The following is a 142,196-nucleotide window of genomic DNA, read 5'->3' as shown; positions in this document are numbered from 1 at the left end:
AGATCTCAGCCTCCTGAGTAGCTAGGATTACAGGCATCAGCTACCGGTGCCAGGCTTGGAACTGTAACTTTTACAGTTTACCCTATGTTTTCCTGTATTCACTTAAAAATTTCATGTCTTGCTGGGCACTGGTGGCTTAAGCTTTTAATCTGACCTACTCAGGAGGATGAGATCTGAGGATCATGGTTCAAAGCCAGCCCACATGGGAAAGTCCATGGGACTCTTATCTCCAATTAGCCACAAAAAGTCAGAAGTGGTTCCCTGGCTCAAGTGGTAGAGTGCTGGCCTTGAGTACCAACCTCAGAGACAGCCCTTAGGCAAAGAGTTTAAGTCACAGGACTAGCAAACAAATAAAAACAAACAAACAAACAAAAAACAAATGGACTGTGGATTTTGTATATATATATATATATATTTTTTTTTTTTACAAAAAGCATCTTTAAGGGGGGTGAGGGGGAAGATGGGAAGGGATGGGAAGGGGAAACAAAGGAGGAGGCTACAATGCTTGATAACAAATGTACTCATTATCTTGCCCATGTAATTGTAACCCCTCTGTACAGTACTTTCACAATAAAAAGAAAAAAAGAAAAAAAAAGCATCTTTATTAAATGAAAGAAGAATCTGCTTGGTGGGTCAAATAGGAAATATACAAAAACTTTACATCAGATCTCTTAAAGCACAAAGCCACCCGAGAATGTATCTGGTTTTATTTCACCCTTTGCTTTAGTTTGATAGGAAGCTTGAATAATTTCTGGTCCATCTTCAATAATTCTGGCATATACTTTTTTTTTTTTTTTTGGTCCGGTCGTGGGGTCTGAACTCTGGGCCTGGGCACTGTCCCTCAGCTCTTCAGCTCAAGGCTAGCGCTCTACCACTTGAGCCACAGCGCCACTTCCGGCTTTTTTCTTTTTGCTTATGTGGTGCTGAGGAATCGAACCCAGGGCCTCGAGCATGCAAGGCAAGCACTCTACCACTGAGCCACCTTCCCAGCTCAAAGTTAGTGTGTGACTACTTGAGCCACAGCCCCACTTCTAGCTTTTTAGTAGTTAAATGGAGGTAAGAGTCTCATAGACTTTCCTGCCTAGACTGGCTTTGAACCACAATCTCTGTATCTTATCCTCTTGAGTAGCAAGGATTACAGGCTGGAGCCACCAGCATTCATATAGCTTTTTTTTTTGGGGGGGGGGGTCTGGTTGTGGGGCCTGGGCGCTGTCCCTCAGCTCTTCAGCTCAAGGCTAGAGCTCTACCACTTGAGCCACAGCGCCACTTCCAGCTTTTTTCATTTTGCTTATGTGGTGCTGAGGAAATCGAACCCAAGGCCTCAGGCATGCAAGGCAAGCGCTCTACCACTGAGCCATCTTCCCAGCCCCTCATATAGCTTTTTTAGTCTGGGGCTGATAATAGGGCTTGAACTTAGGGTCTTTTTTTTTCCTCCAGGTTGGCACTCTACCATTTGCGCCACACCTCTACTTCTGGCTTTTTGGTGGTTAGTTGGAGATAAAAGTCTCAACAACTTGCCTTCCTAGCTACTCAGCCTCCTGAATAGCTAAGACTACAGGCATAAACTACTAGTGCCTAGCCTTGTCTAACTTTTGGGTTAGTTATTTTGGAGATGGAGACTAGTGAAATTTTCTACCTGGACTGGCTTTGAACCATATCTTTCCAATCTTAGCCTCCAGGGTAGCTAGTATTACAGATGTGAGCCCCTGACATCCAGCCCACAGCCTTCTGTCATTTATGATGACATAAATCACGTACTATCTCCAGCTATTAGAATGACTTTGTAAGGGCCAGGCTTGTGCACTAGTTCTCTTAACATCTGCTGTACCCTGCATAGGCTTAGCACACAACACAATGATCATTAGATCCATGAAGTCTGATCTCTCAACTCCCTTGCTCCACCAGTTATCAAATGTGTAGTTCTTTAGCCAGCAAGTAATTAAGAGTGTTTTATATGTGAGGCATTGTACTATGTCCTGCTCATACAACTTCTGAGCAGACTGTAATTCAGCAAAGAGCCAAACCTAGATTCACCAGCTCTTAGTGGAAAAAGCTTCTTAGGAAATAACTACTTTCCGCTATTGTGGATAGTAATCTGTGGGGCTCAAAACTTTTATTTTCCTACCTTCACTCTAGTGCCAGGAAAGAAAGGGAGATGGCTCATGACATAACCAAGGTCCTTCATTTAACATATGAAACAGAATGCCATGGTAAAAACCAAGTAATAAACTTTAATTGGAATATAATACAGTGGTTGTAATAATTAATTTGAGGTACAAAAATAATTGCAAAAGAGTTTGTTTCCCATTTGCGAGTAATGTATGCTTCAAGCTATAAATAGTACATTGATGATATAAACTATATACATCATATTACATTCCTAAGCCCTGACTTTCCTCTCTCCCCATTACCACGTGGGAGAAGACAACCTGCAGCCTTAAACACAAGAAATTCAGAATCAGTTCCCTTAAAATGATAGAATGATAGAAAGGGATATACTTCTATTTAAATGAATCTGTATGTTTCTGGCTCAATCTTGTAGACTAAAAGCTTTAAAAAAATTAGCCTAAGATTCTGCTACTTTTTGGAATATGTTTTTCCCCACTAAAAGACAAGAAAATGTCAGGATGAATAGTAAATTGTTAAATTCAATAAAAACTCATTTAACAGGGCTGGGAAGGTGGCTCAGTGGTAGAGCGCTTGCCTTGCATGCTCAAGGCCCTGGGTTCGATTCCTCAGCACCACATAAGCAAAAAAAGAAAAAAAGCCGGAAGTGGTGCTGTGGCTCAAGTGGTAGAGCACTAGCCTTGAGCTGAAGAGCTGAGGGACAGTGCCCAGGCCCAGAGTTCAGGCCCCACGATCGGACCCAAAAAAACAAACAAACAAACAAACAAAAAACTCATTTAACAGTAAATCACCATTAGTGGAAAATCTTTGCAAGTTAAGAAAATTTAAAAATCATAGCAATTCATTGGAAGACAAATTTAATTGCCAAAAGCTACTGAGGAGATCTGTCAGTCTTTCCCATTATTGTGTTGCCCAATGTTTTAAGCAAGGTAAAATTTTACAGGAATGATTTTTTTTCTTTTTGCTTATGTGGTGCTGAGGAATCGAACCCAGGGCCTCATGCATGCAAGGCAAGCGCTCTACCACTGAGCCATATTCCCAGCCCGGCCAGTTGATCTTGATTTGTGCTCTAGAATGATTACATCTGAATGGAATATAAAATGTAAGCAGGCTGGCCATCTTCCTGAATAGAGAAGGCCCCTTACCACCATCCAGAGGTAAGGTTATCTTCAGTGGCCTCTGTCTCTCCTAGGCTACTCTGAGTCTGGCTGGATGCCCCTTGCCATTGTAGAGGACGCTGCCATCCCCAGGGGGATGCTGGGGACAAGAGGAAAAACTAATGCAATAGAAGAATAATAGAATTCTTCTGATGTGACTGCCTCAAGGAATTCACATCCATTTTATGGTGGATAGGGATGGCTGCGTACTTTCTAGATGTCACAGTGGGTATATTAAACTGATGAAAATGATCTGATATAGAAACAAAGGTAATTAATGTGTAGATGGATGTGGATCCATCTCCTGAAAATAGGCTATGCGCCTAGGAATGCTCAGCGGTAGAGGAGGTGTATGCTAAGAGAGCTCAGCGACCATACTGAAGTCCAGCCAGGAGGAGGTCTCCAAGAAGCCACCATCCCAGTGTGACTCACAGGAATAAGTGCCTATGTTAACTACATATAAATGGTATCCCTAGTTTCAAAATGTGTGCTTACTCAGCAGATATAGTTAAACCCAACTATCTTGGTTACCTAAACACACTGAAGAGATGACTAATGAGATTTGTAGACTTTGTATCATGAATTCCTTTAGAGACATTACACGATTTTTTTTCATAGTACTTACCTTTTAAAAAAACCGCAGAACTCATTTGACTCTACTGTAACATTAACATTATTATCATGAACAATCAATTCCTGAGAGAGTGGAACCCCACAGGCATCTTTTCCAGGTGTGGCGGGACAGTTTGATCGAGAATCTTCTGGCCATACTTAATGTCACACGGCTAGTTAATGAAAATCCTGTTCTCCCAAAATTCAGAAATGTGTTATAAAACTCTTTATGGAATTCCCTCAAAACAAACAAACAAACAAACAGGATAATGTTTGGAAATGAGAGATGGTAAGATGACAAAATGATAGTGATTCTTTATCATCAAAGTCACTTATTGCACTAGGAGACAATACCATGAAATCCTAACATGAAAAGAAGAGAAATGTCAGTAAATTACATGACAGTATTCTGAAGAAAGGCACCAAGTAAATCCAATGACTTATTGCTGGTAGGATCATAACAGGGCACAGCACAGACTATGGTACTTGGTTAGGTCAGGGACCTAGGTCTCAAGTCAGTCACTGATCTTAGGTCTTGAGCAAGGATGGTCCATGTCAATCAAGTAGAGCCCTGTATCTTTGATTCAACTTAAGGAAAATGTTTTCCAATGTTATGTTAAAGTTGAAGCTGATCCTTAGGCTTAGACCACGGAGCTATTTCAGATAGACACTCTGTTTTCTTTGGCCCATTTCTTCATGATTCGGATGATATATTCTACTTGTGTATTACCTGTGCTTCTCAGTAAATGGAGAACTTCTTGAAGCGTCTCTCTGAGAAAAAGGTTGGAATAGCAAAACGTTTCAATAAAGAATAAAAATTGACAAAATTAATGTATAACTTTGTAACTGTATGAAGTACATATGCACAACGTTCACACTTTATTAACTTATATAGCAGTTTGATGTAGAGTTTGCAGTACTTTATTACTGTACTGTAATTTGTAACTTTGTAAATTTGTAAGTGTACTTCTTTTTTTTTTTTTTTTTTTTGTCGATTGTGGGGCTTGAACTCTGGGCCTGGGTATTTTCCCTGTACTCTTCAGCTCAAGGCGAGTGCTCTACTGCTTGAGCCACAGCACCACTTCCAGTTTTCTAGTGGTTTAGTGGAGATAGAGTCTCACGGAGTTTCCTGCCCAGGCTGGCTTTGAACCGTGATCCTCAGATCTCAGCCTCCTGAGTAGCTAGGATTACAGGCGTGAGCCACCGGCGCCCATCTGTAAGTGTACTTCTCGTAAGGCAGAGTAATAGATTCCTCTACTGTGTACTCACAATCCAACTACAAGCTTCCTAGCTTTCTATTCTGGTATTGGCAGTACAAAATGGAAATTCTGTGCACTCCATCCTGTCAACCCAAGTTTTCCTTATCAATATTATCTACACATACTATTCATCTTTTAATTTTTTTATTGTGAAAATACCATATGGAGGGGTTACAATTGCATGGGCAAGATAATGAGTACATTTCTTATCAAGGATTGTTGCCTCCTCCTTTGTTTCCCTTTCCCATCCTTTCCCATCTCCCACCCCCCCATCTCCCCTATCTTTTTATTCTTTTGAGATCATCTAACTATTCCTATTTCTATATTTATTTTGCATAAAAAGGTAGAAAGTATACATCCATGAGCAAGAGGTTGAATTCTTACTCCAATACAATAAGAAACAAGAAGTTAAGGAAGAGGAGGAGGAAGAGGAAAGGAGAGAAGGAAGAGGTAGGGAGGGAGGGGAGGAGGAGGAGGAGAAAAAGAAGGGGATAAGGAGATGGAGAAAAGGTAAGGAGGAGGAAGAGGTGCAGAAATAAAAATAGTAGTAGAATATCCAGGAGTTGGACTTAGTGAGTTGGATTCAAATTCTAGCTACATTACTATTTGTTTGAGTCTTAGATTTAAGTTGGTAACCATTTTAAGTGGGGTATCATAATATTTCATCAAGAAATTTATTTAAGGGCTGGGAAGGTGGCTCAGTGGTAGAGTGCTTGCCTTGCATGAATGAGGCCTTGGGTTTGATTCCTCAGCACCACATAAGCAGAAAAAGCCAGAAGTGGCGCTATGGCTCAAGCGGTAGGCGCCATGACTGGCCAAAAACAAACAAACAAACAAACAAAAAAGAAATTTATTCAAGAAAGGCCTACATAATATAGATGGAAGAGAAGAGCATCAAATACTAAGATTTGGTAAACACTCAGATTTTTTTTTTTGGTGGGGGGGGTTGGTCATGGGGCTTGAACTCTGGGCTTGGGCGCTGTCCCTGCGCTCAAGATGAGCACTCTACTGCTTGAGCCACAGCACCACTTCCCATTTTCTAGTGGTTTATTGGAGATAAGAGTCTCACAGACTTTCCTGCCCAGCCTGGCTTTGAACCACGATCCTCAGATCTTAGCCTCCTGAGTAGCTAGGATTACAGGTGTGAGCCACCAGCGCCCGGCTAGAATTTATGTTTTAAATGATTCCAATTTAATACATTTTAAAACTCCAGCTTTAAGTATTACATGCTAAACTATCCCTGTTTGCTTGCCAGATCTCTACATGGCTGCTCACAGCTTCCCTTTCTTAACATTCCTTTCATAGTTTTTATTTCATTTTCCTGCATAAGCAACTTTCTTTCTTTCTTTCTTTCTTTTTTTGTCAGTCGTGGGGCTTGAACTCTGGACCAGAGCGCTGTCCCTCAGCTCTTCAGCTCAAGGCTAGCGCTCTACCACTTGAGCTACAGCGCCACTTCAGGTTTTCTGATTGTTTATTGGAGATAAGAGTCTCATGGACTTTCCTTCCCTGGCTGGCTTTGAACCATCATCCTCAGATCTCAGCCTCCTGAGTAGCTAGGATTACAGGCGTGAGCCTGGCGCCCAGCATAAGCAACTTTCTTTACCTGACTAAATGCTCTGAAACTTATTTAGAATTGGAAGTAGATACAAGGCAGGAAGTAATCGTTGTAAGATTATTTGCTTAAAAAAATTATTACATTTCTTATTCATATACATCAGTAACAAATGCATTATGTGAAACTATTTTTAGAGCCTGAATTTGAAGTATTTTAATTTTTGTTCAATTGGAGCTTTATATAATCTAATGTCTTAGAATTTTCTGGACTATAAGAAGACGGAAGAAATGTCAGGATTATCAACCACATCCATGCTATCTCTAATTTTTTGAGGTCTAAACTAAGTAACACATACACACATAAAAAATCCAATAGGCGGGGTTGGGAAGGTAGCTCAGTGATAGAGTACTTGCCTTGCCCAGGCCCAGAGTTCAGGCACCATGACTGGCCAAAAAAAAAAAAAAAAATCCAATGGGCAAAGAAAATAGAAGAGTGTAAACCATTTTGTTTGTGAAAGTGGATATTCACTTGAAACCAAATATACAATTTGCCCTTTCATTTCTGAGTTTAACTATACTCAATGTTCCCAGTAAATATAATTTAGGATGATTTTATTCCATAAAATAAAGGCAATTCTTAAGAAAAATGATTATATACTAATCTTAAACATTTTAACTTTTTGTATCATTCTAAAGCAGATTTCTAATTTCGTGTTTACAGAAGGTATCATCAGCCAGGCACTGATGGCTCACACCTGTAATACTAGCTACTGAGAAGGCTGAGATCTGAGGATCATGGCTCCAAGTCAGTCAGGGCAGAAAAGTCCCCATGAGACTCTTATCTTCAATTAATCACTCAATAAACATAAGTGGTGCTGTGGCTCAGGTGGTAGAGCACTAGCCTTGAGCACAAAGAGGCTCAGAGACAACACCCAGGCCCTGAGTTCAATCCCTACAACAACAACAACAGAAAGGTATCATCAAAGGACACAATTATTGCCCATTATACAACAGCAAGTTGAGAGGCAGAAGTGCCTGTTGGATTACTTACTTGGGTTCTCTCCCTGCTAAGATCATCTGGAAAATGCCCACACATGCGCCCCTTTTGCCTTCCCAGTATTCAGGGTTGGGATCAAGCCTCTCCAGGACGTCAAAGGCTTTGGCTGAATAGTAAAACTGGCCCATCTGAACAAAACAAGTGTGTGCTGACAGTTAAGCGCAAAAGATTAGACATCATGGTACTAAGCACACAGACAAGCACAACTACATGACACACAGAAATGTTTCATGCAAACAACTCAACATTTAAAATAAACATAAACATTTAACTTAAATATATAAATGCACATGGAAATGACAAAATTTTTGGCTTGAAACTTGAATTTCATTTACTAATAAAGCAGGAATATATATAAGCTGATTTTATATGAATGATTTAAATATAAATAATTATACATGTATGTGTTATATATACACACATATATAGGTATGTATATATGTAATATCTTTCCTCCCCTCACTATCTCCTTTTTGTCATGATAGCTTCTACTTCTTGACAGTTTGCCCTACTTCTTGGATTTATTTGGTGCCAGTACCCAGGGTTGAACTCAGTGCCTTGGCCTCTTGCTTGGCTTTTTCACTCAAAGCTGACTTCTACCCCTTCAGTCACAACTCCACTTCTGTTTCTGGTTATTTGCTTTATTTATTTAATTTTTTGTGTGCCAGACCTGGGCTTGAACTAGGTACTGTCCTTGAGCTTTTTGACTCAAGGCTATTGCTCTAACACTTGAGCTACAGCTCTACTTCTGGCTTTTTCTGGTTGTTAATTGGAGATAATATATTGTGAACTGGAGCTGGGAAGGTGGCTCAGTGGTAAAGTGCTTGCCTTGCATGCATGAGGTCCTGGGTTCGATTCCTCAGCACCACATAAGCAGAAAAAGCTGGAAGTGGCTCAAGTGGTAGGGCGTTAGCCTTGAGCTGAAGAGCTGAGGGACAGTGCTTAGGCCCAGAGTTCAGGCCCCATGACCGACAAAAAAAAAAAAAAAAAGATATTGTGAACTTTGCTGCCCGGCTTGGCTTAGAACTGTGATCCTCAGATCTTAGCCTCCTAAACAATTAGGATTATAGGCATTATCCACTTGCACCCAGCTCTCTCATTACTTTTGAGGGCTTTGATTACTACTTAAATGTTGGTGATAAGTCCTAATTTATACCTGTAGACATCAACAGGACTCTTTCCTGAGTTTTAGATCTGCAGTTTCAACCACAAAAAATTCATAGCCTTTAGAAATCTAAAACTCATATATTGGTAAAACTGAAATCTGCCCATCTCTGAGTTCAGATCATTCATAAAGAGAATGGTATTTCTGACATCATCATGTAAATCTCGTTACCAACAGCTACTCTGCATCTAGGATACTTCTCCCTAATCCTTAGCCAATATATCAATGGGACACTGATCGTCACTTTTTCTATTTACTCTCACTCAAAATTACCTTGTAACAGTCATTAGCAATGAGCTGCAAGAGACTAAAGGATTCACCAGAGGTTTCCATCTTGAGATAAAGTTCCCAGGCTAATCTTGGTTTCTTATTCATGATATCTACAAAAAAGAAACAAAGATTTATCCTTACAGTATTTTTGTGTCTCACTATGTTGCACAGGCTGTCCTAGAATTCACTCTCCTCCTGTCTCAGCTTCCTAAGTGCCAGCATTACAGGTATACACCACCATGCCCATATTCTTAAAAGAAAGTACCTACCATTCAGCCAGTCTCTTCATAGTTCCAGCCTAAAATTTTTCTGTAACTACAAAAGCTTGGGGCTAAGAATGTGACAGTGGCAGAGTGCTTGCCTAGCATGCATGGAGCCCTGGGTTCTAGCCCTCAGTACCACATCAACAGAAAAGGCCAGAAGTGGAGCTGTGGCTCAAGTGATAGAGTGCTAGCCTTGAGCCAAAGAAGTTCAGGGACAGTGCCCAGGCCCTGAGTTCAAGCCCCCAAGATTGGACCAAAAAAAAAAACAACAAACAAAAAGAAGATTCCTGTTATAATATTTAAAAGAAGACTTACAGCACCGAGCTAACCAACTGAGGTAAATGTAATCATTTTTCATCTTCTCACTTTGAATCAGGAGGAACACCTGCAACACGAGGAAAGAGAAGGATAAACATGAGGCTGGCTTTGCAATATCTGTGTGGACGTGTGTTTTTGTATGTATGTGTTTGTGTGTGTTTACACAGATGTATCAGCGTGCCTTGGGCTGATGATCACTATAGCCTTACAGATTAATGGGAAAATAAGATAATTTAAACACATCCTCCATGGAGCTTAAAGCGAGGACTGTGGTTAACTCTGGCAGAAGTGGGCTGACTTAAAAAGAAAAGTGTAGGCGGGTGCTGATGGCTCACACCTGTAATCCTAGCTGCTCAGGAGGCTGAGATGTGAGATCGTGGTTCAAAGCCAACCTGGGCAGGAAAGTCTGTGAAACTCATATCTCCAATAAACCACCAGAAAACCGGAAGTGGCGCTGGGGCTCAAGCGGTAGCGTGCTCACCTTGAGCTGAAGAACGCAAGGACAGCGCTCAAGCCCAGAGTTCAAGCCCCACAAATGACAAGGAAAAAAAAAAAAAGAAAGAAAAGAAAGGGGCTGGGAAGGTGGCTCAGTGGTAGAGCGCTAGCCTTGAGCTAAAGAGCTGAGGGACAGCGCCCAGGCCCAGAGTTCAGGCCCCACGACAAGACCCCCCACCCCCCCAAAAAAAAAGAGAGATTGAAAAAAAAGAGCTGGGCGCCAGTAGCGTACACCTGTAATCCTAGCTACTCAGGAGGCTGAGATCTGAGGATCACGATTCAAAGCCAGCCCCAACAAGGAAAGTCTGTGAGACTCTTTTTTTTTTTTGTCGGTCGTGGGGCTTGAACTCTGGGCCTGGGCGCTGTCCCTCAGCTCTTCAGCTCAAGGCCAGCGCTCTACCACTTGAGCTACAGCGCCACTTCTGGTTTTCTGGTGGTTTATTGGAGATAGGAGTCTCACAGTCTCTCCTGCCCGGGCTGGCTTTGAACCGCGATCCTCAGATCTCAGCCTCCTGAGTAGCTAGGATTACAGGCGTGAGCCACCAGCGCCCGGCCGTGAGACTCTTATCTCTAATAAACCACTAGAAAACTGGAAGTGGTGCTGTGGCTCAAGCGATAGAGCGCTCGCCTTGAGCTGAAGAACTGAGGGATAACACCCAAGCCCGGAGTTCAAGCCCCACAACCGACCAAAAAAAAAAAAAAAAAAGAAGAAAGAAAAGTGTTGTGTGAGTTATGATATTATGGTAACATTGTTTTATTAGCTATGTACTGGTTATATGGCTAGGCTTGCTTTGTATACTTCTTTGTACATAACTTTTTCTTCTAAACAACTATTCAAAAAGGGAAAATATTCCTATTATAAAATCTTTGTCTATTCATCTTGTCCTTTTTTTTTTTGTCAGTTGTGGGGCTTGAACTTGAGGACTGGGCACTATATGCATTTTTGCTCAAGACTACTGCTCTATTACTTTGAGCCACAGCTCCACTCCTGGTTTTCTGGTGGTTAATTGGAGCTAAGAGACTCACAGATTTTCCTACCTGGGCTGGCTTTGAACAGTAATCCTGAGAACTCAGCCTCCTGAGGAGGATAGGATAGTAAGCCCGAGGTACCAGTGCCTGGCCAACCTTGAGATTTTTGTTTAAATTGTTATGTAAAGGTGATGTACAGAGGGGTTACAATTACGTAAGTCAGGTAACGAGTACATTTCTTTTTGAATAGTGTCACCTCTTCCTTCATTTTCTCCCAGTTTTCCCACCCATAAGTTGTATAGTCATTTTCAACAGTGTCTAATGAGTATCACTGCTGCATTTGTTCACCCTTTGTCCCACCATTTCTTTTTGTTGTTGTTGGTCATGGGGCTTGAACTCTGGGCCTGGGCGTTTTCCCTGAGCTTTTCAGCTCAAAGCTAGTGCTCTACCACTTGAGCCACAGCGCCACTTCTGGTTTTCTGGTGGTTAAGTGGAGATAAGAGTCTCATGAACTTTCTTGCCCACCTCACACCTCAGCCTCCTGAGTAGCTAGGATGACAGGTGTGAGCCCCCAGCGCCCAGCCTGTCCCACCATTTCCCTTTAACCCTCCCCCAATTAGATAAACTTACATTCAAGACAAAATAAACAGAAAACAAAAACAGCTACAAAGGAGAGGGAAAAAAAAGCAAAGAACAACAACAAAAAAAACCTTTGTTATGTCTGCCAGGAAGAACAGCCCCCTCTCCCATCATCCTCTTTGTGGAAAGACAGCATGCAGCCTAACCAAAAATCACCTGCCTGCAACCAGTAATCATCTGACTGGGAGTAAGCAAAGGACCCCAGACTCTGAGGTTGCTTCCTTATCCTCTGAGGTCACCTCCTGAACACCCCCCAACCTGCCATCCTCACCCCATCCCCCACCCCCCTGCCTCCCCAGTTCACACCTCCTTTAGACAGTGATGTTTCCCAGGTTCTGAGATCACTTCCCATCCGCCGTGGTCACACCTCCCCAGCCTTTCCCTATATAATCTCATTCAACCACAAATTCCCTCCTTCTGTTTTCCTCTTTTATTTATTTATTTATTTTATTTTTTGTCAGTCGTGGGGCTTGAACTCTGGGCCTGGGTACTGTCCCTCAGCTCTTCAGCTCAAGGCTAGCATTCTTACCACTTGAGCCACAGCGCCACTTCGGTTTCCTGGTGGTTAATTGGAGAGAAGTCTTGCAGACTTTCTTGTGTGGGCTGTCTATGAACCTGGACCCTCAGATCTCAGCCTCCTGAGTAGCTAGGATTACAGGCAAGAGCCACCAGCACCTGGCTGCTTTTCTCTTTTCTTCTCTTTCTGCATACATCAATCTCCTGTGGGCTGGCAGTTTGCTCTCCTCCCAATTAACTCTTTTCTGCCTGAACCATGTGGCGTCTCCTTTTGGAGAACCTTGCAGTCTTGTTTCCATTTCTTGGAGTTCATTTCAATAAACATCATTTTAAATGATCATTTGCACATAGATATTGAGCTTTTGTGATCCTTTCCTAAGAATATCTTCCTTTGGTCTCACTGTGTGAATGTCTAGAGTCCTGTACAATTTATCATGTCCAAGTGTATTTTTTTTTTGTCCTTTACCATCCAGTGTGTTTACTTGTAGATTTATGGGCACAATAAAAAATGAGGGCAGGGCTGGGAAGGTGGCTCAGTGGTAGAGTGCTTGCCTTGCATGCATGAGGCCCTGGGTTTGATTCCTCAGTACCACATAAGCAGAAAAAGCTGGAAGTGGCGCTGTGGCTCAAGTGGTAGAGCTCTAGCCTTGAGCTGAGGAGCTGAGGGACAGTGCCCAGGCCCAGAGTTCAGGTCCCATGACTGGCCGAAAAAAAATTAGGGCAACCATGCAACCTATAACCTTGTGCTTTTTAATGTACCCTAAAATAAAATCAAAGACTCTTCAATAGTCCTTTATCCTTGACCCTTTTATTGATTTATTTCATTTTAAAAGCTTTTGGGCCTACTGGTGTTTAAATTCAGGCTAGCAAGGGCTGGACCACTTGTGTCACATTCCAAGCTTGCTTCATTTCAGTTTATGTTTTAATATAGGGTCTCTCACTGGATGCCAGTGGCTCATGCCTATCTATAATCCTAGCTACTCAGGAGGCTGAGATTTGAGGATTGAGGTTCAAAACCAGCCTGGGCAGAAAACTCTGTGAGATTCTTGTTTTTTTTTTGTTTTTTTGGGTCTGGTCATGGGGCCTGAACTCTGGTCCTGGGCGCTGTCCCTCAGCTCTTCAGCTCAAGGCTAGCGCTCTACCACTTGAGCCACAGCGCCACTTCCGGCTTTTTTCCTTTTGCTTATGTGGTGCTGAGGAATCGAACCCAGGGCCTCTGGCATGCAAGGCATGCACTCTACCACTGAGCCACCTTCCCAGCCCCCTCCGTGAGATTCTTATCTCCAATAAACTACTCAAAAAAGACAGAAGTGTCACTGTGGCTCAAATGATAATGTGTTCTCCTTGAGCAAAAGAAGGTCAGGACAGCACCTATGCTCAAAGTTCAAGCCCCAGGACCTGCAAAAACAACATCAGCAACAACAAACCACCAAAAACAAACGAACAAATAGTGTATCTCTTTTTTTGCCCTGGATAGCACTAATTTACAATCCTCCCATTTATACCTCCCAAGTACCTGGGATTATAGGTATATACTACTAGACTTAACATGACCATTTTATTTTAGTGAGAAAAATATAAGAATGTTTTAGACAGAATCATTCAACTGCTCTCAAAAGCAGGTACCTTAATAAATATCATTTACAAACAACAAAAAAGGAGATACCTACCTCTTCTCCCTCACTGGTATTACCTGTCGCAGCTTTGGCTTGGGCATAATTAAAGTTAAAGATGTCATCGTTATAGAAGTAACTCTAAAAAAAGGAACAGGTCATGTTGAGCTTAATATTTAAAATATAAAACCAATTACGGGTGGCATTGTCTAAAAGGAAATGTACTCATCTGACTTATTTTTTTGGGGGGGGCCCGGTTGTGGGGCCTGAACTCTGGGCCTGGGTACTGTCCCTCAGCTCTTCAGCTCAAGGCTAGTGCTCTACCACTTGAGCCACAGCGCCACTTCCGGCTTTTTTCTTTTTGCTTATGTGGTGCTGAGGAATCGAACCCAGGGCCTCAGGCATGCAAGGCAAGCACTCTACCACTGAGCCATCTTCCCAGCCCCTCATCTGACTTATGTAACTGTAACCCCTCTGTATATCAACTTTATAGTAAATATATATATACTTATATATATACATATATATAGATATGTATTATTTATTTATTTATTTATTTTATTTTTGCCAGTCCTGGGTCTTGAACTCAGAGCCTGGGCACTGTCCTTGAGCTTCTTTTGCTCAAGGTGAGTACTCTACCACTTGAGCTACATCACTACTTTAGTCTTTTTTAGTTTATGTGCTACTGAGGAATTGAACCCAGGGCTTCATGCATGCTAGGTAAGCTCTCTACTACTAAGCCACATTCCCACTATATATATTTTTTTTTTAATTTTTTTTTTTTTTTTGCAGGTTGTGGGGCTTGAACTCTGGGCCTGGGCACTGTTCCTCAGCTCTTCAGCTCAAGGCTAGTGCTCTACCACTAGAGCTATAGCACCACTTCCTGCTTTTTCTGTGTATGTGGTGCTGAGGAATGGAACCCAGGGCATTATGCACGCAAGGCAAGCACTCTACCACAGAGCCACATTCCCAGCCACAATGCAATTTTTATTTTTTATTTTATTTTCTTAATTGTGAAAATATCGTATAGAGGGGTTATAATTACAATGAATTTTTAATAAATGAATTTTTAAATAATATATATATTTTTTGGTGTTGGTTATAAGACTTGAACTCTGGGCCTAGGTGCTGTCCTCGGCTCTTCAGCTCAAGCTAATGCTTTACCACTTGAGCCACAGCGCCACTTCTGGCTTTTCCTGTGTTTGTGGTGCTGAGGAATGGAACCCAGGGCCTTATGCACGTGAGGCAAGCACTCTACCACAGAGCCACCTTCCCAGCTCCTTAACAATAAATTTTGTTTAAAAAGAGAAACAGGGGCTGGGAAGATGGCTCAGTGGTAGAGCGCTTGCCTTGCATGCCTGAGGCCCTGGGTTCCATTCCTCAGCACCACATAAGCAAAATGAAAAAAGCTGGAAGTGGCGCTGTGGCTCAAGTGGTAGAGCGCTAGTCTTGAGCTGAAGAGCTGATGAACAGTGCCCAGGCCCAGAGTTCAGGCCCCACAACCGGACCCAAAAAAAATAAAAATAAAAAGAGAAACAATACAAAAAAATCAGTTACATTGATTATACACATAAAAGTATTCCTAGGAATTAGATTAATTTATTGATGTTAGTAATGCCACCAGAGGAAAAAGGACTATCTGTAAGAACATTGTAACTTCTGACAAAAGGTCACATAAATAATTCTATACTGACCTTAAATGAGTTGAGGTAAATCAAGACATCATCAAATTGCTTCAGTAGGAAGAAACAGGAAGCCATGCACTGCCTCCCTGGTATTGTATCTGAAAGGGAGGGAAAAGAAAACCTTGTGGGGTCATTAAGCAAAAAAGTTGTCTTTAGCATTTAACAGGGGTCGCAGTCCTAGCGGGGAGACTAAGCATCTCTGTGAGGGGTTTAACGCCAGAGTCCAAACTGAACACATGCGCCGCAGTGCACTAGTTACAGCAGTCTCCACACCATTTTCCAGGTGTGGATTCTTCCATCCAATTCCAACATCCACAAATAAATTTATGTGGCAGATGTCCATTTTTGTCTGTAAGACAACCTGGCACCTTTAATCTTGAATTAAGAAATAATTTGCCCTATAATCCTAGCTACTCAGGAGGCTGAGATCTGAGTATCTCGGTTCAAAGCCAGCCCAGGCAGGAAAGTCCATGAGACCCTTATCTCCAATTAACCACTTGAAAACCGGAAGTGGTGCTGTGGTTCAAGCAGTAGAGCACTCTCCTTGAGCTGAAGAGCTCAGGGACAGCGCCCAGGCTCAGAGTGCAAGCCCCATGACCAACCAAAAAAAAAAAAAAAAAAGAAAAGAAATAATTTGTCATGGAACTAAGCTGAATCTAACTCTGTCTTGAACACAACGTTTTTGCCTGGTAACAGTCTTCCATTTGGGGTTACAGAGGATAGCAGGATCCCAAACTGAAGACTCTACTCCACTTTTTTTTTTTTTTTTTTTGGTTAATCATGGGGCTTGAACTCTGGGCCTAGGCACTGTCCCTGAGCTCTTTAGCTCAAGGCAAACACTCTACTACTGAAGTCACAGCACCATTGGCAGTTTTCTGGTGGTTAATTGGAGATAAGAGTCTCATGGACTTTCCTGCCCTGGCTGGCTTTGAACCATGATCCTCAGATCTCAGCTTCCTGAGTAGCTAGGATTACAGGGGTGAGCCACCAGCGCCTGGCCCATTTCACTTTTTTTTTTTTTTTTTACCACGACACTATATCACAGTCTGATATACTATGTATTTATTTATTTATTTTTATTTTTTATTTTTTGTCGGTTGTAGGGCTTGAACTCTGGGCCTGGGCGCTGTCCCTCAGCTCTTCAGCTCAAGGCAAGCGCTCTACCACTTGAGCTACAGCGCCACTTCCAGTTTTCTGGTGGTTTATTGGAGATAGGAGTCTCAGGTCTTTCCTGCCTGGGCTGGCTTTGAACCGCGATCCTCAGATCTCAGCCTCCTGAGTAGCTAGGATTACAGGCGTGAGCCACCAGCGCCCGGCTTATACTATGTATTTATAAGTCATGTTTTTTTCTGTCACACTGAACATATACTCCACCACAAGGGTAAAGATATTTCAATAAATTTTTGTTGAATGGATGAATGACATTGGGAAGGAAATATTCATATAAATGTTGGTGAAAATTTGTGAATTTCCATTGTGGTAAGAATGTTTAACAATCTGTTCAGGATGAACACTGTTAATTAGAGTAGTTGTCTATGGTACCCACAGACAGGTTGTATAGGTATATTTATGCTTTGTGTGGCTCGTTCTTAAATCTTACACTGTTAACGTTTTTATGCAGGGTCTCACTATAGATCTCAGGTTGCCCTTGAATGCACAATACTCCTGCCTCAGACTTCTAAGCGCCGGGATTACAGGTATGTGTACCCTACTGTACCCAGCTTTAATTATTTTATATTAAAAAAATACAACAGGCTGGGCTGGAAAGGTGGCTCAGTGGTAGAGCGCTTGCCTTGCATGCCTGAGGCCCTGGGTTCGATTCCTCAGCACCACATAAGCAAAAAGAAAAAAAAATACTACAGGCAATTTTTTTAAATAACCGTGACCCATATGTGTGACATGTCAAAAAGGCAAATATGTATGGAGCTGTTGAAAATTCACTAAATCTTAATATTTCGTAACTAAAACTGATTCAATTTAAAACAAAACTTTCAGGAGCTAAAGAGTATACCTTCACTTATTTATTTACCTCTCTACTTTAGCTGACATGTTCTAGAGAACCAATTCCAGTGTTTCTGACCTTGTGCTTCATAAGGTAAAGCCTAATATATATCCCCAGACAGACAGAGAATATAACTCTACCAGTCAGTACTGCTCAACTCTAACTATGAGCTTTCAAACACAGATTTTAGACATACCACATTCACTAGCTGAGCCTCCCACCAACTGGAAGAACTGCTGGGCAATCTTCATATGATCCCTCTGAAAAATCAAACAGAACTGAGACACAGATCAGGTAAATAGTTTATTTATATTGTATTCTATGGCTATAATATATTTGCCATGAGGCCATCTGAAATATATGATATATATTATATATGATATGATATATATACACACCCTGTTTTAAATTATGCTAGAAAATAGTACTAATTCTCATTAATATAAGCAACTAGAAAACAATAACCTGAAATGAAATTAAAAAACGTATACTAGATTAATAAAATAGGTCAATATATAAAGAGATCTAAATCCCCAATTCTATCCTGAAAGTACCTACATTAAATGAATCTATCTCTCTCTCTCTCTCTCTCTCTCTCTCTCTCTCTCTCTCTCTCTCTCTCTCTCTCTCTCTCTCTCTCTCTCTATCTATCTATCTATCTATCTATCTATCTATTGCCCAGTCCTGGGGCTTGAACTCAAGCCTGCCTGAGTTCCCTGTTCCTTGGGCTCTGTCCCTGAGCCTCTCTGTGCTAAAGGTTAGCACTCTACCACTTGAGCCACAATGCTACTTCCGGCTTTTTTGAGTAGTTTATTGTTGATAAGAGTCTCATAGGAAGTGGCGCTGTGGCTCAAGTGGTAGAGCGCTAGGCTTGAGCTGAAGAGCTGAGGGACAGTGCCCAGGCCCAGAGTTCAAGCCCCACAACTGACAAAAAAAAAAAAAAAAAAAAGCAGTAATTTAAGCCGGGCGCTGGTGGCTCACGCCTGTAATCCTAGCTGCTCAGAAGGCTGAGATCTGAGGATCGCGGCTCAAAGCCAGCCCGGGCAGGAGAGACCGTGAGACTCCTATCTCCAATAAACCACCAGAAAACCAGAAGTGGCGCTATAGCTCAAGTGGTAGAGCGCTTGCCTTGAGCTGAAGAGCTGAGGGACAGCGCCCAGGCCCAGAGTTCAAGCCCCACGACCGACCAAAAAAAAAAAAAAAAAAAAGAGTCTCATAAACTTTCCTGCTTTGAACCACAATCCTCAGATCTCAGCCTCCTGAGTATTTAGGATTACAGGCATCAGCCACTAGTGTCCGGCTATGAATTCATTCAACAAATCTTTAATGTGCCTCTGCTATACATCTGACCTTGGTGTAGAAAGCTGTGGCCATAACAAGAAGTCCTTAAGAACTCATTTACTTATGTAGCACTTACAACTGAGCTACTATAAAAGGTGGTATAGAGAGAACTTGAGATTAAAAAAAAAAAATCTTCATTTTGCCATGAGCAGGTAAACTGAATAAGGTTAATGCTAACTGAATAAGGGTAATGCCCTGAATGCAAGGTCCATTACCAGCAAAAATTCAAAAAAAAAAAAATATATATATATATACCATTTTATTTCATAAGAAACTTGGCCTGAATAAGAGCCTAATTTTCCAGTGTTTTGGCATTTATTACAAAGCTATCCTGGGCTGGGAATGTGGCTTGATGGTAGAGTGCTTGCCTAGCATGCATGAAACCCTGGGTTTCATTCCTCAGTACCACATACACAGAAAACGCAGGAAGTAGCACTGTGGTTCAAGTGATAGTGTTAGCCTTGAGCAACAGTAGCTTAGGGACAGTGCCCAGGCCCTGACTTCAAGCTCCAGAATTGGCAAAAACAAATTTTTTAATTAAATTTTAAAAAAATAAAAAAGCTATTCTAGCCAGGTGCTGATAGCTCATGCCTGTAATCCTAGCTACTCAGGAAGTTGTGGTCTGAGGATGGTGATGTGACGCTAGCCTGGGAAAGGATGTGAGACTCTTACTTCAAATTAACTACAGAAAAAGCTAGAAGTAGCTCTGTCACTCAAGTTGTAGGCTGCTAGCCTTGGGCAAAAAGAGCTCAGGGAGAGTGCCTAAGCCTAGAGTTCGAGCCCCAGAACCAGGGGGAAAAAAAATTTCCTAGAGGAGATAAGAAAAAAGTTTAGTGGTAGAATGCATGTAAGGTTCTATGTTGTCTCCTGGACCTTAGGAAATAATATGTAAATTTTAAAAGCTTCCTTAAAGAAACAATTTTCAATGTTTCCTATATTACAGATGCCAAAACTATAGGTCAGAGATGTAAAGGATTTTTGTTTTAGTTTTGTTTTTTTTGTCAGTCATGGGGCTTGAACTCTGGGCTTGGGGGCTGTCCCTGCACTCTTCAGCTCAAGGCGAGCACTCTATCACTTGAGCCACAGCACCACTTGTGGTTTTCTAGTGGTTTATTGGAGATAAGAGTCTCACAGACTTTCCTGCCCGGGCTTGGCTAAGAACTGTGATCCTCAGATCTCAGCCTCCTGAGTAGCTAGGATTACAGGCGTGAGCCACCAGCGCCCCGCTTTGTTTCAGTTTTTTGGACAAGGGTTTTTAAGTCACAGAAAATAGAATAAATAGCAGTGATCTTTTGGGTTGCTATGAAATATAAGCCCTCTATGAAAATAGGGCTCTTTTAAAACAAACTAGCAAGTTGGTTTTTTTGTTTTTTGTTTTTTTTGCCAGTCCTGGGGCTTAAACTCAGGACTTTGGCACTCTACCACTTGAGCCACAACACTACTTTCCAGCCTTTTCTGTTTATGTGGTACTGAGGAATCAAACTCAGAACTTCATGCTAGGCAAGTACCCTACCACTAAGCCACATTCCCACTCCCAAACCAGCTAAAGTTAAAGCTTTTTGTGGTTGTTGTTGTGTTTCCAAATAACAATGCTGTTTATATGGAATCTGGACTAAGGGATTTGGAGAAATAGCAAGACTGGAGAAGAGCCTATTTATTGGCAAGGCTGTTACTGGCTGCCTGTGGTATCCATTTACATTTTTTCACACATCTCAATTTTTGGAGTTAGTACCAATGGAAGTTAGTGATTCCATACTCACTGAACCCATTTCCTGGCCAAGTGCTGCATTCACCACTCCTTTAAGGATATACTCCTGGAAACATACAATAAAACTGATTAATTTAATAGGGAGATGAAAGTATATAATGTCATCCTTGTTAGCCCTTTGCAGCAAATCAGAATTTCTTATATTGGGTCATTCTCTGTTCTACCTCTGGCTTATAGTTAATTTCTAGAGGCAAATGTCCACATAACAGAATTCATTGTGGGTTGGGAAGGTGGCTCAGTGGTAGAGCACTTGCCTTGCATGCCTGAGGCCCTGGGTTCGATTCATTAGCACCACATAAGCAAAAAGAAAAAAGCCGGAAGTGGCGCTATGGCTCAAGTGGTAGAGCGCTAGCCTTGAGCTGAAGAGCTGACGGACAGCGCCCAGGCCCAGAGTTCAGGCCCCATGACCGGACCCCCCAAAAAAGAATTCATCATATCTGCAAATTCTCAATCTTAAGAAGGACTCAGTGGAAGCACTGAGAGATAAGTTTTACTTCAACTCAGGGTGGAAAAAACAGTCAAGCTTTTTCGTTTTTGTTTTTGTTTTTTTGGGTCTGGTCGTGGGGCCTGAACTCTGGGCCTGGGCACTGTCCCTCAGCTCTTCAGCTCAAGGCTAGCGCTCTACCACTTGAGCCACAGCGCCACTTCCGGCTTTTTTCTTTTTGCTTATGTGGTGCTGAGGAATCGAACCCAGGGCCTCAGGCATGCAAGGCGATTGCTCTACCATTGAGCCACCTTCCCATCCCCGGTAAAGAGCATTTCTATAACATGAAACTGCTAATCTTGTCTCAGTTTTGGCCTGGGCTAGTTTCAAATGATTCTTTTGATCTTGGCCTTCCAGATAGCTAGGAGTATAGGCATGAACAACCACACTTCAACCCTTTTTGAGAGACCAAATACATATAAAGAAGTTTAGCCACATCAAAAAGCCTGTAACAGCCAGGTGCCAGGGCTTACGCCTCTAATCCTAGCTACTCAGGAGGCTGAGATCTGAGGATTGTGGTTCAAAGCCAGCCCGGGCAGTAAAGTCCCTGAGACTATCTCTAGTAAACCACTTAGAAAATGGGAAGTAGCACTGTGGCTTAAGTGGTAAAACACTAGCCTTGAGCTGAAGAGCTGAGGGACAGCACCCAGGCCCTGAGTTCAAGTCTAGGATGACCAACAACAACAAAAAGCTAGATTATAGGCAATGTTGAAGTGGTAAGAGTGCTAGTTGAATGAGCAAGCCAAGTAAGCATGAGGCCCTGATTTCAAACACTGGTACTGATAGTTCAAGCTCCACGACCAACAAAAACAAACGCAAAAACCTGTCACTTTTTTTTTTTTTTGCCAGTCATGGGGCTTGAACTCAGGGCCTAGGTACTGTCCCTGAGCTTCTTTTGCTCAAGCCAGCACTCTACCACTTGAGCCACAGCACCATTTCCAGCTTTTTCTCTGTATATGGTACTGAGGAATCAAACCCACGACTTCATGAATGCTAAGCAAGCACTTTACCACTATCCCACATTCCCAGCCCGCCTGTAACATTCTTCTATCAAAAGTCTCACATTTTCCTAGCCATGGAGGATCAAGGTTCAAAGCCAACATAGGTAGAAAAGTCTGTGAGGCTTCATCTCCAAGTAACTAGCAGAATGCCAGAATGAACTCATGACTCAAGTGGCAGAGCACCTGATGTGAACAAGAAAGCCAAGCTAGAGTTAAAGCCCTGAGTTCAAGTCCTAGTATTAGCATACATACACACACAAAGTCCTAGGTTAATATATGTGGTCTTTCCTAGGACTCCACTAGCTACATGTCTGAAGTTCTACTTTCTACATTACTGGTTCAGTAAAAATGTATAGTTTCAGCTGGGCTCATGCCTGTAATCCTAGCTACTCAGGAGGCTGAGATCTGAGGATCACGGTTCAAAGCCAGCCCAGGTAGGAAAGTCCATGAAATTCTTATCTCCAGTTAACCACCAGAAAACAAGAAATGGCATGGTGGCTCAAAGTGGTAGAGCACTAGCCTTGAGCTGAAGTGAAGAGCTCAGGGACAGCACCCAGGCCCAGAGTTTAAGCCCCATGTCGACCAAAAAAAAAAAAAAAAGTACAGCTATAGTTACCTGAGGAGTAGTAGGTTCCAGATCCTTAATTAAGTTATAAGCTTCTTGTACATCATCTGAAATACAAAACATGGGTAGTTATGCTAATCTATATGCCTGAAGCCATCCCAAGAAAAACAAACAACTACCAGAGAAGGGTAAGGAAAACAATGGAAAATGAGTAGAGAGAAAAGGCAAAGAGATAAGGGGAAAATCAAAAACAAGAGAAAAAAGGTGGGCAGCAGAAGAAGAGAGAGAAGATAGAGAAAGTACACAACAGGAAGCACTACTAAATCAGTTTTGTCTTATGAAGTTGGTACAGATAGATCTTAGGAAGAATTATGAATTTAACACATACAACAAATAGTTCAATTAAATATTCTAAAATATGTTGTTATAAGAAAGAACAAGACAAATTTTTCTAACCTTGACGAAGATAGTAAATCACTAGGTTTAGCCTGGCTTCGGGAATCACGTCAACCAGAGGAGGTAAGACTTGCAAGGCCCCTTCACCTCCCCGGAAAACCACCTAGACATTGAGAAATTCTGTTACTGCTGCCATATGTAGGTACCATATGTTAGTGGAAATGTTAATCATGAACTGGGTTCAGTCACCATAGCTCTGGGTCACTTAACATACTGGGAACTTCTACTGTTGGTTAAATTTAGTATTACCTTAAGTGATCCCATGCTTTTTATCCCATTCTTTTCCTTCCCTTGATCCTTCTAATCATCCTATGTTAACTTACTTCCACTGTGGCTAAAACCTATCTCTATCATCACTGTCTTGTTTCCCTTCTTCATCCATAGTACTGCAACTTTCACTCATAGTACTACATCATTCATACACTGCATCTTTTTTTATTTTTTATTTTTATTTTTTTACCAGTCCTGACGCTTGAACTCAGAGCCTGGGCAATATATCTGAGCTTCTTTTACTCAAGGCTAGCACTCTACCACTTGAGCTATAGCGCCACTTCCAGCTTTTTCTGCTTTGTGGTACTAGGAATTGAACCCAGGGCTTCATGCATGCTAGGCAAGCACTCTACCACTAAGCCACCTTGTCAGCCATACACTGCATCTTATATTTTTTCATTGGTGTTTGTTGCACTTTTATTTAGTATGCACCCAGCCCCAAGAACTGTGACTGATGTTGCCATCATGTTTATTTCTAAAAGAATATGTTTTTGAAACTATATGCAAATGACCCTGACCTTATGGAAGGAAAACTATTGATTACATTATGGCAAGAAATAGAATAAAGTAGGACTTTTCTTCTTTGTTCTTGGGTGTTTTTGCCTCCAGCAAAGCCTAAGGCTAGATGTACAGATTTCATTTTCTCCTCATAAGAATGCAGAAAATAGCCAGGTGCCTTACACCTGTCATCCTAGCTACTCAGGAGGCTGAGATCTGAGGATCACAGTTCAAAGCCAGCCCGGGCAGAAAAGCCGTGAGACTCTTATCTCCAATAAACCACTAGAAAACCGCAAGTGGCACTGTGGCTCAAGCAGTAGAGCACTCGCCTTGAACTGAAGAGCCCAGGGACAGCGCCCAAGCCCAAAGTTCAAGCCCCACGACTGAAACCACTCCCCCCCAAAAAAAAGAATGCAGAAAATCTTTCTTGATTTTGTTTTCACCCTGCCCTGCTTTTTTTTTTTAATTTTTAAAAAAAATTTAAATTTTTTTTTATTATTGTGAAAATACTGTACAGAGGGGTTACAATTACGTGGGCAAGATAGTGAGTACATTTCTTATCAAGCATTGTAGCCTCCTCCTTTGTTTACCCTTCCCATCCCTTCCCATCCTCCTTCCCCCCCTAATCCTCCCCCCACCCAAGTTGTAAAGTTCGTTTTTGACATGACAACTTGTACTTCTCATTGTTGCAACAGGTCCACCTGTATCCTTATTTAAACAACTTGTTTTTCCCCTTCCCCTCCACAAATTATACCGACATCAAATACAGTGAAAGCAGGGGTTATACTGTGAGGGAGGGCCTGCCTTGCTTTTTAAGATGTGTTTGTCTATATTGGTGCTGTGGATCAAATCTAGAGCCTCATGTATGTTGAGTATGTACATTATCTGCCAACGAGCTATACCCTCATCCCAGAAAACAAATAAAATAGCTGATAATTAATACAATTTTTTTCTATCTAGACATTCTACATAAAAAAATCCATGATAAACTGGGTGCTGGTGGCTCATGCCTATAATCCTAGCTAATCAGGAGGCTGAGATCTGAGGATTGTGATTCAAAGCCAGCCCAGGCAGCCGTGAGACTCTTATCTCCAATTAACCACCAAAAAACCAGACATGGCACTGTGGCTCAAGTGGTAGAGCGCTCACCTTGAGCTGAAGAACTCAGGGACAGGGCCCGGGCCCAGAGTTCAAGCCCCATGACCGACAAAAACAAACAAACAAACTCCATGATGACTTGGTCTCCAGCATCACAAAAGCAACAACAGAAGATGAAATTTATATATAACCTTTTTGAGCCTCTTATCGCTTTCCTCTATCTCTGCCTTTCAGAGTTATTCTGAGGATTAAATGAGTTGAAGTGGGCTAAATGGGTAGCACATGGTAGGTAATATTTAATTCAGTAAATACTCAGTGGCATCTACATGCCTGTTCTTAATAAGCACTTGTTTCAGCAGAAATATGTCACTCCCATATTAACTATTACAAGTATGGAGGAGGTGCCCTTCAAAGAATAAATGAATGAGTATGTCATCAGATGATCATGAGTGCCACAAAGAAAAGCTTTAAGAACAGTAACACACACACACACACACACACACACACACACACACACACACACACACACACACACACACACACACACACACACACACACACACACACACACACACACACACACACACACACACACACACACACACACACACACCCCTTGGATAAAGGGACAAAAAGTTTCACAACCAAGTCTAGTGGCCCAGTTGAGTATATTGTTTCACATACATGAAGAAATTCTCAGGTGTGAGCCACACAATCTCGTTTCTATCTTAGAACAACTATTTTGCTTATCTTTTTTTGTTCCTCTGCAATGTCCCCTCTCTTGTCAAGGATAATTCCTCCACCTATCTTCCTGATCCCTCCACTTCTACCACCATCTAGACTTTGTTTCCCCATTAGTCATCCTTGTCCTCAAACTTCCCAGAACACTGGCCCAACTTCTCCACTTTAAACACACAGGATTTTTGTTTTCTTCAACACTCTTCCACTTGGTTGCACTGTTGTCTCTGGATAGTGCCCTGTTTTTCTACTTCAAAAGTATGTTGCTTGGGGGGAGGGGGGAGGCGGGGAAGGGAAGTGAAGGGTAAACAAAGGAGGAGGCTGCAATGCTTGGTAAGAAATGTATGCATTATCCTGCCCATGTAATTGTTGCCCCTCTGTACAGTATGTTCTCAAATAAAATAAAATACAATTAAAAAAAAAAAAAAAAAAAAAGAGTCTCATGGAGGCAACAATGCTCGAGAGGAAATGTACTCATTATCTTACTCATGTAACTATAACCCTTCTGTACACTATTTTTACAATAAAAAATTAAAAATGCAAAAAAAAAAAAAAAAAAAAAAAAGTATGTTGCTTATTGCTTCTAAGTCATATCTGCCCTCTTATTCTTGACGACCCCAAACTGGTTTTTGTTCCCAGTACACTAATAAACTTACTCTCCCAAGTCACAAATTAACCCTTTTAACTAAACCAAAGGACGTTTCCTTCTGTTTTCTCCACGTTTGCAGTTTCCATAGAAACTGAGCTACAGGATGACAATTACAGCCCCATTTTCTACATGCTTCCTACAGGTTGAGAATCCCTAATCCAAAAGTCCAAAATCTGAATTTTTGAGTACTGACATGATGCCACAGTGGAAAATTCCACACATGACAGGATGTAGTCAAACTGCAGGCTCATGTCAGGAATGGTGGCACTTGCCTATAATCCCAGCACTCACAGGCCGAGGCAGATGGATCTGGAGTTTGAGGTCAGCATGGGCTATGCAACAAGACCTTGTTTAAAAAGTAAAAAGAAGCCGGGTGCTGATGGCTCATGCCTATAATCCTAGCTACTCAGGAGGCTAAGATCTGAGGATCGTGGTTCAAAGCCAGCCCAGGCAAGAAAGTCCATGAAACTCTTATCTCCAATAAACCACTAGAAAACTGGAAGTGGCGCTGTGGCTCAAGGGGTAGAGAGCTCGCCTTGAGCTGAAGAGCTCAGGGACAGTGCCCAAGCCCAGAGTTCAAGCCCCATGACTGGAAGAAAAAAAAAAGTAAAAAGAAAAAAAGGGAGGCGGGTTGGGAAGGTGGCTCAGTGGTAGAGCGCTTGCTTGCATGCATGAGGCCCTGGGTTCGATTCCTCAGCACCACATAAGCAAAAAGAAAAAAGCTGGAAGTGGCATTGTAGCTCAAGTGGTAGAGTGCTAGCCTTGATTTGAAGAGCTGAGGGACAGCGCCCAGGCCCAGAGTTCAGGCCCCAGGACCGGACCCAAAAAAAAAAAGAGCTAGGTGTTCTACTTTTCTCCATTCTACATATGAGATCACTTAAAACAAGCAATGTCAAGTCACTTCCTTGAAGTTACAAAGCCTTATACCTTGTGTAGTATGATTTTAACTGCAAGTTTGTCTTCAACAATTGATATCCTTAACCATTTATACTGCTGCCACATTTTTCAGGTTTTTATCAATTGTGGGGCTTGAACTCAGGGTCTGGGTGCTGTCCCTGAGCCTCTTTGTGCTCAAAGTTAGTGCTCTACCACTTAAGCCACAGTGCCACTTCTGGTTTTTGAGCGGAAGTAAGAGTTTCACTGGGACTTTTCTGCCTAGTTGGGCTTCAAACTGCAATCCTCTGATCTCAGCCTCTTGAATAGCTAGCATTACGGGCGTGAGCCACTGGCACCTGGTTATTTTTCAGGCTTTAAAAAAAACTATATATGAGGGGCTGGGAAGGTGGCTCAGTAGAGTGCTTGCCTTGCATGCATGAGACCCTGGGTTTGATTCCTCAGCACCACATAAGCAGAAAAAGCCAGAAATGGCGTTGTGCCTCAAGTGGTAGAGTGCTAGCCTTGAGTTGAAGAACTGAAGGACAGCGCCCAGGCCCACAGTTCAGGCCCATGGCCAGCAATAAATAAATAAATAAATAAATACATAAACACACACACACACACACACATACACACACACACACACACACACGCACGCACACATATGAGCAATGTGTTCATTTAGGGGAAAAAATCTTATATACAGTATTTCAAATTGAGAAAGAAATTTCCATATTCTTATCTAATTCTACTTTGCTAAGATAATTTCTATTTACTTAATTGCTGAAATGTCTTTTCCAGTCATCTAGACAGAGAGTATTTCTTTACCTTGAGCTGGCTATTATATTCACCTGGGAAGCTTTTAAAATATTGGACCTGGGGGGCTGGGAAGGTGGCTCAGTGCGCTTGCCTTGCAGGCCTGAGGCCCTGGGTTCGATTCCTCAGCACCACATAAGCAAAAAAAAAAAAAAAAAGCCAGAAGTGGCGCTGTGGCTCAAGTGGTAGAGCACTAGCCTTGAGCTGAAGAGCTGAGGGACAGCACCCCGGCCCAGAGTTCAGGCCCCACGACTGGACCCAAAAAAAAAAAATTGGACCTGGCCCCCAACTCAAGCATTAAATAAAAATCCCTGGAGGGCTGGGCGTGGTGGTGGACACCGCAGTCACCTCCTTGAGAGGCTGAGGCAGGAGGATTGCTGGAGTAGAGGACTTCAAGGCCAGCCTGGGCAACATGGAGAGATCCTACCACCCCTCCCGCTGGGAGAGTGATATTTTAAATTCACTTTCTCTCTCCTACAGTAAGGAGGCATTCCCGTGGAGAAAGCAGCATTTGCTGAGGCATTTCCTTTCATTCCCATTCTAATTGCTATGATGTACCCAAGTAGACTTAGGACTGAAGCCAGGAAATAGTTACTCACCAGATTGTGCCGGATGAGTTCTTTAGCAAATTCAAAGGGTGATGAAGCGTTGTCCATCAAGCTTTTGAGTTCTGCCTGCAATACAAAAAGGAAAGACTGATGAAAGTAACAGAGGTGTAGCTTTTGTTTTTGGTTTTTCCTTTGTGCTGATGCTGGGACTTTAACTCAGGACCTGGGCAATGTCTCTGAACACTTGATCGACCTCTTCACTTCCAGCTTTTTGTGGTTAATTGGATATAAGGAGTGTCACAGACTTTCCTGCCTGGGCTGGCTTTGAACTGCAATCCTCAGATCTCAGCCTCCTGAGTAGCTAGGATTATAGACATGCACCACAAGCACCCAGTCCAAGGTGTAATTCTTTTTTCTTTGTCTGTCCTGGGGCTTGAACTCAGGGCCTGGGTACTGTCCCTGAGCTTCATTTGCTCAAAGCTAGCACTCTACCACTTGAACCATAGCACCACTTCCAGCTTTTTCTGTTTATGTGGTACTAAGGATTCAAACCTCATGCAGGCAAACATTCTACCACTGAACCACATTCCCAGTTCCCAGAGGTATAATTCTTAACTCACATGTTTTACAAAATGCTTTCTAGTTTACAAAGACTAATATTTACTCTCATTTAGCCTCATGACTCTAAGTCAATATACTTGTTATTGCTCACACTTTAACAAATGAATATAATGGTTCGGTGTCTTAAGCTTATACTTAGGTAACAAGTTTGAAAACAAGTGCTCTCAAGCCTGAGGACTCCTCAAGAGGATCTTCATTTTCAGTGACAAGTGTTTAGGAGAAGCCAAGTGCTGGTGGCTCATACTTGTAATCCTTGCAGCTCAGGAGGCGGAGATCAGAGGACCAAAGTTTGGAGCCAGCAAAAAGAAGTGAAGCTGGCTGAGAGTTTGGCTTAGAGGTAGAGTGCTTGCCTAGCATGCATGAAGCCCTGGGTTCAATTCCTCAGTACTCACATAAATAGAAAACACTGGAAGTGGGGCTGGGAAGGTGGCTCAGTGGTAGAGCGCTTGCCTTGCATGCATGAGGCCCTGGGTTCGATTCCTCAGCACCACATAAGCAGAAAAAAAAAAAAGCCGGAAGTGGCGCTGGGGCTCAAGTGGTAGAGTGCTAACCTTGAGCTGAAGAGCTATGGGACAGCGCCCAGGCCCAGAGTTCAGGCCCCATGACCAGACCCCCCCAAAAAAAGAAAAAGAAAAACACTGGAAATGGTGCTACGACTCAGGTGGTAGAGTGTTAGCCTTGTGAGGAAGAAGCTCAGGGCAGCTCCCAGGCCCTGAGTTCAAACCACAGAACTGGAGGAAAAAAAGAAGTGAACCTGTAGCTCAAATGGTAGAGTGCCAGCCTTGAGCAATAAAAGCCACTTAAGTGAGGGGCTGGGAAGGTGGCTCAGTGGTAGAGTGCTTGCCTTGCATGCATGAGGCCCTGGGTTTGCTTCCTCAGTACCACATAAGCAAAAAAGAAAAAAAAAAAAAAGCCAGAAGTTGCACTGTGGCTCAAGTCGTAGAGGGCTAGCCTTGAGCTGAAGAGCTGAGGGACAGCGCCCAGGCCCAGAGTTCAGGCCCCACAACTGGACTATAAAAAAAAAAAGCCACTTAAGTGAGTGTATGCTGAGTTCAAGCCCCAGTACACAGACACACACAGACACACACACAGTGTTTAGGAGCTGAGCCTTTAATGAGGCTGATTCTTCAACTTCATTTAAATCACACTACTCAAGTATCGTTGCCCTTCAGTTTTAGAATGCACTAGGTCCATTAGTCTCTTCTGCATTCTTTCCCCATTAACTCACCTTAAAACAAAAAGTCACATCTCCATAAGTGTTTTCACTGAGGCTTGAGGCCCTCTATCCCCTTCCCCGACTTTCCTTTCTTCTGACCCTGCCAAGCCATGCTTCAGAGTAATCTTCCTCTTATTTTTTCTGTCTCCACCAGTGAGTCACTAAGCTTTCTAGATAAAATCATGGCATTCTTGATTGTTCTCTCTGTGTCCCCCAAGCTCATTCTGCCTGATCTCAGCTGGGAGCTCACGTCTGCTCAGCAATCCTTTTATTCATCTCTTGTCCACAGCAGCAGTTCTCTCATTTTGGGTAATGCTAAGCTGGCTCAGCAGTTTTCCAGCTTTTTGGACTCAAGATCCTTTTTATATTCTTAAATTATAAGGACCTCAAATATTTTTATTGAAAAACTAGATTAACCCACAAAAATTTACTGAGAAGAGTGGCTGTTGGACCTTTCTCACAAGTTTCTACAAAGTCTGGCTTATTAGAGGACAGCCAAATGGGCTGGGCAGATACTCAGGATGACCAATGAGATGCCAGGCCAAAAGTGACTGAGGTGCTTGTAAGCATATGCTCACCTTTGGTCCTCAGGCTCCACCCAGACCTGAGCCCCTCTCATCCCTGGAGTTGCTGCCATACAACTGGCCCCTCCCTCTCTCCATCCAGATCCACCTGGGCTTCCATCTACCTCACTTCCTAACCCTCAGACCCTGCTGCTACCCAGCGAGTACAAGGCTCTGGGTCCCAGATCACATTTTTTCCCCCTACTACTGGGGATTGAACCCAGGGCCTCACACTTTCCAAGAGAAAATGTCTTATCATTTGAGTCACACCCTCCAGACTCATTGTTTTATTCTGTTTTTGAGATAAGGTCTCAATAACTTTGTGCTGGACTTGAGCTCATAATTCTCCTATCTAAGTAGCTGGGATTATAGGTATGTACTACCACACCTGGCTCCAGATCATATTTTGATAATCATTGAGCTAGAGTATTCAAGTTGATGCTCATACTGAAAACTAAAAAAATGAGATAAATTGTTTAAACACACACACACACATACACACATTTTCTTAGGCACTCTTCAATGATGATTAGAAAGTAAAGCGGCCGGGCACTGGTAGCTCACACCTGTAATCCTAGCAATTCAGGAGGCTGAGATCTGAAGACCACAGTTCAAAGCCAGCCCAGGCAGAAAAGTCTGTGAGACTCTTTTCTTCCATCATTCAACTTAACAATGGGAAGCAGAACTGTGGCTCAGGTGGTACAGGGCTAGCCTTGAGTGATTAAAGCTCAGGGACAGCGCCTAGGCCCTGGGTTCAAGCCCCAGGATCAGTGTACAGGTGTGGGTGCAGACACAAACCACAAAAAAACTCAATATGTATATCATTAGTTTCCTACAGAATCATAGTGGCAATGACTACAGGGTATTAATGAAGCCTCACAGATGACAGAGCTTAAGAATATCTTGGAACCTGTAAGGTAATTCAATTGTAGTTAAGGCAATTAGAAACATATTTGCATCCCTACCTCAGCTGCTTTGCCATTGTAAAGTCGAAAATGATTACAGGCCTTAAGATTGAGTGCGATGGTGCTATCAGGTATTTGCTGAAGGTAAACAGCTAGAACCTCTTGAGACACATCATAGTAATCCAACTTGTAGTAGCAGAGGGCCACGTAAACGTTGAGAGCCAGGTACTCTCTATGTGAATGAAGGGGGAGAGATGCAGGATTAATAGTTTAAGTGTTCCTCAGAAATGCTGTCAGACTACAAAGCTTGGGTAGACAAGGACAGGACAACTATTTGCCTTGCAAGAAAGCAAGCAAGATAGAATCAGTGCATTTTTTCTCTATTTGCTTTGTCATATATATTTCAGTACATTCAGTTTTTACTTTTATTTATTATTGTGTTTGAACTAGGTTCTTCCTATATTGCCCAGACCAACCTCAAATTGGTGATCTTTCCCCCTTAGACTCCCCAGGAGCTAGGAATTACAGGCATGTGTTACCTTGCCTGACCTTTGAGGGGTGCTCTGATGTGAGCGGAGTACAAGATAACAACTAGAAAAGCAAGGGAAAAGGTTATGCTGCTCATCCTGAGATGTGAACACAGGCTACAATGAAGTATAAGCAAATAAGCACACAGTGTACAGGGAATAGCTAATGATGGCAGGTAGGCCCAAAGACTGGTAATGAAAACTGGCCGGAGACTGGAGGCAATTCAGGAGGAAGGAGGGAAGGTGGATGAGATCTGGAGACGGGAGAAAGACAAGGGGTAAGTGGTGAAGTTGGATGTTAATTCTTCAGAATCATTTGTTTCTCGTTCTTTCTGCAAATATTTCCTCCTCTCTCTGTTTTCCTCTCTTTCCCCCTTCCCTCCTTTCTTCTTTCCGGCACTGGGCAGTGAGTCCAGGGCCTCCTGTTAAGCCAGTCTGCCATCACTTGAGCCTTGTTTTTGACAGTGGTATAGCCACGCGGCCAGCTTTAGTTAGTTAGTTGCTTTAGTTAGTTTTTCAGGTATTGTGCTTTTGCTCTAGCTGGCTTTTCATCACAATTCTCCTATATTCACCTCATAGGGAGCTGGAATTAGAGGCGTAAACCATCATGCCTGGCTTCTTCTTTTGGCATAGTGTCTCACTAACTTTTTGCTTAAGCGGGCCTCAAGCCACAATCCTCCAATCTCTACCTCCAAAATTGCTGGATTGGTTTTATTTTATTTTTGACACCAAGTCTTGCTACCTTTGTCCAGACCAAACTTGGGACTCTCAATCTTCCACTTCCTAAATAGCTAAATTATAAGAGTGCCCCATGACAGTCCAGTCAACACATTTTTGTTTGTTTGTTTTTGCCAGTCCTACGTCTTGAATTCTGGGTCTAGGCACTGTCCCTGGGATTCTTTTGCTCAAGGTAAATACTCTACCACTTAGCTACAGTGCCACTTCTACCTTCTTTGATTAATTTATTGGATATAAGAGTCTCATAAGAGTTTCCTGCCCAGGCTGGCTTCGAACCATGATTATCAGATTTCAGCCTCCAGAGTAGCTGGGATTAAAAGCATGAGTCACCCACTCCTGGCTTAGACAATGCATTTTTAACAGGGGTGATATCACTCTCAAAGGTGCAATAAAAAACAAAAGGATTGGGCTGGGAAGGTGGCTCAGTGGTAGAGTGCTTGCCCCACATGCATGAGGCTCTGGGTTCAATTCCTCTGCACCACATAAATGGAAAAAGCCAGAAGGGGTGCGGTGGCTCAAGTTAAGGTAGAGCACTAGCCTTGAGCTGAAGAGCTGAGGGACAGCGCCCAGGCCCAGGGTTCAAGTCCCACAACCAACAACAACAAAAAAAGGATAATTATTTTACATGAAAGTACATACAGTAATACATATAAATGTTTGTAATTAAATATATTACAACAGCATGTATTTATTGGTATAAATACCAGTATATCAGGAGGAAACAAAAGGGCCTAAAAATGGTCCTTACATGGGTGATAATTTTTTTAAAAATAGAGAAAACTAAGCTTAAACAATCTGTAAAGAAATACCAGAGCCAGCACCAGAAATACAGCTCACGCCTGTAATCCTAGCTACACAGGAGGCTGAGATCTGAGGATCACAGTTCAAAGCCAGCCGGCAGGAAAGTCCTTGAGACTCTTATCTCCAATAAACCACTAGAAAACCAGAAGTGGCGCTGTGGCTCAAGCAGTAGAGCACTCACCTTGAGCTGAAGAACGCAGAGACAAAGCCCAAGCCCAGAGTTCAAGCCCCAGGACCGACCAAAAAAACAAACAAACAAACTAGATAATCAAGTAAACAGATTAAACTCATGGAGTTCTAGATCCAAAGAATACTAGTTACTCAGCCAAACTACCTATAAAAGAAACTAACAGGCCGGGCACCAGTGGCTCACACCAGTAATCTTAGCTACATGAGATCTGAGAATCAAGATTTGAAGCCAGCCCGAGCAGACAACATCTGGGACAGCCCGCGCAGACAACATCTGGGAAAGTCTTGTCTCCAATTAACCAGCAAAAAGCTGAAAGAGGAAGTATGGCTCAAGTGGTAGAGAACCAGCCTTAAACACAAAAGCTAAGCAAGAGCTTGAAGCACTGGGTGCCCAGTGGCTCACGCCTATAATCCCAGCTACTCAGGAGGCTCAGATCTGAGAATTGTGGTTCAAAGCCAGCCCAGTCAGCAAAGTCCATGAGACACCTATCTCTAATAAACCACCAGAAAAACCAGAAGTGGTTCTGTGGCTCAAGTGGTAGAGTGCTAACCTTGAGCTGAAGAGCTGAGGAACAGTGCCCAGGCCCAGAGTTCAGGCCCCATGACCGACAAAAAAAACAAAACAAAACCAAAAAACCCTGAAATTAGCAAAATGAGACTAGGACTAGGTATGAAAGGCCACAGACCTGTTATCCAGCAGTATTCGCTTATATATATCAATAGCTTCTTGGTAATGAGATCGCATATAGTGGATTGAGGCCAAACTGAGCTGATCTTCTGTGATATCTTGAAGATTTTGATGAAAGTTCATTAATTTTTTCTCATCATTGAACTAAAATTGTAGGAGAAAAGACACATAAAGATCCATATTAGTGGAAACACACTGTTGGTGGGAATGTACATTTGTGCAACCACTGTGGAAATCAGTATGGATTTGCCTCACAATACTAAAAATCAATCTACCTTTTGACTCTGCTGTAACACTCTTGAGCATATATCTGAAGGAGGGTAAATCAATTCACAAGATAAATACCTGCATTCCCATCTTTACTGAAGCTTTACTCATAGCAGCCAAGCTGTGGAATCAGCCTAGATATCCAACAACCAATGAAGAAATAAAGAATGTATGGTATGTATATACAATGGAATATAATTTGGCCATTACGAATGAAATTGTTTACAGGAAAATGTATAGAACTAGAGATCAGATTGAGATAGCCAAGCTCAAAAAGCCAAGTATCCCATGTTTTCAACTTATGTGGCATCTACACCCACCCTGACTGCCCTCCAAGGGACCAGAACCTGACACTTGTGAATACATTAAGCAGATAAATAGCCATGAGGGGGGAAATCCTTTTAACACTGCCAGCTAGATTCTAGTTAAGTACCTTTCACTATCGTTGGTGACAAGATGGACACTAGAGAAATGTTTTCCAAACAGAAAAAGGGAGATTGAAAACAGAAAATACCTTGTGAGCCAAATGGAACAGCAGGCGGTTTTGGAGCCGGCTCTTTGGAGCTGAAGATAGAAAAAAAAAAATGATCCAAGCTGCTTTTTAAGGAACTTAATAGGGGCTGGGAAGGTGGCTCAGTGGTAGAGTGTTTGCCTTGCATGCATGAGGCCCTGGGTTCGATTCCACAGCACCACATAAGCAGAAAAAGCCGGAAGTGGGACTGACTCTCAAGTGGTGGAGTGCTAGCCTTCAGCTAAAGACCTGAGGGACAGCGCCCAGACCCAGAGTTCAAGCCCCATGACCAACAAAAAAAAAAAAAAAAAAAAAGAGAGAGAACTCAATAGTCTAGGCCTTGGTTGCCTGCAAGATTAAAAGGAGACTAGGATAACTCTTCCCAAATCTTTACCTAGCAGATGCTGGGTATCTGCTCTCTGCCCAGTGCAGCAGCAGGAACATGAAGAACCAGCTTTCCCACCTCCTTGAGCTGACTTCCATCACGGTGACCCACTTCATACAGGACAGCCGCAGCCCACTCCATGTCCATCACACACTGACAAACACTGACAACAGACACTTACATGGACAGACCCTCACAATCCACCCTTGTCACAGTACTCTTTCTCAATTCCTTTGGAAATTTTTTCCAGTTAGACTGTCATATTTGCTTAAATATTAGCTCTATCCATTGTCACAATCTTCCATGAAATGTGGTACTCTTAAATAGTCAGCCAAAACAAGAGGTTCACACTCTTGCCCATTGCCTCTGTACTCTTGAAAATCTGATTCTAGACACTCTATACCTCTTATGCAAAAAGAATTTTTCTTTTTTGTCGGTCATGGGCCTGAACTCTGGGCACTGTCCCTCAGCTCTTCAGCTCAAGGCTAGCACTCTACCACTCATGCCACAGTGCCACTTCTGGCTTTTTCTGCTTATGTGGTGCTGAGGAATCGAACCCAGGGCCTCATGCATGCAAGGCAAGCGCTCTACCACTGAGTCAACTTCTGAGCCCCAGAAGAATTTTTTTGATAGTCCGGGAGATTGAACTTAGGGCCTGGGCACTGTCCCTTAGCTTCTTTTTGCTCAAGCTCCCCACCACTTGAACCACAGTGCCATTTCCAGCTTTTTCTGTTTTATGTGGTACTGAGGACTTGAACCGAAGGATTCATGCATGCTAGGCAAGCACTCTACTACTAAGCCACATTCCCAGCCCTGCAAAAAGAATTTGTACTTCAATTCATAGGAAGGAAATATATATATGTAGACACACACATATATGCTAGACATAACTATCAACCACTTTTGATGTGGAATAAAAAGTCTAGAAGCAACAGGTAAGACAAATATTTTAAAGGGCCTATGCCTAAATTAGAAGCTATGACACAGTTTGGGCACAAATGAAGAAAGGCCTCAGACTTTCTATTACACATACATGAATTCTATCCTGGATAGAACCAACTTCCTAATGAAACTTCTCTTGTCTACGTTCTCTGCATTTCTTTTTTTTTTTTTTTTTTTTAAATTGTATTTTATTTTATTTGAGAACATACTGTACAGAGGGGCTACAATTACATGGGCAGAATAATGCATACATTTCTTACCAAGCATTGCAGCCTCCTCCTTTGTTTACCCTTCACTTCCCTTCCCTGCCTCCCCCCCTCTGCATTTCTTTGAATTTCATTTACATCATAATTATTCTTAATCTTTTCTCCCAGATTTTCCTTTCCCCTTACTCTTCTTTTCAAATTTGAATACAATCCTCTAGATGGCCATCATGGCATTAAGAAAGCAGAAGGGAAGAGAAAGCATCTGTAGTCTTCTAGGTGAAATTACAGGTTCTCCCTCAGTAGCTGACCTGAATAACTATACCTCTGTACTGCTCTATCAATAACATGACCACACTACTGATCTGGCCTGAGGGTGATACCTTGCTCTTTTCCTTCTCACATCCTCTACTTTTCCCCTTGGCAGAGGGTACTGTGAGGAAGGTGAGGGGAATTAGCTCCCTCTTTAAACATAAAGTTGGTCAAATGCAGTATTTTTTCAAGTGTATAGCTTTAATATGTTCTTTTCAGCTTTTTATCTTTTAATCTTCCTTTTTATGGCAGTACTAGGATTTGAACTCAGGGTCTCATGCTTTGCAAGCAAGTACCTTATTACTTAAGTCAATTAATTGATTGGGTCCTTTTTGTATTCGTTATTTTCAAGACAGGGTCTCGCTTCATGGTTGGTTGGCCTGTGATCCTCCTATTTGTGCTTCTCTTTGTTTCTGGGATGCTAGGCATGTGGCACTGTGCCCAGCCATTACTTGAGACAGAATCTGGTAAACTTTTTTGTCCAAGCTAGTCTTGAGCCACAATCCGTTGATCTCTACTTCTCAAGTAGCTAGAACTGTAGGAATGGGTGACTTACCCAGCACATTTTAGTGTTTTTGTAAATTGGGGCCTTTTTTGAACTTGGGGCCTTATCTTCTTGCTTACGTTTTTTGCCTGGCTGGTGCTCTATCACTTGAATCATGCCTACAGTTCAGCTTCTTTTGCTGGTTAATTGGACACAGAGTTTCCAACCATAATTCTAAAACTCTCAGCCTCCTGAGTAACTAAGCTTATAGACATGAGCTACCAACACCCAGGTCACTTTTTGCCTTCCTAATGTCAGTCAGTTTTGTCCTCATAAAAAAAGAACTAAGGAAGTTGGGCACCAGTGGCTCATGCCTATAGTCCTAGCTACTCAGGAGGCTGAGACCTGAGGATCAAGGCTCAAAGCCAGCCCAGCAGGAAAGTCTGTGAGACCAATAAACTACTCAGAAAAAGCCAGAAGTGGCACTGTGGCTCAAGTGGTAGAGTGCTAGCCTTGAGTAAAAGAAGCTTAAGGACAGAGCCTAGGCCCTGAGTTCAAGCTCAGGAACTGGCAAGAAAAGAAAAAGAAAAAGAAAAGAAGTGGGGGAACTAAGAAAAGTTTTGTTTTGTTTTGTTTTTTTGGTTCCGGTCGTGGGGCCTGAACTCTGGGCCTGGGCACTGTCCCTCAGCTCTTCAGCTCAAGGCTAGCGCTCTACCACTTGAGCCACAGTGCCACTTCCAGCTTTTTTTCCTTTTTGCTTATGTGGTACTGAGGAATCGAACCCAGGGCCTCATGCATGCGAGGCAAGCGCTTTACCACTGAGCCACCTTCCCAGCCCCCTAAGAAAAGTTTTTAAGATCTCCAAAATGATGCATACTCTTGAGTGAAGAGTCTCCAATATAAGGTTAAAAAAAAAATATATATATATAGTTAAAAACTATATATGTATATATATATATAGTTTTAAAAAGCCCATTTACCTTTAAATCCGGCTGCTTCAGCTTGTTTATACATCCCAAGAAAAAAGTAGGTGCAGGCTAGGTTCACCCAGACTTCAGGGTTGCAATTTTCCTCCTTCGTTACATTTTCATATTCCTGAAATATATAATAAGGGTGATCAGCGGCAGTGAAGCAGTTGATGGAGGGGATTTCTTACTGAGACCGCAGGGCAACCTCAGGTGTAGGAAATCCTACAAGCCCAGAAGCTCCTTGCTCCAGGCAGTGCTGTTCTCCTCCATCCTCTAACATGATTTCCCTACATGGTGCAATTGTATGAGCTAACTAATTTCAGAAATGAAAACAAAACAAACAACCAACAAGCAATATACTATGTATCTTAAAAAAGACTTAAACAACAACAAACACATACAGGGCTGGGAATGTGGCTGAGGATAGAGTATTTGCAGAGCATGCATGAAGCCCTGGGTTCGATTCCTTATAAACAGAAAAAGCTGGACTTAGCACTGTGGCTCAAGTGGTAGAGTGCTAGCCTTGAGCAAAAAAGAAGCTCAGAGACAGTGCCCAGGCCCTGAGTTCAAGCCTCAAGACTGGCAAAAAAAAAAAAAAAATACACACACACACAGAGACTTGATTCATCTTAAACCCTGTAATAAACCCTATAACATGTGTGTGTGTGTGTGTGTGTGTGTGTGTGCGCGTGCGCCCGCGTGTGCCTGCCAGTACTGAGCCACTTGTTTTGGGTCCGGTCGTGGGATCTGAACTTTGGGCCTGGGTGCTGTCCCTCGGCTCTTCAGATCAAGGCTAGTGCTCTACCACTTGAGCCACAGTGCCACTTCCGGCTTTTTTTTTTTTTGGGTCCGGTTGTGGGGCCTGAACTCTGGGCCTGGGCACTGTCCCTCAGCTCTTCAGCTCAAGGCTAGCGCTCTACCACTTGAGCCACAGTGCCACTTCTGGCTTTTTTCTTTTTTCTTATGTGGTGCTGGGAATTGAACCCAGGGCCTCAGGCATGCAAGGCAAGTGCTCTACCACTGAGCCACCTTCCCAGCCCAGTACTGAGCAACTTGAACTCAGGATCATGTGCTCTCTCACGGCTCTCACTCAAAATTGGTGCTTTACCACTGCTCCACTTCTGGCTTTTTGCTGATTAAGTGGAGGTCAGAGTTTCACAGACTTTCCTGCCTGGGCTAGCTACAAACCATAATCCTCAGATCTCAGTTTCCCAAGCTAGGAAAGTCGTGAGTCAACAATGCCTAGCTAATACCCTAGAACTTTAATACACTGTAAATTTCAATTCATTCTGACCTTAGTAATTTTTGTTGATTTGGCCTTACATTCAAAAAGGTTGTGTTTTCCTGCCAAGAGCACATCTAAGATTCACTGTCAGTCACATTTTTTTGTACTCCTACTTTTTATCAGTCTTTCTCAGGTACCTCTCTCTCCTCTACCTTTCCCCACTAGAAGCCACTCTTCTATCCTTTTCCTATTCCTTTAGCAAGTTTTTCTATTCTTCATCTCACCTCATTACTTGGTCTTGAATATTTGAGTTTTTGTGTGTGTCTGTCCTAGAACTTGAACTCAGGGCATGGGCACTGTCCCTAAACTTTTTTTTGCTCAAGGATAGAGCTCTACCACTTGAGCCACAGCTCCACTTAAAGAGTTTTTGGTAGCTAAGTGGACATGAGTCTTATAAACTTTCTTTTCTTTTTCTTTTTGTCGGTCGTGGGGCTTGAACTCTGGGCTTGGGCACTATCCCTGTGTTCTTCAGTTCAAGGGGAGTGCTCTAACACTTGAGCCACAGCTCCACTTCCAGTTTTCTAGTTGTTTATTGGAGATAAGAGTATCAAGGACTGGGCTGGGAAGGTGGCTCAGTGGGAGAGCGCTTGCCTTGCAATGCATGAGGCCCTGGGTTCAATTCCCCAGCACCACGTAAGCAAAAAAGAAAAAAAAGCCGGAAGTGGCGCTGTGGCTCAAGAGGTAGAGCGCTAGCCTTGAGCTGAAGAGCTGAGGGACAGCGCCCAGGCCCAGAGTTCAGGCCCCACAACCGGACCCCAAAAAAAAAAATGTATCAAGGACTTTCCTGCCCCGCTGGCTTTGAACCACGATCCTCAGATCTCAGCCTCCTGAGTAGCTAGGATTACAGGTGTGAGCCACTGCTGCCACTGCCGCCCTACTGAGTCTTATAAACTTTCTTGCCCAGGCAGGCTTCAAACCACAATCCTCAGACCTTAGCCTCCTTAGTAGCTAGAATTATAGGTGTGGTCCACCAGTGTCAGGCATCAATGGTTTTTGTTTTTTTTTAATGTAAGTTCTTCAAATTTTATTACTTTCTTTTGTTGTTGTTGGTAGTAATGGTACTGGGGTTTGAACTCAGGGCTTAAGTGCTGGCTAAGCAAGTGTTCTAGCACTTACTCTTCTTCACTTTAGTTGTTTTTCAGGTAGGGTCTCACATTTCTGCCTGGAGCCAGTCTCAGACTGATAAACTCCTACCTACAGCCTTCTGTGTGGCTAGGACTACAAACATAAGCCACTATGCCTGGATTACTGACCAAGATAGGCTCTCATTAATTTCTAGCTCTTTTTTTTTCTTTGCCAGGGCTGTACTCAAATGAGGATCCTTCTGATCTCTATCTCCCAAATAGCTGGGCTTACAGGTTTGGAAGCCTGGTGGGTTTTTTGGCTTTGTTTTTGTTTTTTGAGACAAGATGTCATTGAATAGCTCACACTGGCTTCAATCTTATATAGCCCAGGCTTGTCTTGAACTATAAATGTAACAAAGGCTGGCATCAAACTCAGAGTCTTCCTGCCTCAACCTCCCAAGTGCTGGAATTACAAGTGTATGCCACTATATCTGACTTTCCTTAGATTATGTCTTGGAAGTAAGACTATATAGGAGACAAGATGCTATAATTGGGCTGGGAAGTAGCTCAGTGGTAGAGCGCTTGCCTTGCATGCCAGAGGCCCTGGGTTCGATTCCTCAGCACCACATAAGCAAAAAGAAAAAAGCCAGAAGTGGTGCTGGGGCTCAAGCGGTAGAGCGCTAGCCTTGCGCTTAAGAGCTGAGGGACAGCGCCCAGGCCCAGAGTTCAGGCCCCATGACCGGACCCAAAAAAAAAAAAAAAACCCAGCAAGATGCTATAATCCCAGGCCATGGGTTCAATACTAATGCTAATATGATATACATTCTCATTAGTAAAAGTAAAAAATAAAACAGATACAGCCTGGAACATATAGAGAGAATATCTCTGAATCAATACAATAATAAAGTGTCAGTGTTCTTTTCTATTAACAAAGAAGTGGGATGGGATGTTTTTAATGTTACTTCTTTCTGCTTTGTTTGGATTTTACCAAGTCGTACTGTTGTTATACACAGTGTAATACCGTTTCCAAAGGCTCCTGTTGGATGGTTGTTGTTGTTGTTTACTTACCTCCAGAGCCCTCTTGTAGTCCCCCAGGTGAAAGGCACAGTAGCCAATCCATAGATTAGTATCTTGTTCTTGCTCTCCAGCATGGCGTTTGAACTTCAGGTTAGAAATTCATAGAGGAAAAAAAAAGAAAATCATGAAAACTTTGAGTAGTAAACCTTCAATGTAAAAACATTCTGTGTTATGGTATTGATGAATATTCAACATGGAACGTAACAGAAGTAGGGCAATATGCAGTTTTATTAAGTCTATAACTACAGGACTTAGCACAATTACTTTTCTTTTTTTTTTTTTTTTTTTTTGGTCCGGTTGTGGGGCCTGAACTCTGGGCCTGGGCACTGACCCTCAGCTCTTCAGCCCAAGGCTAGTGCTCTACCACTTGAGCTACAGCGCCACTTCCGGATTTTTTCTTTTTGCTTATGTGGTGCTGAGGAATTGAACCCAGGGCCTCTGGCATGCAAGGCAAGCGCTGTACCACTGAGCCACCTTCCCAGCCCCACAATTACTTTTCAATTGTCACATATGTTCACATACCTCCCAATTGCTTTTCTGCAGTTACAGATGTCTTACTCCAGTAAGTATTTAAGTTATCTAACAATTCTGGATGACAGGTAAGGAATGGAAAACCTATTTTAATTTTTTTTTTTTGTGGGGGGGGTGTAGTCAGTCGTGGGGCTTGAACTGAGGGCCTAGGCACTGTCCCTCAGCTTTTCAGCTCAAGGTGAGCACTCTACCATTTAAGCCACAGTGCCACTTCCAGTTTTCTGGTGGTTTATTGAAGATTAGAGTCTCACAGACTTTCCTGCCTGCGTTGGCTTTGAATCGCAATCCTCAGATCTCAGCCTCTTGAGTAGCTGGAATTACAAGCATGAGCCACTGGCACATGGCCCTATTTGAAATTTTGAAAGCCAAAAAACTAAAGGTTAGAGAGGCTGAGCACTTAAGTCAAGGCTACACAGCAATGTGTTAGAAAATAAAGACTTCAAGTGATGTCTGCCTCCAAACCAACCTCCCGCATTTAGCTCCACACTTCTATCCCATGCCATTAGCATACATATATATTTATTAATAGCTTATAACCTGGGCTGGGAAGGTGGCTCAGTGGTACAGCGCTTGCCTTGCATGCCAGAGGCCCTGGGTTCAATTCCTCAGCACCACATAAGCAAAAAGAAAAAAGCCGGAAGTGGCACTGTGGCTCAAGTGGTAGAACGCTAGCCTTGAGGTGAAGAGCTGAGGGACAGCGCCCAGGCCGAGTTCAGGCCCCATGACCGGACCCCCCAAAAAAAAAAAAAAAGCTTATAACCTTTGTTTGAGGAAAATCCATTCAATTGTTCTATTACCCAGGCCAGATATTCAAGAGTTAAGAATATACAAAGGGGGGCTGGGAAGGTGGCTCAGTGGTAGAGCGCTTGCCTTGCATGCTCAAGGCCCTGGGTTCGATTCCTCAGCACCACATAAGCAAAAAGAAAAAAGTCGGAAGTGGCGCTGTGGCTCAAGTGGTAGAGCGCTAGCCTTGAGCTGAAGAGCTGAGGGACAGCGCCCAGGACCAGAGTTCAGGCCCCACGACAGGACCCCCCAAAAAAAAGAATATGCAAAGGAATGGCCTTATTTATGCAATATGGGAGCAAATATTTATGAATACCTCAGCCAACAAAAGAAGAATCTTATTACAGAGGAAAGGACTGAGACTTTGAAGACTGATTCTGAATTGCCATGACAAAGTGACTTGATTTTTTACTGAATGGGGTGATAAATCAATAATTAGCCAACAGCTGTTCATAGAGTATCATCACAGAGTTGTAGCCAGGGCAAGACAAAAACAACCCTTTAATATTATGTTGTCTCTTCTTAGTTATTAATTTTTTTTGTCAGTCGTGGCGCCTGAACTCTGGGCCTGGACGCTATCCCTCAGCTCTTCAGCTCAAGGCTAGCCCTCTACCACTGGAGCCACAGCACCACTTCCGGCTTTTTCTGCTAATGTAGTGCTGAGGAATCGAACCCAGGGCTTCATGCATGAAAGGCACCTTCCCAGCCCCTCAGTTATTATTGATAGGCTCACTGTCATATGGCTACACAGTAGTGCTTTTCCAGAAATGTAATAAAATGTAACATAATACAACCAGACCCTGGTGCAAACACTTCCACTTCAGTGTATTCTGCACTCTTCTCTAACACATGTATTCCACAAAGCAGCTCTGAAAAATACAGTTTCCTTAGACTATATACACTAGTAGTACTTAGACTACTTATCTAAGGTACAGATTCCAAAAGAATGCAGTCAGTCCTAAAGAATCTGAATTACAAGCTGGGTGCTGGGGGTTCAAGCCTATAATTCTAGCTATCCTGAAAGTTAGATCTGAGGATAATAGCTTGAAGCTAGCCTGGGGCAGGAAAGTCCAAGAGACTCTTATCTCCAATTAACCACAAAAAAGTCAGAAGTAGAGGTAGGTGTGGCTCAAGAGGCAGAGCACTGGGGCTGGGAAGGTGGCTCAGTGGAAGAGTGCTTGCTTTCACATGCATGAGGCCCTGGGTTTCATTCCTCAGCAGCACATAAACAGAAAAAGCCAGAAGTAGTAGGGCTTTCAGCTGAAGAGCTGAGAGACAGTGCCCAGGCACAGAGTTCAAGCCCCAAACTGACAGAAAAAGAAAAAAAAAAAAAAGAGGCAGAGCATAAATCTTAAGTGAAAAAGCTTAAAAGATAATGTTCAGCCAGGCACCAGTGGCTCACGCCTGTAATCCTAGCTACTGAGGAGGCTGAGCTCTGAGGATCATGGTTCAAAGCCAGCCCGGCAGGAAAGTCTGTGAGACTCTTATCTCCAATTAACCACTAGAAAACCAGAAGTGGCGTTGTGGATCAAGTGGTAGAGCACTCGCCTTGAGCTGAAGAGCTGAGGGACAGCGCCTAGGCCCAGAGTTCAAGCCCCATGACCGACAAAAAAAAAAAAGATAATGTTCAGACCCTGAGTTACACACACACACACACACACACAGAATCTGATTGCTCTGATTGCCAAGGCAGGAGCTCAAGCATATTTACATCTTAGTAACACTCCTAAATACTTCTAATACTTTTTTTTAATTGTTGTTGTTGGTCATGGGGCTTGAACTTGGCATGGGTGCTGGTTCTGAAGTTTTCTACTCAAGGCTAACCCTGTACCACCTTGAGCCACAACTCCACTTCCCATTTTCTGGTGGTTAATTGGAGATAAGAAGACTCTCATGGAGGGGCTGGGAATGTGGCTTAGTGGTAGAGTGCTTTCTTTGCATGTATGAAGCCCTGGGTTCAGTTCCTCAGTACCACACAAACAGAAAAAAACAGAGTGGAGGGCTGGGAAGGTGGCTCAGTAGTAGAGCGCTTGCCTTGCATGCCTGAGGCCCTGGGTTCAATTCTTCAGCACCACATAAGCAAAAAGAAAAAAGCCAGAAGTGGTGCTGTGGCTCAAGTGGTAGAGTGCTAGCCTTGAGCTGAAGAGCTGAGGGACAGCGCCCAGGCCTAGAGTTTAGGACCCACGACTGGACCCCCAAAAAAAAAAAAAAACAAAAACCAGAGTGGAGCTGTGTGTGGCTCAAGTGGTAGAGTGCTAGCCTTGAGCAAAAGAAGCTCAGGACAGTGCCCAGGCCCCAAGTTCAAGCTCCAGGACTGGCCAAAAAAAAAAAAGTCTTATGGACTTTCCTGCCTGGGCTGGCTTTGAACTGTGATCCTTAGATCTCAGCCTCCTGAGTAGCAAGCATTATAGGTGTGAGCCACCAGTACCCAGTGCTTCCAATACATTTTTTTTTAAGTTTTTTTTTTTGGGGGGGTCCGGTCGTGGGGCCTGATCCCTTGGCCTGGGTGCTGTCCCTCAGCTCTTCAGCTCAAGGCTAGCGCTCTACCACTTGAGCCACAGTGCCACTTCTGGCTTTTTTTTTTCTGCTTATGTGGTGCTGAGGAATCGAACCCAGGGTGTTAAGCATGCAAGGCGAGCGCTCTACCACTGAGCCAACTTCCCAGCCTCTCCAATACATTTTAAAAGGAAAGAACTCCTGGGGTTGTGCAAGTAGATCAATGGTAGAACATTTGCCTGAGGCCCTAAACTCCAGGTGTTGCTTTTTTGAGAATTACTTTCATAAACTATTGAAATATTTTCTGGGTATACGGTACTTTCAAAATAAGCACAGTAGAATTATTTAAAGTTATGTGTCTCTACATGTGTAGGTTAGCTCCATCCTCTATAGGACTAAACATAATCCAAATTTAGCCCTTGGGCTGGAGGCATGGCTCAAGCAATAGAAGGCATGTCTAGCAACATGAAGCATTGAGTTCAAATCCCAAGACTCTCAACAGAAAAAGAAAAAAAAAAGTTGGCTTTCAACAAATACTACTTTTTTTTTTTTAATCTTCAATGAGGTTTATACTTAACTTGGAATCTGGAATCTGTGGCCAAGTAGATTTAGTAGGGGCTTTGTTGAAGAAACCCCAGAGTAAACAGCATTCACCCCAGCCCTGCTATCAAGTCAGGTATTCATCAGACTAAGAAGCAAGCCATCTTCTTTGGACATTACCTCTAAGAGAGTAATAGCTCCAGTGAAATCTCTTTGTGAAAGTAGCTCCTCTAGTTTTGGAATCTTCCTACCTTTCTTCTTTCTTCTGTCAGTGTGCTGTGGTTCCCCACCTACTGCAGGTTTGGCTCTTGAAAGCATCTGCAAAAGGAGTAACAAAAGTACATTCAAAACAACAAGAACAACAACTAGGGGCTGGGGATGTGGCTTAGTGGTAAAAGTGCTTGCCTACCATGTGTGAAGCTTGGGTTCGATTTCTCAGTACCACATAAATAGAAAAAGCCAGAAGTGGCACTGTGGCTCAAGTGGTAGAGTGTTAGCCTTGAGCAAAAGAAGCTCAGGACAGTTCCCAGGCCCTGAGTTCAAGCCCCAGGACTGGCAAAAAAAAAAAAAAAAAAGCCCAGCACTGGTGGCTCATGCTTATAATCCTAGCTATTCATGAGGCTGAGATCTGTGGATCATGGTTAGAAGCCAGCCCAGGCAAGAAAGTCCACGAGACTGTTATCTCCAATAAACTACTCAGAAAAATCCAGAAGTGGCACTGTGGCTCAAGTGGTAAAGCTCTAGCCCTGAGCACACAGACAGAGACCCCAGGACTGGCCCCCCAAAACAAAAAAATTTAGCCTGGTGCTGGTGGCTTCTACCTGTAATTATAGCTAGTCAGGAAGCTGAGATCTGAGGATTGTAGTTTAAAACCAGTATGGGCAGGAAAGGTCATGAGACTCTTATCTCCAATTAACCACCAGAAAACCTGAAGTGGTGCTGTGGTTCAAAGTGGTAGAGTGCTAGCCTTGAGCAAAAAGGACAGAGACAGGGCCCAGGTCCTGAGTTAAAACCCCATGACCAACAAAAACAAATGAAATTATTTTTATTATTGAGGTGTTTTACAGAGGGGTTACCATTTTATAAGTCAGGTGATGAGTATATTTCTCTCTTTTTTTGGGGGGGACAGTGTCATGCCTTCCTTTGTCTCCCCCAGTTTCCTTTTCTCATCCCTATCCACAAGTTACATAAATCATTTTCCACATAGTGTATACTGAATAGCATGACTATATTTATTCACCCTTCCTTCCTCCCTTTCTGCATATCTCTTTTACCGCACAGAAAGAAAACCCAAAGTAAACACACAAATACCACCACCACCAACCACAACAACAAACACCAACATTTTCATTTCCAGGAGTTTGTTTTGACAAATGTATTTATTTTTATTTTTATTTTTTTTGGGGGGGTCTGGTCGTGGGGCCTGAACTCTTGGCCTGGGTGCTGTCCTTCAGCTCTTCAGCTCAAGGCTAGTGCTCTACCACTTGAGCCACAGCGCCACTTCCAGCTTTTTTCTTTTTGCTTATGTGGTGCTGAGGAATCGAACCCAGGGCCTTGAGCATGCAAGGCAAGTGCTCTACCACTGAGCCAACTTCCCAGCCCCACAAATAGTATTTTAAATGTCCAGAGTAGTTACCCTTTGAGTTCCTCTCCTAAAGATACCCCCCTTTAGTCTGTGTGTAAATGCCAAGAGTCCTGTATAAGTTATCATGTCTAGTTATATTTGAGGTCTAGCTTCCACATATGAGAGAAAATGTGCAATCTGTCTTGCTGAGCTTGGCTTACCTCACTTTGCATAATTTGTTCAGGTCCATCCATTTCTGTGCAAATGATAAATCTTATTTTTTTCTAATAGATGAGTAAAATTTCATTGTGTGTACATACCACATTTTATTGATCCACTTGTCTGTTGTTGTGGGGCATCTGGCCTATTTCCATTGGTTGTTGTGAATAGCAAGTATCTTTACCATTTCCTGTCTTAAAATGTTCTGGGTAAATGTCCAAGAGTGGTATGGCTGGGCCATAGGGAAGTTCTATGTTTAGTTTTTAGAGGATCCTCCAAACTGCCTTCCAGAGTGATTATACTAGTTTACAGTCCCAGCAACAGTGCAATAGGGTTCCCTTTCCCCCACATCCCCGCCAGCAAAGATAGATATAGATATAGATATATCCTTAAAGGCAAGTAACTTTACATCCAATTCTGACGGTCAGTTTTTGTTTTTGTTTTTGTTTTGGTCAGTCATGGGTCCTGAACTCTAGGCCTGGGCACTGTCCCTCAGCTCATCAGCTCCCGGCTAGCACTCTACCACTTGAGCCATGGCATCACTTCGGGCTTTTTCTGTGCTGAGGAATCGAACGCAGGGCCCTGTGCATGCAAGGCAAGCACTCTACCACTGAGCCACTTCCCCAGACTGACCGTCAGTTTTCAAGAGTGACAACTTCACAATTTACAAGTCAAATCCAGAAGAAGCTACTCAAAGACTCACGCCCTCCTTTTTTTTCCCTCAAAGATCTATCGTCGTGCACTTAGCTGAATCAACCAGTCCCAACTTCTCTATTCACAAAGGTGCTTTCACGCAGCTTCTGCCATCTCGGCGTCCCCTGGTTCAGTTTTCCATCCCATATGTGGGAAATGAAGCAGGAGAGAAGAAAGCATCCAGGTTTTACATTCGTCTCCCTTCCTTTCCCCTGTGGGAATCGGGGTGCACAAGGAACCTCCCCCCCCCCCCCCCCGCTCCCTGGTGTCACACCTAGAGTTTTCCCAAAAGTGTGCTGGGAATCTTTGACCTCAGGTCCCAGGACCTACTCAAAGTTCTCCCTAATCATTAGAAGCCACTCACCATCTTGGCGTCAGTCCTGAGAACCCCGTCTGCAGATGGCGAGCAAAGGCCGAGCTGAGGCGCGTCGCCGCATCTACTCTGCAAGCTCCGTCTCCAGGGCAACGGCTCCCGGAGGCCGGTTCTGCCCGAAATAGGGCTCGCCGGAAACACAGGCCACTCCGCATCTTGGTTCCGCGCCTCTCCATTTCCTGGCTCAGGGTGGAGGATCCTTTCTTGCGGGGTGAGGAGTATCATCTCTGTGCTAACAGCGAAAGTTGCGCCGTGTCTCCACGTTTGAGTTTAGGAAAGCACGAATTAGAATGACAGAGTTTTAACATGCATGTTTCCTGGGACGGCCATTTTCAAGGACCACTTCAGTCTTGGAGGCTGCTGGGCCCTGTGGCGGCTCCTGGCTCTGTCTGGACCCCAGCCCAGCCCAGGCCGGTGGGGAAGCACTGAATTTTATTGAGTTATCTTAATTGTTGTGCTGAGCCGAAGGAGTTGCCCTTTGGGGGCGGAAGTGGCATCCACAGGGCTCTTCGGCTTCAGTACAGCCACACACAATGAGAAGCCGAAAGAAACGTGTGCTGAGAGGACGACGACTGAATTTAACCAAGGTAGCTTTCAAATGCGCTGAGGAATCGAACTCAGGGCCTCAGGCATGCAAGGCAAGCTCTCTACCACTGAGCCACCTTCCCAGCCCTCAAATGCGCTGAGTCAGGGGATGGTGGAGTTGCAAGAGACCTTAGAGAACATCTAATCAAAACCTCAAAATCAACAGACTAAGCTGGGTGCCGGAGGCCCACGCCTGTAATCCTAGCTACTGGGGAGGCTGAGGTCTGAGGATCGTGAGACTCTTATCTCCCACACACTACTCAGAAAAGGACGGAAGTAGTTCTGTGGCCCAAGTGGTAGAGCGCAAGCCTTGAACACAAAGTGGCTCTGGAACAGCGCCCAGGCCCTGAGATCAAGCCCCAGGAGCGGCCTAAATAAATAAATAAATCAGCAGACTAAAAGAATTAACGTTTTAGGCCTGGTAGGGTGGCCTTCCCAGCCCCAACCACCTTCCCAGCCCCAGAACTAACATCTTAATAATACTAATAATTGGGCTTAGTGAAATATTGTGCACACCATCCTGAACAACTGGCCTAATGAGACTCAAGTATATCTTAAGTGCATGGAAAACTTGCTGTCATTCTTAACTTCATTTGCATAGTCCTTCAGCTCCAGCCTCAGTCCATCTTGTTGTCTCCTCTTGAAATCAGAGAGTGAATGACTACTTACCTTAATTCACAGATGGGTATATACTTTTTGTATATAACAAGCTTGATTAGTAGGGACACTGAGAGGTACATATTTACACCCCAAAGATGCACAAATTAAGCTAGACACTGGTGGCTCATGACTGTAATCCTAGCGAATCACAAGGCTGACATCTGAACACTGGAAGTCAGACTGGGTAAGAAAGTCTAGGAGACTTTTTTTTTGGGGGGGGGGTCAGTCATGGGGCTTGAATATAGGGCTTGGGCACTATCCTTGAGCTCTTTTGCTCAAAGTTAGCACTCTACCACTTGGAGCCACAGCGACACTTCTGGTTTTCTGGCGGCAAATTGGAAAAAAGAGTCTCAGGGCCTTTCCTGCCCAGGCTGACTTTGAACCATGATCCTCAAACTCAGCCTCCAGCATAGTTAGGATTATAAGCGTGAGCCACCGGCACCCAGGCAGACTATTATCTCCAACTAACCAGCAGAAACCAGAAGTGGAACTGTGGCCCAAGTGATAGAGCACCAGCCTTGAGTGAAAAAGCTCAGGGACAGTACCCAGGAGCTGAATCTGAGCCCTGCTCCCAGCACACACACACACACACACACACACACACACACACACACACACACACACACACACACACACACACACACACACACACACACACACACACACACACACACATATTTACCAGCACTGTATTTTTAATTTTTTGCTTCCAAACTCAGAAATAGGGCCAGGAATGTGGCTTAGTGGTAAAGTGCTTACCTAGCATGCATGAAGCCCTGGATTTGATTCCTCAGTGCCACATTAACAGAAAAGCTGCAAGTGGCGCTGTGGCTCAAGTGGTAGAATGCTAGCCTTGAGCCAAAGAAGCTCAGGTGGAGTGCCCGGGCTCTGATTTCCAGCACCAGCACTGGCAAAACAAAACAAAACAAAAACTTCAGAAATAGCCCCACTTTGGGTTAAGTTTAGAACAAAAAAAAATTTTTGGCTCCTCATTTACAGTAGTATTCTCTATACATATTTTTGACAGCTTAACTACAATGCCTTTCAAATCATAATTTTTTAAGAAGTATATATCTGTGCTTTTCAATATATTCACTCTCTTGTGTGTAGATAGATTACCACTATTCACTCTGGAACATTTTCATCATCCCAGAAAGGAACCCCACATCCCTTATCATTCTATCCTCTCCCTAGCCTCTAGTGATCACTAATCTGCTTTCTGTCTATAGATGTGTCTATTTTGGTTATTTCATATTAATGAAGTCATACAAGGATTACAAAAATATTTTGTATGTTTGTGCCAATACTGGGGCTTAAACTCTGTCCTGACTGGCATCTCTTAGCTTTTTTTTTTTTTTTTTTTGTGGGGGGAGATCAGTTGTGGGGCCTGAACTCTGGGCCTGGGCGCTGTCCCTCAGCTCTGCAGCTCAAGGCTAGCGCTCTACCACTTGAGCCACAGTGCCACTCCTGGCTTTTTTCTGCTTCTGTAGTGCTGAGGAAATGAACCCAGGGCCTCATGCATGTGAGGCAAGCACTCTACCACTGAGCCACCTTCCCAGCCCCTTCTTAGCTTTTTTTGCTCAAGGCTGGCACTCTACCACTTGAGACACAGTTTCACTTTTGGCTCCTTGGTGGTTAATTGGAGATAAAAGTCTTGAGGATTTTCCTGCCTGAGCTGGCTTCAAGTCTGGATCCTTAGATCTCAGAGTCCTGAGTAGGTAGGATTACAGGTACGAGTTACTGCCCACAGCTAAATAAAATGTTTTATTTATTTATTTATTTATGTCAGTCATGGGGCCTGAACTCTGGGCCTGGGTGCTGTCCCTCAGCTATTCAGCTCAAGGCAAGTGTTCTACCAGTTGAGCCACAATGCCACTTCTGACTTTTTCTGTCTATGTAGTGCTGAGGAATTGAACCCAGGGCCTCATGCATGTAAAGCAAGCACTCTACCACTGAGCCACCTTCCCAGCCAAAATGTTTTATCTTTTTACACTGACAAAAATATACCACTATGAAGAAGTTCAGATTTCTCAAAATTTTGTGCTGAATTATTTACCATAGCTAAGATATGGAACCAACCCAGATGCCCCTCAGTAGATGAATGGATCAAGAAAATGTGGTATATATACACAATGGAATTCTATGCCTCCATCAGAAAGAATGACATTTCCCCATTTGTTAGGAAATGGAAAGGTTTGGAAAAAATTATATTAAGTGAAGTAAGCCAGGCCCAAAGAAACATAGGTCCCATGGTTTCCCTTATTTGCAATATCTAGTATAGGTATGAGTCAAGCGGAAAAGGTCAGATAGTGTGATGTTAGGAAAATGAACCCTTAAATATGTATTTTAATGTTTTCGTTTCCTTCATGCATGTGTTTCTAACGCATTTATAAGATTATTTCTTTGTTGCTTTGTATGTCCCTCCCCCACAGTGTAACCCCCGCTTTCACTATATTTGATGTCAGTATAACATGTGGAGGAGATGGGGACAAACAAGTCGTTTAAGGATTCAGGTGGACCTGTTGCAACAATGAGAAGTACAAAATGTCATGTCAAAACCAGCTTTACAATGTCGGTGTGGGGGGGGGAGGGGGGTGTGATTGGGTGGGGGGGAGGGGGGAGTCTGGGAAGGGAGGTGAAGGGTAAACAAAGGAGGAGGCTGCAATGCTTTGTAAGAAATGTATGCATTATCCTGCCCATGTAATTGTAACCCCTCTGTACAGTATGTTCTCAAATAAAATAAAATAAAATTTAAAAAAAAAATTTTGTGCTGACTATGGCAGTGCAAAGATCTATCTCCAATTCCCAGCCAATACCCCTTCAGATATAGCTAGGCGCCATTCCATACAATAAGAAGTGTGTGTGTGTGTGTGTGTGTGTGTGTGTGTGTGTGTGTGTGTGTGTGTGTGTCCAAGTATACTCAGTCCACAGATCCAATCTCTAATCACCCAACTCTATTGGGAACTACCATTTTATGATAGACCTAAAAAGATGACAGGACAGAGAGGAGACCTCCCCCACTGTGGAAATAAGTTTGAAGTCATATAGACAGGGAATTCAGAGTCCTGAGCATCATGGCATGGTTGTGGGGAATGTGTAAGCACCCCTCTGCCCCATGGACTCCACAGCTAGTTCAGGGTGCAGTAACAGTGTAGAGCCCAATGCAAGGCCTTCTCACCAGAGTCTACAGGAGTATTGCTGATAATGTCAGAAAGTACTCTGCTAAAATTGCTAAATCAATGGAAGTGATTGCTGATTTCTAAAAGTTTAGTGTATTGCTCTTAATCTCTGACTCCTGAGAGGTTGTTTGAGATGCAGCTATAGTTTGAAAGAGTATTGAATACACCGAAGAAGTTATTATTCCAGTATAAGAGGGGATTTTAAGAAGATGCTTTCACTGGATCCTCTGAATTAACTAATAGTTGCCTCCCCTTCTCTCCCCATTTCTATCTGTGCATTTTTTCTGTGTATGTGTATGTGTGTGTGTGTGTTGGTCATGGGGCTTGAACTCAGATCCTGGGCACTGTCTGAGTTTTGGTTTTTTTTGGGGGGTCCGGTCATGGGGCCTAGACGCTGTGCTTCAGCTCTTTAGCTCAAGGCTAGCACTCTACCACTTGAGCCACAGCACCACTTCTGGCTTTTTGCTTATGTGGTGCTGAGGAATCGAACCCAAGGCCTCATGCATGCAAGGCAAGCGCTCTACCCCTGAGCCACCTTCCCAGCCCCTCTCTGAGCTTTTTTTTGCTCAAGGCTAGCATTCTACCACATTGAGTCACAGCACCACTTCCTGTTTTCTGGTGGTTCATTGGAGACAGGAGTCTCATAGATTTTCCTGCCTGGGTTGCCTTTGAACTGTGATCCTCAGATCTCAGCCTCCGAAGTAGCAGATTACAGGTCTCAGCTATCTGTGCCTCTTTTTTTCTTCTGTTGGTCGTGGGGCTTGAACTCTGGGCCTAGTCGCGGTCCCTCAGCTCTTCAGCTCAAGGCTAGCACTCTATCACTTGAGCCACAGCGCCACTTCCGTTTTCACCTGGTTAATTGGAGATAAGAGTCTCATGGACTTTCCTGCTTGGACTGGCTTTGAACTATGATCCTCAGATCTCAGCCTCCTGAGTAGCTAGGATTACAGGCGTGAACCACCAGCGCCAATGCTATCTGAGCTGAGCTTTTCTTTACTTCAGTCCCTTTTAAATCATCTGTTTGCAGGAGGAAAGGAAAGATTCAGATAACCACCTTTTATGGAAGGCAAACTGCTCCTCAAACAAGCAATGTCTTCTTCTTATCTTAAAGCAAACAACCAAAAATGCAGGAGGTCACATTGTTCCAGTAATAAAGTAAAACCATCTCCAGAATTTCACCAAAGATAAAGACTGAGCTAATGGCCCACCACGCAGGCCATGTCTGGGACCTGGGACTGTTTAAACTCTGCAGACCTTTCTTACCTCTAGCCTGCAGATCTTCCTATTTGACCTGAAGCTAGTGTTTGTACGTCTGAAGATGGCTGAAGATGTACTGAAGTGCTGTCTTCCCATCGCTGCCATGTAATAAATCTCCTTTCACTGTCTTTCATCTTATTTCTTTTTTCTTTCTTTCTTTTTTTTTTTTTTGGTTGGTTGTGGGGCCTGAATCCTGGGCCTGGGCACTGTCCCTCAGCTCTTCAGCTTAAGGCTAGCATTCTACCACTTGAGCCACTGCACCACTTCTGGCTTTTTCTGTTTATGTGGTGCTAAGGAATCGAACCCAGGACCTCATGCATGCGAGGCAAGCGCTCTACCACTGAGCACCTTCCCAGCCCTCAACTTATATCTTTATTTGGCATATGAGGGTGAGTGGCCAGACCTGACATGGGACTCTTGGACTTTGGGCCTGGAGTTTAACAACTATGTTTCATCATCTACAGCTTTTAGAACAGTGATTTCTGGTGATAAAAATAATTTGTATTGTGATGATAGCTGTATGAATGTAAAAGTACTAAAAAAATAATTGAAATGTACAACAAAACAAGTGAATTTTATGATATGTAAATTGCATCTTAGTAAGCCTGATTTTGTTTTAAAGATAATCAATCCAACTTTGAACTCAGACCAATGTTCTTGAATCTCTGTTTCTCCAATTTCACTCTGGTGAGTGGCTATGCTGACCCTTAGACCTTAGAAACCACTGTGTAAATCACATCCCACCTTTCACCAGGCTTTGAGTTGCTAAGGGAACATCAACACATTAAGAAATGTTAGTGAACTGGACTCTGGTGACTCACACCTGTAATCCTAGCTACTCAGAAGGCTGAAATCTGAAGACTACAGATCCTTTCCAGGTAGAAAAGTCCATGAGACTGGCACCAGATGCAGGTGAAGGTTTTGAAGTTTCCCTTTAAAAGTAGGGACTCTGGGTAGGAAGGTGGCTCAGTGGTAGAGCGCTTGCCTTGCATGCCTGAGGCCCTGGGTTCGATTCCTCAACACCACATAAACAAAAAGAAAAAAGCCAGAAGTGGCACTATGGCTCAAGTGGTAGAGCACTAGCCTTGAGCTGAAGAGCTGAGGAACAGCGCCCAGGCCCAGAGTTCAGGCCCCAAGACCGGACCAAAAAAAAAAGTAGGGACTCTTCACTTAGAGTTCTTGACTTCGATCGCAGATTATGTATTTCTGGACAAGTCACAATGGTAAGAAAACTGGTCAGAGCTTTACTGATTAAGTAAGCAAGCAGACAGACAAGCAGAAAAGAGGAGGCACATTCTGTTCAGCTCAAGGCAAGCGCTCTACTGCTTGAGCCACAGCGCCACTTCTGGTTTTCTAGTGGTTTATTGGAGATAAGAGTCTCACGGTCTTTCCTGCCCGGGCTGGCTTTGAACCATGATCCTCAGATCTCAGCCCCCTGAGTAGCTAGGATTACAGGCATGAACCACTGGCGCCCGGCTTGTCCCCTTTTTTTTGGGGGGTGGTCCAGTCATGGGGCCTGAACTCTGGGCCTGGGCGCTGTCCCTCAACTCTTCACCTCAAGGCTAGCGCTCTACAGTGCCACTTCTAGCTTTTTTCTTTTTGCTTATGTGGTGCTGAGGAATCGAACCCAGGGCCTCAGGCATGCAAGGCAAGCACTCTACCACTGAGCCACCTTCCCAGCCCTTCTCCCCTAATCTTAAAGGAAGTACAGCTGGGAAGTAGAATGAATGAATGATTGAAAGTAGAATGACTATCTCCTGTATTTAAGCTTAAGATTTTTGAATTCCTGGCAGCCGTTTACCACGTCTTATTTCCCCTAGTCTATCCTGCTTCAACTATCATCTCCAGTTTACCATCAAAACACTGGAAGTGAAGATGTGGCTCAAGTGGTAGAGGCCAGCCTTGAGCAAAAAAAAAAGCTAATAAAGAGTTCAAGACCCTGAGTTGAAGTGTCAGTACTCTACAAAAAGGAAGGAAGGAAGGGAAAGGAATCGAAGGAAGGAAGGCTCACAGAGGAGCTGTGTTCATGCTGGCTGTTTGGGGAGGGCTTACTTACTTGCAACTGGGACCTCTTCCTCGGACAGCTGAGTAAGCACAACCCTAATGTTGAGCTTCCCCAGAGCAAAGGATCTCAAAAAAGGCAATGAAGAAGCCTGACTTGGGGGGAGGATGGGAAGGGATGAGAAGGGGAAACAAAGGAGGAAGCTACAATGCTTGATAAGAAATGTACTCATTGTCTTGCCCATGTAATTGTAACCCTTCTGTACAGTATTTTTACAATAAAAAAAATAAAAAAAGAAGCCTGACTTAATCTTAGAAGTCGGACTGTTATTTCTATACTATCTTACTGATTACAAAAATAAGTCCCATTCTGGTACCTGCCCAAGGGTGAAAATGTCTTGAGGCAAAGTCATTGAAGGCCAGCTGACTACTGGAGTCAATTCTGTAGGGAAAACCCCTACGTCTGCTGCCTCCACCCCATCCCACCCTTTTCCCTTCTCCTTTTATCTGATCTCTAGATTGCAGCTTCTGTCCACTCCCATATCTCCTGTCCAACACCTGTTGGCATGGACTTTGGACATTCCATCTGACTCAACTCTAATGTTTATGTACTTTTCATTTCTATGACTTGGCATAGCAGACTCATCATAGCCCATGTTTGTTTTGCTTCCCTCTGATTGGTGGCTCATATAGCTTAATTTCATAACAGTGTGCCCTGTCAACTCCAACTTTGCACTGTCCTCCAATTCATTTCCTTCAGATTCCCACATCTGCCCAGATCATCCAATCGAATAACAGTGATACACAATAATAGTAGAAAGACAGACACAATTAAAAAAAAAAAAAGAACAAACAACAAAAATTCTTCCTTTGGTTACTTAACAATTCTTCCTTTTCCCTTATCAGTCACTTGTTCTACTTTTTTAAACTATAGATACTGATTTCCAATGTTAACATTCCAAGAAAACTGTTAAATAAATGGAAATATGACTGTGTATGGAAGAATTTACTGACTTCAGTGCCCACTCTTAGGATACAACATGAAGTGTTCTGGCAAAGACCAGATGTTGCAGATTGTTGCCAAGATGTTTCCCTAAAGCATGAAAAAGTGATAATACATAAAGATGGAGATTGAAAGCCAGACACTGATAATCTTGTAATCCTAGCTACTCAGAAGGTTGAGATCTGAAGATCGAAGTTCACAGCCAGCCAGGGCAAGAAAGTCTGTGAGATGTGAGACTCTTTTTTTTTGGGGGGGGGGTCGGTTATGGGGCCTGAATTCTGGGCCTGGGCGCTGTCCCTCAGCTCTTCAGCTCAAGGCTAGCACTCTACCACTTGAGCCACAGAACCACTTCCGGCTTTTTTCTTTTTGCTTATATGGTGCTGAGGAATTGAACCCAGGGCCTCAGGCATGCAAGGCAAGCGCTCTACCACTGAGCCACCTTCCCAGCCCCGATGTGAGGCTCTTAGCTCCAAGTAACCTCCAGAAAAACTGGAAGTGGTGCTGTGCATCAAAGTGGTAGAGCACTAGCCTTGAGCAGAAAAGGTCAGGGACAGCTCCCAGGCCCTGAGTTCAAGCCCTACCACTAACAACAACAACAAAAAAAGGCTGAGCCAAGAGGAGGGTGAATTTGAGGGGAGTCTGAACAACACATTACAACTCCTGTCTAAAAAGAAAAAGTTCAGGGGCTGGGAAGATGGCTCAATGGTAGACTGCTTGCCTTGCTCACATGAGGCCCTGGGTTGAATTCCTCAGTACCACATAAGCAGAAAAAGCCAGAAGTACTGATGTGGCTCAAATGGTAGAGTGCTAGCCTTGAGCTGAAAAGCTGGGGGACAGTGCCCAGGCCCAGAGTTCAGTCCCATGACTGACAAAAAAAGAAAAAGAAAAAGAAAAAGAAAGAAAGAAAGAAAGGAAGGAAGGAAGGAAGGAAGGAAGGAAGGAAGGAAGAAAGAAAGAAAGAAAGAAAGAAAGAAAGAAAGAAAGAAAGAAAGAAAGAAAGAAAGAAAGGGGCTGGGAAGGTGGCTCAGTGGTAGAGCGCTTGCCTTGCATGCAAGAGGCCCTGGGTTTGATTCCTCAGCACCACATAAGCAAAAAGAAAAAAGCCAGAAGTGCGCTGTGGCTCAATTGGTAGAGCGCTAGCCTTGAACTGAAGAGCTGAGGGACAGCGCCCAAGCCCAGAGTTCAGGCCCCACAACCGAACCCAAAAATAAAAAATAAAGGGCTGGGAAGGTGGCTCAGTGGTAGAGTGCTTGCCTTGCATGCCTGAGGCCCTGGGTTCGATCCCTCAGCACCACATAAGCAAAAAGAAAAAAGCCAGAAGTGGCACTATGGCTCAAGTGGTAGAGCGCTAGCCTTGAGCTGAAGAGCTGAGGGACAGCGCCCAGGCCCAGAGTTCAGGCCCCACAACCGGACCCAAAAAATAAAAAAAATAAAATAAAAAATAACTGAAAGAAAGAAAGTAAAGAAAAAGCTCAATAGTACTGGTAGATACTACTAATGAATAAGGAACTGTCACTTGTAATCCTAGCAACTACTAAGGTACAAAAAGGAGAATCATGGTCTGAGCTTGGAGCAAGCAAATAGTGTAACCCCTACTCTAAAAACAAACAAAAGCAAAAAGGGCTGAGGCTTTGGCACAGTGACAGAGCACTTGCATATGACACACCGGGCTCTGAGTTCAAACTATAGTACTATACCCTCCCCTCAAAGAACAAGATTTAAGAAGCAGAACAACTAGAAGAATAGTCACCCCACATAATCACAATTCCCTACCCAGACTCCATACTTGAACTCAGAACCCACTAAGTTGGAAAAGCGGCTATTTTCCTCAGGTGAAGGACCTGCAAGACCATGTCAGCAATGTATTGCAATGGTTCTTCCAATCTTTTCCCTAGACAGACACCATTTACTGCAGTGACGAAACACTGAGAAAAGAGGAAAAACTAGACAATTTAGTGAGTGTTAGGCATAGGTCAGAGGTCAGCCTTTGTCCAGAAACTGGAAGCATCTTCATGAACCCCACAGGAGAAGGAGTCAAACGAAGTCTTGATTAGGGTCAAGCTTACAGAGTTCTTGAGTCCCCTTAGCTCTATCACTTGTCAAATAATTGGGACTGATGTATTTATAAGTTGTGCTAATCACATTCATTTTGGCCTTGTAAGGAAGGAGTTGAGCCAGGTGCTAGTGCTCATGCCTATAATCACAGCTACTCAGGAGGCTTAAATATGAAGATTCAGGTAAGGCCATCTTGGGCAGGAAAGTCCTTAAGGCTCTTATTTCCAATTAACTACCAAAAAAGCTGAAGTAAGGTGAGGTTCAAGTAGTAGAGCAACAGTCGAGCAAAAGCTCATGGACAGTGCCTAGGACCTCAGTTCAAACCACAGGACTGGCACACAAAAATCAGCAAACAAAAATAGTGCAGGGCACTGGTGGCTTATGCCTGTAATCCTAGCTACTCAGGAAGCTGAGATCTGAGGATTGCAGTTCAAAGTCAGCCTGAGCACATAAGTCCCTGTGAGACTCTTATCTCTAATTAACCACTCAAAAACTGGTAGTGGAGCTGTGGCTCAAAGTGGTAGAACACTAAGCCTTGAGCAAAAGAGCTCAGGGACAGTACCCAGGCCCTGAGTTCAAGCTCCTCAACCAACAACAACAAAAAAAAGGGGAGAAGCTGAGCTGGAACCATCTGTTATTGCATCCCACCCTCTAGACAACTATGAAATAGTCACGATTTATAGCAACTGTGTTGTAGGATGGAAAATATGGCAGAGACTAGTGCTATTCTTTTTTTCTTTTTTCTTTTTTTGTCGGTCGTAGGGCTTGAACTCTGGGCTTGGGTGCTGTCCCTGCGCTGTTCAGCTCAAGGCTAGAACTCTACCACGTGAGCCACAGTGTCACTTCCCATTTTCGAGTGGTTTATTGGAGATAAAAGTCTCACAGACTTTTCTGTCCAGGCTGGCTTTGAATTGTGATCCTCAGATCTCAGCCTCCTGAGTAGCTAGCATTACAGGCGTGAGCCACTGGCGCCTGGCTTAGTGCTACTCTTAAGTACATAAAGGATGAGGAAGTATGGCCCCTGCGGTATCTCTGTTTACCTTTCCAGTATGGATCCTGAAGTAACTGGATGAGTCCTAGACCACACCTACAGACTATTGCTCGTCATACCTCCTGTGCTGAACATAGCATTTTTGCCAGGGTAAATTTGTGCCACCTAAGGCATGTGGTTTGCAGCCATTCATCTAATGAATGTGTTCTTGTCTACCCTAATCAGATCATAATTCCTATTCACACATAATGAGTAACAGATGTTCACACTTTTGCCATAGAGCTACCTTTACTTAACAGAGTCCTGTCATAATTCAGTCCAAAGAGAACTGGAAAATCTGGTCATCATTCCAATGACTTACTGGGCATTTCTGTCCCCACAATCCTGAATTCTGTAGAGAGAGGCTCAGGGTCCCCAGATGGACATACTTTAGCCCATAGATACAACAGAGGTTCCCAAGTGCTGGCTGCTAGCTAAATGGTTAAAGAGCAGGAGATAAGAAAAGGAAAGGCCATCTCAGGAAAAGTCAGCTAAGGGAGGTAAGGTTGTTCCATACTGGGGACAGAATGGAATGTGTTTGGAACCCCAGGGATGGATTTAAGTGTCTCTTGGTTCTTAATTGTGATTGAATGATTATGGCAAGAACAGCACCTTTACTGGAGAATGTGCTTAGACCCCTTAAGAATGAGCACTGGGGCTCCCAGTCTGGTAGCTACTAAGATCAGCTGAAGTGCTAGAGCAGGGTGAGGGGTATTAGCCTCCACAGTGGGGAATGGTGGGGGAGATAGAATAAGGGCCATAGCACTTGTTTCCCTGAACTGAGTTTCCTTGTAGGAAGAGAGGTTCTAAAAGAGCTACTTCCCTAGTACAATGGAGAAGGAGGATCACGTGGTATCAACTATTGTTCATGCTTGGCACCACGTGACCTTCCCTCATGGACTGTAGCTGACACCACAGTCACATTCTTGTTGTTTGGCTTCCTGGAGTGTGTTTAGCTGATAGCCTTCAGGCTTAACTATTCTGGAGTCACTTTCCAGCCAAACTGGTATTTTCCTTGTGGCTCCATCACTGACTCCAAAGCAATGTATAGGACTTTGTTTTTTCCCCAGGGTAGACTCCTGCTCGGGGAGCTCCCCAGTCTGACACAGACTATCTCCTTTGACTTTCTGTGCTGTTTCCTCTGCATTCTTCTACTACTCTCCCCGTTTTTTTCTCCTTGATGTTCCTGCCTTCCCAGTATTGGGATTATAGGTAGGTACCACCACACCTGGCTACTTCAGCTCCTTATGTTCGTGTCAGCAGCTCCTTCCGGAGAGGCTGACCATGTCCATGGTTCTAAAATTCCGTACTTCCAAAATCCAAAATCTTCTTTGCCCTTCCCTTCCACAACCAAAATGGTTTCTTTTGAGGTAAGCCTTATCTAATTATAGACACACACACACACACACACACACAAATTACATACAGGCCTATGTTTGTGGGAATAGAAAGAACTCAGGGGTTTATGCAAGCCAGGCAAGAACTCTACCACTGAGCTATTTCCCCAGTCCTCCAATTGATTTTTTTTTTTTTGGTCGGTCATGGGGCTTGAACTCTGGGCTTGGGCGCTCTCCCTGTGCTCTTCAGCTCAAGGTGAGCGCTCTACTGCTTGAGCTACAGCGCCACTTCTGGTTTTCTACTGGTTTATTGGAGATAAGAGTCTCATGGACTTTCCTGCCCAGGCTGGCTTTGAACTGTGATCCTCAGATCTCAGCCTCCTGCATAGCTAGGATTATAGGTGTGAGCCACCAGCACCTGGCTCTCCAATTGATTTCTATGACTTCAAATAGAGGGGAATTATTTACTACCTTTACAACTCTTCATTCTCTAACTCTTGAATGCCTGCTGTGGCATTCAGCCACATAGTTGTATACTTTTTTGTTGCTGTTGTTGATCTTGGAGCTTGAACTCTGGGCCTGGACGCTGTCCTTCAGCTCTTCAGTTCAAGGCTAGCACTCTACCACTTGAGCCACAGCACCACTTCCAGCTTTTTCTGCTTATATGATGCTAAGGAATCAAACCCAGAGCCTCATGCATGCCAGGCAAGCACTCTACAACTGAGCCACCTTCCCAGCCTAGATTCCTGTATACTTTAACACTTATTTGTGTTTTCCCCAAACATTCTTTGAGTATGGGAGAATGTTTCTTAGATGTCTACATGTTCAGAGTGACTGATCTATGGCTGCATAGAAGGTTATCAGTAAATACAATGAATTCATTGAACTCAAGTGATTTTCTAGTAAAAGGTCCCTAGGAACCTGTCAGACCACAAAAAAGTCCAACTATAGATGCAGCATGTACAGCCAATGGAGTCAGATAATGTGGCCCCAGGTCTGGCTGGTTTTCATACCAAAGATTCTATTTCTATTTGTATTTCTATTTCTTTCTTTCTTTTTTGTCGGTCGTGTTCTGGGCCTGGGCACTGTTCCTCAGCTCTTCAGCTCAAGGCTAGCACTCTACCACTTGAGCCACAGTGCCACTTTTGGTTTTCAGAGTGGTTTATTGGAGATAAGAGTCTCACAGACTCTCCTGCCTGGGCTGGTATTGAACTGTGATCCTCATATCTCAGCCTCCTGAGTAGCTAGGATTGCAGGTGTAAGCTACCAGTGCCCAGCTTTCTGTTTCTGTGTCTGTCTGTGTGTGTGTGTGTGTGTGTGTGTGTGTCTGTCTGTCTGTCTGTCTGTCTGTCTGTCTGTCTATGTGCACATGTTGGTACTGGGCTTGAACTTAGGGCGCTATCCCTTTAGGTTTTTCTCTCAAGAGAAAAAAGTGGCATTCTGCCACTTGAGTCATAGCTCACTTCTGTTGTTTTACTAGTTAGTAGGAGATGAGAGTCTTAAAGACTTTTCTGCCCAGGATTCTTACCTGAATTCTCAGATCTCAGTGTCCTGAGTAGCTATGATTATAGGCATGAGCCATTCACACCAGACTTGGAACTATTTGAAAAAGATGGGGTGGGCATGTAGCTTAGTGGTAGAGTGCTTGCCAACATTCATGAAGCCCTGGGTTCAATTCCTCAGTACCACATACATCGAAAAAGCTGGAAGTGGTGGCACTGTGGCTTAAGTGGTAGAGTGCTTATCTTGAACAAAAGAAGTTCAGGAGGGCTGGGAAGGTGGCTCAGTGGTAAAGTGCTTGCCTTGCATGCATGAAGCCCTGGGTTCAATTCTTCAGCACCACATAAGCAAAAAGAAAAAAGCTGGAAGTGGCGCTGTAGCTCAAGTGGTAGAGTGCTAGCCTTGAGCTGAAGAGCTGAGGGACAGTGCCCAGGCCCAGAGTTCAGGCCCCACAACCGGACCAAAAAAAAAAAAGTTCAGGGACAGTGCTCAGGCCCTGAGTTCAAGCCCCAGAACTGGCAAAAAAAAAAAAAAAAAAGAAAGAAAGAAAGAAAGAAAGACAAAAGAATATGAAGCACTTAGGCATTGGGCCTTCGAGTTTCTTTTGTGGTTCTCTTCCACCCCCCCTCCCCTTTTTGTCACTGTTTTTTTTTTTTTTAATTTCTGTATCCTTTGTCTGATATATGTTTAGCTGATTTGGGGAGGAGAAGCACAGAAACAGTGGGACAAAGGGTGAACTAATACAGCAGTGATACGCACTAGACACTATATTGGAAATGAGCTACACAACTTGGGGAGGACAGAAGGAAAGGGAAAAACTGGGAGAAAATGAGGGAGGGGGTGACATTGTTCAAAAAGAAATGCACTCATTACTTGATTTATGTAACTATAACCTCTCTGTACATCACCTTCACAATTAAAAAAAAAAAGAATAGCCGGACGCTGGTGGCTGTAATCCTAGCTACTCCAGAGGCTGAGGTCTGAGGATCACAGTTCAAAGCCAGCCTGGGCAGGAAAGTCTATGAGACTCTTATCTCCAGTAAATCACTAGAAAACCAGAAGTGGCACTGTGGCTCAAGCGGTAGAGCGCTCGCTTGAGCTGAAGAGCACAGGGACAGTGCCCAAGCCCAGAGTTCAAGCCCCATGACAGACAAAAAAACAACAACAACAAAAAAAGAATATCCTCTTTTGGGGTCTCACTGTGTGTATCTAGAATTATGTATAGTTTATCATATTCCAGTGTATTTTAGATCTTATTTCCACATATCAGAGAGAATATGCACCTTTTGTCTTTCTGAGCTTTGTTACCTCACTTAACATGATCTGTTCTAGTTCCATCCATTTCCCTGCAAATGACATTATTATATTCTTTCTAATGGCTGCGTAAAGTTCCATTATGCATAGGTACCACATTTTTTGATCCACTCATCTATTGCGGGCATCTGGGCTGTTTCCATATTTTGGCTATTGTGAATAGTGCAGCAATGAACATGGATGTGCGAATGTTTTTATCATATTCTGGTTTGTGATGTTCTGGGTAGATGCCCAGGAATAGTATGGCTGGGTCATGAGAAAGGTCTATGTTTAGTTTTTGAAAAACTCCATACTGCTGTCCATGGTGGTTGTACTAGTTTACATTCTCTCCTACAGTGCAGTAGGGTTGCTTTTCCCCCACAATCTTGCCAACATTTGTTGTTCCAATTTACAATGTTGGCCAATCTAACTGGGGTAAGATGAAATCTCAGAGTTGTTTTGATTTGCATTTCCTTTATGGCCAGGGATGATGAATGTTTTCTCATGTTTCTTTGTCCATTTTACTTCTTTTGAGAAGTCTTTCCTTAGCTCCCTTGCCCATTTAATGATTGGTTTAATAGGTTTGGGAGGCATTAGGTTCTTGAGCTCCTTGTATATATTGGATATTAGGCTTTTGTCTGATATTGATGGTAAAGATCTTCTCCTTCCATGACAAACAAAATTAAAAGAATTCATGACTACTAACCCAGCATTATAAAGAATTCTAAAGGGAGGAATACAATCTGAAGAAAATAATCAAAATCAAAGAAACACATCAGGCACAAATCACTAGAAGATCAATTTAATAATCACAGGAAGAGGAAAAAAACAAAATACAGGAAATTATGGCACATCTCTCTATAATAATTCTAAACATTCTTGGACTCAGTTCTCCAATCAAAAGAAGAATAGCAAATTGAATAAAAAACCAAGATCTATCCAATGTTTGTGTTCTGTTTTGTGTTATTTTTGAATTAAAACTTCCACTAATTATAGTAAATATCTTTTAATATATTACCTGTATGTCATATTTATTAAATAAATAAAATATATCAATCTCTGATCTTAGATAAAAAATTCAGATACAGACATTTGCACAAAATAGCATATAAAAAACCATCAAGAGGGCTGGGGGTTTCTCCCAGCGGAAGGGTGCCTACCGGCGCGCTCAAGGCCTTGGGTTCGGTCCTCAGCCCTGGAAAAAAAAACAAAAACCATCAAGAACGTCATAAAGGCTGTCAAACTAACTTATATCAGAAAACAGCCCTATTGCAAAGAAGAAGAGGAGGAGGAGGCAGCGGCGGCGGCAGACTCCCAAGCTTAGGGTCTCTCTTTCCTCCACCACCCCGCAAAAATAAATAAAGACAAGGAATAAAATAGCATATAAAACCTTTCTAGTATTTTACCATTATTTGCTCCGTAGAAAAAGCGGTTACATTTCAGGCACAAAAATAACAAAAATCACTTCTATGTAGAGCTTCAAAAAAAGAGAGGGACGGTCTCCTAGTCTGTTGGCTCTCTTCCTGGGTTAGCTATGTCCTTAGCTGTGCAGAAACTTGTTATTGTGATGTAGTCCCATGTGTCATGTCTCTCTCCTATCTGTGTGGTTCAGGGGACTCTTCAAGAAGTTTCTACCTATAAGTTTTGTTTCTCCTTCTCTGGCAGTAGTTTCAGTTTCGGGTCTGACGCAGCGATCTCGATCCACTTCGAATTGGTATTAGTGCCTGGTGACCCACTGAGATCCACTTTCAGTTTTCTGCATATGGATGTACTGGGTTTTTTTTTTTTTTAAATGCTAACAAGGGATAGATTCCCCCCACCCCCATCCCCGCCCCGCAGGTGAGTGAGCAGGAAATGCACCCCTACCCCACCCCAGTTAAGAGCAGTCTTCGGGGGGGCTCCTGCTTTAGTCAGCAAAGGCAAACTTACAGACTTATTATTTTTTTTAAATCTCTGCTATCACACCAAGGTTTTCACTTAGAAACAGTCTTCATGTCACATCTAGGGGGAGACGGGGGGGGGGGGGAGGCACCGGTCGGAAATCTTGGGCTATCCGGTACTTGTCCACTTGAGACTTCTCGCCATCAGGAGACTGAAAAAGCTGTGATTTGGGGGTGGGGGGAGACACCCCAAAGTCGGCAGTTATAAGCAAATCCGAACGAGAAGAAAAGGGCATAAAGTCACCAACACGTCGATCTTTCAGAGAGGGTGCAACTGAAATCACCCTAAAACCAAGCTCATCCGCCACCCGGGGTCCGGGGATCCGTGTTTGGGGAGCCCTGGGCGGCGGGACGCGTTTGCTCGGGTTACTTCCCCGGGTGCAGACCTGGCGCTGACCCCGGAGGGGTGGAGAGATGGGTGGGGAAGACGGGTTTTCCTAGCGCGGCTCCCGAAGGGTCCGCTCTTTCCGGAGAGGGGTGGGGCCGCTCTAGTGGGGCCCTGGGGCGTGTCGCCCGCCTCCGGGGCTGGCCCGCTCCGACCTCCACCGCGGAGTCCCGGGACCCATCTTCAACTTCCTCTTCTTACCCGAGAGGAGGCGTCGCGGGGCGCAGCTGGGACCGAGAGAAGGACCCGGCCAGCTGTGGCCGCCGCCGCCGGCCACGATCGCGGGGCAGACCAGCGGGGGTGCGCGATCGATTCCTCCCCTGGCCGTCGCGCGGCTGGCTCTCCGCGGGATCGCCGGGCCCCGAACTCCCGGGACGCTCCGGACGAATCGGAATCGGAAACCGAAAGCGCGCGCGTCCCGCGCCCGGCACCGCCCGCGCCCGCCCCGGGAACCCGGCTAACTTTCGATTCTCCGTCCCCGCGCGAGTCCCCGCGCGAGTGTCCGTCATGGCGGACCCGGAGGTGTGCAGCTTCATCGTCAAGGTCCTGTGCGCCCACGGGGGCCGCATGACCCTGGACGCGCTCCTGGAGGAGATCGCGCTCTCCCAGGGCCAGCTCCGCCAGGTGCTGGAGGACGCCGGGCCCGACCGCTTCGTGCTGCTCCAGACCCGCAGCAGCACCGGCAGCACCTGGTCGGTGGTGGCCAACACTCGAGCCCGCGTCTGCCGTCGCAAGTACTGCGAGCGAGGCTGCGACAACCTGCACCTCTGCAAGCTCAACCTGCTGGGCCGGTGCCACTACACGCAGGCGGATCGGTGAGTGCTCCCGCCCCGGGGCGGGCCCGCGCCTTTCCGCCTCTGCGAGGGGTCCCCTGCCGATCGGCGCCCCTGCCCCGTTCCCGGTGTGTGGCCGGAGCCACGCTTCCCTGGGGGGTGGGAGGCAGATCTCGGGTTAGCTGGCGTCGTTTCCTCCTTTACTCGGGTCCCGGAACGGGTGGGGATCCTCCCAGATCGCCAGCAGCACTACCCAGCACCGGCGTCGGTCCACACCGCCCGTAGCCGCTCAGCCGCGGCTCCTCCTGACCGCCGCCCGGCCGGCAAGGCCCTCTTCAGAGTGACCCAAGATAAAAGCCCCCTCGCCCCCTTCCCGGGCCGGCCCGCACGGGGGGCCAGCCCGGTGCGCCCTCCCCAGGACCACCCTCGGGTCGGGCGGCCTCCTCCAGCCCACGCTTCCCCCGCGGTCGCCCTCTGCTCTTGAAGCTCTTATTTTGATTTTTTTTTCATTTTTGTGCTGCTCCCAGGTCTTGAACCCAGGGCCTACAGCTCCTGCTTGGCTTTTCTCCCCCCCCCCTCCCCCCAAGGCTGGAGCTCTATCCCTACGATTCCCACCTCCCCTCCTGGCTTCTGGCTGGTTAATTGTGGAGATTAGAGTCTCCTGAGTGGCTAGGGTGACAGACCTGAGCCACCGGTGCCTGGCAAGCCTTGTGATTCAGTTCTTCCTGGAGCGCCGGCCCCACGTACCCAAGGCCTGGGGTGCTCTCCCGCATGGTTAAACAACTACAAAAAGGAGTCAAACATCGGGTGAGGGGTTTACATGTCACACACCTAGGATGGTGACACCGATGATGGCGTGACAAGTAGATGGTGATGACAAGATGGCTTCCAAATACACACTCGCTGCTCAGGCCTGCTCGCTTGGATTCCGGGGTCCGAGGAATTGAGCAATCTTGTGACCACACTGGTCAGCTCCCTCCGGGCAGGCTCTCCGACCTGTACTCCAGTTTCTTCTCCTCCCTCCTATCTCCCTCCTTCCTTCTCCTCCTGTCTGCCCCTCCCCCTCCTTTTCTTCCTACTCCCCCCCTTCTCCTCCACCCCAGTCTTTCCCTTCCCCTCCCTTCCTTCTCCCCATCTTCCCCTCCCCCATTCTTCTCTTCCTCCCCCCTCCTCCCCCTTCTCCCCTTCTCCTCCCCTCCTTCTCCTCCTTTCTTCTGCTCCTCCCGTTCCTCTTCTTTCTCTTCCTCCTCCTCCAATCCTATTAGTAACCCAGTCCTGCAACAAAGTGTCTTTTCCTCTGCCCCATCCTCCTTTCCATCTCACTTGAGATTGAAAGGCTCATTAATGAATCTCTGTCCTTCACATCTTTTCTGTCCTTAGGTTCTATCTACTCAAAAAGGAAAACAGCAACAATATAGGTAACTGATAAAGGTAAAACGTTTGTCCTTAAAAACTTTAGGTGAAGCTGGGCACTGGTGGCTCACGCCTGTAATCCCAGCTATTCAGGAGGCTGAGATCTGAGGATCAGGGTTCTAAGCCAGCCTCCGAAGAAAAGTCCCCACGAGACTCCTATCTCCAATAAACTCAAAAAAAGCTGGCAGTATCCTTGTGGCTCAAGTTACAGGGTGCTAGCCTTGAGCATAAAGAGGCTCAGAGACCTGTGCCTACGCCCCAGGGCCAGCAAAAAAAAAAAAAAAAAAGCTTTAGCTGGTGTCCAGTATTCAAAAAGATGGTCATCAAACAGTTGGTCATGAACTTACTAGCAAAAAACCTAGTTTCCTACCTTAATTTGTGTGTAATAAAACATACAAAGAGTTTTAAATAGATGGAGTGGATGAGGTGATCTTTTTTTTTTCCAAGAAATTTATTAGATTAGAATGCTTAAAAACTCTTAATTCTTTTAGTTGCTAGGATGTACTCTCTTAATAAAATATGTATTTAATATGTTGTGGCTGGGCGCCGGAGGGTGGCTCACGCCTGTAATCCTAGCTACTCAGGAGGCTGAGATCTAAGGATTGTGGTTTAAAAGTCCCCCCCCCCCCCAACTGTTACCTCTAATTAATTACCTGAAAAACAGAAGTGGAACTGTTGCTCAAAAGTGGTAAACTGCTACTCTTGAGCACAAAAGCTCAGTGTTAATGCTCAGACCCTGAGTTCAAGCCCCATGAAAAAAGAAAAAATGTATTTCTGAGTTGCCAGAACTTGTATCTAGACGGCAACTAAGTTACCAGCAATTCCATTACTAAGCAGGAAAAGGATACTGGGTAGAGGAGAGAAAAGGAAAGAACATTCTAACACATTCTTCTACTTCTGTGAGTAATAACCAGTTGCAAGGTTTCTTGATCCGTTTTGTCATTGTTTTTGTTTTGAAAATTCCTTCGCCAACCAATGTTGACCTTTGGTTTTACAAGTCTTTTTCTCAGTTTTTTTTTTTTTGGGGGGGGGGGGTTCAGTCATAGGGCCTGAACTTGGCCTGGGCATTGTCCATCAGCTCTTCAGCTCAAGGCTAGCCCTCTACCACTTGAGCCACAGTGCTACTTCTGGCTTTTCCTGCTTATGTGGTGCTGAGGAATGGAACCCAGGGGCCTCATGCATGCAAGGCAAGCCGTCTACCACTGAGACACCTTCCCAGCCCCATGTCCATCATTTTGACTCATCAGTTTTCAAAATATGGCTGGTCTTGTTTATTTTGCCTTCTCTACACTATCCTGAACTCAATGAGTTATTTTTTTAAAAATCCTAGCAGTCATTTGCTTCATAATTTCTTTGGTAATTATATCTAACAGATAAAAATCTATGTTTTATTAGAGTAATCATAGTACACCTACTTTTTTTTTTCTTTCGGATCTTGGGGCTTGAACTCAAAGAGTTGGTGCTGTCTCTGAAATTTTTTGCACCAGGCTGGTGCTCTGCCCCTTGAGCCACAGCTCTACTTTGTGCTTTTTGGTATTTAATTGGAGATAAACTGGACTTCCCTGCTCGGGGTGACTTTGAACCTCCGTCCTCAGATCTCAACTCCCTGAGTAGTTAGGATTACAGGTCCAAGTCACCAGCTCCTGGACTTAAACAGGATTTTGTTCTGTCCTATAATTTCTGTCTGTTCTTTTTCTTTTCTTTTCTTTTCTTTTCCCCCTGCTTTTGCAATGCTTTAACCTGTACTTTTCAGTTGCTAATCAGGCTTGCTTAGGTGTTATAGAATTGTTTCTCTTGGGGCTGGGAAGGTGGCTCAGTGGTAGAGTCCTTGCCTTGCATGCATGAGGCCCTGGGTTGGATGCCTCAGCACCACATAAGCAGAAAAAGCTCGAAGTGGTGCTGTTGCTCAAGTGGTAGAGCACTAGCCTTGAGCTGAAGAGCTGAGGGACAGTGCCCAGGCCCAGAGTTCAGGCACCATGACTGGCAAAAAAACCAAACCAAAACAAAATTGTTTCTCTTGGCACATTAGTTTTGATATTAAATTTTGCTTTGCTGAAATAATATTCCCACATATGGAAATCAAACTCCAGCTCTGACATCAATAACTACCACTTATTGAACAAATCATTAAGTACTAAGCTCTGAGATAAGCTTGTTAGAGATGTTATCTCAATTCATGGACGTGAGTGTGATCTAGGAAGTGTGATCTCGCGTCAGTTCAGGTTATTGTTTTGTAAGCACCATTGATGGTTAACTGTTTCAAGTCAGCTGGTGAGTGGCTTCCACGGGCTCTGTGGTTTATGCCAATGTGGGTGTTTCTTCCTCTTGCTTTCCTGTTTGTGTGCCTTTGCCTTTCTCTTTTAGTTGAAACGTTAGGTGGGGGTGGGTAAATAAGAAGAAGACCAGTTGTTTCATATATTGAGAGGAAGAATATTGAAATGCACAAAGAATAAGAGAACGTATGTGTACTCTGAATATATACCAGAGAGACTGGGAATGTGGCTTAGTGGCAGAGTGCTTACCTAGAATACAAGAAGCCGTGGGTTTGATTCCTCAGTACCACATAAACAGAAAAAGCCAGAAGTGGTACTCTGTGGTAAAGTGCTACCCTTGAGCAAAAGAAGCTCAGAGAGTGCCCAGGCCCTGAGTTCAAGCCCCAGAACTGGCAATAAATAAATAAATAACACACACACACACACACACACACGCACACACACACATGCACACACACACACACCCAGAAATGATAGAGAATATACTTGTAACTACCTCTCAGAAGTAACTCACCTCTCAGAATGAATGTTTACCTTTTTCATTTTTGTTCCTTAGCTGTACAAAGGAAATAACTTCTTGGGACATGGAGATAGTAAGGATCGCGGTTCCAGGCCAGCCAGGGCAGAAAGTTAGCTCTTTCTATCTCTGTCATTCCAGCTGTGCGGGAAGCATGAATGGAAGGATTGTGATCCAGCTTGGGTCTAAGCTAAGACCCTATCTGAAAAATAAGGCAAAAGTCTGGCGCTGGTGGCTTACGCCTAGAATCCTAGCTACCCAGGAGGTTGAGATCTGAGGATCTCGGCTCAAAGCCAGCCCCAGCAGGAAAGTCTGGGAGACTCCAGAATTGGCACTGTGGCTTGCCTTGAGCTGAAGAGCTGAGGGACAGCGCCCAGGCCCAGAGTTCAAGCTCCACGACTGACCAAAAGAGAAAAAAAAGGCAAAAAAAAAAAAAAAAATGGCATAGTGTCTAGTCTACCAGGCTCTGAGTTCAAACCCCAGTACTGCCAAATAAATAAGTAAAGTAAATAAATATGTAAATAAAAGTAAAATAGGCCTTGGCACTTTTGTTTTTTAAATTCCCTTCATTTCATTCTCCTCTTTTCCCAGAAGTAACACCAATTGTGATTTTAGTATCCTGCTCTTTTAGGATTTTTTTTTTTTTTTTTTTTTTTGGGTCCAGTCATGGGCCTGAACTCTGGGTCTGGGCACTGTCCCTCAGCTCTTCACCTCAAGGCTAGCACCCTACCACTTGAGCCACAGCGCCACTTCCGGCTTTTTTTCCCTGCTTATGTGGTGCTGAGGAATCGAACCCAGGGCCTCATGCATGCAAGGCAAGCGCTCTACCACTGAGCCACCTTCCCAGCCCCTCTTTTAGGATTTTTAAATTTCTTCATGTATATATGTGTATCATATATATATATATATATATATGTGTATCTATACAAAAGTGAAGATTAATGTGTTCTAGAATTTTTATTCAGTATTGTTTTGAAGATCCAGTCATGTTGACATTAGGAGCGACTACTTTTGTTTTTCTCCCCTCCCTCCTTTTTCTCTCCCCTTCTATGTCCTCTCTTCTTTCCTCCCTCTCCCCCTTCCTCTCTCCTCCCCATTGTCCTCCCCTCTCTTCTTTTCTCCCCTCCCCTCCCCTACTGACTTTCCCCTCCCCTCCCCTTCACTTGTTGTGTAAATTTTTATTTATTTATTTATTTATTTTTTGGGTCCCGCCATGGGGCCTGAACTCTGGGCCTGGGCGCTGTTCCTCAGCTCTTCAGCTCAAGGCTAGCGCTCTACCACTAGAGCCACAGCGCCACTTCCGTCTTTTTTTTTCTGTTTATGTGGTGCTGAGGAATCGAACCCAGGGCCTCAGGCATGTAAGGCAAGCGCTCTACCACTGAGACACCTTCCCAGCCCCCCCCCCAGATTGTTTTCTAAAGAGTGTTTTCCAAGTTGTTCTCCACCCAGTTGACAACATTCCCATGCTGAGTCCCTGCCACGAGGTTTCGTGAGTCTTTTGAAATTTGGGCCAATACAGGACTATGAAATTGTATCATAGTGGTTTTATTTTATTTTTTTGGGGGTCCGGTCGTGGGGCCTGAACTCTGGGCCTGGGCGCTGTCCCTCAGCTCTTCAGCTCAAGGCTAGCGCTCTACCACTTGAGCCACAGTGCCACTTCTGGCTTTTTTTGCTTATGTGGTGCTGAGGAATCAAACCCAGGGCCTCATGCATGCAAGGCAAGTGCTCTACCACTGAGCCACCTTCCCAGCCCTGGTTTTTATTTTTGTTTTATGTTTTTGTAGTATAGTGCAGGCAGGCTTCCATCTTGCTATTCCCTGGTATACTTGGGGTTACTTGCTAGGCAAGCACTCTACCATTTGAAGCATGCCTCAGCCCTTTTTGCTTTAGGTTGTTTTTCAAATGAGTTTTGAGTTTTTGTCCCACCTGGTCTCTGATTGAGATCCTCTTATTTCTATCTTCCAAGTAGTTGGGATTATAGGCATGCAACACCATACCAGATTCCCAGTTATCATTTAAGTTTGTCTTACTTGACTTTACTTTTTTTTTGGGGGGGGAGGGGGTCCGGTTGTGGAGCCTGAACTCTGGGCCTGGGTGCTGTCCCTCAGCTCTTCAGCTCAAGGCTAGCGCTCTACCACTTGAGCCACAGCGCCACTTCCGGCTTTTTTTTTTCTGCTTATGTGGTGCTGAGGAATCAAACCCAGGGCCTCAGGCATGCAAGGCAAGCGCTCTACCACTGAGTCACCTTCCCAGCCCCTTGACTCTACTTTTTGGGGGGTCATTTTCACAGTTTACTTTTTTAAAAACATTTGTATTGTAAAAATACCTTACAGAGGGGTTACAATTACATGGGCAAGGTAATGAGTACATTTCTTATCAAGCATTGTTGCCTTCTCCTTTGTTTCCCCTTTCCATTCCTTCCCAACTCCTGCCCCTCCCCCCCCACCCCTCACCAAAATTGTAAAGTTTGTTTTTCAACATAACGACTTGTACATATCATTGTTTCAATGGGTCCACCTGTATCCTTATTTAAACGGTTTGTTTTTGCCCTTTCCCTCCATAAATTGTACCAACATCAAATACAGTGAAAGCAGGGCTTAAACCGTGCGGGGGAGGGACATACAAAGCAACAAAGAAATCATCTTATAAATATGTTAGAAACAATTGCAAGAAAGAAAAAAAACATTTTTGAATACTTATCTTGGGGTTCATTTCACCTAACATCAACTTATCTGACCTTTTCTGCTAGTCTCAGAGATATTACTAGTTATTGTAAATAAGGGAAACAATGGGACCTATGTTTCTTTGGGCCTGGCTTACTTCACTTAAAAATATGGAACGTTTCACAAATTTACATGTCATCTTTGCGCAGGGGCCATGCTAATCTTCTCTGTAATCCTTCCAATTTTTAGTATATGTGCTGCCGAAGCGAACATTTTACTTTTGTTTATAGTACCCTTTATTCTATTTTATCATAAAATAATAAAGAGTTTTAAAATAAATAAATTACTTTTTTATGGTACTGAGGCTTTGACTCAGGGACTGGGCACTTGTCCCTTGGCTCTGTCATTGGAGCCACAGCTCCATTTCTAGCTTTTTGGTGGTTACTTGGTGATAAGAGTCTCCTGGGCTTTCCTGCCCAGGCTGGCTTTGAATTGTCATCCTCAGATCTCAGCCTCCTTTCTGAGATAAGATTACAGGTATGAGCCTCAGGCTTACTATTTGACTATTTAAAATAGCTAAAACCTCATTTTAAAAGTGTATACTTAAGCATTGGGAATGTGGCTCAATGGTAGAGTGCTTGCCTGATATGCAAGAAGCTCTGAGTCTCTTCAGTACCACATAAGTAAAAAAAGCCAGATGTGGCACTTTGGCTCAAGTGGTAGAGTGCTAGCTTTGAGCAAAAGAAGCTCAGGGACAGTGTCCAGGCCCTGAGATCAAATCCTGGGACTGGCTCAAAAAAAAAAAAAGTGTACACTTAAGAGTTAGCAAACACATTCATGATGTTTTGCAACTATTATCACTATCAGATTACAGAATGTTTTCATCACCTTCCGAAGAACTCCACACCCAGCAAGGGTCATTCCTCCCTCAGTCCTTTCCCGCTTCTAGAAATCTTGAATCCACTGTCTCTCTGTATGGATTTGTCTATACTGGACATTTCCTTGAGGTGGAATCCTATATGGCATTGTGGTTGGGTTCTAGGCATAGTAGGACATTTTCAAGGCTTGCATTTTGCCAGTACAAGTGCGCACACGTGCCATGCATGTGTGTGGGTGAACTTACCAGGAACACTCTTGCCGGAAGTTCCTTCTCTTAGTCATCTAAGTTGTGTCCCGGGTCACGTAGTCAGGCTGCGGCCCTGAGGACATGCTGTTTTCTCCACCCTGTGACACAAAGAGATGCACCCTATGGTTTAGAATCATTTGGGAATTTCCATTCTTTTCTGATTTGCTCCATTTTAATTTGATCACATGTGACTTTCCATGTCTGCAGTGTTCTGCAGAAATTAAGGTAAGAAAAAACTCGGTGGCATTACAAGGTTCCTGGGGGCTGGGAAGGTGGCTCAGTGGTAGAGTGCTTGCTTTGCATGCATGAGGCCCTGGGTTCGATTCCTCAGCACCACATAAACAGAAAAAAGCCGGAAGTGGTGCTGTGGCTCAAGTGATAGGGCCCTAGCCTTGAGCTGAAGAGTTCAGGGACAGCACCAAGGCCCAGAGTTCAGGCCTCACAACCAACAACAACAACAACAATAACAACAAAAGGTTCCTGGGAACCATGATCAAAATCTTACATTGAGACAAATATGTATCTGGAAACAATACTTTCTAAGTTTTAGTAATACAGGGAGGGCAAAAATAAACATCTGAAATAAGTATATATTACTTTTCCGAGTGTTAAATGCTTCTAACTTGCTTTCTGTACCTAATCATATTTATTGCCAGGAAGGAATCTGCTACTTTGGAATAGGTAAGGACCTAAATGGCAAGGCAGAGGTGTAAAAGACCCCAGGAGGACCCAGGATTTCTGGTCACTGAGATATCAGACTTTAATCAAGTTAGAGCAAGGGAGCTGGACTGAGGAGAGAGTAGAGGCCCTTTCCACTCTTTTCCATCTAGAGAAGAGCATTTAATACATTTCAGACCAACTCACTACATGACACTGCCCCCTGAGTAGCTGGGACCACACGTGTGAGCCACCATACTCAGTAAACACTACTTTGGGCTATTCTTGGGATAGAGTCTTGACTGAGCCTAGAGCCTCAGTCCTTCTTTGTGTCTCTTGATTCTTGGAGTAGGTGGGATTACAGGTTTGCATCACACTGCTCAATTTACCTTTCAAAGGAATTTATGTTGGGAAGTGTAACTGGGGAGAAGAGAAGACTGGGGTGACTTAGTTTCTCTGATCATCATTGTTTTGGCAATGCCACCGCCACCCCCTATCCCTTACTCTCTTCTCTTCCTCTGCTTTCCTTCAGTCCTGCTGTGGATTTAGGGCAATGTCTCCAAAACTTAGCTGCATGGCAGAATCCTTGGAGAATCTTTCAAAGATCCTATCCCTAGATATTCTTACAGACTTCTGAAGGGTCTGAGTTAAACCTGGAGATTTACATTGTTTTAGTTTTCAAATTAAAAAAAAAAAAAGTGTTTGCAGAACCCAGGGCCTTGCACATGCTGGGCAAGCCATCCAGCACTGAGTTGTATTTCCAGGCAGGCACAGAGATTTTAGCAAAGGCCTTACGTGGCATTTGTCTCAGTCTTGATATAACTGTATGTACAGATCCTCAGCCTCTCCTCTGTCTGTACTCTATCTTAAATGGATTGTGAGGTCCCTGCATAATCAAGGCTGCTTAGCTGTAGTTGTTTCTCCATACCGAGGCCAGCAGCCAGCTGAGGCTCAGCCATCTATCTGGATTCAGTCACCTGGAGCTTGATTTCTGTCCAGCTTGCTCTGGGTAATAAAGCTGTGGTTAAAGTCAGCTGTTCCGCCAGCTCCACCCTTCCTCTCCCCACACTGCTCATGTGGTCTCTCTTGGTCTTGTTTCTCCCCACTGTTGTAGGCGTCCTAGACCCAGTGACCCATCCGTACCCTCTCCTAACCCACTGACTTAATCTTTTTTTCTTTTTTGGTACCAGTTATAGGTCTTGAATCTCAGGGTCTAGGCATTGCCTCTGAACTTTTTTGTTCAAGGCTAGTCCTCAACCACTTCAGCCAAGGCTCTACTTTGTGCTGTTGGTGCTTGATTGGAGATAAGAGTCTCACAGACTTTCCTGTCCCCCCCGTTGGCTTTGAACTGCAATTCTCAGATCTCAGCCTCCTGAGTAGCTAGGATTATAGGCATGAGCCACTGGCGCCCAGCTGTTGTCTAGATTCTATCTTTTCACATTTTCTGGTCTTTTTTTTTTTTTTCTTGACTAGTTTATATTATCTCCCCTCCCAGTAACCAGCTTTTTATTTTATTGATTGTGTGTGTGTGTAAAATAAATTTCTATTTCACCCATTTCTGCCTGGTTTTTACTATTTTTCTCCATCTTGTAGTTTGGGGTTTGGTTTGTTCCTGTTTTTCTAGAAGTTTATTTTTTATTTTATTTTTATTTTTTGGGTCCGGTCATAGGGCCTGAGCTCTGGGCCTGGGCACTGTCCCTCAGCTCTTCAGCTCAAGGCTAGTAGTCTACCACTTGAGCCACAGCGCCACTTCCGGCTTTTTTTTTCTGCTTATGTGGTGCTGAGGAATCGAACCCAGGGCCTCATAAATGCAAGGCAAGTGCTCTACCACTGAGCCACCTTCCCAGCCCATCTAGAAGTTTTCAGTTGCATTGTCAAGTTATTTATTTGGGAACTTTCTGTTCTTTTTTTGTTGTTATTTGTTTGGTCAGTTGTGGGGCTTGAACTCTGGTTCTAGGCACTGTCTCTGAGCTCTTCAGCTCAAGGCAAGTGCTCTACCACTTAAGCCACAGTGCCACTTTCAGTTTTCTGGTGGCTTATTGAAGATAAGAGTCTCTCCAGGCGCTGGTGGCTCACCCCTGTAATCCTAGCTACTCAGGAGTCTGAGATCTGAGAATCACAGTTCAAAGCTAGCCTGGGCAGGAAAGTCCATGAGACTCTGATTTCCAATTAACCACCAGAAAACCAGAAGTGGCTCTGTGGCTCAGGTGTTAGAGCACTAGCTTTGAGCATAGCTTTGAGCTGAAGAGCTCAGGGACAGTGCTCACGCCCAGAGTTCAAGTTCCAGGTCGGACAAAAAAAAAAAAAAAAAAAAGAGTCTCATGGACTTTCCTGCCTGGTCTGGCTTTGAACCACAGTCCTCAGATCTCAGCCTCCTTAGTAGCTAGGATTACAGACGTGAGCCACTGGCACCTGGCCTTTCTGTTCTTTGTATGCAGGCGCTCATAACTATGAACTTCCTCTTGCCCTGCTTTTGTTATACTTTCATTTTCATTGTTTGCAGGAACTTTTTGACTTCTCTTTTCATTTCTTCAGTGACCTAGCTGTCATTTTACACTGTGTTGTTCAATCTCCATGTATTTGAATATTTCCTATAGTAACTTTTGTTTTGGTGGTTGTGGGTCCTGAACTCTGGGCCTGGGCGCTGTCCCTCAGCTCTTCAGCTCAAGGCTAATACTCTACCACAGCACCACCTCTGGCTTTTTCTGCTTATGTGATGCTGAGGAATTGAACCCAGGGCCTCATGCATGCAAGGCAAGCACTCATCACTGAGCCACCTTCCCAGCCCCTCCTATAGTGTCTTTTAACTATCTCTGTGTGTGTGTGTGTGTGTGTGTGTGTGTGTGTGTGTGTGTGTGTGTGTGTGTGTGTGTTTTCATCAACTGCATAAGGTCAAAGGGGGGAGAAAAGAAGAGGTATTTCAGTATATAAATGGCTATCAAAGGTTTCAGGTTATTGTCTTCCTTTGCAGTCTGCTATGTGACTGGCTCTGTGTTTACTGTCTTGGTGAGTTTTACTGTCTCGATGAGTTTGAGCGCTCAGAGGTGAACATCTGAACCTGGCCCAGCCACTGAGTCTCACATCACCTGGAATCCCACTGCAGTCAAAGTAAACCAGTCTCAGGATGTGGCTGGGCTTAGGTATTTTTAAAAACTCTCCAGTGGGAGTGTTACCTGTGACCACGCTTAAGAACCACTGTGCAGGCTTACTGTGTAGACATGGGGCATGAGAAAGCTTCACCTAGCTGGGTTAAAACATTTTATTCTGGGTCTGGAATGGAAAAGCAGAAAGGTCATTTGATTTTTAGGCTTTTGGCCTGGGAATCCTGAAAGAGAGATAATTCTGCCTCTTTCAAGGCCATCTTGGTCTATTTATTTATTTAGTTATTTATTTATTGTCGGTCATGGGGCCTGAACTCTGGACCTGGGCACTGTCCCTCAGCTCTTCAGCTCAAGGTGAGCGCTCTGCCACTTGAGCTACAGCGCCACTTCTGGCTTTTTCTGCTTATGTGGTGCTGAGGAATCGAACCCAGGGCCTCATGCGTGCAAGGCAAGCACTCTACACCTAAGCCACCTTCCCAGACCCCTCCCCTTTTTTTTATTTTTTAAGTTACCATTTCCTATTTCCACCAAGTTGATGGCTTGTGATTTATCTGCTCCGTGTGGGGGCAGCATTCTTGTTTGCTCTGTTACAGGAAATTCAGAAAGGTTTGTAGTCAAGCTCTTTTTGGACTGGTGAGTGGAGAGTACTTGTGCGCCTCTAATCAACCTTCTATCATACACCCATTGTTCCCTTAGGGGGAGCCAGCCTTGAGCAACAAGTATCACCTCCCTGGAAGTATGTTAGGAAAACTCATTCTCTCCTGGGCATCTGTGGCTCACACCTGTAATCCTAGCTACTCTGGAGGCTGAGACGTGGAGCATTGTGGTTCAAAGCCAGCCCCAGCAGGAAAGTCATTTTTTTAAATCTTCAACTAATCAGCAAAATGCTCGATGGGAGGCATGATTTAAGAGCTACTTATCATCCATGAGCAAGAAAGCCAAACACACCCCCGCTCCCCCAAATTAGGATGAAGATATAGCCTGGAAGAAGCAGTTGAGGAGGTCAGGGTGTTGGATCCCTATCATTAAGAAAACAAAGGATGCTACAATTAATAAACTAAATCATGGGAGTCTTTATTGCAAAAGTCAGTGACTACATGGAGGCATAGACTTTTTTTTGTGGTTGTTGGTTGTAGGGCTTGAACTCAGGGTCTGGAGGTGGTCCCTGAGCCTCTTTGTGCTCAAGGCTAGTGCTCTACCAGTTGAGCCACAGCTCCATTTCCGGTTTTTGAGTGCTTAATTGGAAATAGGACTCTCATGGGACTTTTCTGCCCCAGGTGGGCAGATCCCCAGATCTCAACTTCCTGAGTAGCTAGGATTACAGGCATGAGCCACTGATGCCCAGTGGGTATAGACTTTTAAATTGTCTCAGACACAGTCTTTTAAAGGTAAAAGCTACATCTCATTTGAAAAACAAGATATAGGATTCCCCCCCAAAGCATACACAGAAGTGAAAATGAACATTAGTAATCTAGATTTCTTTCCTTGAATTCTGGGCAGATGGAACTTTTGGGGTTTTTTGGTTCCTCCCTTCCCCCAGAACCTGCTGAGCAAACAACTTGCAGTTTTTCATAGCACCTGTTAAGCAAACACCTGGGGTCAGGGGCCTTTTTCCTTGGGGGACAAAATGGCATCACTTCTGTCAGGCTTCAAGCTTAAAGACATACCCTACTTCATTCCCCACTAGTTCTTGTGTATGAATCAAATCATTGAATTCTCAGTGAAAGAGCTACCTTGGGCCCTTAGGACTCCAAGTTACTTTAACTGGGCTACACCTGTTCCACTAGCCTCAAAACAACATAACCAGCAATCCTCTCCCAGGTCAGGCTGGGGAGGATTTACAGAAAGAATGCCCCACGAAAGTGTTAAGCTCCAGCAGATTCAAAGTGGCCTTCCATCAGGATGATGGAGCCAGGCAGGGGTCCTGTCTACTTTCACATGGGGAGGGGGGTGCTCAGGGTGGTGAGGTAGAATCCGTTTTAGATGGCTGCTGGCCATCCTTGATTAACATTTTAACCTAAATGGAATCTCCAGGTTGGAAGGGATGGGCTGGATCCAAGCTCAGCCATAGCAGTGTTTAGCATCATTTCCCAGAATCTTAGACTGATTACATACCTCCTGTTGGGCTGCCTGCAAGTTCTACACAGACTGGTTAAGGCTGCATTTCTGCCGGGCGCTGGTGGCTCGTGTCTGTAATCCTAGCTACTCAGGAGGTTGAGATCTGAGGATCGCGAGGCAAGAAAGGCCCTGAAACTCTTATCTCCAATTAACACTCAGAAAACCCAAAGTGGCACTGTGGCTCAAGTGGTAGAGCTTACCTTGAGCTGAAGAGCACAGGGACAGTGCCCAAGCCCAGAGTTCAAGCCCCATGACTGACCAAAATTTTAAAAAAAGGCTGCATTTTTAACTTAACCTAAGACGGAGCCCAACATGAGTGAACCTCCCAATAGTTTCCTGGTTGCTTTTCCCTGAGGATACCTGCTTTGCTGGCTGGTGCCCCACTGGTTTTTTAGGACAGCTCCGCCTGGCCCAGGGCAATTTACCTGGGCAACAACTTTTATTAACCAAATTAAAAAAAAATAAGGCTAGGATCTTTTGGACAGACATATAGAAGGCTTGAGTCTGTAACCATCACTCACAAGTGCTATCTCCACACTTGCACACTTGTTACCACTGTTTTCCATGCCTTTTTTTTTTTTTTTTGGGTCCGGTCGTGGGGCCTGAACTGTGGGTCTGGGCGCTGTCCCTCAGCTCTTCAGCTCAAGGCTAGCGCTCTACCACTTGAGCCACAGCACCACTTCCGGCTTTTTTCTTTTTGCTTTATGTGGTGCTGAGGAATCGAACCCAGGGCCTCATGCATGCAAGGCAAGCGCTCTACCACTGAGCCACCTTCCCAGCCCCTCCATGCCTCTTTTATAAATCTATCTTGCCTCATTTTCTAAAAATGACTTTGGTTCCATGATCATAAGGGAAGTTGGGCGAAGATCCATCTTCTCTATCTGTTTTAAGCTGGGTAGGTAGACAAGAGCCTACAAGCTTAGCCTATTTTTACCAAGGGGTTGCCAGGATCAGATGTCAATAGGAGCAATATGTATTCCAGAATGGGAAATAATATAATTTTTAACTTCTAATAACTGTGTAGTCATTTTGGGGAGCAATAGTAGTGTAGCTTGTTTAGCAGTTCTGGTCTATAAAAGCATTTTTTTTTTGGCTGTCTGGGGAACGTGACCTTTTGTGATTACAATGAAGAATGAGGCAGAAAAAGGCTCCAAGGATCCATGGCAGCACACATCCTTGAGAAGCGGACTTTACATAGCAAAATGGCCTTAACATAAATACTTAAGTGAAATTTGGTAGTCCTAAATTTGTTTTGGGGGGTGGGTTAGTCATGGGGCTTGAACTTTGGGCCTGGGCGCTGTCCTGAGATCTTCAGCTCAAGGCGAGCACTCTAGCACTTGAGCCACAGTGCCATTTCCTTTTTTATTTTCCTGGTGGTTTATTGGGGATAAGAGTCTCATGGACTTTCCTGCCCGGTCTGGCTTTGAACCACAATCCTCAGATCTCAGCCTCCTGGGTAGCTAGTATTACAGATATGAGCCACCCGGCTCACTTTTCAAATTTTTTACACAGGGGATGCCTTTTTTTTTGGGGGGGGGGTCCAGTCGTGGGGCCTGAACTCTGGGCCTGGGCGCTGTCCCTCAGGTCTCCAGCTCAAGGCTAGCGCTCTACCACTTGAGCCACAGCGCCACTTTCAGCTTTTTTCTTTTTGCTTATGTGGTGCTGAGGAATCGAACCCAGGGCCTCATGCATGCAAGGCAAGCGCTCTACCACTGAGCCACCTTCCCAGCCCATGGGGGATGCCATTTTTAATTTGCATTTAAGTGACCTTTTAGAAACCTTGAAGCAAGTAATGCCCATTTACTTTTTTGTTGTTGTTGTTGTTGGTCTGGGCCTGAACACTGTCCTTCAGCTCTTCAGCTCAAGGCTAGCGCTCTACCACTTGAGCCACTGCAACACTCTAGTTTTCTGAGTGGTTTATTGGAGATAAGAGTCTTCTGGACTTTGCTGACTGGGCTGGCTTTGAACCTTGATCTTCAGAGCTCAGCCTCCTGAGTAGCTAGGATTACAGGTGTGAGCCACCATGCCCAGCCCCATTTACTTTTTGTAGCCTGGCTTTTTAAAACAGTTGGTTTTAGCCGGGCGCTGGTGGCTCATGCCTGTAATCCTAGCTACTCAGGAGGCTGAGATCTGAGGATCGTGGTTCAAAGCCAGCCCGGGCAGGAGAGACCGTGAGACTCCTATCTCAAATAAACCACCAGAAAACCAGAAGTGGTGCTGTAGCTCAAGTGGTAGAGCGCTCGCCTTGAGCTGAAGAGCTGAGGGACAGCGCCCAGGCCCAGAGTTCAAGCCCCACGACCGACAAAAATAAATAAATAAATAAATAAATAAAACAGTTGGTTTTCTTTGTTTTTGGTTTTAGTCTGAGTTAATTATTTTTTTTGGTCCGGTCGTGGGGCCTGAACTCTGGGCCTGGGCACTGTCCCTCAGCTCTTCAGTTCAAGGCTAGCGCTCTACCACTTGAGCCACAGTGCCACTTCTGGCTTTTTTCTTTTTGCTTATGTGGTGCTGAGGAATCGAACCCAGGGCCTCTGGCATGCAAGGCAAGCGCTCTACCACTGAGCCACCTTCCCAGCCCCAGAATGAGTTAATTCTTAGAAAACCTTTTTTTTCTTTTTTTTTCTTTTTTTGCTTATGTGGTGCTGAGGAATCGAACCCAAGGCCTCGAGCATGCAAGGCAAGTGCTCTACCACTGAGCCACCTTCCCAGCCCCAATTCTTAGAAAACCTTTTAACTCAAATGACAGTTTTTCTACATGTAAGAATTACATGCAGATCAGCACTGTACATTGGCACTACACCAAGAATCCAGATGTTAACAAACTAAAGGAAGCTCAGAGCATCTTTTTGCTTTTTAAAAAATGAATCTATTTGCAAAATAGCATTGAAACCAGATTACATTAACCCTCCTTTAAAGTTTTATTATTTTTAAAAATTTGTATATATCCCAAGGAGCAGTTTCAGAAATACATTACCTACAATATCATCAGTTTTTTTCATGTCTGTCAGTAAGGAAAAGAAAGAGACAGAAGTGAAAATGGGCCACCCGCCTGTCCCATGGAGTGGGCATAATCCCATCTGACTCCTTCGGGTTAGCTGAACTGCTTTTGTGCCAGCTCACCAGCTCACCCGCCTTTAGGGCTGGGCGAGCTGCACCTTTGCCAGATTAGTCTTCACCCCTCACAGCTAGGCCCCCATTGACTCATTAAATTTTTTTTTTAGTCCTTTCTCTTTATTTTTGACTGAGACAAATACCAAAGCACTTTCAGAGAGCTAGAACAGACATTGTCTTTAACAGTGATAAACACATCTTTACACTCAAATTTTGGAGACTTAGCCCCAAATTTTAACAGTGGAGGGAAGTAAAACCTAAGTCCTCAAAAGATTACATTTTTGCTAAGCCAGATAACTCTTCATTACAGTAAGAACAGCTTTTACCTTGAACATGGTTACACACTCACAAACACACACACAGACTTGTACACAAAGATCTTCAAGCACCCAAAAATGAATGTAGGCTGTACATTTCTGGAATTCCAGTGGCAAGAGATATTTTTTGCCATTTATTCTTACAGATGACTAAGATTTAAGACAAAAAAAAAAGTTGACTAACAAATTCACAAATCACCTTTGCATCTCCCAGCCCCATGTCTCCAGGACTTGCTTGTTTAGCAAGGTATTGGTATACCAATTGACCTTTGAATACCTTTAGATGGAGGAAGGGTAGGATGGGGGTTATCTGAAGCTAAACTGAACTGTCCTGATTCCATCTTTTATCCAGTTTTAGACAGGCGTGCTTTACAATTTCAATTTTAAGTTGCCAGAGTTAACAAGGGGTCAGAACCAGGACTGAGGCTACCCGCGCCCAGCCTCCAACCTCCAACCTCCAGCTGCTCTACTTAGCAAGCTGCTGCTACTGCCACATGCTAGAACTTTGACTCCCTCCCTCCCCCACCCCCCCCATCCCCCCCCACCCCCGCCCAGAGATATCCAAACGAAGAATACAGACATAGAACACAGTATGAGACAAGGCAGGAACACAAAAATCAAAAGCTGAGTTGGGGCCTCTCTCACCCTAAGTGGGCCTCCTCAGTTTAGCCCTAACCAGAACTCTACTGTTGGGAGTCAAGACTCTACAGTATGAGAGCAGTACCCAACGCTGCGTGGTCTGGTCCTCAGATCTCTAATCTGAGAGAAGTAGCACCCTCTATTCTCATCAGAAAGAGAGAAGGGAGGTGGGTCTGAGCATATCTGCTCCCCTATCCTCCCTAATCAAAAAGAGGGTATAAAGAGAAATTTTAGAAGGGGAAAAGTCCTGTAGAGTTCCTTGATAAAAAAGGTCAGTGATCCATGAAAAGAAATCCTCAGGGGAAGAGGATAAAAACCAGTTAATATCATGAAGAAAAGTCGAGACAAACAACTCAAATTGACAGGACAAACAAAAGGGGCCCATAGACATCCCAGGATAATTGACACAATTTCAAACGGGTTTCACTCCAGGGACCGCCAATGGCTCCCATTAACGCCTTAGGGGAGCTGGCGGCAGGGAGTTCAGGCTGTGTTCCACAGTCCACCTCTGCACGGGTACCTAGACAAAGGAGGTGAGACAAAGGCAGAGAGACTCCTGGGATGCAGAGATGGGGCACTGATGTCTCCTGCTCCGGTGTCAAAACCTCCCTTGGAGTCCTCCGGGGGCCCTGCCCTGGAACGTCTTGAGGGTTGCTTCTCTTAGAGGCTCTGTGGAAACTGACACCTGGGAGGGAGAGGCCAGCTGTCTCCAGGTGTCCAACCCAAGAAGGGTCTCCCAAGTGCCCGTACGCATGATCTTGCTAGGGCCTCCAAAATGTTGTATCCCAAGCAATGAGAAAAAAAAGGATGCCACAATTAATAAGACAAATTATAGGAGTCTTTAATGCAAAAGCCAATGACTACACAGACACATAGACTTCTTAATGCAGCCATGAGACAGCTCAGATTCATTCATTTATTTACTTACTTATTTATTTATTTATTTAGTCGGTCGTGGGGCCTCAACTCTGGGCCTGGGCGCTGTCCCTTAACTCTTCAGCTCAAGGCTAGCGCTCTACCTCTTGAGCCACAGTACCACTTCCGGCTTTTTCTGTTTATGGAGTGCTGAGGAATGGAACCCAGGGCCTCATGCATATAAAGCAAGCACTCTACCATTGAGCTACCTTTCCAGCCCCCTCAGTCTTTTATTTTCATTTATTTATTTATTTATTTATTTATTTGTTTATTTAGTCAGTTCTGGGGCTTGAACTCAGGGCTTGGGCACTATCCCTCTTTTACTTGAGGCTAGCACTCTACCACTTGAGCCACAGCACCACTTGTGGCTTCTGTGTATGTGGTACTGAGGAATCAAACCCAGGGCTTCATGTATGCTAGGCAAGCATTCTACCACTAAGCCACATTTCTGGCTGAGAGTCATTCTTGTAATGGCAAAAGCCACATCCTCTTCAGAAAACCATAATGCATTGGGGTTTTTTGTTTGGCAAAGTATACACAGAAGTGAAAATGAGTGGGCTGGGAATGTGGCTTAGTGGTAGAGTGCTTGCCTAGCATGCATGAAGCCCTGTATTCATTCGATTCCTCAGTTCCACTTAAACAAAAAACTGATAGTGGTGCTCAAGTGGTAGCTAGCTTTGAGCAAGAGAAGCTTAGGGACAGTGCCCAGGCCATGAATTCAGGCCTCAGAACTGGCCAAAAAAAAAAGTGATGAAAATGAGCATTATGATAAACCTAGACTTATTTCCCAGAATACTGGGCAGATGAAACTCTGTTTGTTTGTTTATTTATTTTGCAGAAACTGCTGAGCAAATAACTTGTGGTTTTTTGCAGAACCTGCTAAGCAAATAACATATCTGGGGTCAGGGGCCTTTCTCCTTGGGAGACAAAATGGTGTCACTTCGGTCAGGCTTCAGGTTTAAAGACATAAATAACCTGCTTCAGGGGGTGGGGGATGTACGGAATGTGGGAAACAGCACAGCCTGCCAGGGATGGGACCATCGGCCAGACCCAGGCTTGCACAGAGATCCAAACTGGGTTCAGTGAGTGTGTCAGAAGGAGCTTATTGAGGATTTAGAAATGAAGAGTAAAATCAGTGCCATCGTGAGGATATTTAGGACTCCAGCCAGCACAGCACGCACTCCATGTGCTCGAGCACCCTGAAGTATGCAGAATGTCAAGAGAGGGACCCTAGCCCTTAGTCATTTAGAGGAAATGTTCACCAGGGACCTTGGAAATGACATATTCCTGGCCTTGGATGGAGTATCTTCCTGTGACTAGCCACTGATTCTTCATTCGGGATGTCTGAACTGGAGCAGAAGAGATAGCAGCCAATTGCTTATTCCTTCCACGAACAGTTGTCAAGCGGGCAGAACCTGTCTGTCTGCTGGGAGTGGGGTGGGTGAGTTTCAGATCAGTGATGACAAGAACATCGGTGCGGTAGCCCTGGGAAGAGTGGAATGAGCTGTCTCATTAGATGAGAAACAGATATAGATGCATCTGGGCAAACGTCTGCTGAAGTGTTGATGATATTCCCTTTAGGAGGCCTGTCCTCTTGGAGTCTCTTCCCTCCCAAAATCTCCCTCCCAAGGCTGGGGAAGTGAGCATGGTAGGGGGACTTTGCCCAGCTGCTGAGGATTCTGGGTAGGTGGTGGAGGGGGCTGGCATGGGGGAGCAGTCATCTGAAACTTCAGAGCAAAACCCCAAACGTTAGAGGAGCAAAGGCTAGCCTTTACAAGGAATGCCAGGAACAAGCTCAAAGCTAAAGTCACCAGTGGAGAAAGCAAGGTCAGGGCTCACCTGGAAGCTAGACTGGGAGCTGTTGCCAAAGCCAGCCCGATTGCCCTTGGCTACCTGGTGAGGCAGAGAGCCAGGAATCAAGCCAGGGCCTAAAGGCCCCGCCAGTGGCTCACAGGAATTCTGTGGCCTATTTTTTTTTTTTTTTTTTTTAGGTCTGGTCGTGGGGCCTGAAACTCTTGGCCTGGGCGCTGTCCCTCAGCTCTTCAGCTCAAGGCTAGCGCTCTACCACCTGAGCCACAGCGCCACTTCCGGCTTTTTTTTTTCTGCTTATGTGGTGCTGAGGAATTGAACCCAGGGCCTCATGCATGCAAGGCAGGCACTCTACCACTGAGCCACCTTCCCAGCCCTATTTTTTTTTATATGAGATTCTATAGCTTAAATTTGAAGGCAATTCTAGAAGGTTTCAGAGTGTTTTGCACAGGTACTTGGGATATTTAAAGATGAATTCTTAGAGAATAACACGCTTCAATGCTAACAGTTTTGAAAATTTATCAATTTCAGTAAGATCATTTTATGTTTGTTTACCAGTCACAGTTTTTTGTGGAAAAGGTGGTGACAGACAATATTCAATACTTGAAAGTATTAATAGAAATGTTTTAATTACAAATAAGGAAAACAGAACAAGGCTTAAATAAGTATTTCCTGTCCTAGAAGTCAGTGACAGAACTCATTCTGTTAATGTTTATTTTTGTTATTGGCTTACATCAGTTGTAAAAGGGTGGGAATTTTACTGTTCCATCTCCATGTTAAGTTGTATTCCAATCAATTTATCTTGTTAATATTTAAAATATGGTTGAAAACATTTAAATTTTATGGTTCTGGACTCCAAGCAAAAGACTAAATAAAAACATAATCAGTATCCCAGTAGTTTTCTTTTTTTTTTTTTTTTTTTTTTTGTGGGTTGTGGGGCTTGAACTCTGGGTTTGGGTGCTATCCCTCAGCTCTTCAGCTCAAGGCAAGTGCTCTACCACTTGAGCCACAGCACCACTCCGGTTTCCTAGTGGTTTATTGGAGATAAGAGTCTCACGGACTTCCCTGCTCGGGCTGGCTTTGAACCGTGATCCTCAGATCTCAGCTTCCTGAGTAGCTAGGATTACAGGTGTGAGCCACTGGTGCCTGGCTCCCAGTAGTTTTTTGTTTTTTTGTTTTTTCCTTTTGCTTTTGTTTTTGTGCTGATAGTGGAGCTAGAACTCAGGGTCTGGGTTCTGTCCCTTAGCTTTTTCACTCAAAATTGGCACTCCATGTCTGGCTTTTTGTGGTTAATTGGAGGTTGGCTTCGAATCTGGATTCTCAGCTTCCTGAGTCGCTAGTGTTGCAGGTGTGAACTATAAACCCCTGGCTTAAATAGTTTCTTGGTTTAGTTTTTCCTGGCTTTTTGCTTACTTGTTTTTGTTTTGTGTGCTGGTCCAGCTTCTTTTGTTCAACAATAGTGCTCTTCCACCTGAGCCACAGCTCTACTTCTGGCTTTTTTGGTAGTTTAGTGGAGATTTCCTGCCTAGGTAGCTTCAAACCATGATCCTCATATCTCAGCCTCCTGAGTAGCTAGGATTATAAATGTGAGCCACTGGCTCCCAACCTTTTTTTTTTTTTGGTAGGTCGTGGACCTAGAACTTGGGGCCTGGGCACTGTCTCTGAGCTCTTTTGCTCAAGGCTAGTGTTCTACCATTTCTGCTACAGCACCACTTCTGATTTCTTGGTAAATTGGAGATAAGAGTCTCACTGCCTGGTGCTGGTGGCTCACGCCTGTAATCCTAGCTACTCAGCCTCCTGAGTAGCTAAGGTTCAAAACCAACCCGGGCAGGAAAGTCCGTGAGACTATCTCCAATAAGTGGTGCTGTGGCTCAAGCAGTAGAACGCTCACCTTGAGCTGAAGAACACAGGGACAGCTCCCAAGCCCAGAGTTCAAGCTCTATGACTGAGAAAAAAAAAAGAGTCTTACTGACTTTCCTGCCCAGGCTGGCTTTGAACCATGGTCCTCAGGTTCAGCCTCCTGAGTAGCTAGGATTAAAGCTAGCTGGTGCCTAGCTTTTAAATGGTATTCTTTAAGTGGCGGTCAACCTGTGCCTGGACCCAGAGGATTCTGGACACTATCTTTGCTGAGTGAAATTTTCTGTGTCATGGAAACACTGACAGTTGTTCTCTTTCTTCTAGGAAATTATGCAAATATTCTCACAATGTTCTCTCAGAGGACAACTTTATAGTCCTGAAAAAATACGAGCTCTCTGGGCTTAACCAAGAGGAATTAGCCGTACTCCTGGTCCAGAGTGACCCCTTTTTTATACCTGAGGTAAGTGGTGGCCTCCCAGTTGAGATGACAGGAGAGTACTGTGTTGGAGAAGGCACAGAAAACCTCAACGCCAGCACCAGGGCTCCAAAGGTGGCAGTCAAGGCTTTGCTGAGATGTCTGGGATTGATCTCCTCTGCCAGGCTGCCAGGAACCCAGTGTTAGCAAAGATGAGCTAAAGACATAATGGTAGAAATAACTGTATTACTTCAGGGTGATTTCCTGGAGGAGGTGGCCTTAGAAATGATGTTTAAAAGAGAGGTGGAAAGGTGAGAATACAGATTGGGTGTTGTATAATAGGCTCCTCTACCCCAAGTAGAGTGATTCAAATGAAATCTATGTATTTATTTCTTACTTAGTAGTTTAGACCAGAGGTCAGCAACCTATAATGCACAGGCCAAGTCTGGCCTGCCATCTGATTGTATAAATGAAGGTTATTAAAACACAGCTACATCTTTTTACATATTGTAACCTACTAGGGCAAGTTAAGTAGTTGTAACAAAGGCCAAATTCCTTGCAAAGCATACAGTATTTTTCTTTATTATTATTATTTTTATTATTTTTTTGTGTGCCAGTCCTGGGGCTTTAACTCAGGACCTAGATGCTGTCCCTGAGCTTCTTTTTGCTCAAGGCTAGTCTCCACCACTTGAGCCACAGTATCACTTCTGGCTTTTTCTGTGTATGTGGTACTGAGGAATCAAACCCAGGGCTTCATGCATGCTAGGCAAGCACTCCACCACTAAGCCACATTCCCAGCCCAAGCCTACAGAATTTACTGTCTAATCCATTACAGAAAAGTTGGCCAACTCCTGTTTTACCTGGGTAAGGGCAGGCAGGTAGGCTGTGTGGTCAGCAGGTAAACCCTACGATTTCATCCAGGACTCGGGCCAGTAGGTCCTCTCTGTTACCTCTAAAATATGTCTTCCTTCTCTAGGTACAAGTTGTTCTCATTTGTCACCATTTTCTAGGCAGCAGAAATGTAAAGAGGAAGTTATTAAAATGCATACAGTTTCCTTTTAAGATGTGACCTGGGCGGGTGAGGTGGCTCATGCCTGTAATCTATTTGGGAGGCCAAGATGTGGAAGCTTAAGGTTTCAGGCCAGCCTGGGCACGAGACTATCTGAGACTCCATCTCAACAGGAGACATGGTGATTCATGCCTGCCATCCTAGCTACAAACAGAAGCAGAAAATAGGTCAACTGCACTATAGATGTGGGCCCAGACAAAAAGTGAGACCTGATCTCTAAAGAACTAGTGAAAAAAGGATGTGAGGCATACATAACTCAGCAATAAAGAGCCCAGCAAGGCTGGAACTCTTGTTCACATCCCAGAACCACCCAAAAATAAATACATAAAAAAAAAAGGTGACATGAACATTGTATATCTGCTCACATCTCATTGTTCAGGGTTTAACACATGGCCTATGTTAGCCGAAAGGGAGCTTGGGAAATGTGGTTTCTTGCTTGATGCCAATTTGTCTACCTAAACCTGGGAACTTCTATTACTAGAAGAAAGATGGGGACAACCATAGATAATTACTATTTGTTTGTTTATTGTGCTGGGCTTGGACTCAGGGGCTTCTCACTCCCAGCTTTTTTTTTCTCAAGGCTGGTGCTCTACCACTTGAGCCACACCTCCACTTACAGCTTTTTGCTGGGTAGAGATGAGTGTCACAGATCTGCTTGCCCAGGCTGGCTTTAACTGGGATCCTCAGATCTCAGTGTGTTGCACAGCTGGGATCATAGGCATGTGCCACCAGCACCTGGCAGTGGTGGCTGATTAAATTTCCTCTACGATAGACATGCAGACTTAAGGATTAGAGGATGCATGCAAAGCATGGTATCTGGCTTGAGAGAAATCCTTCAGTAGAGAAGTTTGTCTTACTCTGAAAGAGAGGTCCAGCATAGAATTCAGAAGCACTACCCCATGTGGGAAGGAAGCTATTGAGGACTTCTTGAGGATTAAGCACATATTTACTCAGCTCATGACCTAAAAACTGAGAGATGCAGGAGGCTGAGATCTGAGGATCATGGTTAGAAGCCAGCTTGGGCAGGAAAGTCCATGAGACTCATGTCCAATTGAAAAAAAAAAAAAGCTGGAAGTGGAGTTGTAGCTCAAGTGATGGAGATCCTGAGTTCAATCTCTAGTATTACAACACAAAAAACTTGCAGGGATGGGAGAGGAAAAATGAGGGAGAACAGGGTTGATATTGAACAAGAAGCATGGTATCACTAACCTGACTTAAGGAATTGTGATCCCTTCATGCAACTACTTAATAATAACAATTAGAAAAATAACTTTAAACACACACACACACACAGAGTTGAGAGATGATTTTTCAGTTGGGCACTGAGTTCAGGATAGATATATCATACATCCTGTAAGAATCTATTAGGGAGCAGGGTGCTGGTGGCTCATACCTAGCTACTTAGGGAGGCTGAGATCTGAGAATTATGGTTCAAAGTCAGCCCAGGCAGGAAGGTCTATGAGATTCTGATCTCCAATATAAACTACTCAGAAAAAGCCAGAAGTGGTGCTGTGATTCAAGTGGTAGAGCACTAGCCTTGAGCACAAAGAGATTCAGGGACAGCACGCAAGCCCTGAGTTCAAGCCCTAGGATTGGCCAAAAAAAAAAGAATCTATTAGGGGACTATACCCCTTTTCCTGTATAATTGTAGCACCCATGTTTAGTGAGTGGGGTGGAAAGTACTTGTCTGAAGCTTGCTTTGAGTTTGAGCTAATAATGAAATTTCCACTTGCCTATGGTCAGGATGGAGATCCCAGGCTGGGAAAGTCATCATTTCCTGAAGGAGGTGTGAACAGCTGGTCCCTGTGGTTACCTAGCTAACTATTGTATGCTTAGCGTAAGATCCCATTTGAAAATGATGGGCAAAAGATCTAACCCTAACCCTAATCCTAACCGAAGCTTTGAAGCCCCAAGCTTTCAAGCCACAATTGACCAAAAACAACAACAACAAAAACCCCAAAAGAGCCAAGCACTGATGGCTCCCTCCTGTAATCCTAGCTACTCAGGAGGCTGAGATCTGAGGATTGAAGTTCAAAGCCAGCCTGGGCAGGAAAGTCCATGAGACTTTTTTTTTTTTTTTTTTTTGTCGGTCGTGGGGCTTGAACTCGGCCTGGGCGCTGTCCCTCAGCTCTTCAGCTCAAGGCGAGCGCTCTACCACTTGAGCTACAGCGCCACTTCGGGTTTTCTGGTGGTTTATTGGAGATAGGAGTCTCACGGTCTTTCCTGCCCAGGCTGGCTTTGAACTGCGATCCTCAGATCTCAGCCTCCTGAGTAGCTAGGATTACAGGCGTGAGCCACCAGCGCCCAGCTTCATGAGACTCTTATCTCCAATAAACCACCAGAAAACAGGAAGTGGTGCAGTGGCTCAAGTGGTAGAGCACTAGCCTTGAGCTGAAGAGGTGAGGGACAGCGTTCAGGCCCAGAGTTCAAGCCCCATGACTGACAACAAAACAAAACAAAAAAATCAAAAAATTTCTTTTAATTAAAAAAATGTATTTTAGTTAAAAAGAACATTTGTGTGTTAATTTTAAACTTCTTTTAATAATTTGAGAAACTTTAATGTTATGCCCAGCAGAGACCAGATTTTTAATTCCCCAACAGTTACACAGGTAAAACATATATCCTAATATCCATCAGGGGCTTGAACTCAAGGCTTGATCTTGCTGGGCTTTCTTTCTCACAACTGATACTATACCACTTGAGCCATGCCTCTATCATAACCTTCTTTTTTTTTTTTTTTGCCAGTCCTGGAGCTTGAACTGGGGCCTGGGCACTGTCCCTGAGCCTCTCTGTGCTCAAAGCTAGCACTCTATCACTTGAACCACAGTGTCATTTCTGGCTTTTTCTGAGTAGTTTTTTTTTTTTTTTTTTTTGGGTCCGGTCGTGGGGCTTGAACTCTGGGGCCTGGGCGCTGTCCCTCAGCTCTTCAGCTCAAGGCTAGCACTCTACCACTTGAGCCACAGCGCCACTTCCGGCTTTTTTTTTTTGCTTATGTGGTGCTGAGGAATCGAACCCAGGGCCTCAGGCATGCAAGGCAAGCGCTCTACCACTGAGCCACTTTCCCAGCCCTTTCTGAGTAGTTTATTAAAGAGTCTCACAGACTTTCCTGCCCTTGCTTGGCTGGCTTCAGCCTCCTTAGTAGCTAGGATTAAAGGTGTAATCCACTGGCACCTGGCTCTATCCCAGCTTTTTGCTGGTTAATTAGAGATGGAGGCTTGAGGGCTTTTCTGCCCAGGTTGGCTTCAAACAGTGATTCTTCAGATTTCACCCTCCTGAGTAGCTAGAATTACAGGTGAAAGCCACTGGTGCTCAGCACATATATGTCCTTGTAAGTATAAAGTTGATATTCAAAGCTAGACTTTCATCTTTAGACTTCTTTATAATATGGGGCTCACTTTGGGTCTTGTTTATAGCTGGTCATCTGAATTTGATTTTCCCAAGGGTTATTCTATAAGTTTTTATTGTGAAAATACTGTACAGAGGAGTTACAGTTAGATGAGCAAGGTAATGAGTACATTTCTTATCAAGCATTGTTGCCTCCTTTGTTTTTCCCTTACCATTCCTTCCCTCCCACCTCCACAACTACACTCCCCCCTTTTTCCCTTCCCTTTCTTTCCCTTCCCTCCTCCTCCTCCTCCTCCTCCTTCTTCTTCTTCTTCTTTTCTACTTCTTCTCTTCTTCTTCTTTTCTACTTCTTCTCTTCTTTTCTTCTTCTTCTCTTCTTCTTCTTCTTCTTTTTCTTCTTCTTCTTCTTCTTCTTCTTCTTCTTCTTCTTCTTCTTCTTCTTCTTCTTCTTCTTCTTCTTCTTCTTCTTCTTCTTCTTCTTCTTCCTCTTCCTCTTCCTCCTCCTCCTCTTCCTCCTCCTCTTCCTCCATCTCTTCCTCCTCCTCCTCTTCCTCCTCTTCCTCCTCCTCCTCTTTCTCCCCCTCCCCTTCCTCCTCCTCCTCCTCCTCCTTCTTCTCTTCCTCCTCCTCCTTCCCCTCCTTCTTGTTGGTCATGGGGCTTGAACAGTGGTTCCTGAGCTCTTTTGCTCAAAGTTAATGCTCTACCACTTTGAGCTACAGCTCCACTTCTGGTTTTCTGGTGCTTTATTGGAGATGAGTCTCACAGACTTTCCTGCTCAGACTGTCTTTGAACCCCAACCCTCAGATCTCAGCCTCCTGAGTAGCTAGGATTACAGGTGTGTCTTCAGCACCCAGCTTCTTTCTCTCTTCTTAACTTTATTGAGACAAGGTTTCATTATACAGCCCAAGCCTAAGACTCACCACGCAAGCTCAGATTCTCAGTTCCTTATCTTAGTCTCCTGAGTATTGGGGTTACAAGTATCTGCCACCATACCTGGCACCACTGTCCCTTAATTAGTCTGCAGGTCTTGAGTTCTGACTCAAATAAGCCATCACTTTAATGCATCTCATTGAAGATTGTGGGAAGTGTGTGCTGGTAGTCTGTAATCCTAGCTACTCAGGAAGCTATGATCTGAGGATTGAAGTTCAAAGCCAGCCTGGGCAGGAATGTCTGAGATTATCATTTCCAATTAACCACCGAAAAAAAAGCCAGAAGTGGAGATGTGGCTAAAGTGGTAGAGCACCAGCCTAAGGGACAGGACCTAGCCCCTGAGTTCAAGTCTCAATACCAGCACCAAAAACAAAAAAGAGAAAAAAAAGTGAAATCGCATATCCTCACCCTTTGCCTGCCCTTTGGTCTTTACACGCTTCAGAAATGTCTCTGCATTGAGCCTTCCTGACAGTGTGTGGCAGGTACAAAGAAGCGTTTTGTCTCAGGCAATGAGTGTTGTGTCTTTCTTCTGTAGATCTGCAAAGAGTACAAAGGGGAGGGACGCAAACAGACGTGCAGCGAGCACGCAGCGTGTGAGAGGCTGCACATCTGTGAACACTTCACCCGCGGGAACTGCAAGTACCTCAACTGCAACAGGTCCCACAACCTGATGGACAGAAAGGCGCTCGCCATCATGAGGGAGCATGGCCTGAGCCCAGAGGTGGTTCAGAACATCCAGGACATCTGCAACAACAAGCACGCTCGCAGGAACCCGCCCCGCTCCAGAGGTACTCGCCCAGCCTTAGATAAACCCACGAGCTGTCACATAAACAGGCTCAATGCAATCAGCCCCATGACATTAGCTCACACCTATAATCCTAGTGTTGGAAACACGTGACCTTCTTGTGTCAGAAAATGAATACAGACACAAGAGCTATAGGAGATATTGTTAAGGCAGTTTACTTCTCCCCAGAGCTAGACAGGCATACCAGGCAGGGTGGTCTGCTTGGTTTTTATCCTAACCCACAAGGTGACATTGTCCCTTCTTGTTAAGGAGTCAAGTTTATGATTGGAGGAGGTTGGTAAAGTCTGGAAAGTTCCCACTCAAGGGACAGTGGTCTTTAACTCTATGGGTAAAGACATACTCTTAACATGGCTGGGTGGTCACAAACAACACAGATGATAATTATAATTGAAGTCAAGAAGCAAATAATTCCAGGAAATATCAGTATATATTTGTGACTGGTTACAAGTTGGAGGCATTTCAGCTTGACAGAAAAGATGGCTTTTTCTCACACTAGCTACTCAGGAGATTGAGATCTGAGGACTCCATACCAAACCAACCCAGGCAGGAAAGTCACTGAGACTCTTTATTTCTAATTAATCAACCCAAAAGCTGAATTTGGAACTGTGGCTCAAGTGGTAGAGTGCCACTCTTAGGAAAATGCCCAGGCTCTGAGTCAAACCCCAGTAAAATATTCTAGGAATTGAAAGTACCACCTCTGTAATTTCTGGGACCTGTATACATTCAATTTTCTACATTTTCCCTTCCCAAACTTTGTCCGTATGAATGCGCTGTTTAATCTAATTGCAATCAGCATATATGTGAGTTTGCAATTTGATATTTTTTGCTTGGCAGTGTTTCCTTCAGGTGAGAAAAATGTTTCAGATATTTCCAAGGTTAACTATTAAAACTGTGTTTCCTCTCTCTCTCTCTGTCTCTGTCTCTGTCTCTGTCTCTGTCTCTGTCTCTCTCTCTCTCTCTCTCTCTCGGTCAGAGGGCTTAAACTCAGCCTTCTGAGTAGCTAGGATTATAGGTGTGAGCTACCAGTATCCAGCTTTGTTTTTCTTCTCAACAGAAGGAAATAAATTGGGTGTGTGCGTGTGTGGGTACATGGACACACACACATGCTAGTACTGAGGCATGAATGTAGAGCCTGGGTGTTTACTGCTCCTTAACTTTTTCATTCAGGGCAGGCACTCTACTACTTGAGCCACTCCTCCACTTCTAGCCTTTTGCTGGTTAATTGGAGATGAAAGTCTTGGCTTTGTCTGTCTGAGCTGGCTTCAAACGTCAGCCCTCAGATCTCAGTCTCCCGTGTAGCTAGGAGTACAGGTATGAGCTAGTGGTACCTGGCAGGACAGATAACAGCACTTGGAAAGCAAGGCTGGAAAAGCAGAGGAGTCGCAGTGGTAGAAACTGAATGATGTGAGCTCTTCATCTTCATTATTTGGTTATTTTGTTTTCCTCTTCCCAGCTCCCTTGAATCATAGAGCCCCACCGGCATCACGAGGTCGAAGCAAAAGTAGAGACCGATTTTTTCAGTCCAGCCAAGAATTCAGTTCGACTGCTTATAAGCCCTGCACGCCCAGCCTGGGTGCCACGGGTTTTTCGCCTTCTCTCGAGGATGGTATTAATAATCTCGAGGAGGAGTTCGGCTGTCTGGGGCGTGAGGATCTGGCTCAGTCTTCCTCAGCCTCAGCTAAAGTTGCCAGTCTAGGAGGAGCGCCTCAAGCAGGAGGAAGCCAGACAGCATCAAAGGATAATGGTCCCGACGGCTTCTTTTACAGGAATCATTCCGATTCAACATCCAGCCAGGCTGTTTCTAGCTCTCTCCTTGGTTTTACAAAAACACCTGAAGCCATAACCTCCAGCAAGAGCTTGGGCATTGTTTCATCAGATCACGTGCATGTCAAAGGCAAGAGTGGAACTCAAGACATCCAGCAAGTCTTTCTTAAAAATAAGGCCAACGGAGTGGCTGCAGATCTAACTTCTCTAAGATCGGTCAGTTACAGAGCCGGGGCCATCAATGATCAAAGAGAAGTCACATTGTCTGGGAACCATCTGAACAATGGAAGTACTTTCTGGGATCTCCAGACCACTGGCAAAAAGACTGGTGATGATAAAGAACCAGGATTGACATTTTTGAATGGTAAATATGGAGCTACATACAACACACCGAAGAACCGACTCACTCACATTATGAAGTTACTAATGCAGATCAATTTTGTGTCACAGGTTTGGGCTTAAAAACAGCAGTCACTGGAGAAAAAGATGCATTCTATTTGAGAAGTAAGGGTCCACGAAGCCAGATCCCAGCCACCTCTGGGGAAGCCACTGCTTCTGCAGGAGTCAGCATGCTGTCCCAATCACCTCCACCTTCCTCCCTCAGAATTGGAGACTATGGGGCCCAAGGCTCCGCCCACACTCCTATGAACTCCACCAATGAGCTCTCAAGAAGGTCTACAGATACTGCCCAGAGTAAGTCCCCGAAAGAGGGATTCCCAAGTGTTGCTTCTGTAGCAGAGGAGAGAGAGAGGGAGAGAGAGGGGGGGGGCAGTTTCTTTAATCAGGCTAGAGTTAGAGGCTCATGGATAAAGGATGGTGGTGGTGAAGGGACCAAAGTATAAGGACAGAGAAGTACCAAACCATGGAACCACATAGAAGATATGGCTGGCTGCATTTACTAGAATTCAGATTAGCACAATCATAGTGTAAGACATCTGGACCTAGGGTCCATGTTTTGTTCTACGGACTGGCCCGCCTCATCAGTACACAGAAGGCTGAGAACTGGACCCTGGAAAGGCTGAAACAGATAAAGTAGGATATTGTCTAAGTTATGTCTAAGTTGCAGTCTTTTCCCCAAAGCAGTAAGGGAGCCAGTTATTCACTCTGCACCCAGACGCTGGGTTCATCTCCGTGATTGTAGTAACAAAATAGATGGACGTCTTATTTTCTGCATGTACCTATGGTAACCTTCCCTGTACTAAACTAAATAAATAGGCTTGCTCATGGGAATTGAATGAGCCTTGAACCTTGAGCTCTGGTCCCTGGGTGCTCTACTCTCTCTGTTCTCATTTCTTCCATTCCAGTGTCCTGTTGTGTTGTTCCAAGTTGCGGGAAGCAACAGGGAACCATTGTTTTTTCATGGTGAGACTAGGTTACCTTATTAAAAATTTTTTTTAAATGTGAAACACTTATGCTCTTGTTTTACAGATTCTATGTCTGGGATCTCAAGTCTCACATCTACAATGAATAATGCTGGCCCAAAGGAAATTTGTCTAGACCATCTGTATATGGGTTGTAAAGTGAATGGTAAGTGACAGAACTTCTGCTATGAGCACAGGTATGCTAATATTTGCTCAAGCATTTCTTGTCACTTCTTTTAGGGGAATACCCAGAGATGGAATTGGTAATTAGATATTTAATTGTGGGCAAACCATTTTCTGTAGTGGATGGGTCATTCTTCATCCTCACCTGCAGTGTACAAGGTTGCACATTTCTCCACATGCTTCCTAGCACCAAGGAGATAAGTAAGACACATCTCTGTTTCTGTCCCTGAGATGGGAAGCCATTTCCGGAGAGGATAAACATGGGAGGAAAGGCCATCCATAGGCTGGGGCCCAGATGGAATGAAAGGAGAAAAAGGAGAAAGCTACTTAGCACAGGCATATTCTCTCTGTCTCTGTCTCTGTGTCTCTGTGTCTGTCTCTCAATCTGTCTCTGTCTCTTTCTCTCTCTCTTTCTAACCCTCTCCTTACTTGTCCCTTTTCTTCCCTGCTCCTTTCTTTCTCTTCTGTCCCCTCCCTTCCTCCCTTTCCTTTCCTTTTCTCTTTCCTTATCTTCTCCCTCTTCCCTTTCTCCCCACCCCCACTTTCTTTCTCTTCAATGGCAGCCATTCTAATGGTAGGGATGGGTACTTAACTTATTTCTTTATCAGCCTCTGCTTAAACTGCCAGTCTGGGGCTTTCCCTGTAGTACCCTTTTGTGTTAAAGCAGTCATATACCTTTTGAACATTTCAAAGCAATGTAAACTTAACAGGACAGGGAAACAAAACATACCCAAACAGCTATTTTCCATATTGCTGTGTCAGGGGCCTCTTAATATCTACCTCATTTTTGAGTTTCATTTGATAGCCATCCCCCCCCCCCCCTCCCCGCCACGGCCACCCATGCTGCTCACACAAAGGGACATAAGCTAAGCAATGATGCAATCTTCTTCTTAAGGTTTCTGATTAGAGTGAGGCTTCACATCACCCAGCAGTAAAAAGAGCTGCATCCAGTTGGGTGCCAGTGGCTCAAGCCTGTCATCCTAGCTCTTCAGGAGGCTGAGATCTGAGGATTGCAGTTCAACGTCAGCCCAGGCAGGAAAGTCCGTGGGACACTATTCTCCAATAAACCACTCAGAAAACCGGAAGTGGTGGTGTGGCCATGTAGCCACAGAAGGGAAAGGTTGGCAGAGCGTGGAGAGCCAGCAGTGAAACTCGGTTGAATTTTGTCTACACCTGTAGACCTCCTGTCTCTCTTTCTAGGCAACTGCAACAAAATACACTTTCACCTGCCGTACCAGTGGCAGATTCTGATTTCCAACACCTGGAGGGACTTGCCGGCCATGGAGCAGATCGAGGAGGCCTACTGTGACCCTCAGAAGCACAAGTAAGTTCGTGACTGGCCTCTGGCTTAGGAAATTCAAGCATAGTGCTAGGCTTATGGTACATGGAGCCTGGCTAATGCCAGGAAATGCTGGCAATTTTGCTAAGGCAAATGAAATGGACAGTGATATGATTATGCATTCAGTTGATACCAGCTGTGTGTCCTGCAGAAAAACACAGGACAGAGGGCATTGCATTCATTTTAAGAGTTGTTAAAAATATTAAATGAGGCCAAGCTCAGTGGCTTAGGAATGGAGTTTGGGAGGATTGTGGTTTGAGGCCAACCCTAGCAAAAAGTCAGAAGACCCTATCTCTGTCAACAGCTGTGTGTGGGATGGTCTGTCTTTCATCCCAGCTATGTGGGAGGTGGAGTTGGGGAACTGGAGATAACAAGATACCTCATGTAAGTAGGGATTGTAGTCCAGGTTGGCCTGGGATAGAAGAGTCTATCTGAGAAATGGCAGAAGCAAAAACGATGGGGGAAGGCATGACTGAAGTGGTAGATACAGACAAGAATTCAAAGAATAGAAAGGAAAGGGGAAGAGTTACTAAGTGATTCAGAACAAATGAACCTTTGACTTAATTGCATTTTTTTGGGGGGGGGTTAGTCATGGGGCTTGAACTCTGGACCTCAGCTCTTCAGCTCAAGGCAAGCACTCTACCACTTGAGCCACAGTACCACTTCTGGCTTTTTCTGCTTATGAGGTGCTGAGAAAGCGAACTCAGAGCCTCATGCATGCGAGGCAAGCACTCTACCACTGAGCCACCTTCCCAGCCCCTAATTGCATAATTTTAAATTTTGAGCTGGAGTCGTGGCTCAAGTGGTAGAGTACCTGCTAAACAAGTGAAAGACCCTGAGTTGAAACCTCAGTATCACACTCCCCTTCCCCAAATAGAGAGCACATGATTTGGATAATTCTATATCCTAATGCAAGAATTTGTTGTCTATCCCTCCTTTCTTTCCCTCCGTCCTCCCTCCCCTCTTTACTTCTTCCTCTTCCCCTCCTTCTTTCCTTTCCTTTTCCTTTTCCCTTCCCTTCCTCCCTTCTTTTCCTCTCTTCCCCCTCCTTCTTTCCACTCCTCCTCTTTCAGCCTGAACCCACAGCCTTGCACTTAAAGTGCTATACCACTTGAACTATGACCCTGGCCCTTTGTATTTTGTTTTTGATTTTGTCAGGACTAGTCTAGCAATCATCCTAGTAATGCCTCCTAAGGAGCTGAATTACAGGCATTCTATTATACCCTGCTTCAACTTTATGTAGTTATATTCTTTATTATACATTAGCTAAGGGGATAGTTTGCATTTCTCCTTCAGGGATGGAATAGATGGTACTCACATGACTGTATTTATTGGTGATATGCAGGGATATGAGATGAATTCAAGTTTCACAGGGAAATTCCTTGGTGGTGGTGGGGACCTAAATGCTGAATTCCTCCTATGCAAAATACAGTAAACTTTGGGTAGAGATTCTGTGTTGCCAAGTGCTACCAGTAGAGGGCAGCATTGGATGTGCTCGCCTTTCTAGGATAACTATAGCTTGAACTCAGGGCCTTGCACTGTCCCTTGGCTTTTTCAAAACTCAAGGCTGATGCTCTACCATTTGAGCCACAGCTCCACTTCCAGTTTTTTGGGTGGTTAATTGGAGTTTTGAGTCTAATGGACTTTCCTGCCGAGGCTGTCTTTGAGCCATAATCCTTAGATAGGAGTCTTCTGAGTGGCTTGGATTACAGGTGTGAGTCTCGGGTGCTCAGCTGGCATCTATTCTTGATCCCAGTGAGCATCATCCTCCCTGTTCCCAATTTCCTATCTTTATTACAGCAGCAATTCCCAAACTTTTTCATCAAACTCTTTTTTTTTTTTTATTTCTGTCTTGTTTGGTTTTGTTTGTGAGGTAACTAGAGGTATAGTCTGTAGCCTGGTTGTCCTTGATTTAAGATCCTCCTGTCTGGGCCTCTGGAATGCTAATGTTTACAGATGTGTACCACCATGCTAGCTTTTCTTCAACATTCTTAAACTGTACTATGATCCCAATGTCTTCCTACTTCTGTGAATTATAGGTCTTGTATTAAAAATTAAACTGTGGCTCGCACCTGTAATCCTTGACTTAAAGCCAGCGGGGGAAGGTGGGAGAAGGGGGGAAGGCAGGGTGGGAAAATTGTGAAACCTCTATCTCAACTAATAAAAGCTGAATGTGGTTACGTACACTGTCATTTGAGCTACATGGAAAACATGAATAGGAGTATCACAGTCCAGGCTAGTTTAGGAATAAAGGGGAGTCACTATTCAAAAAAATAACTGAGGTAGAGTGCTAGCCTTGAGCTAAAGAAGCTCAGGGACAGTGCCCAGGCCCTGAGTTCAAGCCTCAGGTCTGACAAAAACAAAACAAAAATGAAAGGGTGAGTGTTGTGACTCAAGTACTGCAGAACTAGGCTGAGTTCAAGCCCTATCACATACAAAAAAAAAAAAAAAAAAAGAGGATGGGAGCAAAGACAGAAAATGTAAACGTCTTTTTCAGCCTTAAATTTTAATTCTGGGCCTGGGAATGTGGCTTATTAGTAGAGCGCTTGCTGAGCATGCGTGAAGCCCTGGGTTCCTTTCCTCAGTACCACACAAACAGAAAAAGCCACAAGTGGAGCTATGGCTCAAGTGGTAGAGTGCCAGCCTTGAGCAAAAGAAGCTCAGAGACAGTGACTAAGCCCTGAGTTCAAGCCCCAGGACTGGCAAAACAAAACAAAAACAAAACACAAAAAACAAAAAACTAGTTCCTCGAACTTCTGTGCTCTCATTAGAGGACAGCAGAATATAAGAAAGTGGGGGGATGGGGCTGGGAAGGTGGCTCAGTGGTAGAGCGCTTGCCTTGAGCTGAAGAGCTGAGGGACAGCGCCCAGGCCCAGAGTTAAGGCCCCACGACCGGACCCCCCCCCCAAAAAAGGAAAGAAAGTGGGGGGGGGCTGGGAAGGTGGCTTATTAGTAGAGTGCTTGCCTTGCATGCCTGAGGCCCTGGGTTCGATTCCTCAGCACCACATAAGCAAAAAGAAAAAAGCCAGAAGTGGCGCTGTGGCTCAAGTGGTAGAGTGCTAGCCTTGAGCTGAAGAGCTGAGGGACAGCGCCCAGGCCCAGAATTCAGGCCCCACGACTGGACTCCCCCCCCCCCAAAAAAAAAAAAAGTGGGTCCTGAAGGGGCCCAGGGAACCTTTCATTACCTTCTTCTTCCTTCTCAGAATTTCAATAGGGAACCGTGAAATCGATTTCAAGAAGATGATTTGTGATTTTCATCCCATCCGACGCCTCTCCACCCCTTCCGCTGCCGTCCCAGAGCTGGCCAATGCTGTCTTCACCACCAAATGGCTTTGGTATTGGAAGCACAAATCTGGTAAATGGATTCAGTACGGAGCAGAGGTGAGTGCCAGTCCTACTGAAAAAGGCCCTTTCGTACACGTGCCAACATTAAAATCCCAAGCAACTACTAACGTAATATTTGGAGTCAATATTCCTCCCCATGGGAAGTGCACATGGAGGAAAGCACATATTTGTCTCTTCCCATCTACTCCAGTAGGCCTGGGAAACAAATGGATGACTTGCCTTTGTGTGTGCGTATGTGTGTGCATGCTGGTACTGGTGTTTGAACTCAGGCCGAGAAACTGTCTCATAGTGTTTTCATTCAGATCTCAGCCTCCTGAGTAGCTAGGATTACAGGCATGAGCCACTGATGACCAGTTCGGATACTTTTTTTTAATTGGTTGGTTGTGGGACTTGAACTCTGGGCCTGGGCGCTGTCCCTCAGCTCTTCAGCTCAAGGCGAGTACTCTACCACTTGAGCCACAGTGCCACGTCTGGTTTTCTGGTGGTTAATTAGAGATAAGAGTCTCATGGACTTTCCTGGCCTGGCTGGCTTTGAACTGTGATCCTCAGATCTCAGCCTCCTGAGTAGCTAGGATTACAGGCACAAGTCACTGGCGCCCAGTGATGTGTGTGTGTGTGTGTGTGTGTGTGTGTGTGTGTGTGTGTGTGTGTGTGTGTGTGTGTGTGACTGGCGCCCAGTGATGTGTGTGTGTGTGTGTGTGTGTGTGTGTGTGTGTGTGTGTGTGTGTGTGTGTGTGTGTGTGTGTGTGTGTGTGTGTGTGTGTGTGTCCTAGGACTTGAACTCAGGTCTCAGAGTTCTGAGTGGGGAACCTATATACCTTCACTAACAAAAATAGGTGCATGTGCTCCCTCCGGGAAGCCCCTCACAGCCTGGCTTGGGAAGTGAAACACACTCTTCAAATCCTTCGGCTGAAATAAAACTACAAACTAGCACAGGAGAGATTGCCTAGACGCCAATCCTGAAGTCTTCATCTTTTTTCTTTCTGTTTAATTTAACTGAACTAGTATGACAACCAACCCAGTTCAGACATCGACTCTTCCTACCTGGAGTCCTTTTATCTGTCCTGTCCCAGGGGAGTTGTGCCATTTCAGGAGGGTTCGAGGAACTTCGAGCTGAGTTTCCAAGGTGAGTTATATGTCCTTGGAAACCAGAACATCTTGCACCTGTGAGAGAGGGAACAGTTGAGAAACATAGCCTCACTCAGGGTCGTGGCCACGCCAGGGTAAAGGTTTTGTGTGGGTGTGTGGGTGTGTGGGGTGTATCTGCACGCGCATGCAGGCACAAACTAGGACCTGAGAGCTGTCCCTGAGATTTAGCTGCTCCGTGCTGACACTTTACCACTTGAGCCACAGCTCTACTTCTGACTTTTTGCTGGTTAATTGGAGATAGAGTCTCATGGACTTTCCTGCCACAACTGGCTTTGAACCAGTCTTCAGATCTCTACTTCCTGAGTAGCTAGGATTATAGGCATGAACCACTTCCACCTAGCTTAGGTGGATTTTTGTTGTTGCTGATTGTCGGTTATGGGGCTTGAACTCTTGGCCTGGGTGATGTCCCTCAGTTCTTCAGCTCAAGGTTAGTGCTCTACCACTTAAGCCACAGCGCCACCTCTGGTTTTCTGAGTGGTTTATTGGGGATGAGTTTCACGAGGGCTGGGAAGGTAGGTCATTGGTAGAGCGCTTGCCTTGCATGCATGAGGCCCTGGGTTCCATTCCTCAGCACCACATGAAAAAGGCCTCATGACCAACAAAAAAAGTCTCACCGCCTTTCCTGCCTGGGCTGGCTTTGAACCATGATCCTCAGATCTCAGCCTCCTGAGTACTGGGATTATAGGCATGAGCCACCAGTGCCAAACTTTGTTTTGTTTTTGTTTCATTTTTTTTTAATCTTCAAGAAGGCTACCAGGTAGTTCCAACCCATGATCACTTCTGTCTGCTTCAAAGCAGCTTAAGTAGTTGCTGTTTGTTATGAGTTATGAGTGCCTTAATTCTCCTCTTTCTCTGACTTCCATGTACAGATTTGGTTAATTTCTAAATGTACTTTCACCACTTGATAGCAGGATCATTTAATTAGGGCAACTAAGGATCTAATTTTTTTCTTTTTTTAATTGGTCATGGGGCTTGAACTTGGCCTGGGTGCTGTCCCTCAGCTCTTCAGCTCAAGGCAAATGCTTTACCACTTGAGCTACAGCACCACTTCCAGTTTTCTGGTGGTTAATTGAAGATAAGAGTCTCATGGACTTTCCTGCCCAGGTTGGCTTTGAATCATGATCCTCAGATCTCTGCCTCCTGAGTAGCTAGGATTACAGGTGTGAGCAGCAGTCCTGGAGAGCAATTGTGCAAATAGCTTCTAAAAAAGGAGCTATCTATCTGTCCAGTCCTGTGGCTTGAACTCAGGGTCTGGGCACTGATCCTGAGCTTCTCTGGCTCAAGGCTAGCACTCTACCACTTGAGCCACAGCACCACTTCTGGCTTTTTCTGTTCATGCAGTACTGAGGAATCAAACCCAGGGCTTCATGCATGCTAGGCTAGCACTCTCCCTCTAAGCCACATTCCCAGCCCCATTTTTATTTTTTTAAGGCTAGTTTTTGGCTTTTGTTTCTTAAGGGATGATTCAGACAAACATTGCTTCCAAGACGCAGAAGGATGTCGTCCGAAGGCCGGTGTTTGTTTCTTCGCGGGATGTGGAGCAGATCAAAGCAAGGGCAGTGTAAGTGTTCTGAAGTGCTCTTAGAACACCTGCAGATGTGTGCAATGTTCTCAGCCTCCTCATCAAGTGCCTCTGGCATCTAGCTCATCCTGTGTTCTTGGAAAGCTGCTTACATTCCACTGTAATTTTTCCTTTTTGTTTTTGTGTTTTATTTTTTTAGTCCTGGGGCTTGAACTCAGAGCCTGGGCACTGTCCTGAGCTTCTTTTGCTCAAGGTGAGCACTCTACCACTTGAGCCACAGTGCCACTGCTGGCTTTTTCTTTATGTGGTACTGAGGAATCAAACCCAGGTCTTCGTGCATGCTAGTCAAGCACTCTACCACGAAGCGCCCAGGTCCATGACCAACCAAAAAAAAAAAGGACTACATTGCTTATGAACATTTTTGGAGTGGGATTTCTCCCCCTCCCCAGATGACTGAAGTATGATTATGCCAGAATCAGCCCCCGCCCCAGCTGCCAATCACGCCAGGCCGCAGGGGTCAAAGGGCAGCTTGGTGGGGGTGGGCCACCGGATATAGGGAGGAGGGGGTTCCCGAGAGGGGGAGAAGGGAGAGAGGGACGCCGTCCCTGCAGCAGATCAGTGCCCAGGCTCTCCTCAGGCCTGCAGAGAGGTCCAGGGAGACCCGGGCCAGAACAGAGGCCCAGGCCGGCGGATAGGCCTGAGGACGCCCACACAGGGCCAAGAGGAAGAGGTGCAGGGCCGAGGAGGCCTATGCTGGGCCCAGAGGCCGGCGGAGAAGCTCGCTGAGAGGCCAAGAGGCCTGTGAAGAGCCAAAAGGCCTGAGAGGTAGAGAGGCCCGTGGAGAGCGGAGAGGCCTGCGGAGAGTGGGAGAGGAAACCGGAAATGGTGCTGTGGATCAAGTAGTCTCCAGCTCGCTTGAGCTGAAGAGCTCAGGGACAGCGCCTAGGCCCAGAGTTCAAGCCCCATGATGGACAAAGAAAGTTGGGGAGACTCAGCTAATGGCTGTATGCTCTGTTGAATGCCTGCGGTCCACAATGACCTGGGGAAGCACAAGGAGGAAGATGACAACTCAGGCCAGCCAGGGTAAAAACCAAACACTGCCTCATAAATAACCCCTGGAGAAAGGGCTGAGCAGTGGCTTGGTGGTAGAGTGCCTGCCTGCCTACCAAGCACAGGCCCCGAGTTCAAGCCACAGCACCTCCAAAGGAAAGGGAAAACAGACTATTTTCCTTAATGCATTTGTTTTTTAAGTGTTATAGGCAGACGCTTTAGACCACACCTGAAAAATAGAGAAAAAGACAGGTTGACTTGGCTAATAGGTACAGCCCTGTATTTAAACTCCTATACTGCTAAAAATCCACAGAAAAAGGTAATAGGGTGGGGGAGGGAATTTAGGAGAAAAATGACAGAAGGGGCCGGACGCCACTGGCTCACACCTGTAATCCTAGCTACTCAGGAGGCTGAGACCTGAGGATCACATTTCAAAGCCAGCCCAGGCAGGAAAGTCCACCAGACTCTTTTTTTTTTGTCGGTCGTGGGGCTTGAACTCTGGGCCTGGGCGCTGTCCCTCAGCTCTTCAGCTCAAGGCGAGCGCTCTACCACTTGAGCTACAGCGCCACTTCCGGTTTTCTGGTGGTTTATTGGAGATAGGAGTCTCATGGTCTCTCCTGCCCGGGCTGGCTTTGAACCGCAATTCTCAGATCTCAGCCTCCTGAGTAGCTAGGATTACAGGCGTGAGCCACCAGCGCCCGGCCCACGAGACTCTTATCTCCAATGAACCACTAAGAAGACCGGAAGTGGCGCTGTGGCTCAAGTGGTAGAACACTTGCCTTGAGCTGAAGAGCTGAGAGACAAGCGCCCAGGCCCAGAGTTCAAGCCCCACAACTGGCCCCCCCCCCCACAAAAAAAAGAAGGAAGGGGCTAACAAATTTGACAAGAAATGTACTTATTATCTTATGTAACTGTTAACCCCTCTGTAATCACCTTAACATAAAAAGAATTGCTATGATGTCAAATTTTAAGTATCAACCAGTGTAGAGAATTGTATAATAAACTGCTGTGTACCCAACACGTTTCTTCAGTGCTAGTTTTTTTACCATCTTGTTTCATCCACTTTTATAATTTCCAATTTTTTATTTCAGTGGAATATTTTCTCCTGCCCTCCCTGCCTCCCCCCCTACTCCTCCCCCTTTTTTTTTTGGTAGTCATGGGTCCTGAACTCAGGGTCTGGGCGCTGTCCCTCAGCTCTTCAGCTCAAGGCTAGCACTCTACCTCTTGAGCCATAGCGCCACTTCTGGCCTTTTCTGCTTATGTGGTGCTGAGGAATCCAACCCAGTGCCTCATGCATGCAAGGCAAACACTCTACCACTGAACCACCTTCCCAGCCCTTTTTTTTGGTACCAGTATCAGGGCTTAAACTCAGGGGTTTTTACTCTGCTTTTTTACTCATGGCTTGTGCTTTACCACTTGAGTCATGCCTCCATTTTATTGACCAATTGGAGATGGAGTCTCGATTTTTCTGCTTGAACTGGCTTCAAATCTCAACCCTCAGGTCTCAGGCTTCTAAGTAGCTAGGGTTACAGGCATGAACCATGGGTGCTCATCCTCACTGGAGTTGTTGTTTTTTTTTTTTTTAATATAATTTTATGGTTAAGGTATTGAACAAAAGGGTTAACATTTTATAAGTCAGGTAATTAGAATTTCTTTGAACAATGTCACCCCTTCCTTTACTTTCCCTTAACTTCTCCCTTCCATCCTTGCCCATAAGTTACATTGTTCCTTTCCCACATTAGTGTATACTGAATACCATGATTGCATTTGTTCACCCTCCTTCCCTTTCTGTACCTCCAAAAATAAAAAAAAAAATAAAAAACAGCATCACCACCAACAAAAAGCCATGTTTCTATTTCTTGACATTAGTTTTAATACAATAGTATTTTAAATGTTAGAGCAGTTACACATTTGGGTTCCTCCACTTTAGAGTGCTATGTAGGTCATCACGTCCAGTTATATTTTAGCTCTAATTTACACATATGAGAGAAACCTGTGCTGTTTGTCTCTCTGAGCTTGGCTTACCTCACTTAACATGGTTTGTTCTAGGTCTAGCCATAGTCCTTCAAATGACAGTCTCTTTCTAATGGATGAGTAAAATGTAATTGTGTGTATATACTACATTTTATTGATCTACTCATCAAATCTAGGGCATATGGGCTGTTTCCATAACTTGGCTATTATGAATAGTGTAGCAGTGAACATGGATGTGCCAGTGACTGTATTGTATCCTGACTTGTGATGTTCTGGGTAGATGCCCAGGAGTAGGACTGGTCATAGAGAAGGTCTATGTTTAGTTTTTTTTTAGGAATCTCCAGACCGCTGTCCAGAATGGTTTGCATTCCCACCAACAGTGCAATAGGATTCCTCTTTCCCACATCTCTGCCAACATTTGTTCAAATTCTTGGTGTTGGCTAATCCATCTGGGGTGAGATGGAACCTCAGGGTTGTTTTGATTTGCATTTATGGCCAGGGATGATGAGCATTCCTCATGTGTCTATTTGCAGTCTTCTGAGAAGTCTCTTTTAAACTCCTTTGGCCATTTATTGTTTGGTTTATTAGTTTTTTGGGGGAGGACAGGGTTTAATTTCTTGAATTCCTTGTATATTTTGGATACTAGGCCTTTGTCTGATGTATTGCAAGTAAAGATCTTTTCCTTGTCTGTTGGCTATCTTTCTAGTTTAGTAACTAGGTCCTTTGCTATGCAAAAACTATTTTGATGTCATCCCATTTGTCAAGTCTCTCTCCTATTTGCTTTGCTCCAGGACTCTTTAAAAATTTTTGTACCTATGCCTATTAATTCTAATCTTTCTCCTACTCCCTCTTGCAGTAGTTTCAGAGTTTCAGGTCTGACATTGAGGTCTTTGATCCACTCCGAGCTGATACTGGTACAACAGTATCCAATTTTATCCAACAGCTGTCCATCTGATCTTAATTTTCAACATATGAATGTCCAGTTTTTCCAACAGCAATTACTGAAGAGGCTATCTTTTTTCCACAGTGTATCTTGTCTCCCCTGCCAAATATAATAAATAACTGGAGGTATATGGCTTTATTTCTGGATCTTCTGGTTGATCTTTGGACCTGTTTTGGTGCAATACCAAGCTATTTTTGTTATTACAGTTCTGTAGTAGAGCTTGAGGTCTGGGATTGTAATGCTACCAGCATTGCTGTTTTTTGCCTAGAATTGCTTCTGCTATTTGAGGTCTTTTGTTGTTCCATATCAATTTTTGGATTGTTTTCTCTGTCTCGTTGAAGAATGTCATTGGGATTTTGATGGGGATTGTGTTAAATTTGTACATTGCCTTTGGTAGTATGGCCATTTTCATAATATTAATTCCACCTATCCATGAGCATGGAAGGTCTTTCCATTTCCTGATGTCATCTTCAATTCTTTCTTCAGATTTTTAGTTTTCACGATAAAGATCTTTGGCTTCCTTAGTTAGGTTTATTCCTAATTTTTTTTTGAAGGTATTGCAAATGGCATTGTTTTTCTGATTTCCCTCTCTGCCTGTACATGGTTGGTGTACAGAAAGGCTGCTGATTTTTGTGGGTTGATTTTTTTTTTTTTTTTTTGGGTCCAGTCATGGGGCCTGAACTTTGGGCCTGGGCGCTGTCCCCCAGCTCTTCAGCTTAAGGCTAGCACTCTACCACTTGAGCCACAGCGCCACTTCCGGCTTTTTTCTTTTTGCTTATGTGGTGCTGAGGAATCGAACCCAGGGCCTCTGGCATGCAAGGCAAGTGCTCTACCACTGAGCCTCCTTCCCAGCCCATTGTGGGTTGATTTTTGTATCCTACTACTTTGCCAAAGTTATTGATCAGCTCTAAGAGCTTGGAGATGGAGTCTCATATCTGTTAGATACAAGATGATGTAATCCACAAGTAGGGATAGTTTGACTTCTTTTTCTTTTTTCTTTTTTTTTTTGGGGGGGGGTCCAGTTGTGGGGCCTGAACTCTGGGCATAGGTGCTGTCCCTCAGCTCTTCAGCTCAAGGCTAGCACACTACCACTTGAGCCATAGCACCACTTCCAGCTTTTTTTTTTCTGCTTATGTGGTGCTGAGGAATCGAACCCAGGGCCTCATGCATGCAAGGCAAGCGCTCTACCACTGAGCCACCTTCCCAACCCCTTGACTTCTTTTTCTATCTGAATCACTTTTGGAATATTTTTTTGTAAATCCCACAAAGACTGTCATTTCTCTGTAGATATATCAGCTATGTCTCTAACAGATGTACAATACTATTGTAGAATAACTCACTTAAATCAGACAATAATTGCTTAATATCACATAATACCTAGTTCAAGTCATGTTCTCTGCTTTCCCATTGTCTTCTAAATGACCTTTGTACTGATTTATTCCCATTGGTAACCAAACATGATCCTTTCATTACATTTGGTTGATTGGTCTCTTAAGCTTCTTTTATTCTATGCAGTTTCCCTCCTCTGCTTTTTTCATGCAGTTTGTCTTTAAGAAGCTGGATAATTTGAATTCAAAATTTACTAAACTGTATTCTGATGAGGTCGCTTGATGGGTAATTTCTGTCAATTGATGATTAGATTGAGGGGGTTGATTAGATTCAGGTCCAGTTTTTGGTCAAGAATCTGCTACAAGGGATGTTTTGTACTTCCTGTCACCTCTTATTAAGGACATGCTTAACATCCCATTGTCCTATTTTTAGTGAAGCAGATTAAGTCACTGCCGTCTGATCCTTCCATTATAGAATTCCTCATCTCGTCTGTCATTAATGCTATTAACTTAGTAGCCCTTGATAGTCACAGGCTAGGTCCAGTATGTCATTATGTGTTGCAAAATGATAAGTTTTGTTTTGTTTTAAATTGTTTTCTTGGCTTTGATTCATCTAAAGAATTTTTCCTTATGTCTCTTACCCTGAAATCAAGTTTACACAGGAAAAGGGGAGGTTCTGGACTCCTCAACTTGAATGTCTGTCATTAAGAAAAAACAAACCCTGCCCGACACTGATAGCTCACACCTGTAATCCTAGCTACTCAGGAGACTGCGATGTGAAGGTTGTGATTCTAAGCCAGTTCAGGCAGAAAAGTCCAGGGGACTCTCATTCTCTTCTATCCAATTAACCAGTGAAAAGCCAGAAGTGGAAGTGTGGCTCAAGTGGTAATGTGCCAGCCTTGAGTGAAAAAGCCAACTGAGAGCACACAAGGCCCTGGGTTCAAGCTCTAGTCCTGGCACACACACAAAAAACAACAAAAAACGAAAACCAGCCTTGATTACTGGTACTGCTCCACCAGGATGTGCAAGGATGATGTTTAATCCAAAATGAAATACAGCAATTCATGCTTTTCTCCAGGAAACTGGCTTCATGGCTGGAGTTAGGTTAGAGCATCATTTGGGCTGATGGAATGGGACCCAAGTGAATTCTCTCTCCTTTATTTGTAGCCATCAGCCTCTGGGGAGCAGGTCAAAAGCTTTAACTTCGGAATTTCATCTTCAGACGGTGGCTGACTCCCTCCCTGCCAGTACCTATGAGGTATGTGGGTTTTCTTTGCTTCGTGGGGGAATCCTTTAGAGTTGAGGAAGGATTTTGTGATACCTGTATGCTTGTCTATTTGAATGAATGAAGGGCTCTGTAAATTACTGAGATCCAGATTCAAAGGCAGACCTGAAATGTGACTCTGCTGGTGTTCCATACAACAGCTGGCCTCGGCATGCCATGGTTTGGCGGGGAGGGGAGTTAGCCACATGTTCTCATCCACACAAATCCTCACCACAATCCTATGAGGTAGAGCATAATACCTGTTTTTGTGTATGTGTATGTGTGTGTAGGGTTTTTGTTTTTGTTTTGGTAATAATTTTATTGGTCTTGTTAATGTGTTGTACAGAAGGGTTACCATTTCTAGATAATGAGTACATTTCTTTTTTTGGATAATGTCACTTCTTCCTTCACTTTTCCCATTTCTCCTTTCCATCTCTGCCCAAAGTTACACAGGTCATTTTGCACACAGTGTATACTGAATAGCATGATTGCATTTGTTCATCCTCCCTTCCTCCCTTTCACTCCCTTTATTCCTCCAGAAGAAAAATAAATCCAAAGCAGAAACAAACACCACCAACAACAACAAAATCCAAGTTTTCATTTGTTTTTTGTTTTGTTTTGTTTTATTGTTTTGTGCTCGTACTAGTGCTTGAATTCTTGCTTGCCTTTTTTGCTCAAGGCTGGTGCTCTACCACTTGAGCCACAGCTCTACTTCAGCTTTTTTTTGTCAGTGGTGGAGCTTGAACTCAGGGTCTGGGTACTATCCCTAAGCTCTTTCACTCAAGACTAGCATTCTACTACTTTGAGCCACAGGACCACTTCTGGTTCTTGAGTGGTTCATTGGAGAAAAGACTCTCACTGACTTTTCTGCCGTGGCTGACTTTGAACAGTTATCCTTAGATCTCAGCCTCCTGAGTTGCTAGCATTACAGGCATGAGCTGCTAGTGGCCTGTGATACTTCCATTTTATAGATGAGAAAACTGCAACTCAGAAGTAACTGTTTCTTACCTAGCTTGGTTGTGGCAAGACTATGTCTAGACCATCTTGCTTCAGCTGTTGTATAGAGATCTGCGGGGATCTGTGATTACCACCGGTTCCTGTGTCAGTGTGCTAGTTTTGGAGCTTTAAGCAAATAACTTGCCAAGTCTCTAGCTGCCCATGAAGGTATCCTTTTGCCCTGAGGCCTAAGTGTGAAGAGGCCCCAGGACCTCAAGGCAGCCTGTCTTACCCAAGCCTGGCAATGATCCTCATGGATTGAGGGTAGAGCATACATGTGTATGTGGCATGCTTTTTGTGTTTCCTGCTTCACATTTACATGCTTCACATCTGTTCTAGTTGTTGGAGCTGAATAGTTACTGTCAGGAATATGCAACAATTAGTGAACATTTTAAGGCTTCTATGAAAAATTTCAAGATTGAAAAGATAAAGAAGATCAACAATCCAAAACTCTTGGATACTTTTGAAAGGTTGGTAGCCACATTTGGGGGTTGGGTTTTGTGTGTTTGTTTTTGTAGTTGTGGGGTTTGTTTTTGGTGCTGTCAATGGGGCTTGCACTCAGGGTATTGTGCGTTTGCTTAGCTTTTTCATTCTAACCTGGCACTCTGCCACCTGCCACCATTCCACTTGGAGCTTTTTGGTGGTTAATTAGCTAATTGGAGATCAGAGTCTTACAGATCTGTCTGCTTGGGTTGGCGTTGAACTGCAACCTGCAGATCTCAGCCTCCTGAGTAGCTAGGATTACAAGTATGAGTGCCCAGCTACCTTACGGGGTTTCTTTACAGAAAAGCGGGGTGTGCTAGAGTCTTTTCAGTTTATATTTACTGTTTTATTTTAGTAGACAACAGTTTTTCTGTCTCTACTAGTTTTTCTGTCTCTACTAGTTTTTCCATTGTATAAACTTGAGTTCCGCTAGGTGCCAGTGGCTCATGCCTGTAATCCTAGCTACTCAGGATGCTGAGATCTGAGGATCACGGTACAAAGCCAGCCTGGGGAAGGAAAGTCCATGAGACTCTTATCTCCAATTAACCACCCAAAAATTGCAAGTGGTGTTGTGGCTCAGGTGGTAGAGAACTCACCTTGAGCTGAAGAGCTGAGGGACTGTGCCCAGGCCTAGACTTCAATCCCCACGACTGACAAAAAACAAACAAACAAAAAGACTTGAGTTCCCCTCTTGCAGTTTGCAAACCTTACAAGTTAATGATTTTATGTGTCTTTAAAATTTTTTTGGGGGGGGGCGGTCCGGTCGTGGGGCCTGAATTCTGGGTCTGGGCGCTGTCCCTCAGCTCTTCAGATCAAGGCTAGCGCTCTACCACTTGAGCCACAGAGCCACTTCCGGCTTTTTTCTTTTTGCTTAAGTGGTGCTGAGGAATCAAACCCAGGGCCTCAGGAATGCAAGGCAAGCACTCTACCACTGAGCCACCTTCCCAGCCCCTCTTTAAAATTTTTCATGATTTTATTTTATTTTTTTTGTCAGTCATGGGGCTTGTACTCTTGGCTTTGGAGCTGACCTTGCACTCTTCAGCTCAAGGCCAGTGCTCTACCACTTGAGCCACAGTGCCACTTCTGGTTTCCTAGTGGTTTTTATTGGAGATAAGAGTCTCATGGCGACCTTTTCAGGCTTGCCTCTCCACCATGCATGGAAAGGGCAGCAGTCCTGTAAGTAAACTTCTTTTCCTGCCTGGAAAAAAAAAAAAAAAAAGAGTCTCATGCCTGTAATTCTAGCTACTCAAGAGGCTGAGATATGAGGATCATGGTTCAAAGCCAGCCCAGGCAGGAAAGTCTGTGAGACTCTTATCTCCAATAAACCACTCAGAAAACTGGAAGTGGCACTGTGGCTCAAGCGGTAGAGCTCTAGTCTTGAGCTGAAGAGCTGAGAGACAGCGCCCAGGCCCAGAGTTCAAGCCCCACGACCAAAAAAAAAAGTCTCATGGACTTTCCTGCCTGGGCTGGCTTTAAACCTTTATCCTTAGATCTCAGCCTCCTGAGTAGCTAGGATTACAGGTGTGAGCCTGTACAATGAATTGTTGACTGAATTTTCCCTTTTGAAAGAAGATTATTTAAGATGATTTCAAGATCGGCTGTAGGATTGATGTTTATTAACTAGAGCAAAGAGAATGTCTTGATGGTAATTCTTATATTTCCTTATCATAGCAAGAAATGGATGATGAATAATAGAGACGAGAAACTTCTCTTCTATGCAACAAGCCGTGCCCATGTAGATTCCATCTGTGCAAATAATTTCGACTATGTCTTACATGGAGCTCATGAAACCAAATATGGAAAAGGTTTGTACTAGAATAGAGAAAGCTAACTAGCTGAATCATGCTCTAGGTCTATATACATGCTTCTATTAAAAGGGATGTGTAAAGCCAGGCACCGGTGGCTCACACCTGTAATCCTAGTTACTCAGGAGGCTAAGAGCTGAGAATTGCGGTTCAAAGCCAGCTAAGGCAGGAAAGTCTGTGAGACTCTTATCTCCAATAAACCACCAGAAAACTGGAAGTGGCCTGTGAATCAAGTGGTAGAGCGCTCGCCTTGAGTTGAAGAGCTGAGGGACAGTGCTCAGAGGCACTGCGTTTAAGCCCCATGATGGGCAAAAAAAAAAAAAAAAAAAAAAAAGACTTCTTCTAGAGGTAATAGAAATGTCTCTGGAGAAAACCCAAAAGAATCCAACAAAGAGCCGAATGCTAACTTTGCAGGAATTGGGCCTGGCTTCCAGTGTGCTGTCTCTTCCCTGTCCTCTGTCCAGTAGCCGTGCCTTACCTGTGGAGTTCCGGGATGACCGTGTTAGAGGCAGTGGCGGCCATGTGAACTCTCAGCCTGGGAAGGGTTCCTTCCTCAGGTTACAGCAGCATTTTTGCAATTAATTGCCAAATCCTATTTTGATTTTTATGAATTGGATCATGATTCTTTCTTTTGATAGTCCTTCCAATAATTACAATTCTCCTTGAGGCAAAATATGTCTGACTAAGGCTGGATGGGAGGCCCTGAGTGTAAGCCCAAGTACTAGCCTCCCTCCAAATATGTCTGGCTAAAAAATGAATAGTTATAAATAATTATATATGTGCTTATATATACGGAGCTCTCTTTCCTTCCCCATTTAAAAAAAAAAAAAGCAGTGCTACTTTATTTACTTACAAGTTAGAAGCTCACTATGGATAGCAGGCTTGCCTTTAATTTGTGATCTTCTTGTCTCTGCTTCCTTAATGCTGGAATTATAGGCATGCATTACCATAGTAAAGGCACATTGGTTTTTCAAGATTATTTTTGAGAAGTTTGTTATTTCTGAGCCCAGCAGATTTGAAATGGAGCCTAGATGCTAGAGGATAACAGATTTGGGGGGAAAGAATCTACAAAACAGACACCTTTTTTCTTTCTTTCTTTCTTTCTTTTTTTTTTTTTTTTTGTCACTTGTGGGGCTTGAACTCAGGGCCTGGCATCATTCCTGAGTTCTTCTGCTCAAGGCTAGCACTCTACCATTTTGAGCCACTACACCACTTTAGGTACTTAATTGGAGATAAGAGTCTCATGGGCTTTCCTGCCCTGGCTGGCTTTCAACCTTGATCCTCAGATCTCAGCCTCCTGAGTAGCTAGGATTACAGGTGAGCCACCTAGTGCCTGGCTCAACTTTTTTTTTTTTTTTTTTTAATCTTATGCTAGGGCCATTAGTATTGAGGAATAGAGGAATGTAGGGATATTCACCTTATAACTCAAGAGGGCATCTCTGTGTTATTAATGGCACATTCACAGTGACATCTGTTATTAGTAAAACAAAAGTTAAATGGGTTGCTTCTTTGCTTGGTACTGAGATTTGAATCCATGGCTTCATACATGCTAAGCAAATGCTCTTCTGATCAGCAGGATGCCTCACTAAGTAGCTCAGACTGGCCTCAGACTTATCAATCTTTTTGTCTCAGCCTTCTGAGTGGCAAGATTATAGGTGTACACTACCATACCTAGCTCTATAGTATAATCTTATTTGTGAATAAATAAACTGGACTAAAATAGTATTAGATTGGATGTGCATATATATGTATGCAAGTACATAGAGACAATTGTGAAAGAAATTCCCAAGAAGTTATTAACTGTTGGAGGAGTGGTGAGACTAGATATGACCTCCCATACTGACCTACTTAGGTCATATTGATGTACTGGTAGTATATTATTCAGCTTTGTGTTACTACAATGAAATACCTGCAACAACTAACTTATAAAGAGGTTTGTTTGGCTTATAAAACCATGGCACTGCACGATTTTATAATCCCCTTGGAAGGCTCACCCCCAATGAGCTAGGACCCTCACTCTGCCCCATCTCCCAAGGGCTGGCCATCTTCCAGTGCATCATCCAGAGAACTAAGCCTTTAATACATGGGGCCACATTCAATACCCAGACCACAGCAGGCAAAGTTTCATATTTAACTTTATTTATTTATTTATTTATTTTATTTTTCTTGGGGGGGGGTCCAGTCATGGGGCCTGAACTCTGGGCCTGGGCGCTGTCCCTCAGCTCTTCAGCTCAAGGCTAGCGCTCTACCACTTGAGCCACAGTGCCACTTCCGGCTTTTTTCTTTTTGCTTATGAGGTGCTGAGGAATTGAACCCAGGGCCTCAGGCATATAAGGCAAGCGCTCTACCACTGAGCCACCTTCCTAGCCCCTCATATTTAACTTTAAATGAGTAGAACATTATTTACCCAGCTCTTCCCATATTTGGTCTACCTGGGATAAGCAGTGTAACTGGAGTTCAAACATCTAACTGAAGAAAAAAAGAGAGAATGACAAACATCATAATAAATGGAAAGTGGCTTTGAACTATGATTCTCAGATCTCAGCCTCCTAAGTAGCTAGGATTACAGGCATGAGCCACCAGTACTTGGCCATAAACTTTTTTTTTTTAATGCAAAGGATGGTTTTCTAAATATTACTAAGATATTGGGACACAGTCCCTTGTCATCTGATTCTCTGTAATAATATTCTCAATCTTTCTGATTATGTCTAGGCAATTACTTTACAAAAGAAGCCATCTATTCCCACAAAAGTTACGCATGTGATACCAAAAATACCGTGATGTTTGTAGCCCGAGTCCTGGCTGGAGAGTTCATCGAAGGAAATATGGCGTACACGAGCCCTCCTTCCATGTATGACAGCTGTGTGGATACACGGTTGAATCCTTCTGTCTATGTCATCTTCCAGAAAAGTCAGATTTACCCAGCATACGTGATTGAGTATGTGGAATCAGATAAAGCCTGTGTGATAAGTTAAGGAATGGCAAATATTAATGATACCTACCAATTTAATTTTCTTACAGGACCAAAGTGCCCTAGATAAATAGGGTAGATTTTGATATTTCCTTGCCAGGTGACCTAATGCCTTAAAATTAGTAGCTTCCAAGCTTTGCTGTACAAAATTTCCAATGCCTATCTTGGACCCCTCTCCCAATTAAGTCATTACTTCTGAGGGTGATCATCATGCAGAGCTAAGCTGTTTTGTTTTGTTTTTTTTGTTTTTGTCGGTCATAGGACTTGAACTCTGGGCTTGGGTGCTGTCCTTGTGCTCTTCAGCTCAAGGCGAGCGCTCTATGGCTTGAGCCACAGCGCCACTTACAGTTTTCTAGTGCTTTATTGGAGATGAGTCTCATGGGCTTTCCTGCCCACGCTGGCTTTCAACCTTGATCCTCAGATCTCAGTCTTCTGAGTAGCTGGGATTATAGGTGTGAGCCACCAGTGCCCAGCTTCAGAGCTAGTTTTTAAAGAATTCCCCATAATTCCAATGTTTTGTTGGAGAATTTGCGTTGTCTTAGATGTAACTGGTCAAAGCTTGATTGCTAACTTCTCTGTCAATTACATCAACCTTTTTCATCTACTCTTTTAATTTACTGGATAGCATAAGGTGGTTTTGTTTGGATTTAATTGAAAGAAAATTATCTCTGTCGATGAGATGGAATTATACCCATTAAAATCAGGACTTAAGACATTGCATCTTGGGTAGAAGATTTGCCGAGACCAAAAATAACAACAACAAAATAAGAGTTAAATTTAAGTATTACTGCAGATCTAAATAGAGTACTGTGTCTTATGTAATGAGCTGATATGAAGCACACGTTTCTGTGTCTTTACATTTCGTTACAACACAGAGATTCTAAGGGCTTGACGCAGATGCAGTTGTAAGAACAGAAACAACAGAAACAACTGCCCGGTTGGGCTCTTGATGGAATTATGGCAAAGTAGCCATCTGTAGTGTCAATACAGAGAATGTTTTTCAGGTCAAGATATCATGGAAATGTTTGTGTTTTAGGAGGACTAAGTTGCAGTAATGAGATTCATACAAGCCTGGTTGATAAACCTACATGTTGCCATCGTGGCTTGCTTTGGCGATTTTAACAAAGCTCACTAAGAAATGAGAAGGGCCGGCCTTGGACCCTGATTCAGGACACCAGGTTTGTTTTCTGGTATATACAGAAGCAGAACCGGAAATGATGTGCGAAGCATGCCTTGTCCCTGCTAGGGTCTTCTCTTTGTACTTAGGGCAAATTAAATAGCATTAGTCTTAGGAGCACATGGGTAGCTGGACCGATATCCTTTTGTATTATGACTCAAGTGTTTTTCTTCTTCAACAAGCTGTGCCAGTTGCCAAAATTGCCCGTTCTAGTTCCACTTGAGTTGATATTTCTGTTGGTCAGATTTTACATCAGTATCTAAAGTGTCAGAATTTCTTGGTTGAGGTGATCTCCTTTTATTTATCCTCCTCACCCCAGCTACGCAGGTCCTTTAGGCCTAGTTCAGTGGTTCTCAATATCTCCTTTCTACCTTTTCTTCCCTTTAAATGATAAACCCTTCACAATGTCTGCTTTGTGATTTTCGCATGCAATTCAGAGATAAATATACTAACCACATGCCATTCTAGAAATAAATTAAAAATTCAATAAAACTAACAAAAACACAAAAGGGAAATAAAAGGCACATTAGCTTGGGTACAACTTCACAGTACTAGAAGATATAAAACGTCGATGCCTATGCCTACTTATAGTGAATAAATACGAACTCAGAGGTAGGAGCTCAAAAGTTATAGTGCACAGAGAACATGAAAACCCAACAACAAGAATGGACATTTAGGATAGAAAGTCATGAGGTAACTTGCTTGTAAATGATAGCACTGTGTATATGTGATAGGAACGAAATAACCTTTGAAATATTCTGTATAAGAGAATTTACAGATTGTCGACAGAAAATGAATCTACTATTGTCACAGACAAACTGTGAGTCTTAATGAATGTCTAGAGAGACATTCAAAATTCGTATAGGGTGCAAAATGATTGCTGACTGTGAGAACTGACCAGTGTATTGCTTGATCTTCGGCATACTTGATTCTCACGTGCTAAATGCCAATTGCACCTGGTACCCTGAAACCTTTCTCTAAGAAGACCACCATAAACCCCAAGACCTGCTTACCCTTTGCAAAATAGCTGTTTTGCAATATCTCTTTTGCTATGCTGAGATGATTCCTAGGTATCACATGAATATCTTTTTTAAAAAAGTCAATCGAGGAGCTGGGAAGGTGGCTCAGTGGTAGAGCGCTTGCCTTGCATGCCTGAGGCCCTGGGTTCAATTCCTCAGCACCACATAAGCAGAAAAAGCCAGAAGTGACGCTGTGGCTCAAGTGGTAGAGTGCTGGCCTTGAGCTGAAGAGCTGAGGGACAGCGGCCAGGCCCAGAATTCAGGCCCCACAACCACTCCCCCCCAAAATCAATTGAATGTTCTATTATAATGGAAACATGGAACTTAAGAAATTTATAATAAAGCTGAGTGTATTCATAGCTTCTCGAGGTAACTTCTCTGAGGATTCCAGTTTGAAGGCAGCTCAGACACACAACACAAATTAAAGATACTCTTATCTCCGGTTAACCAGCAAAAAGCCAGTAGTGGAGTTGTGGCTTAAGTGGTAAAGCGCCAGTTTTGAGTGAAAAAGCCAAATGAGAGTGTGAGGCCCTGAGTTCCGATACACACACACACACACACACACACACACACACACACACACACACAAATTTGTAATGAAATATGTTAAATGCTCAGGCATGACTACGTTTTACACCATGAGACAGACATTTACTCTTGCTCTGAATAGGTGTTTGGCTTAAGGCATCCAGGAAAATGAAAGATTAGAGATACAGGTAACACTAGAATGAAAACCAGTAATTAGTGAAAATCGTAACACACCATATAATCTGTCTATGGTAAAGGAAAATCTGAAGTTCCTGTTCCTGAAGCAAGGGTAACATAATGTAGCACAGGACACATTTCCGATTGTCTCAGAGAAAAATGCTTTGTAATCTCTCAGACAAGCACTAGGTCCTACGTAAATGTCCAGCAGGACATTAGACAGTCGTGCAGAAGCAGAACAATTCTTCTTCCTGTGGAACATCTGTTGTGCATCTGGCAGCATCTACTCAGTGTCCACGCCGCCCTCAGCTACCATGAAACCAACAAGCCATCTCCTTTCTGGTATACTACAGTGACCACTGAAATATGGATACTGGGTCTAAGTAATGCCATCTTGTCTTCACCGCCATCTTGGCATCTTAATCGATGATGGAAACTTTTCACCCAGTTCTGAACACTCTCTGGCGGTGATATGGGTCATTCTTTAAACAGTAGCTGTGTTATGGGTTATGCAGCTCCAGGAAAGTCTTGCTCTTCCTAGCTTGTTTTGCTTCTGTGAATACTTTTGCTAGGTTAAGTTCCTCATACCGATTCTGTGGTTTTTTGAATGAACTGCATTCGAGTGCTTTTGAGGCATGAGTCTGCTCACAGAGGCCGGCTTTATAATAAAGAGTTCAGATTCAACTTCTCAGAGTGTGGCTTCTCTGTATTGCGCAATTGAATTCCTGTATAACAGAACCAACTGACCCAGTTCACATCTAGCACCCTTAATTTAGCTCAACTGTCCATTTGATTAGATCCTTTCCAATCTTCCAAACCTCTGGTTTTGAAAATACTTTTGTGCCAGGTGCTGGTGGCTCATGCCTCTAATCCTAGCTACTCAGGAGGCTGAGATCTGAGGATCACTGTTTAAAGCCAGCCCAGGCAGGAAAGTCCATGAGACTTATCTCCAATTAACCACCAGAAAATCCAAAGTGGTGCTCTGGCATAAGTGATAGTGTGCTTGCCTTGAGCTGAAGAGCTTAGCACCCAGGCCCAGAGTTCAAGCCCCATGACTGACAAAACAAGAACAAAACACTTGTGAGCCAGGTGCCAGTGACTTATGCCTATGTAATCCCAACCATTCAGGAGGCTGAGATCTCAGGATAAAGGTTCGAATCCAGCCTGGGCATGAAAGTCTGTGAGACTCTTATTCCCAATTAAATCACAGAAAAGACCAGAAGTGGCGCTGTGGTTCAAGTGGTAGAGCATTAGCCTTGAGCAAAAGGAGCTGGAGGACAGTCCCCAGGCCCAGAGTTCAAGCCTCAGGACCAGCAAAAAAAGAAAAAAGAAAAACAAAATCTTGTGCCTTCATTTGTCTATGTTGAGCATCTGTCCAGGATAAAATGATCTTTTTGTACTAGTCAGTTGGTTTTGCTTGATTCACTGATAATGTTGAATTCTGTTGAATATGCTCAATTTTTTATGTTTCAGTTGAGTTTCATTGCCGCTTCTGTTTGCTTAATTTGAGAAATTACATAATAAAAAGAAAATAATGGATTCAGTTTTGCTGCCTTTATTTGCTCTGCTTGTAGGTATCTCTAATGGCAGAGACTGGTTTATTCAAAAGGAGATGATGTGATTTTCCTCTTCTGGCTTCCTCATTCCTGGCACACTGCCAGTGCAAGGCCGGGCTGGTGGTGCCTGGAGAGACCCACAGGGGGTGGGCACATCTCTGGTTATGGAGGTAGGAAGAGAAAGGTTGGGAGCCAGTAGCATACCTTCGGGTCCCGGGGGTGCATGCAGGGTAAGACTGAGGCACACAAATTTGAAGTGAATATTGGCAAAAAAAAAAAAAAAAAAATGTGTGTGTTGTTACTGGGGCTTGAGGCCTGGCCACTGTCCCTTTGATTTTTCTTTCCAGGCTGGCACTGTATCATTGAGCCAAGCTCCATTTGCGGTTTTGCTAGTTAGAGATAAGATTCTCAAGGAAACATTGTCAGACATCAACCTCCTGAGTAGCTAGGATGACAGGTGTGAGCCACAGGTACCACCTGGTCATCTGCTTCTTTCATAGCGTTGTTATTATTGTTGTTGTTGTTTCCAGTCCTGGAGCATGAACTCAGGGCCTGAGTACTGTACTGAGCTTCTTTTGCTCAAGGCTAGTACTCTACCACTTGAGCCACAGCGCCACTTCTGGCTTTTTCTGTTGATGTACTGAGGTATTGAACCCAGAGCTCATGCATGCTAGGCAAGCACTCTACCACTAAGCTACCTTCCCAGCCCCTTAATAGTGTTCTTCACACTTAGCTTTCACAGCTTCTGTTGCCTAACACTCAAGTGTCCCTCAAAAGTATATCCGTTCCTTCACCTGAGGGAATGAATCCAGGGCATGCTATGACTGAGCCTGTTTGTATTTTTTTTTTCTTTTTGAGATAGGGTTGAGGAAAGTTAGAGAAAATGAGGCCTTGGAATCAGCCGTGAGAAATTTAGAGACGAACACTGTTGGTCAAGAGCTTGATTAAAAAACAAAAACAGAAACACTACTTTTGCGATATGCCTTGTGTTCCCTCATAAACAGCAACGTTCAGTTAAAAGAAAAGAAAAGGAACCAGAACAGCTGTCTCCCTCTGCCCTGGCCTACATGTCCAGCTGATTAGCATGCTCCAAGGCTGAGTCTTAGTCTCTTATTCTGGGAAAATGGCTCCTTTGGGCACAACAAAGTATTTGCTAAGAAAAATATTTATCTTCAGGATAGACACCTGTCTTGAAAGGAGTGTATGAAGAACCTACCCTTTATCTGAAAGAAGTCCAGACATCAGTGACTCAAGTTGTTTTTTTGTTTTGTTTTGTTTTCAACTCAAGTACAACAGAGACCAAGTGCAGCAGGCTAACCTTGAAGTCTCTTGACCCAAATGATAAATACTGTAACATCAAGCATGAGTAAATGTTGCCCGGTGTTAGAACAAAAGGGAACTTGTGCTCCTGGGGTAGATAGGAGCCAAATCCCAATTCGACTTGCTTTTAGCCATAAATACCTCTGATGTCAAAGCAGCTGGGGGTGTCTCCTGTGAGCATCCCCCACTCTACCTGCTAGAGGGTGCCTCTTTCTGCTTGCTCAAAAAGTTCTGCCAACTTTTCTTACCATTGAGACTTGTCCAGGACAAAGGCCCTGAATGGAGGGGGGCAGGAGGGAGGGGGGAGTCATTTGTGGGGTTTGAACTCAGGGCCTGGTTGCTGTCTCTGATCTCTTGCTCAAGGATAACACTCTACCACTCTGAGCCACAGCTCCACTGTTTGTTTTTTTGTTTATGTGTTTGTTTGTTTTTGAGTAGTTAATTGGAGATGAGTTTCAAGGGGACTTTCCCACCTGGGCTGGCTTCCAACTGGGATCCTCAGATCTCAGCCTCCTGAGTAGCTAGGATTACAGGCATGAGGCACCCGTGTCCTCTGCCTGGTGCTGGGCTCCCTCCCTCTCCCTCTCTTCTTCTTTTTTAAAGGAATCTTCACAAACCCCCATTTGCCACCAGTGACAGGGTTGTACTAAGATCCAAGCTGGTCTCAAGCTTGAGGACCTTCTGTATCCTGAGTAGCTTTGTATCTCCACTAAGGCCTAGACCTTATATGAAATGCAACTGCATATGAGCCCTTTATTAGATTGTCCACTGCAAGTGCAATAAAATAGAGGCTTATAGCTCCTCAAGCCTGCTTTTTTCCTCACTACTTGTCTTGCTTTCTAGAAAGCCATTCCTCTCACTATTGCCAGCTATTCTAAAATAGCTGTTATGGGTTAGGATGTAGGTCAGTGTGCAGTGTTTGACTAGCAAAACGTATCTCTCTCTCTCTCTCTCACACACACACACACACACACTGTCCTACGAAATGTCTGGACACAGGTGGTGATATACAGTAATGAGTTAGATTACAAAGGTCTTATCGCTGGGTTCCGGTGGCTCACCTCTATAACCCTAGCTACTCAAGGGGCTGAAATCTGAGGATCACGGTTCGAAGACAGCCGGGTCAGGAAACTCCAATTAACCACCAAAAAGCTGGAAGTGGAGCTGAGACTCAAGTGGTAGAGGTCAAGGACAATGGCCTAGGCCTTGACTTCAAGCCCAGGACACACACACACAGCTCAGTGCCGCAGGATCACTTTTCCAGCGTGATCAGCGGCCACCGTGATGTCAGACACGACCCCCCCACACACACACACCCCTACGCAGCTCACTGGTCCCGCCTCAGAAGCCCTTGGGGTGGGGGTGGGGGGCGCCCGAGGCCCCGCCCCGGCCGGCTGGAGGGCGGCCGTGCCGGGGAGGAGTCTCGGGGCCGGGGCCGGGGCCGGGCCATGGCGGACCCCACGGTGTGCTCGTTCCTCTGCAAGGTGCTGTGCGCGCACGGCGGCCGCATGCTCCTGCGGGACCTGCGCGGCCACGTGGAGCTGTCGGAGGCCCAGCTGCGGGCGGTGCTGCTGCGGGCCGGGCCCGAGCGCTTCCTGCTGCAGGCGGTGGAGGCCCGGGAGGGCCGCTGGGACGCGGAGGCCGAGGCGGCGGCGGGCGGCGCGGCGGGCAGCGCGGAGGCCGCGGCGGAGGCCTGCCGCGTGGTGGCCGTGACCTCCGCGCGCCTCTGCGCCCGCTACCAGCGCGGCGAGTGCTCGGCCTGCGACCAGCTGCACCTCTGCCGCCGCCACATGCTGGGCCGCTGCCCGCACCGCGACTGCTGGTGAGGGGCGCGGGCGGGGGACCCCGGGCCGCCCTGAGGCGGGGTGCCGGGCGGGCGCGGCCCCGCCTGCCTGGACCAGGGGCGTGCGTGAGCTGCGCGCGCGCGTGCGTGTGTGTGCGCGCGTGCGTGTGCCGTGTGTGTATACGTGTGTGTACGTGTACTGGCCCTGGGGCTTGAACTCGGGGCCTTGCGCTTTGTTTTACCTTTTAAAATGTGTTAGTATGCAGGTGATTACGGAAAGGCACATGACATGTCAGGTAATGGGGACATTTCTCTGGGGACCGTGTCACCCCTTCCCTGGCTCTCCCCAGTTCTCCCCTCCCGGCCCCACCCACAAGTGGCAGCGTTCATTTCCCACCTCGTGTCGTTTCCTGGGCCTCCCCAACCCTCCCAAAGACAGAGAAAGGAACGCACGGACTGACCAGAAAAGAAGGTGGAAACAGCAACAAAGGAAAACACCGTCCGTGTCCATCTCCTGGAGCCGCTTTTCTTTTTAATAGTCAACTTCTTTGTTCATTTCTTGCACCTGAAGTTCTCTTTCAGGACATCCTTGGCCCAAGACTCTGTGCCACAGACCCTCAAAAAAGTTCTAACATTTGCATTTCAATTCTTCGCATCTTTTGTGGTGGTGAGTGTAACGTCCATTCCTGGACGCGAACAGACCTCGCCCAGTACCTGCGTTACCTAGGCAACTGGGACACCTGGAAGAGGTCACATCTGCATCGCTGTGGTCACATCTTAATCTGATGTAGTCACACCTTTCTCCCACCTGGTCCCACCTCTTACCTGGTCCCACTTCCCTTTACCTGGACACACCTTCCCCCCCCTCCCCCATATAAGGCCTAACCCGGGCCAGATGCTCTCTTTTGCCAGCCACGTGGAGTGTCAACCTTGCCTGGTCCCAACAGGTCTACTGAATAAACCTACCCCTTACCTGAATACCACGTGCGTGGTGCTGTTCTTACTCGGCCACCTCTTTTTAAAAACCTAACAGTGAGGTCTTGCAAAAATGCTTCCCCCTATTAAAACTAGTTGTAGCCATTCTCAGGGCCCTGAACGACTCTGATTGCCTTTAGGCTCTTATCATATAGCACAAATATTGTCGGCCTTATCTAAATCTCTGCTTAAACACGTTTAGGTAAGCAGACTCCCTGGCTGGCTGGCCTTGTGCTTTTGCTTAGGTTTATTTCACTCGAGGTTAGTGTTCTACCACTTGAGCCACATTTCCATTTCTGACTTTTTGCGGGTTAATCGGAGATAAGAGTCTCCTGGGTGTTTCTGTGCCACTGTCTTCAGACCGAGATCATTTGATCTCATCATCCCCAGTGACTAGGATTCCAGGCACGAGCCATGATATCTGGCCAACTCAGTATTTTGATTTTTATTCTCAGTACTTGAGAAATTGACTTCACCTGTAAGCCGGAAGCTGCCCTGGAAAGGGGCCGCACCCGCCTCCCCTTGCTCACCTCAGCATCTGACCACGGCTGTTGTATTCTCCTAGGTCCATCTGTGCCCTTTCCCATGACATCCACAGCCCAGTCAACACCCAAGTCCTGAAAAGCCATGGGCTCTTTGGTCTCAATGAAGCCCAGCTTCGCATCCTGCTTTTGCAGAATGACCCGTGCCTTTTGCCAGAGGTGAGTCACCGCTGACCCTCATTGCTGCATCCTTACAGGGGTTTCCTCTGGCTTTTTGGCTTTAGATCTGAGTTCTGATTGCTTCGAAGCTCTAGGAGTTGGGGTCAGTTTTGTGTATCTGTGTTACTTGGATGGGCCTAGGAAGATAGGGCCCTATCCTAGGAAGGTGCTCTGACTTAATCCACGCCCCCCATCTTTTTGCTTTAGTTATTTTTGAATTAGATCTCCCATGTATACCAGCATAGATGAAGTCCTTCTCTTCATGCTTCCCGTGTAGGAGGGATGCTAGGCATTCGATGGCACCGCATACTGGTTGTGATGAGGTCTCATGAACTTTTTGTCCAGGTTAGTCTCAAACCTCAAACCTCCCAAATCTCTGCCTTTCTAGTAGCTGGGATTACAGAAGTGAGCCAATTCCATTATAACTGCTTAGTTTCTGAGTCTCAAGATGTACCCATTACAGTTGCTATTATAGCAATTAGCATGCTTGTTTCTGTTTAGCCATATAAAGAATTTTTTAAAAAATGGAACTCCCAAGAGAATATATTATGGGACTAATTTTCCGAACTGGTGGTGCATACCTGTAATCCTAGCTTTTGGGAATCAGAGGCAGGAGAAATATGAGTTTATGGCCAGCGTGTGCTATGTAGTGAGATCCTACAATAAAAGAAAAGCAAAACAATCAAACTAGACCAAAAATAAAACAGTAGGATTTTCTAATCTAGCATGGGGATTCTATCATAGACATTCGCAGTCTAGAGACTCATGAATACTACCCGTCATCATGCGGTCCTGCCTTAATTCCAGAGGCAGCAAAGGCACCCACTGTGAGCCAGGAGTCTGGTGCAGGGGGCCGAGGCCGCCATCGCAGCAGAATCTGCAGGCAAAATGTGTCTGAGGAGCCAGAGGTTTCTTCTTGGCCATCTCCTTTTAACTTCCTTCAGGCTTTGAAGCCCGGCATGAGCCATAAGCAACCTGCTTGAGACAAGGTCTTGATCAAGCCTGGGCTGGCCTTCATCTTGGAATCTTCCTCAGCCAGCCTCTAGAGTAGTAGAAATGACAGGCCTGTGCCACCATACCTGTCAACACATCAATGCTTATCTTTTTTTTTTTTTTTTCTGGCTGGTTTTGTGCTTTGGGGGGAGTGATAAGGGCCTTTGTGATCTACGCTAAGCAGTGGCCTAGGGCACAGTATAACTGTATTCTTCACACTGTACATGAAGCCTCCAGAATCATTCATTCTAATGGAAACTTTGTACCCTCTAACCTACTGTCTCTGTGCTCCCAAGGTTTTTTTTGTTTTTTGGGGTTTTTTTTTTGGCCAGTCCTAGGCCTTGAACTCTGGGCCTGGGCACTGTCCCTGAGCTCCTTTTTGCCCAAGGTGCTCTACCACTTGAGCCACAGCGCCACTTCTGGCTTTTTCTGTGATTAATTAGGGATAAGAACCAAGATCCTCAGATCTCAGCTTCCTGAATAGCTAGGATTACAGTCATGAGCTATCCGCATCTGGCTCCTCTGAGTTTTAAGAGTGTTTCTGATTTTTGGGCTGAGATCTGTTCCTGGTCTTCAGCTTAACCCTATATCCTGCTATTTACCTTAGCTTATATTTTATTGTGTGTGTGTGTGTGTGTGTGTGTGTGTGTGTGTGTGTGTGTGTGTGTGTGTGTGTGTGTGTGTGTGTGTGTGTGTGTGTGTGTGTGTGTGTGTGTGTGTGTGTGCGCGCGCGCGCGCGCGCACCAGTCCTGAACTCAGGGCCTGGGCACTGTCCCTGAGCTGCTTTTGTTCAAGGCTAGCACTCTACCACTTGAGCCACAGCACCACTTCTGGCTTTTTCTGTTGATGTGGTACTGAGGAATCCAGCCCAGGGTTTCATGCATGCTGGGCAGGCACTCTACACTGAGCCACATTCCCAGCCCTAGTTCATTTTTTTTTTTTTTTTTTTTTTTTTTTGGTTGGCCGTGGGGCTTGAACTCTGGGCCTGGGCGCTGTCCCTCAGCTCTTCAGTTCAAGGCAAGCACTCTACCACTTGAGCTACAGCGTCACTCCCGGTTTTCTGGTGGTCTATTGGAGATAGGAGTCTCATGGTCTCTCCTGCCCAGGCTGGCTTTGAACCGCGATCCTCAGATCTCAGCCTCCTGAGTAGCTAGGATTACAGGCGTGAGCCACCAGTGCCCGGCTCTAGTTCATATTTTAATAGACAATAGAAATCACTTTGCTTACTATTCTTCTTTTTCCATTCTTTTTGTTTGTTTAATCAGTTCTTGTTTCCTTTTACAGACTAGATTTAGAATTAGTTAAATTTCTAAAGCTACATTATAGAAACTTGGCAGGTTGAATTGCATTACAATTATGTGTTTGTTTTAAAATTTTCGTGCCACCATTATAGATAAGATGTTTTATTTTGAAGTAGGTTATGTGTTCTGTATAATTTTCCATATTTCAAGTTAAGCAATTACATTCCTGTTTTGTCATTTACCATGTTCCTCTATCTTAATATTCTAAAGGTTTGTTAGGTTTGTCTCAAGCCCTACTACTGGGGCTTGAACTCAGGGCCATGTGTCTCTCTTAGATTTTTTGCTCAAGCTGGTGGAAACACTTCATTCAGAAGTACTCTTAATACTGCCACTTCTGTCTTTTTGCTAGCTAATTGGAGATAAGAGTCTCTTGCATTTACCTGTTCAGGGTGGCTTTGAAACTGTCTTCAGATCTCAGCTTCCTAAGTTACTAGCATTACAGGTGTGAGCCTATAATCTTAATTAATATTACTATTAGTATTAAAAGCAAGAATCGAAAGAAGATGATGTAGCTAGGTGCTGGTGGCTCACGCCTATAATCCTAGCTACTCAGGAGGCTGAGATCTGAGGATCGTGGTTCAAAGCCAGCCCGGGCAGGAGAGGGCAGGAGAGACCGTGAGACTCCTATCTCTAATAAACCACCAGAAAACCGGAAGTGGCACTGTAGCTCAAGTGGTAGAGTGCTCGCCTTGAGCTGAAGAGCTGAGGGACAGCGCCCAGGCCCAGAGTTCAATCCCCACGACCGACCAAAAAATAAAATAAAATAAAATAAACCACTCAGAAAACTGGAAATGGCTGTGGCTGTGTGGCTCAGGTGGTAGAGTGCTAGCCTTGAGCTAAAGAGCTGAGGGACAGCACCCAGGCCCAGAGTTCAAGCCCCACGATCAACAACAACAACAAAGAAGATGATGTAATCCCCAGTGGTTTAGGGCTTAAAAGATACAGAGCTCATGCCTATAATTCTAGCTATTCGGGAGGCTGAGATCTGAGGATTGTGCTTCAAAGCCAGGCCAGTCAAGAAAATTTGTGAGACTTTTATCTCCAATTAACCACCAAAAATCTGGAAGTGAAGCTGTGGCTCAAGTGCTATCCTTGAGTGAAAAAGCTCAGAGACAGCACCCAGACCCTGAGTTCAAGCCTCAGAACCAACACCAAAAAATGAATAAATACATAAAGTGATAGCAAGCAAGGAACCTGATTGAGAGCATGAGGTACCAAGTTCAAGTCCTGTGCCCCCATTAAAAAAAATCAAAATAAAAGAAGACACAGTGAACACTCACACTTGATGTGTTCCCTTATTTCTGCTCCAGGTCTGTTTGCTGTATAACAAAGGCGGCCACCCCCCCTACGGCTACTGCAACCTCAAGGAGAAATGCACCAAGTTCCATGTGTGTAAGAACTTTGTGCGTGGAGAGTGCACACTTCACACCTGCAAACGGTCCCATCAGCTCATCCACGCCGCCTCCCTCAAGTGGCTGGAGGACCAAGAACTAAGTGTTTCAAGTGTTGTGAATTTTCAGATCATCTCTGCCTACAAGCATATGAAGTTGCACCAGATGCTTGAAAATAAAGGTAGGCGTCTCCGAAATGGCCGAGAACCATAGGCAATGAGGTGCTTCGGAGATTCTTCACTGTGAAGAGGAAAGAGACTTGAGAGCCGGATGCTGGTGGTAGTGCATACCTGTAATCTTAACTAATCTTAACTGAGATCTGAGAATCCTGGCTTGAAGCCAGCCCAGGCAGACAAATCTGACAGACAATCACCAGTTAACCACCAAAAAGCTGGAAGAGGGGGTATGGCTCAAGTAGGAGAGCTCCAGCCATGAGTGAGAAAGCCAAGCAAGAGTGTGAGGCTGTGAGTTCAAGCCGTAGTACTAACACACACACACACACACACACACACACACACACACACACACACACACACACACAGACACACACTTGAAAGTGAGTCTGGGGATGAAATACTTTGTATGTTCATTGCAATTTCATCCTTGGAAAGCTTAAGACAGTTGACCTTTTGGAATGGAGCCCTGTAGTTCTAACCAAAAAAGAGAAGACTGCCAATTCATAGAATGTGCCCAAGGATTTGAACGGAGTAGCACCTAGGTAAATTGAGGGAAAGCTCAGGAAGTGGAGCAGCCTTAACAGCTAGGCTGAGAACAGAGGAAGGAGATGGTTCAATAACTATGTTGGAAACTCAGGACCCTCCACTGTCAGAAAATGAATAGAGGGGTGGGGAATGTGGCTTAGTGGTAGAGTGCTTGCCTAGCTCAGTTTTTATCCCAATCCACGCTATCCCTCTTCCTTGTCCGGGAGTCAGACTCCCGTGACACAATTGGTTATCAAGTGTGATGGGATAATGCAAGGAAGTTTGAAAGTACTTCAAGCATTAGTGAAGAAGTTCTCACTCAAGGTGGGGTGGAGAGGCTCTATTCTTTAACATGGCTGGCTGGTCACAAACAACATAGCAAGTGGTTATCGTTTCAAGACAAGAAGCAAATAATTCTAGGAAATACTGGTACTGAACCATGACTGGTTACAAGATGGGAGACATTTGGTCTGACAGAAATGATCACTTTTTCTCCCGTAACTAGAAAGTTAAATATGAGATGGCTTTCTTTATTACACTGAATGATAGTTATTTTATTTTACTTTTGTTGGTTATGGGTCTTGAGCTCAGGATCTGGTGCTGTCTCTGAGCTTTTTCACTGAAGGCTAGCATTAACCACCATTACCTGCCTATTATTATAGTTTTTGTTGTTGTTGTTTTTGGTCATGGGGCTTGAACTGGACATGGGCGCTGTCCCTCAGCTCTTCAGCTCAAGGCTAGTGCTCTACCACTTGAGCCACAGCACCACTTCCTGTGTTCTGAGTGGTTTATTGGAGATAAGAGTCTCATGGACTTTCCTGGCCACCTGGCTTTGAACTGTGATCCTCAGATTTCAGCCTCCTGAGTACTAGGATTACAGGTGTGAGCCACCAGAGCCCGGCTTTATTATACTTTTAATATATCAATCATATATTTGAATGCAGACAAAACTCTTTAAACTCATGTAACAGGAGTCTTGTCTGAGGCCTGGGTAGCTGGGCAGATGCTCCCAATATAAAGTGGAATTTTGACAGTGAAGGTATCACTGGCCAGCTCATCTCTTTATTTTTCCTTTTAGATAACTCAGCTTCTTCTACTGAGCATTCACAGGGCCTTGAGAAACAAGGAGCGCACAAGGCTGGGACAGCAGAAGCCAGGCCGCTTGCCCCTGTCGCTGCTCTGTCAGCCAGCAAGCCCTGTCCAGCTAAACCTTAAAGAGCATTGGAGAAGTGAGAAGTTTGACCATCTTGGAAGATTCAAAAGCACAGCTTTGCTGAGCTTTTGTTTGTAACAGTTCGTTCATGCCATTATTTATGAGCAGTGTTCATGATGATACCTACCTCACAGGTTGTAAAGATAGAAAAGGAAAAAATGTCAACTTAGGAAAGCGTTGCAGATGAGATTGGACATTAACAAGCAAGAGAGAGTAAAGTCTGAGTCTAGGGGCTGGGAATGTGGTTTAGTGGTAGAGTGCTTGCCTCGCATGCATGAAGCCCTGGGTTCCATTCCTCAGTACCACATCAACAGAAAAAGCCAGAAGTGGAGCCGGGCGCAGGTAGCTCATACCTGTCATCCTAGCTACTCAGGAGGCTGAGACCTGAGGATCACGGTTCAAAGCCAGCCGGGGCAGGAAAGTCCGTGAGACTCTTATCTCCAATAAACCACTAGAAAACCAGAAGTGGCGCTGTGACTCAAGCCGGTAGGGCATTCGCCTTGAGCTGAAGAGCGCAGGGACAGCTCCCAAGCCAGAGTTCAGGCCCCATGACTGACAAAAAAGAGAGAGAGAGAGAGAGAGAGAGAGAGAGAGAGAGAGAGAGAGAGAGAGAGAGAGAGAGAGAGAGAGAGAAAGCCAGAAGTAGAATTGTGGCTCAAGTGGTAGAGTGCTAGCCTTGAGCAAAAGAAGCTCAGGGACAGTGCCCAGGCCCTGAGTTCAAGTCCCCAAATGATAAAAACAAGAGAAACAAACAAAAAACTCTTGAGTCTGGAGGGGGTGAGTCTAGTACAGATCCTGTCATGCAGTTCCTGCCCGTAGTTCCCAAGTAGCTATTCCTGGTGAGGCTGCTTGGCTTTTGTGGTCCCTCCAGTTTGCGTGCCACTGATTGGCAGTTTCCATTGTGAGCATCAGAGCCTGTACATTTCCTACACAATTTTTATTTAGCTGCTTCATAAGCATCTATCATACATAATCATTTTTTGCACCTCTTAAAAAATATATCATAGTTGAACTACCTCTCTTACCCTGGAAGATTTCAGTTCTTCTGAACAAATTCTTGAATATCTCTTTTTGTAAAATCTACACAGTACCGAATTGCAAAAGTCATTCTTTTTACTCTTGCTTAATTTACAGGTGCTAAATAATATTGTCTTTTAACTTGCATTTCTTTAAATATATGTGCAAGTGACTAGATCTCTGTGTAACTACTTCCTGATTGTTTTGATTTTTAAAATTTCTTTTGTGTCGGTCCTGAGGCTTGAACTTAGGGCCTGGGTGTATCCCTGATTTTTTTCTCCCCACCAGCTGGGCGCTGGTGGCTCACGCCTGTAATCCTAGCTACTCAGGAGGCTGAGATCTAAGGATCGCGGTTCAAAGCCAGCCTGGGCAGGAGAGACCGTGAGACTCCTATCTCCAATAAACCACCAGAAAACCGGAAGTGGCACTGTAGCTCAAGTGGTAGAGCGCTCGCCTTGAGCTGAAGAGCTGAGGGACAGCGCCCAGGCCCAGAGTTCAAGCCCCACGACCGACAAAAAAAAAAAAAAAGCTAGCTAGCATTCTACCACTTGACCCACACACAGCAGTACATCCAGATTTTTTGTGTTTCATTGGAGATAAGAATCTCATAAACTTTCCTGCCCATGCTGGCTTACAATTGTCCTCAAATCTCAGTCTCCTGAGTAGTTAGGATTACAGGCATGAGCCACTAGCGCCCTGCCCAGTAAGACCTTTTTTTTTTTTTTTTTTTTTAGTTAACTGCCCTGCAAAACATATATTTGAGAAATAGGGACAATGTAATAAATTTTCATCAAGCCAGATTTATTTAAATTACAGAAAATTTCCTTATGAACCATATAGGACGAAATGTCCTTTTCAAAGTGAGGAATTACTATATTTTTTTCTTCAGGCAGTGAGTCATGAATCATACAGTAATTTTTTTTTAACTTTAGTTGTCAACAACTGTTTTCTTTTTCTTCTTTTTTTTTTTTTTTTTGGTCAGTTGTGGGGCTTGTACTCAGAACCTGGGCACTGTCCTTAAGCTCTTCAGTTCAAGGAGAGAGCTCTACCACTTGAACCACAGCACCACTTCTGGTTTTCTGGTGGTTTATTGGAGATAAGAATCTCATGGACTTCCTGAATCATGATCCTCAGATCTCAGCCTCCTGAGTAGCTAGGATTACAGGACTGAGCCACAGGCACCAGGCTTCAACAAGTTTGAATGATGTTTTCTATATTTTGTTTTGAGAGTTTTTCCCTCATTCTCAATTTTATAGGTGCTGATTTATCTTCCTTCCTTCCTTCCTTCCTTCCTTCCTTCCTTCCTTCCTTCCTTCCTTTCTCCCTCCCTCCCTCCCTTCCTTCCCTCCCTCCTTCCCTCTCCCTTCCTTCCTTCCTTCCTTCCTTTGTCTTTCTTTCTTTCTCTTTCTTTCTTTCTTTCTCTTTCTTTCTTTCTCTTTCTTTCTTTCTTTCTTTCTTTCTTTCCTTTCTTTCTTTCTTTCTTTCTTTCTTTCTTTCTTTCTTTCTTTCTTTCTTTCTTTCTTTCTTTCTTTCTTTCTTTCTTTCTTTCTTTCTTTCTTTCTTTCTTTCTTTCTTTCTTTCTTTCTTTCTTTCTTTCTTTCTTTCTTTCTTTCTACTGGGGATCAAACCCAGGCTTTATGTATGCTGGACACAGTGCTCTACCATTAAGCTGTACCCCAGCCTTGGTGCTAACTTCTTTTAAAAATATATCTTTACTTATTATTATTATTGTTATTTACTCTATCATTTTATCATATGTATTTTTGTTGCAACCCTTATGTAACAGTAAGCATACTTAACATTAAAAGGCTTAGTAGACTTTTACATTATGTGTTCTTATATATCTTAGAGTTGTGCTCTTATATATGTTATATGTGAAGTTTTTGGCTCACTATAATCTTTGTTGGAATTTATTCATTTCTATAATATTCCACTTTAAGGAGAGTTCTGTTGCTATTTATTCTGTAAAATGATCTCATCTAATTGTTACTAGCAAAGGTCTGGCTGCTTACCCAATGATGGCCTAGTGATGTCTGTAGTCTAGGGGTTGAGGCAAAGAAGTTTTGTTTTATTTTTTTGCTTGTTTGTTTTTGGTGCTGGTCCGGAGGGTTGAACTCGGGGCCTAGGTGCTGATATAATTCAGTGGTTTTCAAGTTAGGTGTTTGGGATTTTTTTTTTCTTTTGTACAAAATTCTAGGTAGCCCCACTTTAATTGTTAATGTAATTGGATTACGTGGATTTCATTGATCTCCTTATTTCTTTTCTCTTCCTGCCTTGCATCCAGCTGTCTGCTTGTTCTTCAGAAAATAAACGTAATCACATGGCTTTTCTTCCTAGTAAAATCTTAATAGATGTCCATGCCAGAGGGCAAGAGTCATTGCTTAAATCCTACGCGGACCAGGAGTATGAGTTAGAACGATGAAGTAGACCAGAAATGGGGACAAGGCATTAGTACTCTGGCCAGTTGTCCAGCTTAAAGTGGCAGCTGCCCCTGGATGCCATCTGGAGTGTGCTTTCTGTTTCTTGTCTCATTTTTCTGAAGAAGCTGCACGTCCAGAATTTTGTCAGAAACTTTCTGATGTTTAATATTGACTTTTAATTGAGGTTTTTTGGTTTTATTTTGTTGTTTTCTTTGTTTTTGTTGGTTGTGGGGAACTCTGGGACTGGGCTCTGTCCCTCAGCTCTTCAGCTCTTCAGCACTCTACCACTTGAGCCACAGCGCCACTTCCAATTTTCTGGTGGTTTATTGGAGTTAATAGTCTCAAGGACTTTCCTGCCAGGCTGGCTTTGAACTGTGATCCTCAGATCTCAGCCTCCTGAGTAGCTAGGATTACAGGAGTGAGTCACTGGCACCGGGCTTGAATTGAGTTTTTAAACTCAATTCAAAAAGCAATTCTGTTTGTACTACCCACCTGCAGTTTGAGGAATGTGCTATTTTGTCTTGTGACTATGTTTCATTACAACATCTCTCTGCCTGCCTCAAAACCTGGCAAAATTACAGTCTTTAAAATAATAATTAACCTTTCCTGACCCCTAGAGATGGTTCTTGGAGAATTCTTGGAGCACCAGCATCAGACTTACCATGTTACATTCCACTTCTTTGCCTCTGAGTGAGAGCATGTATTATTCATGTAATTCTCATACTTGGAGGTTAAAACTTTAAAAAAAATTAAAAATATATACTGAATTAAACTCTGAATCTGAATCTGTTTGAATCAGTATCATATTGGTTTTCCATTCCCTTTTTTCTTTTCTTTCCTTTTTTTCCATCAGTTGTGGTGGGCGCTGTCCATCAGCTCTTCAGCTCAAGGCGAGCATTCTACCACTTGAGTCACAGCATCACTTCCAGTTTTCTGGTAGTTAATTGGAAATAAGAGTCTCATGGACTTTCCTTGCCCAGTCTGGCTTTGAACCATGATCCTCAGATCTCAGTCTCCTGAGTAGCTAGGATTACAGGTGTGAGCCACTGGCACCCAGCTTCCTACTTATTTTTTTTAATATTCCATTTTTTCTCCTATTGATGGTATACATATTTTAAAAGTGCTTTAGGTGAATTATCTAGATCTAAAATGAACTCTTTAAGGGTTGTAGATACTAATTCTTTTCTTTCTTTTTTTTTCTGGGGTCCGGTTGTGGGGCCTGAACTCTGGGCCTGGGCGCTGTCCCTCAGCTCTTCAGCTCAAGGCTAGCACTCTACCACTTGAGCCACAGTGCCACTCCTGGCTTTTTTCTTATGTGGTGCTGAGGAATCAAACCCAGGGCCTCAGGCATGCAAGGCAAGTGCTCTACCACTGAGCCACCTTCCCAGCCCCTATACTAATTATTTTCTATTAAGACTAAAGTTTCTGCTATTAATGTGGCTTTTTTATTTACTTATTTTCACACTACTTGTTTTCTATTTTTGTCTAGGTCATATAAATCTGTTATATTCATACTTTCTTGAGTGTTCTATGTCTATCTTTAAAGTGCTGTTAATTTTTAAATTATATTTTGGCAATTTATCTTTGTTCTCATACTTGTGGGTGGCCAGTTTATTTTTCTAAATATAAAATCATAAGTGAAAAATGATTTTCTCTCATATATTTGTTATTTTGCATTAAATACAAACAATATGATGAAAAGATTATTTTTGCATTTCTTCATTAAATATGAAGTGAGTTGGTTTTACGATTTTTAAATAGAAGAGAAATAATATCTATTCTTGTTTATTAGAAGCTAAAAGTTTGATCAAATAAATTGCTATCTTGATACAATACTTTTATCATTAAATCACCCATATGATTGATTACATTAAAAGGATTCATGAGAGTAAAACATCCTCCAATTCCTGAAATAAAATCTATCTGATGATTTTGATTTTTTTCTATATATTAGTAAATAAAGTTTGTAGTAATTTATCTGTAGTAATTTCTTTTTAATTTTTATTGATAGATGGCCAGTATAAATCTTACTCTAAGTAGTATTTGAAGTTTTATAAATTGATTCATAATACCATTTTTATTTTAGGAATAATACATTGTTGTGTTTTAAAGCTTCTCTGTTGCTATTGGGGACTGTTTTTCCAAAGACATCTTTTGAAAATACAATAATATATAATATTAGTATGCCATTAATTATATGATATTTTTCTATAAGAATACATTGCTTTGGAAGTTTTAGAAATACTGCTGTGGGGTTTGCATGTGACACTCTTGGGTGTCGGCAGACTTGGAGCCCAGGGCAGCGGCGTTGGTAGGCGGGGCCTCTGAGGGAGGTGACTGGGCCATGGCCAGGCTCTGCCCTCCCAACATGAAGCCACTTGTGGGTTCACAGGGCCTTGGGCTACTGGGAGGTAATGGGAACGTGAGGATGTGGAACCTTGCTGGAAGCGTGGGTCACTAGGCTGTGTGCCTTTGAAGGGGATATTGGTTCCTGGTCCCTATTCAACCCCAACCCTGACCTCTTGACCTTCTGACCCCAGGACTGAAGCCTCTCAAAGGGCCAGGCAGATAGGCCTTTCTTTCTGCCTGAACTTGATTATTCATGCATTACTCTG

The 142,196-nt window shown here is 44.2% G+C and overlaps 3 protein-coding genes and 2 non-coding genes across 6 annotated transcripts; 2 read left to right on the top strand and 3 right to left on the bottom strand.

Annotated features, from left to right (window-relative positions):
- Positions 1-2,773: 2,773 nt before the first annotated feature.
- Ift56 (intraflagellar transport 56) lies at positions 2,774-49,835 on the bottom strand. Of its 2 annotated transcripts, none has more exons than XM_069996879.1 (18): positions 49,746-49,835; positions 47,086-47,223; positions 42,547-42,639; positions 39,142-39,256; positions 35,839-35,888; positions 35,056-35,201; positions 32,175-32,346; positions 28,861-28,935; positions 23,317-23,419; positions 22,912-22,967; positions 20,803-20,856; positions 17,898-17,961; positions 15,709-15,797; positions 14,072-14,155; positions 9,780-9,849; positions 9,205-9,311; positions 7,761-7,894; positions 2,774-4,667 (listed from the first exon to the last, which is right to left on the bottom strand). In XM_069996879.1, exons 1-18 carry the CDS (start codon positions 49,746-49,748, stop codon positions 4,556-4,558), a joined length of 1,665 nt encoding a protein of 554 aa, XP_069852980.1. In that variant the 5' UTR covers positions 49,749-49,835; the 3' UTR covers positions 2,774-4,555. The 2 variants fall into 2 exon arrangements, with proteins under 2 accessions (XP_069852980.1, XP_069852982.1); XM_069996881.1 differs by having other exon boundaries at positions 4,579-4,667; positions 7,761-7,914.
- An 18,251-nt stretch (positions 49,836-68,086) lies between these two features.
- Zc3hav1 (zinc finger CCCH-type containing, antiviral 1) lies at positions 68,087-125,736 on the top strand. Its single transcript, XM_069996878.1, has 14 exons — positions 68,087-68,794; positions 91,593-91,728; positions 97,563-97,815; positions 99,286-99,960; positions 100,047-100,289; positions 101,025-101,123; positions 102,341-102,464; positions 105,683-105,860; positions 106,830-106,950; positions 108,432-108,534; positions 114,958-115,048; positions 116,390-116,520; positions 118,205-118,338; positions 121,051-125,736. Exons 1-14 carry the CDS (start codon positions 68,487-68,489, stop codon positions 121,311-121,313), a joined length of 2,859 nt encoding a protein of 952 aa, XP_069852979.1. The 5' UTR covers positions 68,087-68,486; the 3' UTR covers positions 121,314-125,736.
- Positions 75,783-75,889, bottom strand: LOC138810307 (U6 spliceosomal RNA). The gene has a single exon (XR_011367104.1). It is a non-coding gene; the product is annotated as a U6 spliceosomal RNA (small nuclear RNA).
- Positions 125,737-128,534: 2,798 nt separating the features above from the next.
- Zc3hav1l (ZC3HAV1 like) lies at positions 128,535-138,531 on the top strand. Its single transcript, XM_069996877.1, has 4 exons — positions 128,535-128,908; positions 130,410-130,545; positions 134,150-134,411; positions 136,010-138,531. Exons 1-4 carry the CDS (start codon positions 128,535-128,537, stop codon positions 136,144-136,146), a joined length of 909 nt encoding a protein of 302 aa, XP_069852978.1. The 3' UTR covers positions 136,147-138,531.
- LOC138810267 (small nucleolar RNA SNORA33) lies at positions 129,939-130,070 on the bottom strand. Its single transcript, XR_011367074.1, has one exon. It is a non-coding gene; the product is annotated as a small nucleolar RNA SNORA33 (small nucleolar RNA).
- Positions 138,532-142,196: the final 3,665 nt, after the last annotated feature.

Source organism: Dipodomys merriami, unplaced genomic scaffold, assembly GCF_024711535.1.
Source record: "Dipodomys merriami isolate MVZ:Mamm:240054 unplaced genomic scaffold, mDipMer1.0.p SCAF_5, whole genome shotgun sequence".
NCBI classification, from domain to species: domain Eukaryota; kingdom Metazoa; phylum Chordata; class Mammalia; order Rodentia; family Heteromyidae; genus Dipodomys; species Dipodomys merriami.
This window is presented reverse-complemented; position numbering and strand designations above follow the sequence as displayed.

Excerpts from the sequence above, each read along its gene's own strand:
- Ift56 (XM_069996879.1), bottom strand. Across the intron at positions 32,347-35,055 it reads CGAATACTGCTGGATAACAG|AGAGTACCTGGCTCTCAACG; the intron begins GTCTGTGGCCTT and ends TCATTCACATAG. Across the intron at positions 20,857-22,911 it reads TGGAACCTACTACTCCTCAG|GAGTATATCCTTAAAGGAGT; the intron begins GTAACTATAGCT and ends GTATGTTTCCAG.
- Zc3hav1 (XM_069996878.1), top strand. The coding sequence starts at position 68,487 with ATGGCGGACCCGGAGGTGTGCAGCTTCATCGTCAAGGTCCTGTGCGCC. Across the intron at positions 105,861-106,829 it reads GGATTCAGTACGGAGCAGAG|TATGACAACCAACCCAGTTC; the intron begins GTGAGTGCCAGT and ends TAACTGAACTAG. Across the intron at positions 118,339-121,050 it reads TGAAACCAAATATGGAAAAG|GCAATTACTTTACAAAAGAA; the intron begins GTTTGTACTAGA and ends GATTATGTCTAG.
- Zc3hav1l (XM_069996877.1), top strand. The coding sequence starts at position 128,535 with ATGGCGGACCCCACGGTGTGCTCGTTCCTCTGCAAGGTGCTGTGCGCG. Across the intron at positions 128,909-130,409 it reads TGCCCGCACCGCGACTGCTG|GTCCATCTGTGCCCTTTCCC; the intron begins GTGAGGGGCGCG and ends GTATTCTCCTAG. Across the intron at positions 130,546-134,149 it reads ACCCGTGCCTTTTGCCAGAG|GTCTGTTTGCTGTATAACAA; the intron begins GTGAGTCACCGC and ends TTTCTGCTCCAG.